We start from the raw sequence: 103268 nt of genomic DNA, 5'->3' as shown, positions 1-103268 counted from the left end.
ATATATATATATAAATGGGTGGACCGCTTTGCATAGCTATTGGGGAAATAGAGTTGGGGCTGTACCTCACGGCTAAATAAGTTCCAGATGGAACAAACTGAAACGTGAGAGTGAAGGGAGGCAGGAAAAGGGGGAAGAGGAATTGAATTTCTAGGAGAAATCATGGAAGAACTTTAAAAAAAAATCATCCTAAACAAGGCATAACAGCTCAAAAACCATTTCAAGGAAAACTTGATAATTTGATAATGGATCACTTGCAGTTAGGAGTTCGAGACCAGCCTGGGCGAGAGTGACTCTGCCTCAAAAAAAAAAAAAAAAAAAAAAAGAGAAAAAAAAAGAAAAGAAAAAATCCTAGGCAAGTCAGTTTGCTGAGGCCGTTTTCATCGAGTACTTATGAAGAGTCCATGAGAAACCTCTTAGGAAAAAAGCCTTACTCCTTTTTTTTTTTTTGAGATGGAGTTTTGCTCTTGTTGCCCAGGCTGGAGTGCGATGGCATGATCTTGGCTCACTGCAACCTCCACCTCCCAGGTTCAAGTGATTCTCCTGCCTCAGCCTCCCAAGTAGCTGGGATTATAGGCGTCCATCAACACACCCACCTCATTTTTTTTTTTTTTTTTTTTTTTTTTTTTGTATTTTTAGTAGACACAGGTTTTACCCCGTTGGCCAGGCTGGTCTCAAACTCCCAACCTGAGGTGATCCACCTGCCTCGGCCTCCCAAAGTGCTGGGATTAGAGGTGTGAGCCACCTTGGCCATCCCTTTTTTTTTTTTTTTTTTTGAGACAAGGTCTCACCTGTCGCCCAGGCTGGAGTACAGCGGTGTGATCTTGGCTCACTGCAACCCGTGCCTCCCAGGTTCAAGCAATTCTTGTGCCTCAGCCTCCTGGGTAGCTGGGACTACACAGGTGTGCGCCACTAGCTCAGGCTAATTCTTGTATTTTTAGTAAAGACAGGGTTTTGTCATGTTGCCCAGGCTGATCTTGAACTCCTGGCCTCAAACGATCCACATGCCTCCGCCTCCCAAAGTGCTGGGATTACAGGTGTGAGCCACGGCACCCGGCCAGAAAGCCCAACCATGTTTTTACATGTCCATGGTCCTTCCACTGCATTTTGGGGTTCTGGGAACCCTGAAGGGGGCCACTGTAGACCCTCTTTCACTCCATATGCCTATTTCAGGAGCTCAGATCTAAAACCATCCCCCCAAGCCCCAAAAGAACCTTTCTCTGGAAGTCACAGGGCAGGGAAAGCCACACTCTGATGCTGGGAATGGATTTTTTGGCTCCAGAGTAGAAGAGAGAAGACATGCTCCCGAGTCACCAGCTGCTGCCTGCTGACAAAAGTGATCTCAGTCAGCGGCTGCCACGGTGGCCCTGCAATGTGGGCAGCTCAGGAGCTGGAGCCCAGAGGGGACAGATCTGATCACATGGGGCCAGTGACAGCTTTGTCTCCTGGAGTCTCACTGAGCTCTGCCACTCAGAGGCCAGAGAAAAACCCACCACAGGGAAACTGGGAGATGGCATGCTGGCTCCTGGCAAAAAAAAAAAAAAAAAAAAAGTCTTTGCCTATATTTTTCTATCCATCCATCCATCCATCCATTCCACTCATCCATCCAGCCTTCCTTCCTTCCATCCACTCACTGATCCATCTATCCACCCATCCATCCATCTTTCCTTCCTTCCTTCCATTCACCCATTAATCCATTCATCCATCCTTCGTTCCTGCCACCCACCCATTCATTTATTCATCCGTGGTCCACCCAACCAATCATCCACTCATCCATCAAACCATCCATCCACCTTATGAAAACAAATTTTTTCTCAACCCAAACCTTACTGCCTGCTTCCAAGTAAAGAGCACAGATCAGAAGCAGGATGTGAGCCGAATTCTCTGCCCTCTTGAATTTCTGGTGGTGTCGTCTCTATTTCTTTGGGACGCCAGCCTTGCTCACGCTCCCAGCCCCCAGCAGGCTTCGTCCCAACCCTCTTTTCCCTTCTTGGTCACTGATCTGGAGGCACGAGGACAGGAAGTTGGGCTAACGTGCCCCAGGCTCCGTCGCTCGCCTGCCCACCTGCCCACCAACTCAACAGGAGGAACCAGGCACATGCATGGGTCTGCTTTCCCATCTGACTTTATTTCACTTTTTTTTTCTATAAAACTCCTCCATAATTTCACGATTTAACAAAAAGTTTAAAATCCAGGAAAGAAACGATCCTGTAACTCGTTACAAACACGATTCTCCTTATTCCTTTTATTCAGGAGTTGGTCTTGGGCCGATGAGTGTCCTAGTTCCTAGTGAGACACATTCTTTGTAAAAACCCTTGTGGGCAAGAAAGGTATTCGATACCATTTGCTTTCCGGCGTCGGTTTACATTTTTGTTCAGGAGAGAAACACAGAAATTTGCACTGGGGGCGGGCGGCTTAACACGAGACACGTGGCAATCACAAAGTGCCGGGCCCCTTCCTATGGAAGTGTCCCCAGAGCCCTCGTGGGCCCAGCCGCCGGGCAGCTGGGGTGGGGTGGGAGAGCAGCTGGGGACTGCTATCGGGGCCCATGCTGCCCAGCACGTCCATCGGGGTGGTCATGGAGCCAGCCCTGGGCCCAGAGCAGCTCTGGAGGACAGCGTGAGACCTTCTGGCCAGAGGAGGTAACTGAGAACTGAGTTGGTGCTTCCGGAGGCCTTGGAAAGGGCAGGAAGGGCCAGACGCCACCACCCAGAGCAGGCGGGGGGGAGCCTGGCCCTCCTCCGGCTGAGCGGAAGGCTGCTTGAGTCGCTGTGTGGATCCTGGGGGACTCTTGTGAAGGAGAAAGGCCAGCACCCTTGGGCTGAGGTTCCTGTCCGTGACCCCCGGCGGCCTCCGTGGGTAGAGCACCCAGCAGCACCGGCCCCGGTCAGCCCCCCTCAGGCTAGTTCCTTCGGTCCAATGTCTTAGAGAGTTTGCAGAAAAGAAAGGAAGTGCCCCACGCTGGAGTATTGTTGGCCGACCTGGGAAGGGGAGAGGAGGCGCAGGGGCCTGCCCTCTTCCTGATACCTGAAGGCAGCGGGGCCAGGAGAGAAACAGAGCAAGTGGAGAGGAGTCCCGGAGGCTTCCTCGGAAGGTTCTCGGGCCTTTCCCCGAGAGTTCTGGGGAGTTTCCCCAGGGCAGCTGGCATTGGGGTCTGCCTTGGAGGCGGGGGTCCCCACCAAGGAGTGTTCAGGATCTGCTGACAGAATCAGAGCAGGGACAAGATTCGGGACCTCAGGAAAAGACAGATGGAGCCCCCGTGTCTGAGCTCATAGACTTGGGAGGAGACTAGGTGAGTTTGAGGGGGGCGAGCCACCTCGAGGCCCTGAGCGCTCTTTTCCTCAGAACTTGGTCAGGGCACAAGGACTTGAAAGTCAGGGGGTTGGTACACGGAGGCTAAGCAGACAGGCATCCAGTCCCTGGGACCCCAGCCGAGGTGGGCTGGCTCCACAGGAGCATCCTGGCCCTGGAAGAGAGGGCCTCAAGGGAGGACTGGCTTGGCCCCTGGAGAACCTCAGGCATACCAGGAGTGGGTGTGCAGCCCGGCACCAGCATGAACTGTGACGGTGGAGGCCAGGGCGGGCCAGGCGGTGACGGGCCAGCTGGGCCAACCCCCAGGGGCTGCCGACGGCCGGGCCCACGCTCGAGGGCTGACCGGAGTCCAGTGAGCCTCAGAAAACTCCATCAACTATCCCGTCTTATTTGGCAAAAGCTCATATGTTTTTCAAAGTTTGAAGACTTGATGAATGAGAGGGAGGAAGAGGATCCTATGGGAGGAGGCCAAGCCGCAGGGCGGCCGATGCGAGCCTGTCCCTGGAGACTGTTGGTGCTAGTCTGAGTAGAGCCTGAGAGCAGAGTGGCGGCTCCCCGGCGCCCTGAGGACTTGCTGCCCTTCTTAGTGTTGGCCGGCCACCCCAGGAGCCCCGGCAGGAGGCGGCGGCATCCTTGGAACGTCAAAGGGAGAATTCCTCCGTGCGCCCGGAGAGGGCCAGCTACCACGCCTGGCTCAGCCTCCAGCCCCACGACAACACCGCAGAGACATCTTAACCTACAAGCCCCACCGTACACACCCCCCACCCACCCCACGTGCACTGCTGCCACAGAAACGCACATGGACACTGCTCTTGACCAGACAGTGCACACACATATATAATAGAGAGAACTATACAGCACAGACCCCAGCGCAGCGCGAGCCAGGGAGGAGCCGGCGCTAGGTCTACATGGAGGACGACGCAGACACACAGGCAGAGCCTTCTGAGGTCCAGGGTGGTCAGAGGGTGTGTTTTGAACCATTCGGGAGGCTGGAGACGCCCCCAGCAGTCGGTCAGCTGCTCAGAGAAACTGGGGCAGCAACGCCCTGCCGCACAGCCCGCGAAAGAGTAGGGGCTGGTCCTGAGGCTGCGCAAGGGGCCCCAGGCCCTGTCTCTGCCCAGAGCTGCCCTCAACACCAGCCACTCTCTGAGGAGAACCCGGGGGGCGGCTCGTGTGTGGCCCAGCCTGGCCCCGGGACTCTTGGCGACGGGGCAGGGAGAGTGGGCGGGGAGCCGCCGAGGAAAGTGCAGCGGGCCGTGTGGGCGAAGACAGGGCTGTCGCTAAGGCAGTGCTGCGGGCAGGCGAGACGGGAGAGGAGGGCAGGCAGGGCCTGGCTGCAGCCTCCCAGGACCCCGGCGGTGGGGGCCCTGCTGGCAGCCCAGGGTCATGTGGCCACGGCCTCCAGGTAGCTCTGCAGTTTGCGCACGGTGGTCTCGTCCAGGGAGAAAAGGTCGAAGTCGAAGGTGGTGTTGGTGACATTGAAGTGGCCAGTCTCCTCAATCAGGTTCACAATCTGTAAGGCAGTGGCAGGTGGCTTCAGGGGCAGGAGGTCAAGTGCGGGGTTGCCCTGTTCCCCAAGACGGCTGTGGGGTTCCTGGGGCAGCACCACGGGCCCCTGCAGCCCACACTCCTCATGGGTGTCCCAACCTTGGACAGCCTGCCCGGACCCTGGAGGGGGCGGTACCTGCTGCAGGACGTTGCGCTCCCGCAGGGCCATCAGCCTCCGGTGCAGCTCCACCAGTTCATCCGTGTAGGCCTGGGGAAGGGTGCAGGTCTCAGCAGCGCGTGCAGGGCCCTGGGCCCTTCCTGCTCCCGCGCCCAGCCCCACCCATGACCCAGTCCGTCCCAGCACGGGACAGAGGTAGCCACAGCCACCCCAAGGAAGGCCCGAAGCTGCAGGGCCAGAAGGGGAGGAAGGGCTGCCCCCACCCAGGGATAGTCCAACTGTGGGGTGTCAGAAGCTCTGCAGTCCTCCACTGGCTGTACCTCCCGCCACCTGCCCCCTCCCAAGCCCCCCACCTTGTCATAGGTGCCCTTCTTGAGGATCTTCTCGGGCTTGCTGCAGGACTCGGGGCTCCTCCGGCCTGACACCTGCAGGGAACCCAGGTCTCTGCTGAGCTGTGGTCCACACTGTTCCCAGCCCCCAGTGCCCCACAAACCCTCCTAGGACAGCCAGACCCAGGGCTGAGCCCCGCCTCCTGTGCACCCATTGCCTGCGGGGCCCCAGGCTCACCTTGCTGTTGGGTGGGGGTGGCTTCTGGGGGGGTGGGGGCTCTCGGCTGGGCAGGCAGGAGTCGGCGCTATTGTCACTCTCACTGTCGCTGAAGCTCAACCTGAACCAACACGTGGGGGCTCATCAGGCCCCTGACACCCCTCCCCCCACCCCAGGCTCAGCCCCTACCCACACACTCCTGACAACTCTATTCAGCTCTGGGCAGAAGCCTCAACTTTAAAAAAAAAATTATGTGAGCGTGGCCACCAAGAGGAAAGAACCCCAAGAAAACCAGGCCACCCAGAGTGGCTCAGGACACCCGGGGAACAAAGTCCCTCAGCCAGACAGGGCTTGTTGGGCTGTGGTCCTGACTTGGTTCCGCGGCTTGCACAAGGGGAGGAGGAGCGGCCTGCAAACATGTGTCCTCTTTTCCTAGCGCTCCCTCCTGCAGTGGCCTGCCCCCGAGGCTCCCGCCCGATGCTCCTGCCCCTCTGATGCTTTCACAGCTATCTGACCGACCCTCTGAGGCTCCCGCCTGAGCTCCTGCCCCTGAGGCTCCCGCAGCCACCTGACGGACCCTCTGAGGCTCCCGCCCGATGCTTCTGCCCCTCTGATGTTTTCGCAGCCACCTGACCGACCCTCTGAGGCTCCCGCAGACACCTGACCGATCCTCCGAGGCTCCCGCCTGATGCTCCTGCCTCTCTGATGCTCCTGCAGCCACCTGACCGACCCTCCGAGGCTCCCGCAGCCGCCCACCCCTCCAGCCGCCAGCCCCTCCAACACCTCGAAGCCACCAGACCCTCTGATGCTCCTGTGGCCACCTGACCCTGCTGTGCTCTGGACGGCAGGCCTCCATCAGTTACGTCGGCCCCCTGACCCCAGAGAGTGTGGTCTTAAACAAGGGTATCTGGTGGTGGGGAGAGGCCCAAGCTCTCAGCCTCCCCCACACTGGGGGGCAGGTCTTTGACCTCTGCATCGGTTTCCCCACCTGTGAAAGGAGGCCGCTATGACAGCACACAATGGTGGCGAGCCTAGGCCCATGTTTCACTCACTATGCGTGCCTGGGGTCCCGCTCTGCCAGGGAGATTTTGGGCTTGATCCAGGGAAAGGGGCCCCTGACAACTATCACTTCACAACACATTTAAAACACAGCAAATCCCAGGCCTCCCAGCGAACAAGGTACCAGAAGCGCAGACTGGACCCCCGTGGCAGCAGAGACAGCCCCTGCCTCTGCTCCTGGCCTGCTCCTGCCCGGCGCAGGCTCCATCCATCTCTTAAACTTGCCCCTCAGTGGCCTAGGCTGGGGCCGCTTTCTCTGCAGCTGCCTCCCGGCTCTGGCGGCTCCTGGTTTGGCTCAGGTTGCCCGGGCGACGCCCCTGTCTCTGTTCCCATCGGCCTCTGCCCTGTATCCCCCAGGTGACAGCTGGGCACTACCGCAAACTGGGCCTCTGAGGGAGCAGACCAGGTTGTGTGTGGGGGCTCTGATGACGCGGCCCACTTGCTCCCTGCCCCGACAATGCAGGGACAAGGCTGGCGAACCCTCACCCGAGACCCACACAAACGCTCCGGGAGGAATCGAGAGGTAACTTGGCATGCGGCTGGGTCCCTGTGCTGTGCTGCCAGCCCCGCTAGAATCCCACCCCGTCAGCCTCTGCACTCACGGCTCTTGGCGCAAACAGAATCCACCCTGAATGTCAGTGAACGAGACAGGAGCCTGCTGCCAGGTCCTGTCCTGGGGACGCCACAGCCCTCACCTCTCACCGGCGGCTCCCCAGCAGTGAACCACTGCTCCTGCTCTGTCTGCGGTGGGCAGGAATCCCCCCATGTGCCTGCCGGCCTGGTGCACTGCACACCGGGGACCCGGCCAGAGCCTGCCACCCAGCTCTCGGGAAGACGGCTTTAGTTAATCACAAACACCTGCAGGCGCCTGTTAGGTTCCCATGCACCTTGCTAAGAGCAGGCCAATAACCAGCCTCCTCTTCGAGAGGAGCCACTGAGGCCTGGAGGCCTTGGCCTCACCGGGAGGAGGGGCTGACTGCCAGCTCTGCTACGGCTCTGGGAAAGCCTGTGTGATGGGGCCAAGGCCCGCACGTTCTCTGCTGTCGCTGGGCTGGAGGCCGGACGCATGGAGCTCTCCCAGGTGGGATCCCGCCAAGGGGCCTGCATATCCCAAGGATGCCCCTGGATCCCCCATGCCTCATGGGGGCAAAAGCCACAGGCAGCAAAGCTGCTCCCACACCGGGTGTCCGCTGCCCCAGGAGGGGGCTCTCCATGGATCCTTGCCCCATGTTAGGCAGGTGGGAAAGGACCGGAGTCTCCTGGCCCAAGAGAAGAGCAACAAGCTTACTCCCCTCCCCCCACCTCCAGCCGGGGCTCCCTGGCAGCTGGGCGCAGTCTGACTCCCTTCTGCACCCCTCCCTACCAGGCAGCCCACACCTGCTGGACAACCATGAGGACGGACGCCACCCAAGGCCCCGAACATGAGGCAGCCCTTTACGCCCTCAGCCTCAGGGACCAGAAGAAGACACATAGCCCCAGGCCCACCCCAAGGCCCAGGCTGGACTGAGGCCACCTTCGGACAGATCCCCACCTCAGCCTTCCCAGGGGACCCTCCAGTCTCAACCCCACCTCCAGCCCCACAATCACTGCAGGTCCAGCCAGAGTCGCCCCGGGTAGCCGCCTGCGCCCGCCCGCTCCTGCCCGGCCATCACCTGGAGTCCCTCCCCGGGTGTGTCTTGGCGGCAGCCTCCTCGCCTGACGAAGAGTCGTCCTCGTCGGACTCCTCGGACTGCAGGTCCTCCACCATGGAGCGCAGGGGTCCTGGGGAGGCGGGCAGGCAGGGAGGTAGAGAAGCGCAGGGCTCCACTGAGCCTCCAGGCCCCTCGCCCGTGAGGCCACGCAGAGCTTCTTGACACTGGTCACCCCCAAATGCACATGCCAGCCCGCCTGGGGGTCCCTCTGCCCATGTCCAAGAACTACCCCCACACTGGCAGCCACCCCCTTCCCCAGGGACCTCCTGGCTCCCGCCACCCCCCCTACCTTCCTGGCCCTGCTCGCAGGCCTCGGGGGCCTGACTGGCAGTGGGCGCGCAGAGCCCCTCCATTGCTACAGCCGGAGGAGAACCTCTCCTCTGCTCAGGGCACAGAGATCAGAAGCTCTGCCGAGAGCCCAGGGAGGGCGAGGGAGACAGAGCCTGGCTCAGAAGCTGGGCCTGGGGCCACAGATCCCTCTGCCTTCGCCCTACGCCGGCCTGCCCACACCCTCGGTAATCCCCTCTGCTGCTCCCAGTCCACCGTCCTCCCCTTTCTCCAGAGGCACACGGTTCCAGTCCCCTACAGACGGCATCTTGGTTTATATTCCTGTTACCAAGGCAACAGAGGGACACAAAGCCCTCAATTACCTTGGTCACATGATCCCGCTTCAGTAGGTTCCCCCTCCCTTCCCGGCAGATAAGAACACTTGGAGCGAGTGTGGGCTTCAAGGGCCCCATCCCCCAGCCCCCTCGGCAATTGCCGGCTGAATTCCAGCCCAGACTCCCTCCACAACCCCATCCACTCCTCTTCCCCCACTCCCCCCCCGCCCCCCCCCACCCCGCAAAGGATTCCAGGCCAAAGGGGAAGGAGGCTCTTGTTCCAACCCAGGAGAGAAAACACTTCTGGGCCTGGGGGTGTGTGCTGGGGTCTGGGCTGGCGCTGGGGGCTCAGGGCGGCTCTCACACTGTGTCCTGCAGGCTGCCTGGTCCCCAGGGCCCTCCCTGCTCTGGGGCAAGCTGGAGCAGCCAGTGGGCCTATGTCCTTTCCCCAAAAAGCAACCCTTACCCAGGGTGGCCTGCAAGGAGAGGGAGAGGGCAGGCCAAACACCCCGGCAGCAGAGGACCTTGGCCGTCACAGGCAGCTGGTGCCTTGGTGGCCCTAGGGAGCGGGCGCCGTGGGCGGAGGAGGTGATGCCCTCTGTCCGTGGTCCCCAGCAGCACAGGGAGGGTTCTGGCCAGGGCAGGGCCCTCACCAGAAGCCCTTCAGCAGCACGGCTCCAGGCATGGGTGGACGCCAACAGCCACCACAAGGAGCAGTGCCCCGGGCCTGGCTAGAGGTCCAGTGGCCTGTTTCTGCTTTGCTTTCAAATACAGACTCCCCCAAGCCACCAAAACCCTCCAGGTACGATCTGTAGGCCCAGCCTGGACAGGCACCGGACACTGAGCAGCATGCACAAGGCCTGAGCTCCGGGCCCTTCCTGGCCCCGGCCATGCCCCTGGCTGCTCTCGGCACACACCTTGGCTGTGGTTCTGAGATGGCTCGAAGTCCGAGTCCGAGCTGGAGTCTGAGCTGGAGCTGGAGTTGGACGGGCTTGACTGGGCAGACTTCACCCAATGGTGGGCGGGGAGGGAGGGGAGAGAGGGAGAGCCGTCACCTTTCAGCAGAGACAAAGGAGGCCCCTCTGGTAGCAGCATGCCGAGTGGGTCTCCCCTAGACACCTCCAGAGTCCCAAGGGTACCCACGTATGTGGCTGCGAACCCGCTAGGGAGCCAGTGTCCAGGCCACGTGCAGCCTACAGCCTCCCCGCCAGCCCGAGGACACCCATGGATTCTACCCACTGAGCGGTGTCTGGGTTTCCAGTAGCACCAGGAGAACCTGCCTACCTAAGCAGGTGCACAGGGGACTGGGAGGGAGGCTGGGGCAGGGGCCTGAGGTCCCACAGTGGATGAGCCTTGCCCTTATCTAAGGAGGCCGGCATTGGCTGGTGTCGCAAAAGGGTCTGGAACAGGAAAGCTGCATGTGGACACTTCTTGTTCTGACCCAGCGCTATCCCAGGGCTCAGGGGAACTCCATCTCTCCACCCATGTACGGCTCTGACCACCAGCTGCCCAACAGAAGCCGTGGGCAAGCCTGGCCTGGCCCACCTCCTCCTCCCGCAGCAGTCCTTCCAGGCTCAGCCACCAGGGGGCAGTAAAAGCCAAAACGAGGACATACGGAGTGTGATGCCAGGGCACAGGGTGATAGTGGGGGGCAAGTGCGTGCCGGGCAGAGGTGCATCTCCTGGGTGGACAGGAGTCAGGCACTGCAGAAGCCTGCACGGGGAAGGGGTCCATTGCTGCGGACCCTCATTTCTGCCAATGGGCGCATCCCCAGGGGTGTGTCAGAGGATGTGGTGGGCCCAGGTCAGCCCCCTCACCTTGGGGGCTCGTCTGGTAGAACTAGGTGAGTTGAGCCCCTCAGACCAGTCCCCTGCAGGGTCCTCCCTGCATCAAGAGGAGGCAGCTGGTCTGCTGGATTCTGGCATGGCCCACTGAGCCACCAGCCATGCAAAGGAAGCTGTGAAAGGAGTGCTGATCCCGCGGGACTCAGAACCTTGAGTGCCTGGAGGCCCTCGGATCCTCCCCTAGCGCAGATGGGGCAGCCTCCGCCCTGCAGAAGGGGCCCCACGAAGGCCCAAGGCCTCCTTCTGTGGCAGGTCCAGACTCACCCATGCCTGAGAGGGAAAAGGGTCCCTTCTCCAGGGTTCACTGCAGCCCAGCCCAGCCCCTTCTGCCCCTCAGACCAGCCCCTGCTGGCGCCCCTTCCCACCAGCACATGGCATTCCCTGTAGAATCAGTGCTGGGAAAGCCTGCTTGGAGAGGTGGCACGCAGGCCATCTGAGTCCTGAACACATACCCCTGAGGGTCCAGCACCCCTGGCAGGGCCTGCCTGGAGCCACATGATGTACCGCCTGCCTTCCGTTCTTGAGGGCCGGGGGTGGGTAAGAGGTGACTGGTGAAGGAGGGCCTGTCTAAGCCCAGCCTTCTGAGCAGCAGGCCTTGCTACTCAGATCATCATGTCAGCCTGTTTCCCCCGCACTGCCAGCTGCCTGCACACAGAGGCCAAGGCCAGTCCTCCCTCCAACCTTGGATGGAACCCCTGGGGCAGAGGGTGGGCACCACCTGGAGGGAGGGGGCTGGGGAAGGATCCAAGGTCCCAGCCCCACGGCCCATGCACATTCTCACTGAGGGTGCGGTTCAGGCGACCAAAGGAGGCTGAGGAAGGTCAGAAGGGATGGAGGCAGGGAGGGCCCAGAGCCCCGAAGGTCCCCTGAGCCTGCCTGGGCCAGGGGTCCTGGTGCTGTGTCAGACAGAGTGAAGCCAGTTGGCCACATGAGCCCCTCTTCCTTCCACCCAAATCCAAGGGGCAGGGAGGAAAAGAATCTGGAAATGGTCTCAGCCAAAAGAGCCCCGAGGTGGTGTGGTCAGAAGGGTCACCAGAGATACCCAGGGCCCAGAGGGAAGGTGGAGCAGGCTGGGTCCACAACTGGCCTAAAGGTAGTCGGTACCAATTGCTTCCAGATTCCCAAGGGCCAGGGAGACCCCAAAGCAGCAGTGGGAGGACGTGGGAGCTCAGTCCGGGGACTCAGCCCAAAGAGCTGCCCTCCGAGGGTGGGCGTGGGCCAGGCCCAGCTGCTGCAGATTCCACGTGATGACCAGTTCCTGTGGCACAGCCACGTGCAGCCTCCTGGGAGGGGTGACCAAGACAGCCAAGGGGAGGCTGAGGGGCCAGCGGTCTGGAAAGCCAGTGCACCCCTTCACCATAGCAGCTTGGGCTTCAGTGAAACCTTGGGCTGCTGGGGCTGTTGCGGCCTGCATATCATATCCACACGGACCTCGGGGTGCTAAGCCACACTGCTCAGAAGCCTCTCAGCATGCGCAGGGCGCTCCTCTTCAGCCAGGAGGAAACCCCAATGCCTCCTCCAGCAACTCCAGCCTCAAGGCCACTCAACCATTCTAAGCAGCGGCGCCCAAGGTGGCAAGAAGCTCCCCACATGGCAAGAAGCTCCCCACAGAAGATTCCAGCTGTTTTACAACACTGGTGATGGGAGCCAGGAGCCACCTTGCTCACTGCTGGGGGGCAGGCTGGCTGAGCAGAGTGGAGTGGACCCGGCCACGGAGCTGCCTCGCCGCTGCCCAGCGTGCTGCACACCCAGCCCCAGGTGCCAGAAGGCCTCGCCTGGAGATGCCGCGCCTGGGACTACATGCCAGGGCTGTGGCTGCTGCACAGGTGGAGAAGGGGGCAGGTTTGGTGCCCAGCAGGCACTGCCAGGACCTCCCACAGCTGGGAGGGCTACTGAGGCAGCTGAGATTTCTGGGAGGCAGCACCGCCCCCCACTACACCCGCCTCAGGGTCACAGTAGGTGGCACCATCTTCAGCCAGTGCCAAGCCGTGGGGGGCACCGGGAACTCAGCTTTGCCAGCCCATGTGCGTCTATGAGCCAAGACTAATTGTTACCCTGAGGCTGGACATCACTCCAGCCGGCCCCGCCACCTCCCTGAGAGCCCTGGGGGCCACAGGCATAGCAATCAGCGCAGCCCACAAAACCCCCTCTGGCTTTGTAGCTGGAACCTGCCTTCAAAGCCCAGGCGGTTTTTCAAAGCCTCAGCAACCCTAAGGCAAAGCTTCCCCTGGAAAGCCAGGGGAAGCCACAAAAGGCCCCTGAGGGCTGGGGCTGGCAGTAAAGGTGAGAGGCCCGACTCTCACCCATCCATTCGTTCATTTTCACAGGTGCAGTATCTGTTGTCTGAATGCCAAGTGCCAGATACGGAGCTGGAAGACACCACCTCCATCCCAGGTCCCCGGTGGGGTCTGGCCACAAGGCCACGATATGGCTACTGGCTCCTGTGGCTCGATTCATGTCTGATGTGGTCCTCTGAGACTGTACAGATGCCGGGCTGTGGGACAAGCCCGCAGCCTCTCATGGTGACAAGGCCACTCCCTGAGAGGGGTCTTCACCCCAAGCTCAGACATGGGCGGGGCCAGATGTAAGCATCTCCAAGTAAGTCACAGGTGTGTGTGATGGGTGTGGGTGGGTGGGAGGCTCCTGACCCCACCCGCCACCTAAGAAGGGAGCCAGGCACGCCCAGTTGCTCCTCACCATTAACCCTCCAGACAATGGTGAGTCTCCCAGATGCCCACTTAGCTGAGGGATCGAGCTCCAGGCCAGGCTGACTGTGCCGTGGTCAGAGCAACCGTGAGACACACCTGCCTACTGGCACCAGAGCGGCCAAGACCTGGGCCCTCGCAGGGGGCTGCTGGAGGAGAGGAGCTCAGAAGTTCGGTACCACGCCATCATGCTAGACCAGAACCACCCACAAATGCCACCGAGGAGTCGAGGAGGGACTCCTCACGAGGCAGACTTTATAACCTGACAGACGGGGAGACCCAGGCCTAGTGAGGTGCGGAGGCCCAAGGTTACAAGGAGTCAGTGGGGGCAGCAGTCAGTGAGACCTGAGGCCAGCCAGTCCCACCATACCCACTGCACCTCGACGGCCCACCCACCCTGCCCTGCCCCCGGCACTCACTCACCTCGGACTTGAAGGAGGCCTCGTCCTCCGAGTTGGACTCCTCCACCTCCAGGGCCTTTTTGGCCTCCCGGGGCTCACTCTCGGCCTTCACCTTCTCCCCTCTGGTGCTGCTCTTGTCCTTGACTGGCTTCTTGTCCAAGAAAGAGGAGGAGGTGCGGGGCGAGGTGCTTGGAGCACTCCGGGACCCCTTCGAGCTGCTCTTCTTCTGCTTCTTGGCGCTGGGCTTTGGTGAGTCGGCGGTGGCTGGCCGCTTGCTGGAAGCCCGGGGTGGGGGCGGCGGCGGGGGCGGGGGCCCGCCCTTGGGGGACGTGCTTTCCAGCTTGGTCTCTTTCAGGGCCATCTTGGGCTCCTTGAAGGCAGCCTTGGGCGGTGGGGCCTTCTCTTCCTTGGGCAGCCGGCCCTCGCCCAGCTTCCGCGAGCTGTCCTTGGAGCTCTTGGCCTGCTCGCGCTCCAGCTCCTTGGAGGAGCTCTTGCTCTCGGAGTCTTTGCGGGGCCGCTCCCGGTGCTCCTTGGTCACCTTGTGCGGCTTGGAGGCCTTGCTGCTCTCCTTGTTTGCGTCCTACAAGGCCAAGGGCAGGGAGGGCAAGGGGAGAGACAAGGTCACACGGCATTGCGGGGCGCCCTGCTCTGTCACCCCTGAGCCCTACAAAGCATAATCCACCTGATTCAGCCTCAGCTAGGGAAATTCTTCCAAAAAGCGAAAAAGTAAGGCAGCAGGTGAGAGTTTTAAATGGAGCTGTCCCTTTAAACTACTAGCCAGTGTCAGAGGGTCCCCAGCAGCTGCAGGCTAAGATTCCCCTCTGAATTGAACTGACAATTCCCTGAGGGACTCACGCACAGGGTGAGTCAGGCAGAGCCAGGCAAACCACGATGCCTGTGCCTGCACTAACACCTCGCAGCTGGGCCAGGGAAAAGCAAAGACTCTGCTGGTGCTGCGGGGTACTGGGGAGCCCTGGGGGGCACTGGAGGCAGCCCTGCCCCTCATCTCAGCCTACTTGGCTCAGCACTCATGCTCTGGGTTGGAAGCTCAGTGCTTCCTGCTCGGTCCCTCACAGCCTTCCTTTCTGAGCCTAGGTCTCCACACCCCAGAGTCCAGCCAGCTCGGGCCTAGCCTCAGGGAGCCAACGGCTACATGCCCACTGGTTCCGCACAGAACAAACAGCTCCAGGGCTTCTCAGAAGGGAAATCCACTGTGTTGCTTTCCTAAAACAGGGAGGACATTCCGAGGTCTCCACCTCAGAAACTCAGGGCATTTAGGGTGAAGCCGGACTCAGGGGCTGATACCACTGGGGACAGAGGGAAGACAATGGCAGCGAGCAGCAGGAGGGCCCAGGAGCGAGCCCAGCTCTGTGACCTGCATACTGCGGGACCCAGGCAGAAAACCCCAGACATCTGTGCCTGCTGCCTTGAGGAAGGGCAAGACCACTACCTCACTGGGCGAAGGCGCAGACCAGGCTGGCGGCGAGCTCAGTGTGGGGACTGCCAGCACCATGGCTGAGTCGGCACAGCCCGCGGTCGGCCTGGGCTCTGCTGCTTGTATGTTGGATGTTTCTGCCCCACACCCCAATCCCACACGCACAGCGCCAGCACTCCCCACAGCGGAAGCCACGCATTCACCTTCCTTACAGAGACCCTGTAACACCCCACGAACCCAGGAGTGCTGAACAGGCTTCTCAGCCGTCCGCAACCTGGGGCTCCACCCTCGATAGGAAAGGAGAATCAGCCAGCAGGTGCACGGCAGCCCCAGAGCCTGTCTGGATGATCGCACACCTGGCCTGGCACAGAAGCCAGTAGCAGCAGACCCCGAAGCCCCTGGGGAGGGGCTCCAGGAGCCAGTGTGTATGGGGGATGGAGGGAACACTTCATAGCTCCCCTGAAGACGTGCAGCTGGCCAGGGGCCTCTGAAAACCACCTGAGTGTCCAGGGACAGACTCTTCCCAGCAAAGAACCACAGGGCAGACAGAGCAGCGACCCCATACCGGTCTCCTGAGCTGGCCTGTCTCCTGGGCTGGCCGTCTTGCAAAGCCACAACGTACATTCAGTGTCGAAAGCTCAAGAACAGTTCCAATGGCTGTGAGGCCTCTGCCGCCTCCCTGGAGAAACGGCAAGCCCTGTGCCCGACCTGGCTGTTACACCAGGGGCAGCAGGAGTGCCCCCACAATCCCCCCAACTGGCCTGGGCCATGCAGGGCTATCAAGGGTGTCCCCTTGGGAGCTGGGGTGTGGAATGGGGCTGCACTCCCCAGCGAGCTGCTCCCCAAGGAGGGAGGTGAGACACTGCTATGCCACATGCCACCCTGGACTCTTCTGGCAGGGGACACATGCCCACCTGGGCCACAGGAGCTCAGCCAGCATAACAACCACCAAGGACAGAAGGACAGCAAACTGCAAAGGCACGCCCGTGGCCCTAACACAGCTCCCACCGTGCACCCCTGGCCCAGGGTCAACTAAACTGCCACTGCCACCAGAACCTGCCCGGCTGGAAGGAGCCTTCCCAGGGATGCACACAGGCACCTGATACCACTGATTCTGAAACTAGGCAGTACATTGTAAGCACAAAGTGAGTGCTCTCCAAAGCGAGAAGCCATCAAAACCATGTTCGCAAGGTTGTCCACAAACCTCCACGGGAAAGAGCAAGCAGGCCAAGTACCTGACATCACACGGGTGACACCCGGCCCCCTGCAGCTGCTGCCAAGGCCGTGGGAGGATCCTGCCCCCTCTACGAAGCTGGGGTTCCTGCCTGCCACACCACTCTTGGATGGGGGCTGTCAAGTGGGGACGAAACCCCAGGACAGAGTCCCCCAAAGCTGCCGCAGCTGCACTCACCAGCAGTCCTCCAGTCCAGGGATTCTGATGGGCAAGGCTCCAAAAGGCCCGCCTGTCCCATCTCTCCTGGCTCAGAGAGCCCTGCTGAGGGCCCTCTGCTGGGAGTGCATGGCCCAGCCACTCACTCTCCAGGCAGAGAGCCAGTGACCAGAGGCGGGCGCTCAGCTGGGGAAGAGGCTGGCTCACAGGCCTGTGCGTCCAAGGACTCCGTGGTGGGGCCGACAGCTCACTTGCCAAGCTAGGACTCGAGGCCGCGGCTTTCTCCGAACTCCCTCAGCAGACAAGTGCCTTGGCAGGACCCTGTGCTACCTGAGGCTCCCCATGGACGCTGCCTACCTCCCCCCACCAGGTGGCTGGAGAAGGCTCCTGGGACGGAGAGGGTGGAGCTAGAGGAAGCTGCCTGCAGGCCTCCTGAGCCCGGCAGGTCAACTCACTGCCTTGGGGGCTCCCACGGTCTCAGAGACTCTCCGGGAAGAAAAGCCACAAGCAGCTCCGGCAGACGCAGCCCCACCAGCCCTGGGGGGTACCTCTGCTCAGGGTTTTAGGTGGCTTGAAGTGACCCATACAGAAGAAATGGCAGTTCCTTCTCTTCCTGTTGTGGTGGCTGAGAGGGGGCACTGCCAAGATCCCCAGCGAGAGCGTTTTCTTCATTGAGCCTCCACGAGGGAGAGACAGGCCAGGAGGCCAAGTGGGGAGGCCCCAGGGTTCCATTTCCTACTCAGAGACTCTGGCGAGTCTGAGGATTTCTAAGATCTGCTGACCTCGGGGAAAGAGCCAGAAAGACCTGCCTGGGTGCTGCGGTTCTCCTGCAGCGCGGCTGACGGGGAGGCTGGGAGGCAGCTGAGACCCCTGCCTGTCCCGCCTGGGATGGCCAGAGCCACTCACAGGACCCGGCAGACAAGTGAGGCGAGGAGAGCAGAGAGGACCGGCGGAGAGTCCAGAGAGGACGTGTGGGTGACGTGCCTGGTACTGCTCTGAGGGCCCGTGCAGCTCAGCCTCCAGGAACGGCTGTGCTGAGTGGGCGGCTACAGAGGACTGGGACGTGCTGAGGGTTAAATGACACTGTGATGCTATTGAAGGGCTTTCTAGCATGTCTTCTGAGCTGTCACTCAGACAGTTCCAAGAGAGAAGCCCAGGAGCAAGCGCCACCCACCTGACCCACCAGGCCAAGATGAGACAATAGTTTCTTCCACAGTGGAATTCGGCTGGCACCCACCTGGCTGTCCCCGCCCTTCTCCCACACAACTCTGCAGTGAGCCCCTGCCTGCGATGCAAAGCCTGGCACGGCCAAGGGCAGGAGCAGCCCTGGTTGCCCTCGGGAGGGCTGAGGGGTGGACAGCTGTGGCCTGGACAGACAGAGATGCCCTATCCGGTGGCTGCCCTGACAGCCGTCAGCGAAGCTCTCAGGGCTTCAGGCCGAGCAGTCCTGGGGCCCTGCCGTTGCTTGGCAGAACGGGAGAGGACTAGGCCAGGTCTCTGGCCTCAAGATGAACGGGACAAAGAGCCTATGATCACGGGCTTATTCCTGCAATTCTAGGGAAGCGGCAGTGCGCAGCAAGGGGAGTGCAGAGAGCTCAAAGAGGAAGACGCCAAGGGAGCGAGTTCAGGTGCGGAAGGCCCAGCCTGGTGGAGGGGCGGCGCCGGGGCCAGACCCACCACAGCTGGGCCCAGGCGCTCCCACGCGACTGGGCCTTCCGCCTCACTAACCTTGGAGCCGTGGGATGGTTTGGTCTTCTTGGGGTCAGAGAAGGCAGAGAGTGGAATTGTGGGTAACATGGGGTAGTCGGGACTGGGCCTGGACACCGTGTCTGCTCCTTCGGGCATTACCATCACCTAGTGACAGAGAAGAGACAGTCATTATCGATGGGCAGGGGACAGGGGGCCCACACGGGCCGGGCTGAAGGCAGTGGGGCTTCCCTCTGCAGGAGGGAAGAAGGGAGAGCCTGAGTGCTTTCCTGAAGGAATCCCGGCGCTTCCCCGCTGGGGACTGGGTGCTGAGCACGCAGATGAAGCAGGCATGGGTTGGAAGTGAAGAAAAGTCTGGGGTCTAGGATGATTAGGCCCGTGGGGACTAAGCGGGGCACGCAGCCTTCCGGGAACAGTGGACCGAGCGCTGGCCCAAGAAGACTTGCGGAGCACGCTGAGAATCACGGGAAGACAGCTGTGGCCAAAGCCTGACACACACGCTGAGGTTTAGGGGGAGCAGAGGTACAGCTCAGAAGGGCGAGAGCCCAGCCAGATGCCCGAGACAGGCAGGCAGCAACTTCCTGGGGCGCACACGGATGCAGCTCGGGTGGGTCCCACATGTCCAGGGGAATGAGCTATCTTTGGCGTGCGGTGACTGCAGCTGACCCATACAGGGCGGGAGCACTCAGGCTAAGGCAGAGATCAAGGCAGGAGAAGACCTGTCCCCATCGAGGGGGCTCTCTGCAAAGCAGGCCCGAGCGAGCCAGCAAGCCTGCAGCATGGGGACAGAGGCTTCGGATGAGGAAAGGTCTGGGGTCCTTCCAGGAGGGCTCCCAGGAAACACTCGCTGCACACTGGGAAGCTTGGAGCAAGGTCTCAAAACACCAACACTCCAAGGTAAGGAACGCCACCACCATGGAGAAAGCTTCTCAGATGCCCGCAAGAGAGAACAAAGGAAGAAAACACACTTCAAAAAAGTATTGAAGTCGGGAGAAGCAGCACCACTAATAGCCCTGAGCACCTGGGGTTCCCCAGTCAGCCAAGCCTTTCATCTAAGGACGCTGACATCATGCGGCCATGGGGAAACTGCCTGAAAAGAGGGCAGCGGGCCCCTGGGGTCCCCACTCTGAGCTGCTTCTCAGAGCCTGTATGACCACGATAGGAGCTTGGCACCAACGGCATGTGTGCCTCCGTCGTCCCTCAAAGCACGCCACGGGAGGCCCTCCGTGCTCTGGGGCACGCACACCAGGCAGGCTCACGGAGGAGCTGGGGAAGGCCAGCCATGCACAACAGGGCTTGCAGGAGGCTGAGCCCCATTCGCTCTCAGGCCCATTCCTTCAACTCTCGCGTGAATTCACCTTCTTTCCCCTCAAAACGACGCTCTAGACTGTTTCAGGATCACGCAGTGTCTCACTCAACACAGACCCTTAAAAAAAACGAACTGGGAAAGGGAGCACACGGATGACTCCCACCTCCTACAAGGTGCTGCCAGGAGGTCCAGGCTCCCCGATGGAAACACAGACCCTTGGCCACGGGAGCAGAGACAAGGCATGGTCCCAAGGGGCACCAGGCTGGAACGGTGGAAGTCCTGCCCTCTCACCCTTGAATTACCGCTCTCCAAGTGACCCCCAGTGAGAGGAGCAGAGAAAGCAGTGCTCACCGACACAGAAACCAGCCCCTCCTCCCAGGTCTCCTACCACCAACAGCTCCACGGCGGGGCTGGATCACCTGCTACTGGTCGGCCACGGGAAGCTCTGGGAAGAGCCCCTGCCATTGAGGCCTTTGGCTGCTCCTAAGGCTGAGAGCCCCACTCAGCCATCAGCCCAGAGCAAACCCCAGAGGCCTGTAAAGTTCCTGCCCAGCCAGCCAGCTCCCCAGGCAGCTCACCCTCAGAGGGCAGAGCGCCCAGTGCCTGGGGCAGAGACCACCCCCTAAGGCACCTGCTGCAGCCTGCGCTCCCTTCTCCTGACTGGCCCTTCCTCCCAACCTTCCCCAGTGCCTCCTCCCCGCCCCTGGCTTTTATGTGTTGAGACGATGCCCTCAGAACCTTCATCACTGCCGAGCAAAGGAAGCTGCCTCCCACAGGGAGTGAGGTCCTGGCCGCAGCCCAGAGAGACCCAGGGAACACCACTTCCCAAAGCCATGCCACCATGGAACCTCCAGGGACACCCAGAAACACCTATTGCAAACACAGAGAAAATACCTGGCCATGAAGAAAGGTGGCCACGCGGAGCCAGGAGGGCGCTGGGGCCCAGCCACACGTACTCAGTCACACCGTCCACATAAACCCACGCCGGCACCGCCCTGCCCGGCCAGATCAGAGCGACAAGCGGGGCTTTACAAGGATTGTGGCAGGACTCACTCAAGCTTCTACAAGGACAGGAGCCTCCTTTCTCTTAGGAGAACGACGCCCACCAAGGACCGTGCTCCATAGGGAGGAATGGGGGCTCCCCAGCCCGACACCCATAGCCACGGTGCCCCAAGTTCACCAAGGTGGCGGCCCACCCCACCCAGATACCCCACACATACACCTGTGACACATTCACACTCTTCACAACGCACGTCACACCATACGTGACAGGCCACACGCCACTTATACCCCATGCATGACACACCACGCACATGACACACACACCAGACGATACACAATACATGACACACACACCAGACAACATATGTACATTCCACATGCCACACACTTCCACAAGTGACACGCCACATGCCACTTACACCCCATGCGTGACATGCCACGCACACCATACATGATCAAACATACGGACATACTACATGCCACACAAATACACACACCACATACACCACACGACACATGCCACACCCCCCACACACCACTTACACCCCATACGACACACGCCACAAACACTATACGTGACACGCCCCACAGATAACACATGTACATACCACACACCACACATATACACGCCACACCTACCCCATACCACACACGCCACACACCACACATACGTACCACACACACCACGCACACATACACGAGACGCCACACACCACACACGCCACACACCACACATACATACCACATACACCACACACACACATACACACACACACACACATACACACACACACACGAGATGCCACACACTGCATACGACACACACCACGCCACCACAGGCTCAGGCCTGCACCCAGGCAAAGGCTCTGAGGCCCTGAGTCCTGAAGGTAGCATTGCTGTCCTGTGACCAGGCCTCAGCCTGCCACATCCCTCCCTCCACACACCCCTCCTCCACGACCCCCACCAGCACCTGCGCCCGCCCACCCTGTTGCCAAGAACGCTTGTGAGGAGCTCTGCCCCAATAAGGTCCGGAGGGCTTGACTCCAGCCACCAAATGGGGGTCCCGGCCACGCAACTCCTGGAGAGCCCTGGCCCCAGAGCTGGTGCTGTCGTCTGGCCTCCCGAAGTCGGAGGTGACAGCATTGTGCATGGCAGGGGCCCTGTGAGGAGGCCCTACCCGGCTAGTTACAAGCCAGCTCCAGGCACAGCCACGCGGTCAGACCGGCCTTGTGCCCATCCCTTCCTAGCACTTCCTGGAGGAAGGTGCTAATTACCCACGGTCACCCAGAAGGACAGGGTGACCAGCAACTAGTCACCTGCAGCCACCACACCCCGGCACAGGCTGCGGAGCTCCCAGGTCCCCTCCAGCTCTGTCGGGCACTTCCGTGTGACCTGCACCTTGGGTCTCGGCTCCCAGCACCGACACCTCTGGCTGGGTACAGGGGGCCGCAGCAGAGCGGCGTCAGCGGGGCGGCCCCTCGGCGCGCAGGAGCTGGGACACTCACCCCGCCGGCCCGAAGGAGCTTGTACCGGAACTCCGTGGTGGGGTTGTTGAAGGTGAGCTTCTCGCAGCGCAGGTGGTTGACGGGCGGATTGCCTTCCAGGTTCAGGAACAGGTCGTAGGTGAAGCAGACTTTCCTTGGCTCCTCCTGGAACAAAGAAAACAAAAAGGCCCATACTGGAGGACTGACCGTGGGACAGGGACAGAGCTCCCCATAGGCCCTGGCCCCCCGCTCTCTCCTGGGCCTCTGCTCCACTCTCTCGTATTTGCACCTGCTTCTCTCTTGGGTGCCTCCTACCCTGCCCTTACTCAAAATCAACCAACCTACTATGTGCAGCTAACTGGGCCTTGGAGGCCCCATGGCAGAAATAAAGCTCATTCATAGCCATGTTCTCAGACGGTTATGGGAAATGTGCATCCCCCTTGAACCCTCACAAGGCCAATAATGGATAGGGAAACTGAGGCGCAAAGACACTAACTTGTGGCAGTGCTGAGACCTGCCCCAGGCCTCTGAGGCCCACAATCTCACCGCCTCCACTCCCTGCCTCTTTTGCAGCCAGGGCCAAGCCTGATGGATGCAGGACACAGGGCGCAGACTCAAATGACAGAGCAGAGCCCACACGGGCAAAAGCACAGGGTCATGAGCCAGCTTCCAGGAGGCTCCGTCTACTCTGGGTGCCGCCCTGCACCCTCGCCACCCCAGAATACAGGGACACTCGCATGGCATGGGGCAGGGGCTGATGGATTTTGTGAACAAGGGTGTGAGGAGCTCACAGAGAGTCTTGGAAAGGCTGTGAAGAAGGGGCTGCGATGATCACAGAAAGGCCAGGAGGGTTCAGGGCAGGCAGGCTTTTGGGCAGTAGCTGTCCGCACTGGCTCCTGTGGAGGCCCAGCAGCATGTGCAGGGGCAGCGTTTCTGTGAACCTTGAAGTTTCGAAGCAAGACAATTTCACCTGCTTTTCCTTAAGGACCCCACCCTGTCCTGGCCCAAATTATGTAAGCTGCAGGTCCCACTAAATGGAGATGTGCTCCTGGGACTGGGGACATCAGGCTGATAAGAAAATGGAGTGGATGGGGAGTGTGGGAGACCTGCACTATAACAAGCCCTAATGTCACATGGAGGAGGGGAAGTTTTTATAGAAATAGCGTGCACGTGGTAAGGCACAGTGGCTCATGCCAGAACGTTGGGAGGTTAACAGATCACTTGAGGTCAGGAGTCTGAGATCACCCTGGGGTACATGGCAAAACCCCATCTCTACTAAAAATACCAAAATTAGCCAGGCATGGTGGTGGGCGCCTGTAATCCCAGCTACTCAGGAGGCTGAGGCGGAAGAATCACTTAAATCCAAGAGGCAGAGGTTGCAGTGAGCTAAGGTTGCACCACTGCACTCCAGTCTAGGTAACAGAGAAAGACTCTGTCTTAAAAAAGAAAAAGAAACAAAGGTGCACGTTCATGTTCTCACATTCATGGGCAGCTGATGCTTGACTAGGGTGCCAAGACCACACACTGGGGGCCAGGGAGTCTCTTAACCAGTGGTGCTGGGACAGCTGGATGTCCACCAGTGGGAAAACGGACGTGGCCCTACTTCACTCACACACAGAAAACAACTTAAAATGGCCCCAAGACCTGGACGTCAGCACTAATACCACATAGCTCCCCCAAGAAAATACAGGGATCAGTCACAACACTGCATTTCTTATAACATGACACCAAAAGTACAGGCAATTAAAGAAAATGAGATCATGTGAACTTCATAAAAATTTCAAAATGTTGGCCAGGCATCATGGTGTACGCCTGTAATCCCAGCACTCTGGGAGGCTGAGGCAAATGCGGAGACAGACACGGACGAGTGGGTAGCAGGGGACGGGTGGGAGGTACACGAGTGACTCTAACAGGCACAGGGCCTCTTCTGGGAGTGATGAAAATATGCTGGAATTTAAAGACTGTGATGATTGGACAACACTGTGAATATACTAAAACCACCAAATTGGTACACTTTAAAAGGCAGAATTTTATGGTAGGTGAATTGCAACTCACTTTGTTAAAAAACTGTCCACCAGGATAAAAATAACTAGGAGTATGGGCGTCCTGTGAAGGGTTCTGAGTAGAGGGAACACTGCTCAGAAGCTTGAGATGTCACACGGGCTCCGTCAGTGGGGGGGACGCAGGGCAGAGCTCCAGGCCTGGCACCCTCTGCACCCTCTGCACCCTCTTTATTCTCAGCCCTTTCCCTGGCAGCCTAAGCTCGCGGGTGCATGACCACACCCTCAGTCCCGGCAAGACAGGACAGGCTGAGGGTTTCAGGGTGCTGCAGCATACCATCTCTCCCCAGCCTGCCCCGTAGTCCCAGGTACACTGGCACAGGAAGGAGCCTCCAGAACCGCGAGTCTGGACAGGGCAGACAAGTGAACAGGTTCCTGATCCAAGGCCAGCCGGTGTGGCTGACAGTGACCTTGTGTGGGGAAAGCCCCGATCTCAGAAGAGTGGGTCTCTGCCCCAGCCCCAGGGAGGGAGGCGTGACCCGTCTGAGCCAGGCTTGGGCTCCCTCCCCTTGTCCGAGGGGACACGTGACTTAGGCTTGGATAAGGAGGCAGAAGGGAAGGCGGCCCGGGGAGGGCTTTCCTTCCCAATTCATAAACAAAACTGCAGGGACAAAGTTTCTCACCACCTCTCTTTATCCTGCCAAAGCGCAAGAGGTGGTGCCTGTGGGGGTGGCTTCCACCCCAGGACATATATGAAGGGATGCCAGGCCCTGGCATCTCTTGCCTTCTTGTCCTGGAAGAAAACCAGCCCCTCCAGGAAGCCCTGATAGACACTTGCTCTGAGCAACGGAATGTATCCCTACGCGACATGCCCCTCGCCAAGTCCACACTTCCTCTATGCACCTTTCCTTAAGGACTTGAATGTGGCCGGGTGAAGCACTTGTCCCGGGGCGGTGGGTCCCACCAAACTGGGAAGCTGAGCTGTGAGGACTCCTCTCCTGCCTTCCCCCGAGGTGTGTAGGTGGCCCGTTTCCAAGTGAACCAAGTGAGGAGACGCTAGAGCAGACTGGAGGGGCTGGAAGGATGTCCAGGAGCCGGTGAGCTCAAGAAGGGCAATAGGTGGATGGGCGTCCAGGCTGGACCCGAAAGGAGCATGCGCAGCCTCAAGCGGTAAACAGTGGCAAGGGCTGCGGTGTCATCCCTGGGACCCCCAAACTCCAGCCTGGCTGCGGCTGAGACGGGAGGGTGGAGCGAGGTGGTGGCGCTGACCCTGGGGAGAAGGGCCTTGGCTGCCCCTGCTGAGGGGGAGCCCTGTCTGGAGGTAGAGGAGGATTTTCAGTTCAGGAACAACGGTCACATCCACATCTCAGGAAACCACACCCTCTGGCCCGCCGTGCAAAGGGCAGACGCAAGCCGGCACTTCTGGGTGCAGGGCTAGCTGGACCCTGGCAGATAAGCGGGGACGAGGTGGGGGAGGAGAGCTCTTGCCCCGGCTTTCCTACAGAAACGACACCACTAGGTGAACCTGGAGAAGGGAAGCAGCTAAACTGTACAGACTGTCCGGTGGACCCACGAGAGGCCAGCAGGGCGCCCTAGCATCTCACCATCCACTCGGCCGGCACCACGACTCGAGCAGCCACATGGAGAGACCAAGCCCCCAGATTCAGGCCCCCGAGACAGGGACACACGAGTCAGAGGATGACCCTGAGTGCCACTGTGGGGCCACAAGGGCCTGAATCTCCACCAAATAAATCGCAAAGAAAAAAAGAGTGCACGAATGAAAAGGTAGTTGGAGAAACTAGAACGGAATTTAAGAGACAAACCAATGAATCAGCGTATGGATCTCATCAACATCCTCGTTCAAACAGGAAAAAAACAAGACTTTAAACACTGGCATACTGAGAAACTAAGGGATCGTTCATCATAAATATAACCAAGTAATATGGTAACATAACTAAGAGATTACTAATTCATGGGTGTGGGTCCCGGTAGCACTGTCTTGTTAGAGGCCCCTTTTGAAATATTTTGACATAAAATGAGGACATCTGGGATTTGCTCCAGAATGACCAGGAGGGCAGAGGGGGCTGGAGCGAGCTTGGCTGTGCAGGGACCACCTGTGGTGGTGACGGCCATGAGGGGGTTTGCTGCATCTGCGTCTGTAAAGGCTTCAAACTCTCCCTGGTAACTTCTGAGTGGATGCAGGGCAGCAAGGCTATGCAGAGGACAGCCATGGCTGAAGGCATCCCCATGCAGAAAGCCTGGGTCCTGAGGGACACCAGCGGGCAGGCTGGCCGTGGTCCTGCCCCCAGGCCTCAGGATCTTCACGGGCAGTGTGGGGGGATTCACCGAGATGCCACAGTGCTCAGCACCCTGCCTATCGTCCACAGAAGCCGCATTGCCCCCACAAAGCAGTCTGAGCTAAGAAGGGCACCTGGGGAGGAGCAGCCAGTTGGTACCAAAGCACCAGGACACCCCAGGGATGCTCTCTAGCTCTGCCCACTGCCTGGCACAGAGCACCCTGGGGCTCAGAACCAGGTCCTCTCCTCTCCACACCCCTGGCCATGGCTGTGCACCCCGCTGCATGGCAAATCCAGCGGCATCTCCCAAGCTCCTCGGCCAGCCCCTCTCTCCTGGACCACCTGCCTCCTAACCATCAGCCACTTCTACCACAGCCCGTTTCAGGCCATGGTGTCTCCATGGTCTCAGCGTTCACCCCAGCCCACCAACGACCTCGATGAGCCTGGAGGAAGCGCATACCCTCAGCGCAGCCAGGGTGACATGCTGCCTTCTTCCACTCCTCCTCCACCCAGCTCACCCCTTCCTGACCCCACCGCCCCTACCCTGGCCTGCTGCTGTCCCCAAGCACAGAGCACAGCTCGCTCTAGTTCTCCTCATAGTCCAAAGCACATCTGTCCTATCACCTGACCCCGCTGGCCTGTGAGCACCACACACAACGGGACCATCCTGTTTTGTTCCTGATGGGCCTGGCGCTGAGGTAGCACTAGCGTCTTCTGCTGAACATCCCTAAATACCCATGTATCCCCACAAAATGCCATGGGAGCCTACCATAAGTTCCCAGCAGGGATCATGAGAGAGGAGAGGTCTCTAACCTTACGGACAGTCAGGGCATGAAGGCGAGATAGCCACACGGCAATGACACCAGAGTAACACCAACCGCACCATGTCACAGTGTCTGCACAGTGCTAGCAGTGACCAGGCAGTTTCTGAGCACTCAAGGGGTATGACTGCTTCACAGCCCCAAAACCAGGTGCTCCTGGTGTCCCCATGTCACAGCTAAAGGCGCTGAATTGGACAGGGGATCTGGGCAGCAGCAGAGCCAGTGTAACCTGGAAAGGTCCTCAGGGAGCCCCAGATTTTGGAGAGGTTCCTGTTGCCCACACAAACGAAACAGGACAGGCAGCCACAGTGAAGAGACCCGGCATGTTCACAACTGCAGAGAGGTATGGCACAGAAAAGCAAGGAGACACCCCCCACCAGCAAGGCAGAGGTCGTGTCCCGAGGCACCCTGCGGCCAACACCCTAGGATCAGGATCAAGACCGGCTTCTGGAAGCTGCCAGTGAGTCACAGGTGCTGGGAATGACTAAACAGCACTCCCTCTACGTAAGACCTGGGGCTGCAAAGCCTAGGGGCTCCCCAGGGGGCTGCAGACCCCTTGCTGCTATGCCTGAAAAACAGCCTCCTGGGTGACACCGGGACAGCAACACCTTCGTGCCCCTGAGGCCTGGCAGCAGGCTCCTGAGCACTGGCAAACTCAAGGCTGTCTGGCCAACCATCCAGGGATGACAGCCTAAGTGACTCCAGCCGGACAGTGCCGTGGCCCACTAATGGCAGCTGCCTGCTAGACTTAACATGTTTTCGGGCCAGGTCAGGAGCAGCTGCCCACTCCCAGGCCGCTGGCCATGAGCCAGCGTCTCTCTGGTCTCAGCAAACTCAGATGCAGAGGAACTGGCCAAACAGGTGCCTGTGCCAAAGGCTGCAGCATGCGCCATCCACCGCCCAGGGCGGGGAGAGTCCAGGCAGCGAGCTTGGCATGCCTGCCGGTGCTCCTCGGGATGAGGATCACGAGGGCTGAGTGGCCAGGCTGGCCCTGGCACGAGGCACATCAAGGCAAGGCCCTGTGGCCAGCACCTGCTGCTGCCGCCACCTCTGAGAGGCCACACTCCCTCTGCTGGACACGCGGCCTTCCCTCCCAGCCCTGGACGTGAGTGAGGAAAGAGCAACCAGCCCTCCTGTAAGGTCTCCCGCTCCTGCCGGCCGCAGCTTGTCTCCTGGCCATCTCTGCCCTGCCAAGCTCATCTGGCGCTGCCTGGCATTCCCCTGTGAGGCCCCAGGGTTCACAGACATATGCTGGGCTAAAAAAAAAAAAAAAAAAGTTAAACCTGCATGTGATCATGGCTCCAGATCAAAGGGCCTGCTTATGGGAAACACCAGGGAAGCATCCCTATGAGATAAACGGCACCAATTCTCAAATATTTTGCAAGGGAGGAAAAAATAAGTGAGGGGAGAGAGGTGGGATGAAGGTGAAGGGGAAGGGGAAGGGGAGGAAGGGAGGGAGGGAGGGAGAGAGTGGGAAAGCAGACAGGAGATGGAGGGAGAAAAAAGATTTAAAGATGCTCAAGAAAAAAAAAATATGGCCGGGCGCGGTGGCTCAAGCCTGTAATCCCAGCTCTTTGGGAGGCCGAGGCGGGTGGATCACGAGGTCGAGAGATCGAGACCGTCCTGGTCAACATGGTAAAACCCCGTCTCTACTAAAAATACAAAAAAAATATCAGCTGGGCATGGTGGTGCGTGCCTGTAATCCCAGCTACTCAGGAGGCTGAGGCAGGAGAATTGCCTGAACCCAGGTGGCGGAGGTTGTGGTGAGCCGAGATCGCGCCATTGCACTCCAGCCTGGGTAACAAGAGCGAAACTCTGTTTCAGAAAAAAAAAAAAAAAAGAAAAAAGAAAAAAAAATTAAAAAAATAAAGATGCTCAAGAGACAAAGCAATCAAGAAATCAAGAGAAATGCTTGGACCTGGCACAGTGACTGACGCCTGCAGTCCCAACACTTTGGGAAGCTGAAGCGGGAGGATCACTTTGAGGTCAGAAGTTTGAGACCAGCCTGGTCTACAGAGTGAGATCCCATTTCTACAAAAAAAAAAAAGTTGTTTTTCTTTTTTGTTTTTTTTTTTGTTTGTTTTTTGAGACAGAGTTTCACTCTTGTTACCCAGGCTGGAGTGCAATGGCGCGATCTCGGCTCACCACAACCTCCGCCTCCTGGGTTCAGGCAATTCTCCTGCCTTAGCCTCCCGAGTAGCTGGGATTACAGGCACGCACCACCATGCCCAGCTAATTTTTTGAATTTTTAGTAGAGACGGGGTTTCACCATGTTGACCAGGATGGCCTCGATCTCTTGACCTCGTGATCCACCCGCCTCGGCCTCCCAAAGTGCTGGGATTACAGGCTTGAGCCACCGTGCCCGGCCATAAAAAAAAAGTTTTTTTAAATTAGCTGAGTGAGGTGATGCATCTGTAGCTTCAGCTACACAGGAGGCTGCGGCAGGAGGATTCCGTAAGCCCAGGAGTTTGAGGACGCAGTGAGCTATGATCTGGCCACTGCACACAACCTGGACGACAGAACAAGACCTGACTGAGACAGAGAAAGAGAGAGAGGGACAGAAGCTCCAACCCTACCTGAATCCCTACGTGAACACATTATTTTAAAACGTGTGTACATACGGAGCCTCGCTGGGTTTTTGCAGGGAGCCAGCAGCAGGCTACAGAGCTGACTGTGTGTGACGACCGGACACTGATAGTACTGGACGTGTGAGGGTGTTAAAGAACGATTAACTTACCAGTTTCTAGGTAGAATGATATTGCAGTTAGGTTTTTTTCTTTAAGAATCTTATCTCTTACAGGCACATCAGAAATATTAACAGATTAGAAAAGGTGATGTCTAGGACCTGATTCAAAACAACCCAGGGGAGAGAGGAGAAAGCCCCGTGCAGGCTGGCGGCTGCGGGAGCCAGAGGTGGAGGTGGGGGGCGGCTGCTCTGCCGTTCCCTCTCCTCTGTATGTTTTTTAAGTCGTCTATATTAGAAAGGAGGATTCAACAGAGATGCTTGGCTCTGTCCCCAACCTGCCTCACAGCTCTGAATTTGAATTCAACACCACCTCTGTCTCTACCAGCCTGCCTCTGTCCTGGAGCTGGGAAGACGGTGGGGCACTGGGCAAGTCCCCGCCTGGAGCCCAGATGGAACCCTCCGCCAGAGTCCTCTCTGGTCAGCAGGCAAACGCCTTGCTCTGCTTCAAGTGGCCACCTCAGCACCAGGCAGCGGGCCCCATGGGGCTGGGCACAGGGCCACAGGCCTTACACCGAGGCACTATATTCAGTCCACACCAGCACCCCAGGAGGGCATCACTATCTCACCAGCTGCTAGGAGAGGAAGCTCAGGTGTTGTGGCATCTGCTCATTTGCCAAGGTCTCACAGAACCAATAAATGCCAAACCCACTAGCTCGTACAGCAAAAGCCCTTTGCACCCACAGAGCCCTGCCCCTCCTCCGGACACAGCTGTAAGGCACTAGGCTCTTGCATTGACTGGCCCACAGCAAACTGGAATGCGGCTGATACAGTCCAGTAAGAAAGCAAGGGAAGAGCAGAAACATGGAAAAAAGACGTCCAAGAAGTGAACAACCCCATCTCTGAAACCCCACGTCCAGGATGCGATCCAACCAAAACATCCACAGAGTATAAACAAATGCATGAGGGGGTCACCAAGGCACCCCTGCAGAAGGAGACTCCGAGATGCCAAATGTCCCCCCAGAACAGTCAGGTAAGTGACACCTGACCCAGACATCAGGGTTTGTGACACGGACCCTCACCAGAACCAGACACAGCGGCCTGTGCTGACCCTGGAGGGCCACGGCGGGGAGTTCAGAGGTATAAGTCACACTCATGCTCACACACACGCATGCCCACATCTGTGTTACACACACCCTACCTGCACATCTGTGTACACTTACACATGCACACACCCATTCACCTGCCCTTACACCCGTGTACACACACTCACCCATGTACACACCCATGTACATACACATTCACTCATCCATACCCACCCATGTACACACGCACAAACCCACACCCAAGTACACACTCATACACGTGTACACACAACCACCCCCCCCACTCATATAGACTTACACACATACCTATGTACATACACAACCACTCACACCCACACACCTGTGTACATACAGACTCACACACCCCCCACACACCTGTTACATACTCATATGCACACTTGTGTACACATACACTCACACACACCTGTGTAAACACATATACACACACATACTTGTGTACATACACACACCTGTGTACACACACTCATACCCACACATTAACCCAGGCCCCTCCCATGCTTGCCTGACCGCTCAGCCTGCAAGATCAGGGAGACCCTAGAGATCGCACCCGCTCCCACAGGTGCGCTCGGGGCCTGCAGCCCTGTGTGAAACAGCGAAAGCCAGCCAACTACAGGCCTGCCTGAAAGGGGCCTGGCCCTCTCAGGGGAGGCAGGGGAGTTTTCTTCTTGTACCCCTGAACTTCAAAGCCCATTGTGGAGCACGCTGCCACCACTGGAAGGAGCTGTTAGACGCAGCAGGTGACACAGAGGGCAGCTCGGAGCCGAGCTGGCGCCAGCACTCACCGTCCTCACCTGCAAAGTGGGAAAGGCAGAACCCACCCCATGTACAGGCGCTCAAGTGCTACTCCTCATCAACACTGACCCAGACAGATCCCTGAGCCACCCCGCTGGGAGAAGAAAGCAAACCGCAAGACTGAGAGCACCATGGAACCCACAGCCCTCAGATTCAAAAGCGCGGCTGGTGTGATGCCAGACAGAGCACCGAGGAACCCCCCAGCTCTCAGATTCAAAAGCACGGTGGGTGTGATGCCAGACTCGGAGGGAGACACCAGACCCCACACTCAGCTATGAACCTCCCGAAAGAGCAGGAGGATTCCGGGGCAGAGGGATGGAAAAGGGAGGAGCTCCAGTTCCCACCCTGCGTGCTTCCGCGTTATTTCTGATAACCAGAATCAATTCCTGCATCGATGAGCAATTAGAAACCAAAACAAGAAGGCAGAAAGGCAGACGCCACATTTTAAAATGCTCTCCATGGAAACAGCCAGATGTTTTTAGACATAAAGTTGGCTTCTATTATCTAGAGGCCAAACTTAATGATTTCTCCTCAATCTGACACCAGAAAGGGAAGAAAGCAGACAGCAATGTACACGCGTGTAAAGTGACAGTTTGAAATCTGGACCATAACAAATGAAACAGGACAGGAGAAGATGTCCCCAAGATGAGCCCATGAAAGTCACCGGCCCGAGGCTGCCAGGCCAAGAGCAGCCAAGCTGAGACCTGAGAGTGGGCAGCCCTGGGGCCACCTGCCTCCCTGTCTGCAGGAGGCCCTGCCACCCATGGCTCAGAGTGGCCATAAGACAGAGACACGAGAGACAACACATGCCAATTATGAGGGCGGCCTCTCTAGATCTACTCTCAACTGAGGCCGCCAGAACCCACAGCTCCCAGACGCCCGCCCCGTCCTGACAGCCTGTGTCCCCCAGGCCACTGTCAGGCTGAGGCCACCTGGAGGCAGGGTCCATTCAGGGCTTCACAGGCACCAGGCCCCTGGCCCACCCCTGCTGGACAGCGCCTTCCCTGCTCTGGGAGCCGCAGAGTAGATGCCTTCATCCTGCGGCCCTGTCTACAGGAGGCACAAACATCAGTCAGGAAAGATGGCCTCAGAGTAGCTGGGAAATAATTTTATCAGGCACATGCTGAGATAGGAAATTTAGGGAATATAATGTGTGCTTTCAACACCCAGCCAATTCTTCCAGCCCCTCCTCTAGGGACCCAGGAGGAGGCATTCTGGGCCTCTGGCCCGTCCCACTGTCCCAGCCTTGGAGGTCCTGTGGTGGGTGCAGGGTCGGGCCTTGTCTCCTCTCTCCCTGCAGCAACGGGCACCTTCGCTCGTTCCTTGTGCTTCTCTGCTCAGCTCCAGACCTGCCCTCTAGGACATGCAGATGCATCTGGGAACCCACTTCAGGGAACAGAAGGATGATCCAGGGAAAGACAGACCGCGCTTCGGCTGGCACACATCCACGCGGCCTGTCACAGTGCGGCTGCCCGGCCCTGCCCTGGGTCCCCGCACACAATGTGGCTTCTGTTCTGGCTCCCTCCGAAATCCACCAGCCAAGGCCTCCCGCTCCGCTGCATCAACCGGCCGATTGTCCCTGGCAGAGCGCTCTATGGGCTCACCAGAGGGGCTGCCCGCCTCCTGAACTCTGCAAGGCCCTAGGAGCCTGGGAGCCAGGGAGGGAGCTCAAGGCTCACTTGGCTTCTGCGCCAGCCAGTGGTGCAGGGGAAAGGGGAGAAGACAACGGGGGCCCAGAGGGGGTTCTCTGCCTCAAGACCTGCTCTCCCCAGTCTTAAACTGAGCGCACACAGGGGCAGCCCAAGCGGAACCCGTATAGGACAGCATTTACAGCTGAGAGCCGTCACCACTCTACAGAGGGTGGGGGGCTGCGGAGGACACCCAGGCTTGGTGGCCCTGGAACCACCCTGGCATGTGTGACAGCCTAGGGCCCGCCAACACAAGCAACCCAGGATGCGTCAGGAAGATGCCGCTGAGGGTCTTGAGGCTCTGAGGCCAGCACAGTTTAACTTACTTTGAAAAACTTTCCACGTGAGCCCACGCACACTTCCTAATGACATGAACCAAATCGCCCTTCCTGTGCCTTCGGACACCTGCATGTGGGAAGAAATGGTAAACTGGTGATGGTTGTGGCTCCCTGTCCAATGACAGCTTGTTGCAGAGATTGGGGAGGAGGTCCAATATTAGTGGCAAATAACCAAAAGAAACTTCTTTTCACACTTGGCCATTTCTGAACCCTGGACTGCCTCTTACGATCAGCGCGTACGCCTCCCGTGTTTCTCCTCCTGCCCTCAGGACGGCTTCCTTCAATCGATGCCACGGGAGACTTAGACTAACGGAAGTGGAATCTGGGGTCAAGGGAGGGCAAGTCTCACCACCCCAAACGGCCACACTCCCCTTTCCTGGCACTGTTGGTACTGGATTGAGTAGGAACAAATGCCCAGGCCGGCTTCCCTCATGTGACAGCATCTACAGGGCACCTCGGGCCTGTGGGCCAATGTTGGCCACAGAAGAGAGCGGGCCACTGACATCTCAGATGACCCCTCTTGCCATCCAACAGTGGCTTTCTCTGCTCCTCTCGGTTCTGCCAAGCACGCCAAGCCAGAAACTTAGGACTACCTGGCAGCCAGCATTAGCATGAAAGAGACAAAGGTGAGGGATAAAAGGACTGCAGGGAAAATTAAGTCACATCGAATGATGCCTCAGAGAAGAGCTCCTGAGTCCCCCTGCTGATCTTGGCTAATGACTCAAAACAAGACAAAAAGCAGCTGTGCTAAAGTCTGCAGGGAATGTAAAGCAGCAACATGGTGGGGTCACCAAGTGGCAAAGCTGAAAGAGACCCCGAGAGTCCGTCCCAGACAGAACAGGATGTCAATGTCAGTGCCCCCCCCAACCCCCGCAGATTTGGGGAGGCCAGCAGCCCCCAGGCCCCTGCCCCGCCCAGGACCAGGGCATCAAAGCCCTCCAGGTCAGCCCTGCAGCCCCTCACAAAGCCCTGACCCTGCCTCCTAATGGACTCCAGGGCACAGACAAGCACTTCCTGTTTGGCAGCTAGCTACTGAATTACTTCTGGAGAGATGGAACCAGGTCTGCATTATAATGTCACTGACCTCCTCCAGAACATCGAGGCACAGGCGTGGGACAGGCATCTAGCTGGGGCTTCTGAAGCTTATGCCCAAAGAGGCAGGCAGACCTGGAGGGCTTGACACCTTACAGAGGATCTAGCAGCAAATGTTACCATGTCACCCCCCGCAGATGAGCAGCTCTGTCCACCCACCTCACCTCCTCACACTTGCCAGGCCCCTGCTTCATCACCCAGACTCGACCCTTCACACAGCTGCCCCTCCACCTGGAAGGAACCGCCCCATCCTCTCAGCCCCACTTCAGAAGTCAGAAGTCAATCTCGCTTCCTAGGAGAACCTTCCTGACTGGGTGCGGCGGGCACGGTGGCTCAGGCCTGTAATCCCAGCACGTTGGGAGGCCGAGGCGGGTGGATCACGAGGTAAGGAGATCGAGACCATCCTGGCCAACGTGGTGAAACCCTGGCTCTACTAAAAATACAAAATTTACCTGGGCATGGTGGCAGGTGCCTGTAGTCCAAAAATACAAAATTTACCTGGGCGTGGTGGCAGGTGCCTGTAGTCCCAGCTACTCAGGAGGCTGAGGCATGAGAAGCACTTGAACCCAGGAGGCGGAGGTTGCAGTGAGCCGAGATCACACCGCTGTACTCCAACCTGGAACCTGGGCCACAGAGCGCAACTCCATTTATAAAAGAACCCTCCCGACCCTTTCTGAGTCCCCGTGACACACTCGCAGCACCCAGCACCTGGGCTTCCCAGCTCGTGACCCGTTCTGCTGTGGTCACCTCCTCTCCTGTATGTCTGCTCTCTCTTGCCCTGTCTGTGAACTCCACCAGAGATGGGACCATGTCCACTTGGTCCTCACTGGGCCTATGCTTGGCAGATATCTGTCACGTGAAGAAGTTCATGAAACTGCAGCAAAGAATGAAAGAAAAGCAATTTCTTCTCCTCACTGCAAATGACCATTTTTTTAAAAAAATAAAAACCTCATTTTCGAAGAATAAATGACAAGGGCCTCCCCTATTAGATACCCGCTACCCTTCGGCAGTCTCCCCGGCCTCTCTAAACAGTTGGCTTGGTGCATGCTGCCAGTGGACAGAGAAAACAGAAGCACAGGCCTCAAGCATGGCAAAGGGTTTTAGACACAAAACCAGAAGCACTCGCCAGAAAAACAACAGCAAGCTGTCCATCAAAATCAAAAGCGTCTGCTAGGCAAAAATATACTATTAAGAGAATGAGAAGATAAGCCACAGACTTGGAGAAAATATTTGCAAATCATATGCCAGGTAAAGGACTTCTATCCAGAGTACATACAGAAGTCTTAAAACTCAAGAATAAGAAAACAGCTAACCCAAATTTTTAATGGGAGGGAGGGGCAAAATTCTGAACAGACACTTTACCAAAGAGAAGATATGGACTGCAAATAAACACGTGAAAAGATGCTCATTACCGCCAGCCATCAGGGAGATGTAAATCAAAAGCTAAGCAGGCACCACTTCACACCCTAGGCCAGACAGCTACAAACAAAAAGGCAGAAAACGAATTGCTGGTGAGGATGTGAAAAAAATCAGAACCCTCATACCTTGCTGGGGGGAACGTAAAATGGCACAGCTGCTGAAAAACAGTCTGGCAGTTACTCAAAAAGTTAAATAAAGAATGTGGCCAGGTGTGGTGGTTCCCACCTGTAATACCAGCACTTTGGGAGGCCAAGGCAGGAGGATCACTTGAGGCTAGGAGTTTGAGCCTAGCCTGGGCAACATAGTGAGACTCTCTCAACAAAAAAATTTTCTTTTCTTTTCTTTCTTTCTTTCTTTTTTTTTTAAATAGAGACGAGGTTTCACTATGTTGCCCAGGCTGGTCTCGACCTCCTGAGCTCAAGCAATCCTTCCACCTTGGCCTCTCAAAGTGCTGGGATTACAGGCATAAGCCAGTGTTCCCAGCCCTTTAAAAACGTTTTTAAAAACTCACTGGATGTGGTAGTGGGTACTGTAGTCCCAGCTACTTGGTAGGCTAAGGCAGGAGGGTTGCTTTAGTCCAAGAGGTAGAGGCTTCAGTGAGCCGTGATCACGCCACTGTACCCAACCCAGCCTAACCAACAGTGTGAGGTCCTGTCTCAAAACAAACAAACAAACAAAAACCCCAAAAGTTGGCTTGGCATGGTGGCTCATGCCTGTAATCCCAGCACTTTGGGAGGCCAAGGCAGGTGGATTACCTGAGGTCAGAAGTTCGAGACCAGCCTGGGCAACATGGTGAAACCCTGTCTCTGGTAAAAATACAAAAAAAAAAAAAAAAAAAAAAAAAAAATTTGCATGGTGACGCATGCCAGTAATCTCAGCTACTCAGGAGGCTGAGGCAGGAAAATTGTTTGAACCTAGGAGGCGGAGGTTGCAATGAGGTGAGACCGTGTCATTGCACTCCAGCCTGGGCAACAAAAGTGAAACTCCATCTCAAAGAGAAAAGAAAAAACAAAGAGGAAAAAAGGGAAAACAACCTGACCATATTCAAGGGCTAGCAAGGATTTGGAGAAACAGGAACTCTTCCTGCTGGTGGGCTACAAAATGGCACAGCCCCCTTAGAAAACTACTGGGCAGTTTCTTTTTTCTTTTTCTTTTCTTTTTTTTTTTTGAGACGGAGTTTCGCTCTTGTTACCCAGGCTGGAGTGCAATGGCGCGATCTCGGCTCACCACAACCTCCGCCTCCTGGGTTCAGGCAATTCTCCTGCCTCAGCCTCCTGAGTAGCTGGGATTACAGGCATGCGCCACCATGCCCAGCTAATTTTTTTTGTATTTTTAGTAGAGACGGGGTTTCACCATGTTGACCAGGATGGTCTCGATCTCTTGACCTCGTGATCCACCCGCCTCGGCCTCCCAAAGTGCTGGGATTACAGGCTTGAGCCACCGAGCCTGGCCTGGGCAGTTTCTTAAAACATTAAATAGACCCATACCATGTGACCTAGCAATCTCCACTCATTTACCCAAATAAACTTAAAACATGTTCACACAAAAACCCGAATGCAAATGTTCAGGGCAGCCTTATCATAATCACAAGAGCTGGAAACAACAGAGACATTCGTTAACAGGTGAACGAATAAACAAACCATAACGCATCCATGCAGCCAAACACTACTCAAAACAACACAGCCCAGCACAAAGATTCATTCATACAGCAACATGGATGAATTTAAGTGTGCTTTGCTAAGTGAAAGAAACCAGACACAAAAGGGCTACATATTGTCTGAGTCTACTTGTATGACAATCTGGAAAAGGTAAAACTAACAGAATGGTAAACAGATGAGTAGCTGTGAGGGCTGGCGTGGGAGGAGAGACTGACTTCAAATGGATGGCGCGCAGGATCGAAGGAGACAGAGCCCTGGTAGATACATGACTCTCTGCTGAGTACAAACTAAAACATCAATAATAACCAGATGGGCAGAGTGGGCAGACCCCAGATGAAATGCAGCTATCACTAATGAAGCTAACAGTATTACCAGTGCATGCCATGACCATACCAGGGAAAGGGCTGCCACAAATCACCTGGTAACCTTGCAGTGCTCCAACTTCACACTGCAAGGCTCAAGACGGAAAGAGCTGCACACCAATGCTGAGCCCTAACTGCCAACACAGGAGGGATGGCTGTTGATTCTGAATCTTCTTTCCCAGTATCCTAGAATTAAACAGGTAAGCAAACACAGTACAGATAACGGGAGCCAAGTTTCCTCCTTCAGAGACAGTTACAAGGAAGCGAGTGGGGAAGTCGTGGATGAGCCCGCTGGTGCTGGATGGGGTTGGTAGCCTCAGAGGAGTTTATCATAGTTTTCATATGACACAGATAGATGCAGAACTAAACACAAGAGGTAAAGGGTGGGAGTGGTTTCCTAGCTCTGTCATATGAGAGGACCTAAACACAGTGACAACCAAGCGGCAGTGAGCACACTTAGCTCCCAGATCTTGGCTTTTAAATACCATTCTCCAACAGCAGGAACCGAGGCTCCTGGGAGCAATGGAAGATTCTAGGGCTGGAACAGGGAAATACAAGGTGAGCCTGTGGTGCCAGAATGTGAAAGCACCCCCAAAACCTTGGAAATATGATGAAATGACAGGCCCAAACACGAGAACAATTTCAACACAAACAGGTAACAACAGAACTGGATTGTAAAATAACCCAAAGAAAAAGCAAATACCTATGAATCCAGGTGGATATAAGTAACTGAATACATAAATGTGAGAGAAGGGACAGCTCTTTCATACAGAAAAATTCCAGTTACTAAATGTAGAAGGAAAAGAGGAAATTAAAATTACCATTAAACCACCACTGGGGGATGCTAAAATTAGTGGATGAAACTTCAGGTTAAGTAGCCCTTATCCAAAATGCTTGGGACCAGAAATGTTTTGGATTTCAGATTTTTTTTTTTTTTGGCTTTTTGAATGTCTGCATTATACTTACTGGTTCAGCATCCATAATCTGAAAATCTGCAATGTAAAATGTTCCAATCAGCAGTTCCTTTGAGTGTCATGTTGGTGCTCAGACTTTAATATTGGAGCATTTTGGTGTCTTTTTTGACAGTTTCATTCTGTCACCCAGGCTGGAGTGCAGTGGCTTGATCTCACTGCAACCTCCTCCTCCTGGGCTCAAGCAATTCTTGTGCCTCAGCCTCCCAGGCAGCTGGAACTACAGGTGTGTGTCACCATGCCCGGCTAATTTTTGTATTTTTAGCAGAGACGGGGCGCCATGTTGGCCAGGCTGGTTGTGAACTCCTGACCTCAGGTGATTCGCTCGCCTTGACCTCCCAAAGCGCTGAGATTACAAGAGTAAGCCACTGCACCCACCCTGAGATTTTAGAGGATTTTTGATTTCTGGATTAGGGATACTCAACCTGTATTTTAAAAAAAAAAAAGGCAAAACAAAACAGGTTATTGCACAGCTTCAATGTCTCTCTCCCAAAATGGGTATTAGTAACTGTGGTGGTTTCAATCTACGCCCACCAGGATGGAGGGGTTAATTCCTCTCCCTGGAGTATGGGCTGGACTTAGTGACCTGCTTCTAAGCAACAACATGTGGAAAAGAACAGATAACAACTCACCAGTGGAGAAACCTGGCGGGCACCACTTAACCAGGAGATGAAGGTCAACCTCAGCTGTGAACCACGAATCACGTTAGTATCTGACACTTCCTAATGTGATGTAAGGGGAAGCCCATTACCTCTGTGGTCTTCTTATCTATAACCACGGACTAGTCATGAGAAAACAGCAAGTTGAGGGAGGGTCTACACAATACCCCACTAGTACATTTCAAAAATATCAAGGTCATGAAAGACTGAGGAAAGAAAAGTAAGCAACAATGCAGCATCTTGAGTGGGTTCCACCACAGAAAAAGAACAGGAACTAAACACTGGGAAATCCAAATCAAGTCCCTAGTTCAGCTGTGGCTACTGTATCAATGCTACTGTCTTAGTTTGATCACTGTACTGTGGTTACGTGCAATGTTAACATTAAGGGAGGTTGGATTGCGGGGGTTGGGGGGAGGTCCTATGGGAATTCTCTGTACTATCTTTGCAGCTCTTCTGTGTCTAAAATTATTTCAAAATTTAAAAAATCATAACTATGAGACATTCCCAGTCAGGAGCCATACTCGGTTCAGTAACTGGAAAATTTTTATGCGTCTGGAGCAAGTTGGGTGTGTGAATCTTCTTTGTTTAATTGTGAATTTTATGGAATCTAAATACAGATCAAGTCTTTCTGATGACGTTTCAGTATCCAAATTGAGACATGCAGCAAAGTATAATAAACAGACTGAATTTCAAAGATTTGGTATGAAAAAAAGAATATAAAATCTCAGTACTTTAAAAATATTGATTGCATGTTGAAATAATATTTTAGATACACTGAGTTAAACCAATTATATTATTAAAATTGATTTCACCTGTTTCTTTTGAACTTTTAAAATGTAGCTAAAAAAATAATGACTTCTACTGGACAGCCCAAGGTCTGAGATGTCACTCACTCACTAGAACAGGAAGGGCTTTAAATAACTCTGACCACTTCCAGGACAACAAACAGATACAAAGAGAGCATTTCAAGAAGACTCCCTCATCTGACTGGGCCGAGTATGCCGAGGAACCGATTTATGCATCCGGGCCATTGCTGTGTCCCAGAGCAGCCCCAGCATGCCCTCCCAGGCCACTCAAGGCCACTTTCCAAAAGAACAGTTCAGTCACAGCATGCAGAAGCCTGGAGGCCACATCCGATGGGAGGGAGGCCGCATGGATCCCCCTTCAAAGAGCTCAGAGAAGTTTCGTCATGCATCCAATCTGCCCGGCAAGCACTTTACTGTCAATGTTTAAAAATGGGCACTTGTAGCTGGGTATGGGGGCTCACGCCTGTAATCCCAGCACTTTGGGAGGCCGAGGCGGGTGGATCACAAGGTCAAGAGATTGAAACCATCCTGGCCAACATGGTGAAACCCTGTCTCTACTAAAAATACACACAAAAAATTAACTGGGCGTGGTGTTGTATGCCAGCTACTCGGGAGGCTAAGACGGGAGAATCGCTTGCACCTGGGAGGTAGAGGTTGCAGAATGAGCCAAGATCGCACCACTGCACTCTAGCCTGGTGACAGAATAAGACTCCAGCTCAAAAAATAAACAAAAACAAACAAACAAAGCACTTAACCTGAAGATACAATGGTATAAAGATATAAATAAGATATAAAGATATAAAAGACCTGGTCAGGCAAAGTGGCTCACACCTGTAATCCCAGCACTTTGGGATGTCTAGGTGGGTGGACTGCTTGAGCTCAGAAGTTCAAGACCAGTCTGGGCAACATGGCAAGACCCTATTTCTATAAAAATACAAAAATTAGCCAGGTATGGTGATGCACATCTGTGGTCCCAGCTACGCAGGAGGCTGAGGTGGGAGAACTGCTTGGTGGGGAGGTGGAGTCTGCAATGAGCTATGATTCTACCACTGTACTCCAGCATCCGTGACAAAGTGAGACCCTGTTTCAACAAAAACAAAGACAAAAAAAAAAAAAAAAAACACACAACAAAACCCCTCTTACAACTCAAAAAGAAAAACAACCCAGATCAAATACGGGCAAAGAGCTTGAACACACCTATCTTCAAAAAAAAAAATCTATGAATTGCCCATAGGCACACGGAAAGATGCTCAGCATCATTAATCATTGGGGAAACGTGAACCAAACCCACCTACACATGCCATCTCACACCCACAAGGATGGCTATCACTAAAAACAAACAGAAAACAGGAGATAACAGACACTGGTGAGGATGTGGAGAAACTGGAATGTTTGAGTATTGCTGGTGGCGATGTAAAATGGTTTGGCTGCTGCGAAAACAATCCAGCATTCCCTCAAGAAAACTAAACACAGAATTACCATATGACCCAGCAATTCCACTCTAAGGTATACGGTCATCCCTCCTAACTGTGACGGATTGGTTCCAGGACCCCCTTTGGATACCAAAGCCTGCAGAGGCTCAGGCCTTTTTATATAAAACAGTAGCATTCGCACATAAACTATGTACACCCTCCCACAGCCTGTAAATCATCTCTAGATTGCTCATCATGCCTCATACGATGCCTACACATCACTGCATTCATGTGGATTCAATGGCCCAGCAAGTTTTGTCTTTTGGAACTCTGCGGATTTTTTTTTTTCCAAATATTTTCTATCTGTGGTTGAATTCATGGATGCACAGCCTGTGGATTTGGAGGGTCAACTGTATACCCAAAGGAACTGAAACCTGGTACTCGAACACATACACACACAGCCTTGTTCAAAGAGGCGCTTATTCACAACAGCCAAGAGGTGCGAACAGCCTACATGGCCATCAGTGGGTGATGGACAGACAGCAGGACAGCCACATGGCAGAATGTTATTTGTCCATTAAAAGGAATGCAGTTCTTACACACGCAACAACATGGATGAACTCACAAACATTGCAGAAAGAAGGAAAGAAGCCAGACATGAAGGTCACATGCTTTGTGCCTCCATTTATATGAAACTGCCCAAACAGACCCATCCACGAAGACACAACATAGATCAGCGGCTGCCAGGAACCTTGACAAGGAGGAGAACGGGAAACGCCTGCTTACAGGCACAAGGCTTCCTTCTGGGGTGATGAAACTGCTCCCAAACTAGAAGGAGAAAGCAGTAGTACAACCCTGTGAAAGTACTAAATGCCACTTTACTGCTTGCTTTAAAATGGCTAATTTCAGCCGGGCACAGGGGCTCACACCTGTAATCCAAGCACTTTGGGAAGCTGAGGCAGGTGAATCATAAGGTCAAGAGATCGAAGGCCGGGCGCGGTGGCTCAAGCCTGTAATCCCAGCACTTTGGGAGGCTGAGGCGGGTGGATCACGAGGTCGAGAGATCGAGACCATCCTGGTCAACATGGTAAAACCCCGTCTCTACTAAAAATCCAAAAAATGAGCTGGGCATGGTGGCACGTGCCTGTAATCCCAGCTACTCAGGAGGCTGAGGCAGGAGAATTGCTTGAACCCAGGAGGCGGAGGTTGCGGTGAGCCGAGATCGCGCCATTGCACTCCAGCCTGGGTAACAAGAGTGAAACTCCGTCTCAAAAAAAAAAAAAAAAGAGATCGAGACCATGGTGATACCCCGTCTCTACTAAAAAATACAAAAATTAGCTGGGTATGGTGGCACATGTCTGTAGCCCCAGCTACTCGGGGGGCTGAAGCAGGAGAATTGCTTGAACCTGGGAGGCAGAGGTTGCAGTGAGCTGAGATCATGCCACTGCACTCCAGCCTGGAGCCTGGTGACACAGCAAGACTCTGTCTCAAAAAAAAAAAAAAAAAAAAAAAGGTTAATTTCAGGTCATTCGAACTTCACCTCCATTCTTAAAAAGGTGAGGGGGTTGCACTTATTCATTGGTTGTGCCAGGAGGTTTTCTGATATGTGGACGTACAACACCTATCCCCTCTGGAATGAATCTGGTTCATCCATTTAGTACTCGTTTAATAAATATTTAGTAAGTGCCACCTCTGTGCTAGAGGCCAGCTGAGAACAAAAGCAGAGCCCTGGTCTTGAGCTTACTTTTGGGTGGCAGAGACACACAGATGAGTAAACACACATCCACGTATGTGCTACAAAAATAAAATGAATAATAAGTTAGTAAAAAGAATAAAGAATAACCAGATGAGAGGCTTGGTTAATTTTAGATGTCAACCTGACTGAATTAAGAAATACCTAGAGGGCCCGCCACAGTGGTTCATGCCTATAATCCCAGCACTGTGGGAGGCCAAGGTGGGAGGATCACTTGAGCCCAGGAGTTCAAGACCAGCCTGAGCAACATGATGAAACCCCAACTCTACAGAAAAAAAAAAAAAAAAAAAAAAAAAAAAATTAGCTGGGTGTGGTGGCATGTGCCTGTAGTCCCAGCCACTCGGGAGGCTGAAGTGGGAAGATCACCTGAGTTCAGGGAGGTCAAGGCTGTAGTGAGCTGAGATTGTACCACTGCATTCCAGTCTGGGTGACACAGCAAGACTCCGCCTCAAAAAAAAAAAAAAAAAAAAAGCAGCTAGTGAACCGGTAAGGCATGATTTCTGGGTGTGTCTACGAGGGTGTTTCCAGAGGATACTGGCATATGAGCAGGTAGGCTGAGTAGGGAAGATTAGCCCTCAATGTGGGCCAGCACCATCCAACTAGCGAAGACCTAGAAGGGAGAAAAGAGACAGAGAAATGGCAATCTGTCTCTAAAGGGACAAAAACACAGGGACGGTGGTCTCTCCACCTGTCTGTTTCTCTCTGCAGCCTTTGGACTCTAGCCTCGCACCCTCGGTACCAGGCCTTCATCTTCAGACTGAGAATTATACCACGGTTCCCCTGCTGTGGAGGCCTCTGAGCTTGGGGGGGAGCTGTGCTGCCAGCATCCCAGGTCTCCAGCTTGCAGGTGGCCTGTCATGGGACTTCTTAGCCTCCACAATCACGTGAACCTATTCCCCCAGTAAATTCCCTCTTGTATCTGGGTATCTTATCTGCCTGTGCCATTGATTCTGTCTGGAGAAAGAACCCCACAAATACAACCCCTGGGTCAAAGAAGAAATCACTGGGAGAATTAGAAAATACTTTTGAGACAATAAAAACAAAACAATGTATCAAAACATCTGGAACACAGAGCTAAATGCATAGGTGTAAACACCTACATGAAAAAATAAGAGTGTCATCGAATTAGTGACTACCTTTATGCCCTAAGGAGTTTGAAAAAGAACTAAAAGTTAGCAGAGGGAAAAAGAACAGAAATAAAATAGCAAAAGACATAGAATGAATCAATGAAATCAAGTTGTTTCTTTGAAGAGATCAACTAAACTGACAAACCTTTGGCTAGTATTTAAAAAAAAGAACACAAATAATCCACATCAGAAATAAAATTGGGAACTGCCAGTCTTATAGAAATTAAAAGAATTATGAGACTACTATGGACAACTATGCACCAACTAGGTAATGTAGATAAGACATACCCTTAGAAGCAAATTACTAAAATTCAGTCAAGAAGAAGCAGAGAATCTCAACACATTGATAACAAGCAAAGGAAGCAGAAATCGAATACTTCACACAAAGAGTCCAAGACCAGACAGCTTCGCTGAACTCTACCGAGCATTCAAAGAACGAACACCATTCCTTCTCAAACTCTACCAAAACTTACAAGAGGAGGGAATACCTCCTATTTCACTTTATGAGGGCAGCGTTACCCTGATACAAAAGCCAGACAAAGATACCACAAGAAAACCACAGAGCAATGTTCCTTCTTAACAAATACTAGCAAACCCAATCCAACAGCACACTAAAAAGATTATATACGATAAGCAAGAGGGATTTATCCCAGGAATGTAAGGTGGGGAGGGGGGCTTTTACATAAAAATTAATCAGTATGATACAGCACATTAATAAAAGGAAGAAAAAATCTACATGATTTTCTCAATAGAGACAGATAAAAGCAGCTGACAAAATTCAACACCTATTCATATTTTTTAAAAAAAATTCAGCACACTGAAAAGAAGATGTGACATAGTAAGAAATATATACAATTTGGTTTCTGCTCCTAGTCCTGGCACAGAGCTTCTAAACCACTTTCTGAGAGATGGCGGTGATAGGCGCCTGTTTTGTCTTAATATTTGGTCTTAGTCCTGGGTTCTTAACACAAAGGCCTCTAAGATCTTTGAAATCTGGGAAGTGATACGAGCATCTTTTCGTTGGTTCATGAGATGCCTGGTGACGGAACGCCCCCTAGATAGCTTCAGGATGGGGGCTGGTTGCCAGGGGAACCAACCACGTGATCCGAGGTTGGAATTTTCAGCCCCACCCCCTGACCTCTTAGGGAGGGCAGAGGGGCTAGAAATTGAGTTTAATCGCCAGTGGCCGATGGTTTAATAAATCATGCCCACATAATGGAGCCTCCATAAACACCTTAAACAAAGGGGTTCCAAGGGCTTCCAAGCTGGCCCGTCAGAGGGCATGGAACCTTGGCACCCTTCCCATGTCCTGCCCCATGCAGCAAGGTTTGGCCATGACTGAATTGCACTCTTTACAATAAACCAGTAATGGAAGTAAAATGTTTTCCTGAGCTCTGTGAGCCACTACAGAGAACTGTTGAACCTAAGGAGGGGGAACTCCTGATTTACAGCCAGTTGAGTACAGGTGGCAGTCTGGGACTTGTGACTGGCATCTGAAGCGGGGGCAGTCCTGTGAAACTGGGTTCTCGACCTGGGAGTCTGCGCTAACTCCAGGGCGGGGATAACATAACTAAATTGCAGGACACCCAGTGGTGTCCTGGGAGACCTGGAGAACTGTAGTGGGCGGGAAACCCACACATTTGGTGTCAGAAATGTTGTGAGTTGGAGAAAACAGGTTTTTCCTTCTTCTGGAAGGGAATTTCCTCAACCTGATAAAGGGCATTTACAAAAAGCTCACACCTGACATCACACTCAATGGAAAAAGGCTAGAAACACTTTCTGGCTGCACACCCTCCTCACTGCTAGTCAACACTGAGCTAGAGGTTCTAGCCAGAGCAGTAAAGCCAGAAAAATACTTTGACGAAGGACATCCAAACTGGGAAGAAAGAAGTCAAACGACCTCTACTTGCAGATGACATGATTCTATATAAAGAAGCCACAGAAAAACCTACTAAAGCTACTCATAATAAATTCAGGAAAGCTGCAGGATACAAGATCAATAGACAAAAATCGCTTGTGCTGTCCACAGAGGAGGTCTACAGGAAAAACAAAAAACAAAATCAGCTGTGCTTCTACACACCTGCAATGCACAATCCAAAAAGGGAATTTGGAAAATAATTCCATGTACAACAGCATTCCAAAGAATAAAACATGTAGGAATAAGGTCAGGCATGGTGGCTCATACCTGTAATCTCAGCACTTTGGGAGGCCAAGGCAGGCGGATCACTTAAGATCAGGAATTTGAAACCAGCATAGCCAACATGGCGAAACCCCATCTCTACCAAAAAATACAAAAATTAGCCGGGCGTGGTGGCACGTGCCTGTAATTCCAGTAACTCAGGAAGCTGAGGCACAAGAATCACTTGAACTGGGGAGGCAGAGGTTGCAGTGAGCCGAGACTGAGCCACTGCACTCTGGCCTGAGTGACAGAGGGAGACTCTGTCTAAAAAAAAAGAAGCCAAAAAAAACCTAGGAATAAATGTAAGCACGCAGGTAAAAGACTTATGTATACTCAAAAAATTAGCTGGGCATGGTGGTGCGTGCCTGTAATCCCATCTACTCAGGAGGCTGAGGCAGGAGAATTGCCTGAACCCAGGAGGCGGAGGTTGCGGTGAGCTGAGATCGCGCCATTGCACTCCAGCCTGGGTAACAAGAGCGAAACTCCGTCTCACACACAAAAAAAAAAAAAAAAAAAAAAAAAAAAAGACTTATGTATACTGAAAACCGTAAAACATTGCTGAAAGAAACTAAAAAAGATTTAATTAAGTGAAAAGACATTCCTTGTTCATGGATTGAAGACTTAATATTGCTAAGATATTTCAAAAATGACTAGATTTAATAGAATACCTATCAAAATGCCAACAGAATTTTTTGCAAAAATGGAAAAGCCAAACCTCAAGTTCATAAGGAATGACAAGGAGCACAGAATAACCAGTCATCCTGAAGAGGGAAAAACAAAACACAGCATCAGAGGATTCACACACCCCAATTCCAAAACTTTCTGCAAGGCTGGGCCTGGTGCCTCACGCCTGTAATCCTAGCACTTTGGGAGGCAGAGGTGGGTGATCACCTGAGGTCAGTTTGAGACCAGCCTGGCCAACATGGTGAAACCCTGTCTCTACCGAAAATAAAAAAATGAGCCGGGCATGGTCGTGGGCACCTGTAATCCCAGCTACTAGAGAGGCGGAGGCAGGAGAAACACTTGAACCCGGGAACTAGAGATTGCAGTGAGCCGGGATCTTGCCACTCCACTCCAGCCTAGACAAGACCGAAATTACATCTCAAAAAAAATAAAAATAAAAACAAGACCAGCCTAGGCAACACAATGGGACCCCATCTCTACAAAAATAAAATTAGCTGGATGTGGTGGTGCATGCCTGTGGTCCCAGCTACCTGGGAGGCTGAGGTGGGAGGATAGCCTGAGTCCAAGAGGTCAAAGCTACAGTGAGCCATGATCACACCACTGCACTCCAGGCTGGGTGACAGAGGAAGACTGTCAAAAACAAAACCCTTCCTTTACAACTACGGTAATCAAAGCAGTATGGCACCAGCATACGCACAGACAGACCAATCAAAGAGAACTCAGAGTCCAGTTGTAAACCCAAAATCTATGACCAACTGATTTTCAACAAGGCTAAAAGACCACTTGATGGCAAAAGAACAGTCTCTTCAATGAACAGTGCTGGGACACCTGGAAAACCAAATGCAAATACTGTGAGACTCTGCCTTGCTTCATACGTGAAAGTTCACTCAAAAATGGGTCGACTATCTGAGTATCAGGACAAAAACTATGCAACTGGTGTAAATAAACATGGGCAAATCTTTATGACCTCAGATTTGGCAATGGAGTCACAGATCTGACACCAAAGGTGTGAGCAACAAAGAGAAAACAGAGAAACAGAAAGAACTTCATAAGCATGTAAAACGTTCATGCAGCAAGGGACAATATCATGGTTGGGGGCGGCAGCTCACGTCTGTAAATCCCAGCTACTTGGGAGGCTGGGGTGGGAGGACTACTTGAGCCTAGGAAGTCAGGGTTACAATAAAACCTACAGAAGGGGTAAGATATTTGAAATCACACACTCTGTTAGAGTTTAATATCCAAAATATATAAACAACTTCTATAACACAACAACAAAAAAACAACCCAATTCAAAAATGGGCAATGGGCTGGGCATGGTGACTCATGCCTGTAATCCCAGCACTTTGGGAGGCCGATGCAGGTGGATCACTTGAGGTCAGGAGTTCAAGACCAGCCTGGTCAACATGGCAAAACCCCATTTGTACTAAAAATACAAAAATTAGCGGGCATGGTAGCGGGAGCCTATAATCCCAGCTACTTGGGAGACTGAGGGAGGAGAATCGCTTGAACCCAGGAGGCAGAGGCTGTAGTGAGCTGAGATGGCACCACCACATTCCAGGCTCGGCGACAGAGCGGGATTCCCTCGGAAATAAAAAACAAAAATGGGCAATGGATATATCTAGATACTTCCCAAGGAAGAGATACATGCAGCCAGCAAGCACGTGAAAAGATGTGAAACATCACGGGTCATCAAGGAAATGCAAATAAAAACCTCAAGTTACTGCTCCACACCCACAAGGATGGCTATTAATTTTTAAGAAGCAGAAAAACAAGCACTGCAGAGAATCTGGAGAAACAGGAACCCTCACACATTGCTGGTGGAGCTATGACATAGTACAGCCACAACGAAACTGCTGGGCAGTTCCTCAGAAAGCCAAACATCGAATTAATGTATGAGCCTGCAATTCCATTCCTAGGTGTATACACCCAGAGGAACTGAAAACGGGTGATCAAACAAGTACACACACACACACACACACACACACACACACACACACGCATGCACACGTGCATGCGCGCATTTACAGCAGCACTATTCCCCATAGCCAATGTGTAGAAATAGCCCAAACAGCCCACAGACGAACAGATAAACACAGTAAGGTACAGCTGTGTGTTATTCTTTGTAGATTCCATACTTTTGAATTTACCTCCTTACTGAAGCTCATTTGCAAACCCCAAACCAGTACTGCTGGCTTTCAGTCATTTGCAGACACTCCCAGAACAGCAATGTCAAGTAAGGCAACCCTGTTCTCTTGCTTTGGAAAAACTTCTTCACAACACACATGTGTATTACTTTGCAACCAGATAAAGCCCTTCGCATTATTTTTCCTTGAGAGAACAAAACGACTTATCAGTAAAAGACCAACCTACAAACAGGTCAAACAAAATGTGCCCTCAGTTAAGTTCTAGTGCCTAACACGCATAAAGCACAATTCCTTCATTTTACAGGTGATACCATATCCAAGGTCAAGTGCACTCGCCGAGAAACCCTCACACTTAGACAAGAATAGATCTGTCTGAGAAAGCACCTTTTCTGCCCCAGTCTTAGAGCCACTCCACTCACTGGAGAAGTCAAACAACACCTTTTTCATCACAGGACCCTCAACCTCCTGTGGGCCCTCAGAGGTCTGAGGCTCCCTTTCTCCACTGCACTTTCTTGCCCAGATTAACTGGAAGGAGCCAACAGCATCTCAACACCGAACGGTGATGCCGCCATAAGCCTGTGCTGAGAATTGCAGCACTCCCTCTCTCTCAGGACAAAGCCCGGCTGCTTCCGTGTGCTCTGCGCCCCGTTCCCTGGGAATCCGCCCTTCCTGGGGTGGTTGAAGAGGGCACTGCACTGAGAGTACCAGACAGTCAGTCTCTGAGACTGAAGCCTGACGTGTCCACCTCCAACCTGTGCTCTCCGCGGCTCTCTCCCTACCTGGTCACCACTGCCTCCCCAAACCCATCCCATCCCTGACCTCTGTTCATACCCTTATTCCACTAGCCTGAGCTCCCACCAAGGAGTAAGCCGTAGCTAACCACCAAACGAGAACCCTGGCTAGACCAGGTAGAAAAACTGCCAACAAACCCATGCACTTTGACCCTGTCCCAAATTGTGTTCTGAATCTTGCAGCCATGAAGCACTCCCATCCCTGGCACCGAAACTCATCAGGCGCTGTCACTGTAGGTCATGCCTCTCTCACGTACTTGGGCAACAGGTGTGTGTTTACACAGAGCTGGTTCCAATCCCAGCTCTGCCAACTTCTGGGCTTTGACCACGTGAATCAGGATCCAGATCTCCTCTCCTCCGTCTATAGACGGCACACAGGCCACTGCCGCTGTGAGGAGGATCTGCACCCCCGGACCTTGCCATGGAGCCTCACCTCCTGGTACTCTCAGTGCAGTACCCTCTCCAACCACCCCAGGAAGAGAGGGTTCCCAGGGAACGGGGCGCAGAGCACACAGAAGCGGCCGGGCTTTGTCCTGAGAGAGAGGGAGCACTGCAATTCTCAGCACAGGCTTATGGTGGAACTCGGGTCCTAGCCACGCAGCCTCCGCAGGAATTATGCAGACAAATAAACACCAAGGAGCATGACTTAAAACAAGCAAGCAAAAAAAAAAAAAAAAAAAAAAAAAAAAAAAGAAAAAGAAAAAAAAAGAAAAAAGAAAGAAAGAAAAGAGGGAGAGAGAAACTGGCCATCCTCCGAAAGGGCTCCATGAAAGCACATGCTGAGATTTGAAAAACCTGCCACATCTAAAATGGGAGAATGTTACTCTATGTAACTTACACCTCAATAAACCAGACTGAAAGAAAACACCTTGACCCAACAATGTTACCAAGGATTCCTGGAAGTACACACTCAAGGACACTGAGGGAGGTGGCATCATGCTTGGGGCCTTTCAGAGGAACCAGGCAACAGGTGCTCTAGAGGAACATGGGGTCCCAGGCCACTCATACAACCACACGCCCCCATACCCCAAATGAAGCCCCCAGGATCCTGAAAGAGCAGGCAGGGATTCAGAAAGGGCTCTCGCCTTCCCGACACCCCCACACAAGGGAGGATGCTGGGCCCAGCAGCAACAATCCTAAGGCCAAAGGGCCCCCTGCTCCCTTTCTCTACCAGGGGCAGGATGCAAGGGTGGAGCCCCAGGAACCCAGGACAGAAACAGCCCTGGAGTCTGCATTTCAGACTTAGCTGAGTGCCGAGGACACAGCACTTGGGGACACCTGAGCAGCAGCCACTTGGGGCTCCTGCTGCATTGGGCAGAGTGGCACGACACAGGGTGGGTTACTGCCATACTTGGGAGCAGCGAGCCTGTATCTTGCCTGAAGTTGCCTGTCCTGGGCAAGAATAAAAAGCAGCAAACGGCACCGGCCAGACCCCGCCCCACCTGCCTCCAAATCCATAGGCAGGCCACCGTGGAGCCAGGCAGCAGCCGGAGCCCCGGCAGCCCCTTGCCTGGGGGGTCCTGGGAGGCAGAATGGACGCTGCCAGTGCCCACGTGGCTGAAGGCCATGTCAGGGATCAGACAGGTGTCTGGGAACAGAAAACCGCACGGAGCTTGAGCACAGTAGCACACGCCTGTAGTCCCAGCTACTCAGGAGGCTGAGGTGGGAGGATCTCTTGAGCTTGGGAGGTTGAGGATACAGTGAGCTATGATTGCACCACTGTACTCCAGCCTGGGCAACAGAGCCAGACCCTGTCCCTAAAAACAAACAAACAAAAAAGCCTTGCTGGCCCAAACTGCTTCTGAACCTCAATCTTAATCTAAGCCACGCCAGAAGCGGGTTTAAACTGCCCACACAGACTGTGGCACCACACCCCACCCCGTAGAATACCAGTGCCTGGGCTGTGGACACCTCCCACAGATGGGCTCGAGCAATCCCCTTGAACGCCCCGAGAGGGGGCTGCTGTTCTCATTCCCCTTCCACATGCTCACCCAATGGAGCTCGGGGAGGCTGGGGAGCCCCATCACACACCTGGCAGAGGGGTGGCCCCACAGGCCCAAGGGCCCAGACAACACACGCCTCGGGAGGCCCCTTGCAGGCAGTTTCGCCTCTGCTCCCAGTGGGGCCTCAATTCCAAAAGAGCCTCAGAATGACCAAGGTTTCAATGAACTGGACGCTGGAAGGCCTTGCATCTGAAATCAGCCAAGCTGCACGGGTTGAAATGTCGCCAGCTGCTAAGAGGGCAGCACGCCAAAAGCCTCTTCTAAAGGCCCTCAGTGCCAGGGGGTTTGTGGAAAAGTGGAACTCCAGCCATGTGGCCCGGCATGGCCAGGTATAATCCAGGGACTCAGTAACAAAGCAGGGCAGCACCCGCAGGCGTCCCAGGAACACTTCCTTCCCCAGCGCCATCTCCACGCCTGTCCAGCTGCACCTGGGGGAAAGCAGCTGGCTGTGGCCAAGCCATAAGCCAGGAAATGTCACTGCTGGCCCTGTGGTGACACCTGGGAGGAGGGGCAGGGGCAGGCTCTGAGTTGTTTTAATTGGGCCGGGTGCAGTGGCTCACCCCTGTAATCCCAGCACTTGGGGAGGCTGAGGCGGGCAGATCACAAGATCAGGAGTTTGAGACCAGCCTGGCCAACATAGTGAAACCCCATCTCTATTAAATATACAAAAAATAAGCTGGGTGTGGTAGCACGCCTGCCTGTAATCCCAGCTACTCGGAAGGCTGAGGCAGGAGAACTGCTTGAACCCAGGAGGCGGAGGTTGCAGTGAGCCAAGATCATGCCACTATACTCCAGCCCCGGCGACAGTATGAGACTCTGTCTCAAGAAAAAGAAAAGTGAGTTGTTTTCATCGCTAGCTCCCAACCCCCACACTCTCCCACCCAAAAAAAGTGAGAAACTACAGATGAAAGAAAACAAAAACAAAACCAGCCGGGCGCAGTGGCTCACGCCTGTAATCCCAGCACTTTGGGAGGCCGAGGTGGGCAGATCATGATGTCAATAAATGGAGACCATCCTGCCAACATGATGAAACCCCATCTCTACTAAAAATGCAAAAACTTAGCCGGGCATGGTGGTGCATGCCTGTAGTCCCAGCTACTCGGGAGGCTAAGGCAGGAAAATTGCTTGAAACTGGAAAACGGAAGTTGCGGTGAGCTGGGAACGCGCCACTGCACTGCAGCCTGGCGAAAGAGACCCCTGCACTCCTACTATCCAGATGACCTGTGCTAACCTTTCTGGATATAGACAACTCCTTTTTCCTTTAAGTATCATATATGCAGCTCCCTTTGTGAATTTTGAAGGTTGTCACAGATTCCGCCCAGAACACGCGCCGTAATCGGACCATCATCAGGTATTTAAGCTATTTCCCAATCTCAGTCGCTACACCGGGCCAGGCTATTAACCCTCTAGGACCGTCAGGGAAGCTGGACCTGATGGGATGTCACTGCTGGCACATTTTCTAGGCAACTGGACAGGATGTGGCCCGGCAACCCCTTAGAGAAGTGGACCAAGGGGCAGGTCCACCTGCTGTCACGAATCCACCCACGTTCCGGCCCCCAATGTCCCCAGGAATGGAGATGGTGACCAGCACTCCCCACAGCACTCACTGGAGCCTGCGCACGGGGAGCGGCCAGCTCTCCTGCCTGTGCTGGGAACTGCCGTGGCACCCGGGGCAGGGGTGCCCACACAGAGGTGACCTGCTTGCTGCCCCTCAGGGATCCTACCTTGTTTTTGAAGTGCACCTCGATGGGCATGATGAAGCCAGCATACCCCGACTCCTCCACTTTGTAGGGGGGCTCCTTGCACACTAAGGAAAAAAAAAAAAAAAAAAAAGGAAGAAACACACACATCAGCCTCCTGCCCATTCCAGGCCCAGCCACTAGCGGCAGCAGCGCACCCCACAACCCGACCACCTCCTTGCAGGGGCTTGGCTGGCCTCTCAGGGGGTAGCTTTTCAGGAGGTTGAGGCCCCCTGATAGGCTTGACTTCTGTGGCAAAGGGATCTTAGGAATAAAACAGCAGGGAAGAGGAGGAGAAAGGTGACCTGGCCACAGGCATGGTCAGCAAAGAGGCATTACCCCGTCATCAGGGCACTTGTTCCCACAGAGGATGAGGAGGCTAAGGCCAGAGAAGGCTGCACAGGTTCACCCAACTCAGGTCAATGGCAGTTAGTGTGACATGGGTGAGGCGTGAGGACCACACACTCCACTGTCACCACCTCCAGCACGGGGGCTGAGCACCCACTGCGCCACAGATACATGCACTGTGAGAGGGGGGAGCCCCAGACGACTGGGACCCTCCTCCTGGGTTCTAGTTTAGTGTCTAATAAGAGCATTCCCAAGTGACATGAACAAAACTCCACTGACCCCAGAGATTTAAAAAAAAAAAAAAAAAAAAGGCAGGCACAAGAGCTCACGCCTGTAATCCCAGCACTTTAGGAGGCTGAAGCAGGCAGATCACTTGAGGTCAGAAGTTTGATACCAGCCTGGCCAACATGGTGAAACCCCATCTCTACTAAAAATACAAAAATTAGTTAGGTGCGGTGGCAGGTGCCTGTAATCCCAGCTACTCAGGAGGCTGAGATGAGAGAATCACTTGAACCCAGCAGGCAGAGGTTGCAGTGAGCCAAGATCAAACCACTGCCCTCCAGCCTGGGCAACAGAGCGAGACTCCCTCTTATAAAAAATGAAAAAATAAAAAATAAAAGATCAGGCACACAGGATGCCTCATGCCTATAATCCCAGCACTCTGGGAAGCTGAGGTCGGAGAATCACTAGAACCCAGGGCAACACAGCAAGGCGCTGTCTCTATAAGAAATTAGCCAGGTGTGGTGGTGTGCACCTATAATCACAGGGGCTACTCGGGAGGCTGAGGTAGGAGGATCATTTGATCCCAGGAGGTACATCGTGCCACTGCACTCCAGCCTGGGTGACAAAGTGAGACCCTATCTCAAAAAAAAGGAGCCGGGCGCGGTGGCTCAAGCCTGTAAACCCAGTACTTTGGGAGGCCGAGACGGGTGGATCACGAGGTCAAGAGATCGAGACCATCCTGGTGAACATGGTGAAACCCTGTCTCTACTAAAAAAATACAAAAAATTAGCTGGGCATGGTGGTGCGTGCCTGTAATCCCAGCTACCCAGGAGGCTGAGGCAGGAGAATTGCCTGAACCCAGGAGGCGGAGGTTGCGGTGAGTCAAGATCACGCCATTGCACTCCAGCCTGGGTAACAAGAGTGAAACTCCGTCTCAAAAAAAAAAAAAAAAAAAAAGGAATTGCTAGAAAACAGTTAAAGGAACATAATGAAACATGATTTTTAAAATTTAAACCAAAAGATTTTTCTTTTTCGATTTGAGACAGAGTTTCGCTCTGCTGCCCAGGTTGAGGTGTAGTGGTGTGATCACAGCTCACTGTAGCCTCAACCTCCCAGGAATAAGCAATCTTCTCACCTCAGCCTCTCAAGTAGTTGGGACTACGGGCATGCACCACCATGCCTGGCGAATTTCTGACACTCTGTATAGGTGGGGTTGTACCATGTTGCCCTGCCTGGTCTCCTGAGCTCAAGGGATCCACCTACCTTTGCCTCCCAAAGTGCTGGGATCACAGCCCATTGTACCTGGCCAAGATTTTTCTTTAAAAAAAAAAAAAAATAAGCCTCTCAAACCCTGAAGACTCTCAAACATCTTCTTAGTGTATCTCACGTATCTATGCAAACATCATCTATCAGTAGGGTAGGTTTTGGAGTGATGACCTGGGGCCCTTGAAGGGAGGGCTGACTGGACGGCCTTGCCCAGGACCCAGCCTATACATTGCGGCTGTGCAAGGCTTGCTCAACTGGACCGAGGGCACGGCCTCCCCAGAGGCCAGCAAACAGTATCCCCAGCTGCCCTGCTGGGAGCTCTGAACACCACCACCTGACATCAGGGTCTGCACACAAATCATCACTGCTACCAAACAGCAGTAGAGACAACACAACACCCATTCATTTACTCATTCACTCCACGACTGTCTGTGTCAGACAGAGTCAGAGCCTGGGGTGATCACAGGCCAAGAAGATGCCCCTAGCCTTTAGTGCTTACTCCAGGGGGAGCCATCATCACCCTTGAATCACAGCTTGCCCTGAGGTGAGGAGCAGCCTCGCCTGCAGGGCCACTCTGGCTCCAATGGGAGCACCTGCAGCATGAGGGAGGTGGGCCCGGGCACCTGGGCCCCACTCTTCATTCCAGTCTCCCTCCTGCTCCTCTGACATCCTGCCAGGATGCTGGACAGGGGACCTCCAATGATGAGGCCCACCCTACACCAACCCCCCCGGCCCTCCTAAACCTGCCCTCCCCCGAGCAATCCACCACTCAGGACCCAGCTGCCCACCACGGGCCCTAGACCCCAGCCCACTGGACTCCTCTCCTGAGGCTCTCCTGTGGCCAACTGCTATCAAGGCCAACCAAAAGCGCCTCTGGAATTCAGCCCTGCCCCAGCGCGATGCCTTTCTCATCTGGTCTCAGGCTCCTTCCCAGGCATATTCTGCAGTGGGAACGATCAATCCTCTGACTGGAAATCCCACAGTGCCTGCCGAGGGAAGGCTCCCCACTGTCCTATACAACCTGCAAGGCACCTTCCGCCTCAGCTCTGTGCAGCCCAGCCCCAGATTCAGCCACACTGAGCCTCTCGGATCCACAGATCACTTTCTCTGGCAGCCCTGCTCTGAGCTCCCCACCCCACCAGGTCACAGTTCTCTCCCATAGACTCCCCGGTGTGTGTCCTGTACCCCTCAACCGCAGGGCTCTGGTGCTCACTCTGCCCGTCTCCCTTCATCCCCACCTCTAGACCATAAGCTCCATCTCACTGAGTGTGACACCGCCAAGGCCTGGAATGGTAATTAACACTTCGTTTTGGAAGCATTTCATATCCATCAAATACTGCCAAGCTAGTCTAAAGTACAGTGTGGGTCCAGGCGCGGTGGCTCACGCCTGTAATCCCAGCACTTTGGGAGGCCGAGGCAGGCAGATCACTTGAGGCCAGGAGTTTGAGACCAGCCTGGCAAACATGATGAACCCCTATCTAATAAAAATACAAAAATTAACTGTGTATGGTGATATACACCTGTAGTCCCAGCTACTCGGGAAGCTGAGGCAGGAGAATCGCTTGAACCTGAGAGGCCAAGGTTGCAGTGAGCCGAGATCATACCACTACACTCCAGCCTAGGTAAGAGAGCAAGACTCCAATCAATCAATCGATCAATCAAGTGCAGCATGGGGCCAGGCACAGGCAAGGGCAGTGACCTGGGGTTTGCTCTGACTCCTCGTGTCCCATCTTCTCTCCTCCTACCCATAGTCTAAATTCCACCCAGCCACAAAGGCCCACAGCAGGGCCGCCTCCTACTAGAAACAGACCCCATGTCCCTTGGCCTCTGACTTCCAGGTCACATGCTTTCCAAATCTACTGTAACATCTTATCTCATGATCCCCAGCCCTTCAAGGAAGGAATCCTGTTCTGTGACAGGTACTCCGAGCCTAGAGAACTTCTATCCCCGACAGCACCAAGAGGGATGGCTGAGCACCAGGGACAGGCTTCAGTCCAGCCAGGGAGACCGTGAAGACCAGGGAGACGCGCTGGCCCACTCTCCTGCTTGAGAGCAAACAGCAATCAAGAGGACAGGAATAAGGCTGTGAAAGTGAAGGCGGGAGGGAGGAGATTTGAGCTGCCTGCAAGTTTCTGGAAGGCAGAAGCTGGACAAGGACGAACTGGGCAAGGGGCAGGACGAGGAAGCAACCGGTTCAGAGTCTGCCACGGGGGCACCGCGGGGCGGGGACGGCCACTGGTGCCAGAAGGCTGAAGACCATGGACTGGCTCAGCGGAGGGCAGGAGTGAGGCTGAAAGCTGGAGGAGGGACTAGAAGAATGCGGGAGGGAACAGAAGCATGGGGAGGGGGCAGTGACTGACACTGTGGGGACTGGGATTCTCCCTGGGGTGACAGCCATGTTCTGGAATTAGACAGCAGTGATGGAAAATCAGTGGTCATAGCCGCACAACTACATGAATATACTGAAAATGCTAACTGTACACATTAAAAGAATGAATTTTATGATGTGTAAATTACATCTCCATAAAGCAGTTATTAAAAAAACAAAAGGGGGGGTGGGGGGCACACTGAAAGGCTGTGTTGGGAACAGGAGATCTCTCCCTCCCGCCCATCTCCACCCCCAACCCACCCCAACCCCCGGCCCAGGAAGTTTCAGGTTTCCTTCTAGGGAAATCCAGCCGGTTCCTGTCTCAAGAAGCTGACTATCTGGGGAAAGCTGAAGTGTAGCGTGGAAACCAGACCCCCAAGGAAAGCTTTATTCATTAGGAAATCACATGAGTCCCCAGGCCTGTGGATTAGCAGAACCCACCCTCCAGTCACAGAATGCTAAGGAACTCCCACCGGGAGGAAAGAGATTGAGGAAACAAATAATTTAGAGACAAGAGAGATTGAGAAAAAGAAAATAACAAGTAAAAACTAGGAGTCAATGCCCTCAGATTCAAGGAAATATATCCAACAAATAAAAATAAGAAGCTACTAAAAGGAAAAATTACAGCCAGGTACCACAGGTCACACCTGAAATCCCAGGCACTCTGGGAGGCTGAGGTGGGAGGATCACTTGACACCAGGAGTTCAAGGACAGCCTGGACAACTTCCCTACTAAAAATACAAAAAATTAGCTGGCCGTGGTGGTGCATACCTGTAACCCCAGCCACTCAGGAGGCTGAGGCACAAGAATCACTTGCACCCAGGAGGCAGAGGTTGCAGTAAGCCAAGAGGGCACCAGCCTAGGTGACAGAGTGAAACTCAGTTTAAAAAAAAAAAAAAAAGGAAGAAATAAAATGAGCATCCCAGAAAGAGGGGCGGGGGGAAGAGGAAATAACCAGATGGAAGGAAACTGTCAAAGAAATAGAAGGAAACTTGAAAACTGGCACTAGATAAGGATGCCCTCTCTCACCACTCCTATTCAATATAATTTTGGAAGTTCTAGCAGAGTAATCAGGCAAGAAAAAGAAACAAAGCGTATTCAATTAGGAAAAGAGGAAGTAAAGTTGTCTCTATTTGCAGACAACATGACTGTATATTTAGAAGACCCCATTGTCTCAGTCCAAAATCTCCTTAAGCTAATAAGCAACTCCAGCAGTCTCAGGATACAAAATCAATGTGCAGGAATCACAAGCATTCCTATATACCAATTAACAGACAAACAAAGAGCCAAATAATGAGCAAACTCCCATTCACAACTGCTACAAGGAGAATAAAATACCTAGGAATACAACTAACAAAGGATGTGAAGGACCTCTTCAAGGAAAACTACAAACCACTGCTCAAGGAAATAGGAGAGGACACAAACAGATGGAAAAACATTCCATGCTCCTGGTTAGGAAGAATCAATATTGTGAAAATGGTCATACTGCTCAAAGTAATTTATAGATTCAATGCTATCCCAATCAAGCTACCACTGATCTTCTTCACAGAACTGGAAAAAACCTCTTTAAACTTCATACGGAACCAAAAGAGAGCCCACGTAGCCAAGACAATCCTAAGCAAAAAGAACAAAGCTGGAGGCATCACACTACCTGACTTCAAACTATACTACAAGGCTACGGTAATCAAAACAGCATGGTACTGGTACCAAAACAGAGATATAGACCAATGGAACAGAACAAAGGCCTCCGAAGTAATGACACACATCTACAACCATCTGATCTTTGACAAACCTGACAAAAAGAAGCAATGGGGAAAGGATTCCGTTTAATAAATGGTATCGGGAAAACTGGCTAGCCAAGTGCAGAAAGTAGAAACTGGACCCCTTCCTTACACCTTACATTAAAATTAACTCCAGATGGATTAAAGATTTTCTTTCTTTCTTTTTTTTTTTTTTTTTTTTTTTTTTTTGAGATGGAGTTTCGCTCTTGTTACCCAGGCTGGAGTGCAATGGCGCGATCTCGGTTCACCGCAACCTCCGCCTCCTGGGTTCAGGCAATTCTCCTGCCTCAGCCTCCTGAGTAGCTGGGATTACAGGAATGTGCCACCATGCCCGGCTAATTTTTTGTATTTTTAGTAGAGACAGGGTTTCACCACATTGACCAGGATGGTCTCGATTTCTTGACCTCATGATCCACCCGCCTTGGCCTCCCAAAGTGCTGGGATTACAGGCGTGAGCCACTGCACCAGGCCCAGATTAAAGATTTAAACATAAGACCTAACACCATAAAAACCCTAGAAGAAAACCTAGGCAAAACCATTCAGTACATAGGCATAGGCAAAGACTTCACAACTAAAATACCAAAAGCAATGGCAACAAAAGCCAAAATAGACAAATGGGATCTAATTAAACTTAAGAGTTTCTGCATTGCAAAAGAAACAATCATTAAGAGTGAACTGGCAACCTACAGAATGGGAAAAACCTTTTGCAATCCACCCATCTGACAAGGGGCTAATATTCAGAATCTACAAAGAACTAAAGCAGATTTACAAGGAAAAAAAAAAAACATTCAAAAGTGGGCGAACGATATAAACAGACACTTTTCAAAACAAGACACTTAGGAGGACAACAAACATGAAAAAATGCTCATCATCTCTGGTCATTAGAGAAATGCAAATCAAAACCACAGTGAAATACCATCTCATGCCAGTTAGAATGGCGATCATTAAAAAATCTGGAGACAACAGATGCTGGAGAGGATGTGGAGAAATAGAAACACTTTCACACTGTTGGTGGGAGTGTAAATTAGTTCAACCATTGTGGAAGACAGTGTGGCGATTCCTAAAGGATCTAGAAATAGAAATTCCATTTGACCCAGCAATCTCATTGCTGGGTATATATACAAAGGATTATAAATTGTTCTATTATAAAGACACATGCACAAGTATGTTCACTGCAGCACTGTTTACAATAGCAAAGACCTGGAACCAACCCAAATGCCCATCAATGATAGACTGGACAAAAAAAAATGTGGCACATATACAACATGGAATACTACGCAGCCAGAAAAAAGGATGAGTTCATGTCCTTTGCAGGGACGTGGATGGATCTGAAAACCATCATTCTCAGCAAACTGACACAAGAACAGAAAACCAAACACTGCATGTTCTCGCTCAAAGTCGGGTGTTGAACAGTGAGAACACATGAGCACAGAGAGGAGAACGTCACACACTGGGGTCTGTTGGGGGGGGGGAGTAAGGGAGGGATAGCGGGAGGTGGTGAGGTTGGGGGGATAACACTGGGAGAAATGCCTGATGTAGGTGACGGGAGGATGGAGACAGCAAATCACCATGGCATGTGTGCACCTATGCAGCAATCCTGAAAGATGTGCACATGTACCCCAGAACTTAAAGTACAAAAAAAAAAAAAAAAGAGAGAGAGAGAGAAATGAAGTGAACATCCCAGAAAGGAAAAAAAAAAAAAAAAGAAATAAACAGATGGAAGTAAACTGTCAAAGAAATAGAGGGAAACTTTCAGTGAACAGCAGTTAAAAAAAAAAAAAAAAAAAAAAAAAAAAAAACCCCATGATGTCATAAAGCAAACGTCCTAAAACCTTCCTAAATGTTTCCAGAGAAAAAAACAGGTCACATGTAATGAGATGAGGACTGAATGGCATCAGATTTTCCAGAAGATACTAACACAACACCTTCATAGCTCTAAGTGGTAGTATGCTCCCAAAACATTTTGGAGCAGAGAGTTCTGGATTCAGGATTTTTCAGACTTTGGAATATTCTACTGGTTTAGCATCCCTAACCCAAAATCCAAAATCCAAAAGGCTTCAATGAGCATTTTTTGAGCATCACGTCAGCACTCAAAAAGTTTCGGATCTTGAACCTGGCATGGTGGCTCACGCCTGTAATCGCAGCATTATGGGAGGCTGAGGCGGGCAGATTTTAAGTCCAAGAGTTCAAGATCAACCTGGGCAACATGGTGAAATCCCATCTCCACAAAAAATATAAAAGTTAGCTGGGCATGGTGGCAGGCCAGTAGTCTCAGCTACTTGGGAGGCTGAGGCGGGAGGGAGGACTGCTTGAGTCCATAGGTCAGGGCTGCAGTGAGCTGTGATCGTGCCACTGCACTACAGCCTGGGTGGCAGAGTGGGATTCTGTCTCCAAAAAAAAAAAAAAAAAAAAAAGTTTCAGATTTCGGATTTTCAGATTAGGGATACTCAACCTGTAATTCCCAAACCAGAAAACTACACCCAACCAACCAACCATTCCACGGTGAGATGAGAATAACATGCTGGGACTCAGAGGGTTGACTGCCCACGTCTTTCTTAGGAAACTTTTTTTTTTTTTGAGATGGAGTCTTGCTCTGTTGCCCAGGCTGTAGTGCAATGGTGAGATCTTGGCTCAATGCAACCTCCACCTCCCAGTTTCAAGCGATTCTCCTGCCTCACCCTCCCCAGTAGATAGATTAGCAAGCGCCTGCCACCACGCCTGACTAATTTTTTGTAATTTTAGTAGATACGAGCCTTCACCATGTTGGCCAGACTGGTCTTGAACTCCTGTTGGCCAGACTGGTCTTGAATGGGGGGAAAAATGAAGATATGATACAGACACAATGCAAAAAGGCGAAGTAAGGGGGTATTCCAAAAGCAACAGACTAAAAACCTGACCTCAGGTAATCCATCTGCCTCGGCCTCCCAAAGTGCTGGGATTATAAGCATGAGCCACTGCGCCCGGCCAGAAATGTCTTAAGTAATTAGTCTCTTGGGATATTACTTGAGAAATTGCTCTACCTAAATGAGGAAATAAAGCGAAAGATAACACCCTCAGGAGAACAGGAACAAAAAGGCACAGGGTGATGGCTAGAGAGGTGGCTGGAGAAGAGTCGATTAGAGAAGAAAGACACAGAGAACCAGCGTGAGATGCTCAGAGGACTTTACAAAACAAAATAGCCAGAAACTGAGTGAGGGCAGCTCACACCTGTAATCCCAGCTACGCCTGAAGCAGAGTGGGGAGGACTGCCTGAGTGCAAGGAGTAGGAGTGCAGTCTGGGCAACACAGGAACACCCCATCTCTAAAATAGTTTATTTTGAGACATAGTTTCGCTCTTGACGCCCAGGCTAAAGTACAGCAGTGTGATCTCGGCTCACTGCAACCTCCAGATTCCAGGGTTCAAGCTATTCTCCTGCCTCAGCTTCCTGAATAACTGGATTACAGACGCACACTACCACGTCCAGCTATTTTCGTGTGTGTGTTTTTAGTAGAGATGGGGTTTACCACGTTGGCCAGGGTGGTCTTGAACTTCTGACCTCAGGTGATCCACCCACCTTGGCCTCCCAAAGTGCAGAATCATAGACGTGAGCCACTGCGCCCGGCCAAAGAATTTGTTGTTGTTTGTTTGCTTGTTTTTTGAGAAGGAGTCCTGCTCTGTTGCCCAGGTTGGAGTGCAATGGCATGATCTCGGCTCACTGCAACCTCTGCCTCCCGGGTTCAAGCAATTCTCCTGCCTCAGCCTCCCAAGTTGCTGGGCCTACAGGTGCATGCCACGACGCCTGGCTAATTTTTTGTATTTTTAGTAGAGACGAAGTTTCACCATGTTAGCCAGGATGGGCTCCATCTCCTGACCTCATGATCCCCCCGTCTCGGCCTCTCAAAGTGCTGGGATTACAGGCGTAAGCCACCGTACCCAGGCCAAAGAATTTTTTTTTTTAATTCCACAGAATAATTGAAGATTATGAGAATCGGGAGAAAATGAAGGCATGATAAAGACACAATGCAAAAAGGAGAAGGAAGGGGGGATTCCAAAAGCAACAGACTACGTGAGGCAGACTACAAAAGGGCCAAATTTTAACCAAAAATGACCAAAAAGAACCCATCTGCCATGACTGTGAGGCTTCTTCCCGGAGGAGCCCAGGGTTGAGGATTCGCGGTGAATGAAGAAGTCCTGCCATCCCAACCAGCCTGACGGTGACAGCCAGCATCAAAGACACCAGTGCTGCCTACTGCCTGTGCCCAACTCTTACAGCCAATCTATGATCGGGGGGTGAAGGTCTTGGTCTCTGTCAACAACCATAACAACATCCAGTGTAGCCCCCAAAAGGAAAGGTGCAACAGCATAAAAGAAAAAGACGGGGTACTGGTGTCCAACTGGTGTGCGTCCTCGTCTTCATCCGTGGAGAGTCTGAAGACACTAACAAAAGCTGGCCAGGTGCAAGGATCCATTAATTCATCAAATACTTATCCCTGCAGGCACCAAGGATGTAGCGGCAAACAAAGCTGACACAAACCTCATCCTCGGGCTGGGGAGAGGGATGGGCAAGGAAGTAACATGTACAAGATGTTAAGATGGTGCTAAGGAGAAAAGCAAAGCAGAAAAAAAGGCTAAGAAGCATATGGCTGAGTGGGTGTACTGGGCAAAGAAACTGCGACTGAGCCCAGGCAGCCAGAGGACTCCCTAAAAAGGGTGACGTGGGACTCTTCCGTGAAGGATCCCAAAGGTAAACAGGCTCACATCATCATTCAAAGTCTTCAAAGACGACCAACGCAAAAGCGAGTCACTGGACTATTAAAAACTTAGAGAAGACAGTGGGTAAAAGGGGTACTTTGGGATAAATTCTAACTCTCTATGCTGGTAAATCAGTAAGTATTATTTACATTTGAAAAATCAAGAAAGAAGAAGCAGATTAGCTGGTATTAAGAAGACAGGCCAGAGAGGGCTAGGAAGCCGGAGGACTCAGGAGGCGAGTAACAGCAACTTTGTATCTTACATGTTTCCACTCTGTTTGCTTTGTTGATAATGTGGGCAGCCACTGATGTAAAAGATACTTTTTAAGTACCTCAAGTATCATTCCAGAGGCTGGAGTGCTCTAAGAACACTCCCTCTCTAAAGTTTTATTCAATGTAACAGACTGGGAGCTGGGAATTTACTTTCTGATACATCTGATGGGCTGCTATCCACCTCCAGGTCCCACAGACAGACTGTACAAACAGGACTCAGCTACTTATTTCCAGGCTGCCTGCAAACTGACACTCAAGCCTCCCATGGTGGCATGAGCCTCCCAGGAGCTGAAGGCCAGCCTGGGCAACACCGAGAGTGAGACCCCATCTCTTTTGTTTTGTTTTGTTTTTCTTTTTTGAGACGAGGTCTCGCTATGTTGCCCAGGCTGGAGTGCAGTGGCCATTCACAGGCGCGATGCCACTACTGATCAACACAGGAGTTCTGACCTGCTCCATTTCCGACCTGGGCCGGTTCACCCCTCCTTAGGCAACCTGGTGGTCCCCCGCTCCTGGGAGAGAACTCATCTCTTTAAAAACATACAAAAACCAAAAAACTAACCCAAGAGTGAGCCCCACTTATCACCCCATCTTCCAGGTGCTGTGTCAACATGGTGGGGAACAAAGGTGAAATAATCTCTAAGTGGATGGAAAACAGCGTCCGAGGACCAGCCCTGCGCTCGGAGTCAGAGAAAAGGGGCTGGGGGTGAAGGGACTGGTGAAGGAGAAACAGAGCGGATGCTGCCAGAGAAAAGAAAGAGGGTCTGGTGCAGGAGGGGGCAGCCACAGCTTCTGCTCTGCCGATGTGGCGCAAAAGCCACAGGCGACACCTACGCAAACGGGCAATGGCTGGGCACCAATAAAAACAGGCTGCCCTGGCAGTGGCCGGACCCAGCCCACGGGCCAGCCTGCCTACCCTGCTAAACACACAGGCAGTGGCCTGCCCCCTGAGCCTGTGCCCCCGTCTGCAGTAGAGGGCTATGGTGAGAACAAAATGCGATCCTGCACACGAAGGGCTAAGCAGGAAGTGCCTGGTAGATGACACGTGTCCCCACAATTAGGAAGTGCTTTATAAATATCTGGCACTGTCAGAAGCCTCCACTGCTGCCCTCTAAAGAGGCTCGGAAAGGGAAGAAGGAAAAGGGGAGAAGGTGAAGACTCAGAAAAGGGGAAATGCAGAGGGAAGCGGAGCCGCAGACTGAGGGAATCGCAGGCGGGCATCCCTGTGGAACAGCAAGTCTCTACTGCTGTCAACGCCTGTCACTTCCCCACCAGGCTGTAAACCACTTACGGGCTCAGGGCCAGGGTCCCAGGTCCCAGGTGCTGGGAAGCTCCTGCTTCAAGCTGAGGACATCCACGCTTGTGCACGGCTCACCTCCTGTGGCTCCCAGAGCTGCCAGGTCCCCCATTTTGCAGGGTAGAGGGGTCACCAGCCCAGGAAGGGCTCTCCCCACCCTGGAGCACTTCACTACAAAAAGTCCTTCATTCCTTTATCAACCCATCACTAAAGAAGTATTTACTGAAGCCTCCTGATGTGCTGGGGCCCAGGGGGCTCAGCAGTAAGAAAAGCAGACATGGCCCCAGCCCTGGCAGAGCTTGGCAGATCATCCTGCACTCTCCGATTCCCCACCACGGCCTTCCCCTCGGGCTCACTTCCTCACGGGGATGTCTCTGATTAGAAACTGGGTAAGTTTCTGCCTCTGCCCCATCACACTGCACCCCTCCAGGAAGGCCAGGACCCCCACAGCACAGGTGGAGGAGCTGACAGAATACAACTGACCGAGGCACACCTGCTTAACCAATGACAGCCTGAGACTTGAAGGGAGAAGGAAGACTGGAAGAGAAAAGGCAGTGGGACACGAGCTCCTGCATGCTTTCTACCCCAAATATTCAGAATTCTTAACATGGTACCCCCAATCAAACACAGGCCCGGTGGACAATTTCCTGATCACTCACCAGCCAGGTGACTTCACCTTTCCCATCCGTGTACACCTGGCTGTGCTCCCTGGCTGCTTCTCAGAGCCCAGTCTCAATCGCAACATGACAGACAGCTACTGCCTCCTTCAGTTTTTCCCACAACTAACTCAACAGCTGGAGGTGACACAGCTCCAATGCCCCTATGCTGAGGGGTGCAAGCTGGAACCTCACAGTTGGGGGGTCCTGCTGCTCCTGAGAGATGGGTGGAGCCTGACCTTGTGGAAAATGAAGCCAGATGGGTCAGAGCTGTGGGAACTCAGGGCTTGGGGCCACTCACCTCGTCTGGGCTTGGGGAAGCTGTCGTGCAGCCAGAAGACCACCTTCTCCACGAAGTGCTGGATTTCACATTGCTCGGGGCCGCGGACAAACACCATCCAGTCGTGGGTAAAGCCCTCCGTGGTGGGCTTCTTGCGCAGTTGGGCACGGTGCCCCAGCTCTAGCCTCACCTGGACGGTGCACTGGAGGGAGAGAGAGGTGAGGACCGGGTCAGCACACGGCTCCAAGCAGGGGACTGTCCCCTCACCCACAGAGAACTTTCCACAGAGACTCGCAGCAGTGCGATACGCTCTCAACCCAGTGAGGAGTATACAGATGGCTTCCCAGCGTGCCAGCACCTTGCCGCGGACGCCCGTGCCTTCTCCCCTCCACAGGCCCACGCAGTCCCCGCGTCTCCTCCCATCCTCCCTGTCATCCTCAATTCCACCCGCACAGCCTCCTCACTGGTCCCCAGCTCAGCCCAGCTCACTCCTGCCTTGGGGCCACGACACTTGCCTAGGATGCTCTGCCCCTGGGCTTCCCACACTGGTGCCTCTTGTCACAGGGCTCTCAGCTTGACTGTCCCTCTGCAGGGAAGCCTCCTCTGACCACCCAATCCAAAAGCATCCACCACCGCTCTGATCACTATCACAGAGGTTGCTCTTCTGAGCACTTTCATTATCAAAAGTCATCTTACTGACAGCTGTCAGTGTCTCTGCCACCTAAGCTTGTTGACTCCAGCATTTTCATTCCCACACACGCACTCATCACAGCGCCTCCCGGAGGCCCCTCTCCTTCCCCTAAGTCATCAGCTGCAACACTGGCTTTCAGTTTCAAAAGCAGAGTGGGCGGTTCCCGAGGAGAAGGGAGAGGCCAGCCTGCACCCCTCCGTCCCCCACCCCCCACCCCGTGACTGGTCCCAGGTGGGCCTGCAGCCTGGGCAGCCCAGTTCCCTCCGCTGAGCCCATCATATCTGACACTTTGCCCTGAAAATACAAGGCAGCTCAGGCCAGTTCCACGCCACTGAACACAAAGCCGCATGCCTTCAAAGCACTCTTCATACCTAGGTTGGCCAAAACCACCAACAGAGAACCTACAGTTAACATCTACCCTGCTTTGTAAAAACTTCTCCAGACTTTTCATAGATAGGCTCTGACACCTACTATCAAATGCAAGAATGTTACAAAATAAAGCAGCAGCCAAGTGCACACTTGCTTCTAAGTGCTGAGACAGCCAGGAGCCAGCCAGACCGTGGCCTGAGTCCCACAGCCTCCCCTGGCAGAGCCGCCCTCCCGGGCCCCAGACCAGACAGCTCCCAGCTGTGCCTTTCCACCCCATCACTCGGCAACTGGCCAGGTGTGTCCCAGTGGCTGCAATCCCTCCAGTACCTGTCCCTTTTCTGGCATTCCGAGGCCCCATTCAGACCCCCGCCACCTGGCTGACTGCCCCACTCCCTCCCTCCCTCTCTGTTCCCCCCTGAGCTCTCAGTTGTCACGCAATGGAGCCAGGGCAGGCAGATCTATCGCCTCCACCCCTGCCTACCATGTTAAAGCTTTCCACGGCTTATCACTCTCTCAGAAGGAAGCCTGAGGCCCATGCACGTCTTCTACGCGAGTATTTCCTCAATTCTGTCTCTTTTTACATCCTAACCTTTTGAAGTCAGAGTGCACCCTGTATGCACAGGCACACTGGTGCACACACACACACACAGAAGCCGCTCCTGAGTTGGTGGCACTGTCTTGGTAGCTCACAGTCCCAGAACTGAGGAAACGCAGGAAACACACAAATTCCAGCTCAATCTCACAGCCAGCCCCAGACACACCAGGAACGTCCACTCCTCTCTGCCTTCGTCTCTCCTAGTGCCGCAGCCTGGGTGCCCAAAGCTCATTTTAAAACTCTACTCATCCCGAGTCCCAGCTCACACGCTGCCCTCTTTCCAGGGCCCTTTCTGGCAGCCATGCTGGAGACCAACCCTGAGTCCCCACAGAAGCCTGTGGGAAACTCCACAGGAGCACCTTCATCCCACCCTACCCCCGCTCCGGCTCCTGGGTTGTTGACGGCAGCCCCCAGAACCCCTGTGAACTCTGAGAGCAGGGATGATATCCTGTTCGTCCTCTTAGCCTCTACTTGAAACCACGGTACAGCAGGCCCGGATGATGCTGGATTAATTAAACCAGAGAGCCTCTCAGGTCAGGGAGTTCTGATGGTGCTTTGGAGAGGGCAGGGCCACAGTGGCAGATAAGGACAGGTCGGTTCCAGTGTGCCGAAGAACTGGCCAGAGAGGCTGAGGGAGGGCTCTGTGCGCACAACAAGCCAGGTCAAGAAATGAGGCGGAGGTGTGCAATTCGTATTTGCCAACTTAAAAAGTAAATTAAAACATGTACGTGATACAGATACACAATTTTTGTCAACTAAAAATTAATTTTGAAAAAGAAATGGGGCAGAGGAGATTCCTTTGGCTCAGGAGGATCGTCCCTCTGGAGTTTCCTGGAAGAAGAGGGCAGGGACTCTCTAGGGACCGAGCATACTGCAGGGGGGCCTGGGATCAGGCTGGAGTGTCCAGATCAGACGCAAAAGAAATAACCTGTTGTAAGTAGATGAGACACAGGAAACGGTCTGAGTCAAAACCCCCTGGCCAACTGCGTACGGTCTGGGGTGCAGGCAGAAAAGGGTGAATAGCAAACAAATGGCAACTCAAGCCCATGAGGAGGAAACCAGGAGGAGTGGTTGGAAAAGGTGTGAACACAGCCCGAAACCGGAGAACGGGCAGGACCCCAGGGTGAAGGAAATTCAGGTGACTCCAGGATCTGGGCAGCAGAGACATCGATGTGGGAACAAAGTGGGGGTAGATGAAAGATCAGGCGAACTCCTAAACCCCCGGTGCTGCGGATTTATGACCATCTCGGGTAAAAGTCCCACCACCAGACATGTGAAGTGAGGGCTGAGCTTCGGCACAGCAAAAATACTCAGACCAGGCACAAGTGTTTATATGAACAGCAATGCATTCCAACAGACCCAAACAACCCTGACATTAGCCCCAATCGGCTGTAACCACCCTCTATGCTTACACGAGTGGGCCTCTGCCTTTTTCTCTAAGAAACAGGAAGGCAATCCCTGCCCCGCTGGGAGGGTTACAGGTCAAAAGGAAATATACATATATATCATGGGAACAGCCCCATGACTCGGGAGAATGCCCTCTGCTTCTGTGGCGCTGGCTCACACACAATGACATCGTCTCCTCGGAAGCACTTATTCACTGACCCGGCCACTCAGACCTCGGCCGACTTCCCGGTATTTTTGATGACAGGGAGTTCCTACCCAAGGCACGCAGGCGGCAGAGCAGTTATTGTGAAAGAGTGAAAGACCGCCGTTCCACTGGAGAGGGGGAGGATGGAAGCCCCAGAACTCCGCCACAGTGGCCAAAGTAAACAGGAAGGTTCCGAGGCAGCCACGGGTAATCTTCGCAGCCGGCAGGCCGGGCCCAAAGCACTGGCCGGGCGACACTGATGCCCTGGGGGCTGGCGCCAACTTGAGCCTCAACACCCACAGTTTAGGGCACACCCCAGATTCGACCAACAGATGCAAAGTTCCGGCGCCTGGCCTGCTGCACCCAGGGGACTGTGGAGAGCTCAGGGGGGCACTCCCTGCAATGGTGGGGCAACACAGAGCCTCTGCTGTCGTAGTGAAAAAGGAATCACGGATTCAGTAAGACGCTCAAGCCACGTCAACGCGAGGCAAAAAGCCGAGCCCTGGCCAACGCCTTTGACTTGTCAGGTCACGATAATTTATTAGCACAGCTAAGGCAATTCCATAGCCAAGGGTAACCGCCCCCTCTTCCCCCATGCCACCTGGACTCTTTCCCTGGCCATTAGAACCAAAGAATTGAAGCTAATCAATTAGCTCTCTCTCTCTAGGAAGGGTGCCTGGCTGCAGAGGCTAACTGACAGGCTCTCCAGAATGTCTCAGAATGAATGTATCTGATTGGTCAGTAGCTGGCCCCCAGCTTTATCCCAGCAAGTTCCTTGAAGGCACCAGGAACGCCAGCTGCTAGGAGGCCACTTTTTGGAACCTCTGGAATGGATGGCTGGAAACGACCCAGGGGGGCTTTGGTCTTGGGAATTCCACTTCCCTGAACCTCTGGGATCACCCTAACACCCACTTCCCAACAAAAACCCAGAGCAAAGGGGAACCTTCCAGGACGGTCCCACAAAGAGCTGTCCATCTCACTTCTGGAAAATCATCCAAAAGACAGCGGACAGAGGGATGGGCACAAGTGCTCCGAGGGCCATCTGGGGACAGTTAGGTTTGGGCAGAGGGCCTCAGCTGGGACACTGCCCTCTCTCCAGGCCAGCTGGCAGAGGGCACTTGGAACCAAAGGGCCCAAATGCCAAATCAGGCAAACCAGGCAAACAGCCCCTCGAGGGCAGCTTCCCGGGGGCTGTCTCGATGCCGCGTGCACATCTCCCCAGGTGTGGGCTACAGCAGCCCTCGCCTGGCAGAGCCCCGAGCCAGCCTGGTTCCAACAGCTCTGCACAACTCCAAACTTCCTTCAGCCAACGCATCCCACTTCCTGCAAGCGCTGCACTACGCCTGGGCCCTGGAAGGCAGGTCTTTAACAGCCGGTTTATCTGAAGGCCTCCCCTGGTCTTCTGGTGGGAATTCTCAATAGATGCCCTTCCTCTGAGAACCTGCACTTCACCAAGTGGTGTAATTACACCTGGAGTTCAGCTACTTCATCTAATTCCCTCGGAGGCAATGATCCCCTTCCTTCCCAGGAGAGGAGGGCACTGAGGAGTCTTTTCCCCCTTCAGCCTAAATTGATTTTGAGGTCTTCCCAGGCTGAGCACGAGAAGAGGTGGCAGGGCTTGGGTGATCCCATGGAGTGACGGCAACATGAGACCCAACAGAACACTCTGCAGAACCTTCTCTCACAAGGCCCGGTGGGGCCCCTCAGTGGCAACACCGAATGAGAAGGTAAGAGAGACAGAGAAAGATGAGTGCCCCTCTGTGACAGTCCTCCGAAGCGAAGAGCTGCTCACCCAGAGGGCAGGGGCCTCTCAGTGACAGCTACATGGGGCCCTGGTCCCCTAACGGCTGAGACACTGGGACAGGGGGCCAGCACCTCCACCCCTCTTCTGGCTCCATCTGTCCTCTGACCCAAGGCACAATGACTAAGCATTGAGAAGGCACTCAATGAATTTCTCTCTGGAAGCTCTCTGAGAGGTAATTTGCACCTGGAAATGCAAGTTCCCCTTTATAGGGTCTGCAGGTTCCTGCTCAGACCGACTCTGACCAGACTGTCAGAGGAGGCCTAGGACAGAGTATTTACGAACCAGGTGCTCACAGATGTGTAGACAGGGTACCAGGTATCTCCCAGGTTCTCCAGGGGGTGGGGGTGCAGACTTGGGGGATTTTTTGAATGTGCACAACCCCAATAAAGGCATCTGTCACCAGACCAGGTGGGCCTGGCTGCAAAGGGACTGATTCCTAGCTACTTGGATTTAACCAGCACCTGGCAAAGCTGAGTGCAAAACCTCCCTTCACGAACCACAGGGGCACAAAGGGAAACAGGACCCTCGTCCCTGCCCTCAAGTGCCTCACAGTATAATCACTTTAGGACAAAAAAACGGCAGGTCAGTTTTCCAGGCAGCAGCCTCAGAGGGGGGAGCAGGCGGGAAATCTGTCACACCGAAGCCAGCGACCTAGGTAATTCAGAGCTTTCCAGGCAGGCTGGGGGAAGGAGCCGAGCTGCAGGAGCAGCCTTGCCTGTTGGTAGGACTGCCTGAGCCTGCATTTCCGCATCTGTAAAATGGGCCCCTGGCAGCAGAAACAAACTTTCCCTGCTGAAGAACGTCGTTGCAAGGCAGCCGCTCTCAAATCCAAACCCAGGAGAGCATCTGCAGGACCAGCAAGCAGCAATTCCGGTGTGGGGGCACTCCCGGGTCCTTGGGAAGAACGAGACTGCCCAGATGCTGACACCACCTCCCAGTTCCCTAGGCAGCCCCAGTCCCCGTGACCTGCTCCCAGGCCCTTTCCCAATCTCTTCGGCATATGCTCAGCCTTATCCTTGTCACGTCCCAGTCCCCTCCCCCGGCCCCAGCCCAGGAAACAAACCACACTCCTTCCAGACATAACCCGTAAGTGAGCGGGGAACTCGCTCATCCCCCTGCCAAAAACAATACAAATACCACAGACAACACCAGCACAGACTTGGGGCGGGCGGGAGGGAATCAAAGTGTGGGTTTGGGTTGGGGCAAAGAGAACCAGAAAGGCGTTTTGCTGGCCACGGGGAAAAGATGTCAACGCTGAGAAGCTGGGAGCCCAGAGCACAGTGGAAAATCCTGCTTCTTTGTTGGGGGGTCTGAAAGTCCTAGAGGAAAGCAGGAGGGCAGAAAGAGAATCAGAGCCTCTCCAAGCCAGCAGCTGGGTGGAAAGCCGCACTGCTTCCCACTAGATGAGGCACTAGCAGATTTGTGGTGTCTGGGGGCCCGGGAGGAGTGGGGGCCTGGGTTCTGCCGGATTCGAAGCCTTTTCCCTGTGTCAACGTTTTCCCTGTGTCAAGAGTCCCGCAGGGACTATATTGCCAACTCACCTACTTAGGTAAAAGACACCATTCTGTCCAGTTTCCCCAGGGGACTCCAGCTCTGTGAGGAAGGAACAGAGCCCTTGGGCCTCTCTCAAATTAGCATGAAAACTCTACTGGGGAAGCAGAATCAGCCTTTGGGTCCAAACACACTTCCCTCTGGGAGCAGTTTCCCTTGCAAACACTTGTGAAGGAGGGAGACCATCGCCATCGATGGAACTTCCTGCGACCATGGAAATGTGTCTGCACTGCCCGCCACAGTGGTCAGTAGCTCAGCAATGGTGGTGACTGAGCGCTTTTAAAATGTGGCTGGTGCGGCGGAGGAACCGAAGTTGTCATTCGAGCTAGTTTAAATGTAAATCAGCCACAGATGCTGGTGGCTGTGGTACTGAGCAGTGCCAAGCCAGCTCTCTCCCATGCCTGGCTACCTGAACGAGACCTTTATCTCCCTCTGTCACAGAGCAGGAATGCCACCAATTTCCACCGTCCACTTACATAAGTGACAGCCATCCAGACCTCCAGGGCCCCGCACATCACAAGGGGAACAGACATGCTTTGGCCTAGGACATCCCCAGGGACTAAGGAAGGAGGACAAGGGGCCATACCCTATACCTCTGTGTGCCCAACAGGACCTGCCCAGAGGCGGACTTCATTGAAGTAGACACTAAAGGTACATTTCATTTGGGTTCTTAACTCAATACAGATTGGAAGCAACAGCTCTGTCCCTTCGGTGGAAATCAACTCACACCACGCCATGGAAATCCACCAATCAACTGCCGCAAACTCTTCTTTACCTCTTAAGAGGAAGGCAGCAGCACCTACACCAGATGTGAAACCATGGGGATTGGGTGCCAGAAGCATGAGACACGTCTCCATGACCCTGTGCCACAGGCGGTGGGACGGGCAGGAGGGAGGTTCCTTGCCCCCCACCTATGAAACCACAGCGCTGCTACAGTGGTGCCAGCAGCCAGGGACAGCCCAAACTGCCCTCTCTAATGGTGGAGATTTCAGCTGCCACCCCCACAGCCCCACAACACCTTTCCTGGCCTGGAGCCCCTGAAAGCCAGGGCAGCAGGGGAGGAGAAAGAAACGATCCCATGGTGAGGGCCAGCAATGGTTCTGAACTCAGGGAAGACAGGTTGGGGCAGAGTTGGGTAAAGAGGGTGCCAGGGTCCAGGAAGACCTCGTGTTTATGAGAACCAACACAGACCAATGGGGAGGGGCCATCGGGAGCGTTTAGGGAGGTTGGGAACCCACCCACCCTGGGTTTCAACTGAGTCTCTAAGATCCTGGAGGTGGGGAACAAAGAATGAGGTGGAAGGAGGGAGAGGGTAGTGGCTGAAAGAGACATCAGGACTTATAGGCTGAGGGGCATTAGATGAAGTGGGAGATGCTGAATGCAAAGGTTGTGCCAGAGATTGCAGTACTGTGAAGCCACAAACCAGACTGGGAGGAAGATCTGGACTGAGGTGAAACGTGGGGAAGCCTAAATCAGGATCCCAGGGGTGAAGCGCGCCCAAGCTGAGGGCAACAGCGGGCAGCGGGTGACTCAAAGGTCTGGGGGATCCAGGTCAGAGAAGAAACTGCTCCTGGTCCTGGCCTAAGAGCAGAGGGTCTGAAGGTGAAAGAGATAGCCCCGCCGGGTCCGAGGGAGAGTGACCAGGGCCTGAAACTAAAAGGGGGCTGAGGCAGCAGGGTGGGTCCAAGAAAGAAGTCTGAAAAGGCCAAGTACAAAGAGAGGGGGCACCCCAAACAGGCCTGAGTCCCTGCAGCAGAAGACAGAGGCCAGGGTCCCAGGGAGTCAGAGGAGCTCAGGCTAGGGTTGGAGGACAGAGGGATGCTCCAGCTGCAGCTGGGGCAGAATCAGAGGGGACAGAAAGCCCAGGCACAGGTAGGGGATGGGCGGAGAGAAAGCTCAGGCTGGGCCTGGGTTCAAGGAAGAGAGGCCGCAGAGCAAGGTCCCAGGGGGCCGGGGACGCCTTATACCCGAGCTGAGGTAGAAAAGACGACAGGCAGCAGGTTGGGGACTCTAGGAGTTTGAGGCGACTAGGGGCCAAGGGTCTAGACAGGACAGGAGACAGTGACTGGCCCAGGAGCCAGAGGGGGAAAGGTCTACAGGGCAGATCCGAGGGGTCCCGGGAGGGGTCTGGACGGGACCGAGATCCCAGGAAGCGCCTGGAAGGAGCTTTGGGCCAGACTGAAGTCCCGAGAGCTGTCTTGAGGTCCCTAAGCCGGGCTGGGGTCCCCAGGGGCGTCCCAGGCGGGTGCGGGTGAGACTGGGGTTCCGAGGGGTCTCCCGGGGGCCTCCGAGCCAGGCTGGGGGTCACCAGGGGCGTCCCCGGGGGCTCCGGGCCCGGCCGGGGTCCCGAAGGGCGTCCGAGGCGCCCTGGCCGGGCCGGGGGTCGCGGATGGGGGAGGGGCGCCCCCGCCCCACATAAAGGCCTGGGGAGCGCCGGGCGCGCACAAAGCGAGCGGGCGGGCGGGCGCGGGGCGGGGAGGCCGGGACCGGGGAGGGCCGGGCGGGCCGGCGAGAGGAAGGGGGCCGGACGGGCTGCGCTGGGGCGGCGCGGCCGCTCCTCACCTGATTGTCCATGGCTGGCGCCCCGCCCCGCCCCCGGGCCCCGCGTCGCTCGCCGCCGCCGCCGCCGCCGCTGCCGCTCAGCGCCGCCCCGCCGCCCTCATTGTCTGTCAAGCTCCGCCGCCGCCGATCCCGGCCGCCCGCTCGCCCGCCAGCCCCACGGAACCGGAAACCACCGCCAGCCCGGGTCGCGCACCGACCACGGGCCCCCGCCGCCGACTCGGGCCCGCCGCATCGACTGACAGCCAACTGGGCCAATCGGCGACATAAACGGCCGCTCGTGGCGCGGGACTTCCGGCCTGGTGGGGGCCTGCCGGGCTGCGGTCGGAGGGACGAAGCCCGCAGCCAATGGGAGGCCGGGACCGGAGGGGCGGGAGGAGGGAGGGAGGGAGGCGCGAGGCGAGCCCGGCGGAGGGGAGCGCGAGGTGTGCGCCGCACGTGGAGGGGGGCGGGGGCGGGGGCGGGGGCGGGCGGGCGCGCCGCGCCTGCGCGCTGCGGCCCGCAGGGGGCGCTGCCTCGTGGCCGGAGCCTCCAGGGCCGGAGCGTCCCGGGGCTGCGACCGAGGTTACGCGTTCGAGCCCTGGGGAGAAAATCCCCTCTTCCGCGTAGGGACACTTTTGTTTCCTGATCGCGTGATGCTGCTATGTGATGGAATGAGCCTTGGGCTCTGGAACTAGAGATTGATTTTTTTTTTTTTTTTTTTTTTGAGACACAGTCTCGCTCTGTCACCCAGGCTGGAGTGCTCTGGCTCAATCTCGGCTCATTGCAACCTCCGCCTACCGAGTTCAAGAAAGTCTACTGCCTCAGCTTCGAGTAGCTGGGATTACAGATGCCTGCCACCGCACCCAGCTAATTTTGTATTTTCAGTAGAGACGGGGTTTCGTCATGTTGGCCCGGCTGGTCTCGAACTCCTGACCTCAAGTGATCCACCTGCCTCAACCTCCCAAAGTGGAGATTCGTTTTCCCTAATCCTGCATAATCCTTGGCAAACCTCTGGTCAGCCCCTTCCTCCCCTTTCCCTGAGTCTCAGTTTGTGCATCTGTAAAATAGGTTGAAGAACAGTTCTGTGTTATTCTTCGTTCCAGAACAGTACTGTGTGATTATTCGTGCTAATTTGAATGATACAAATGTGAAATTGTGCTGCATTGAAATGATGCAAGAGAGTCACATTTTTTGAGTTAGACGCAAAGAATGAGTTCTGGTGATCCATCACACAGCGAGATGGCTACATAATTATGTTATTTTATATTTTAAAATTGCTAAAAGTGACCGGGCATGATGGCTTACGCCTGTAATCCCAGCATTTTAGGAGGCTGAGGGGAGCAGATCACCTGGTCAGGAATTCGAAACCAGTCTGGCCAACATGGCAAAATCCCATCTCTACCAAAAAAGTACAAAAATTAGCTGGGCATGGTGGTATGTGCCTGTAATCCCAGCTGCTCAGAAGGCTGAGGCAGGAGAATTGCTTGAACCAGGGAGGCGGAGATTGCAGTGAGCCGAGATCGCACCACTGCACTCCAGCCTGGGTGACAGAGCGAGACTCCATCTCAAAAGAGAAAGAAAAAGAAATTGCTAAAAGTGGATTTTGAACGTTCTCACCACAAATAATTGATAAAATAAAATGTGTGGTGACAGATATGTTCATTAGCCTGATTTGTTTATTCCATAATGTATACATGTATCAAAGCATCAAGGTACACCCCATAAATATATACAACTATTGTTTGTCGATAAAGATTTTGGGGGGGGCGGGGGGGACGAGGTCTCAGCTGGAGTGCAGTGGCACTATCATGGCATATTGTAACCTAGAACTCCTGGGCTCAAGCTATTCTCCCACCTCAGCCTCTCAAGCAATTAGGACTGACTGCAGGCTCACGTCACCACACCCAGCTACTCTGAGTTTTTCTTTTCTTTCTTTCTTTCTTTCTTTTTTTTTTTCTTTTTTTGAGCCAGAGTCTCACTCCGTCACCAGGCGCCAGGCTGGATTGCAGTGGCGCGACTTCGGCTCACTGCAACCTCCGCCTCCTGGGTTCAAGCAATTCTCCTAACTCAGCCTCCCGAGTAGCTGGGACTACAGGCATGCGCCAACAAGCCCAGTTAATTTTTTTGTATTTTAGTAGAGACAGGGTTTCACCGTGTTGGCCAGGATGGTCTCGGTCTCTTGACCTCATGATCTGCCCGCCTCAGTCTCCCAAAGTGCTGGGATTACAGGCGTGAGCCACCGTGCCTGGCTGGGTTTTATTATTATTATTATTATTATTATATTTTGTAGAAACAGGGACCTCACTATTTTGCCCATGCTGGTCTCCAACTCCTGGCCTCAGGGGATCCTCCTGCTGTGGCCTCCCAAAGTGCTGGGATTATGGTCATGAGCCACTGCGCCCTGACCAAAGATAAAAATGTTAAAGAGAGAGTCTCATTTTTATCCACAAAATTTTAAACAATACAAAATTTTTTCTTCAGGATCCCAACATTTTACAACTACCTGTAAACAGTGTTTACATGGGAAATAGACATATCCCCATCTTTTTCAGGACTTTGTAAGCCACTTGTCTCTTGGACATTAGGACTTCTGCCTGTGATTTGGGGACCTTTGTGCAGTTATTTTAAATACCACCTTATTAAAAATCGGGTTGTCATTTACAAGAAAAAAAACAACCCCATTAAAAAGTGGGCAAAGGACATGAACAGACACTGCTCAAAAGACGACATACATGCAGCCAATAAGCATATTAAAAAAACGCTCAACATCACTGACCATCAGAGAAAGGCAAATCGAAACCACAGTGAGATACCATCTCATGCCAGTCAGAATGGCGATTATCAAAAAGTCAAAAAGCAACAGATGCTGGCAAGGCTGCAGAGAAAAAGGAACACTTTTACAGTGTTGGTGAGAGTGTAAATTAGTTCAGTTGTGGAAGACAGTGTGGTGATTCCTCAAAGACCTAGAGGCAGAAATACCATTCAACCCAGCAATCCCATTACTGGATATATACCCAAAGGAATATAAATCTATTATAAAGACACAGGCACGAGTGTGTTCACTGTAGCATTGTAGACAATAGCAAAGAATGATATCAACCTAAATGACCGGCCGGCCGCGGTGGCTCACGCCTGTAATCCCAGCACTTTGGGAGGCCGAGGCAGGTGGATCACAAGGTCAAGAGATCGAGACCATCCTGGTCAACAAGGTGAAACCCTGTCTCTACTAAAAATACAAAAAAATTAGCTGGGCATGGTGGCACGTGCCTGTAATCCCAGCTACTCAGGAGGCTGAGACAGGAGAATTGCCTGAACCCAGGAGGCGGAGGTTGTGGTGAGCCGAGATCGCGCCATTGCACTCCAGCCTGGGTAACAAGAGCGAAACTCTGTCTCAAGAAAAAAAAAAAAAAAAAAAAAAAAAAAACCCTAAATGACCATCAATGATAGTCTGGAAAAAGAAAATGTGGTATGTATACACCATGGAATACTCTGCAGCCATAAAAAAGAATGAGATCATGTTCTTTGCAGGGACATGGATGGAGTTGGAAGCCGTTATCTTCAGCAAACTAATGCCAGAAAGAAAATCAAACACCACATGTTCTCACGTGTAAGTGGGAGCTGAATGATGAGAACACATGGGCACGTGCTGGGGAACAACACACACTGGGGCCTGTCAGTGGGGTGGGGGTTGGGGAGGAAGAATATCAGGAAGAATAGCTGACGGAGGCTGGGCTTCATACCTAGGTGAGGGGAGGATCTGTGCAGCAAACTGCCATGGCACACGTTTACCTGTGTAACAAACCTGCACATCCTGCACATGTGTTCTCGCACTGAAAGTTGGAGAAAAAATAAATAACCCCTATTTTAAAAAATCAAGTTGTTGGAACACATATTCTCGGGATCTCCTGAGGGTGGTGTCACAGGCAAAAAGTAATAAAATATTATTAAAGAGAAGAAAAAATTGGCCAGGCACGGTGGCTCACCCCTGTAATCCTAGCACTTTGGGAGGCCGAAGTGGGCGGATTGCCTGGGCTCAGGAATTCGAGACCAGCCTGGGAAACACAGTGAAACCCCATCTCTACCAAATGCAAAAAGTTGTCTGGGCAAAGCCGTGTGCACCTGTAGTCCCAGCTACTCAGGAGACTGAGGTAGGAGAATTGCTTGAAAGGGGCGGAGGTTGCAAGAAGCCAAGATTGCACCAGTGCACTCCAGCCTGGGCGACAAAGCAAGACTCTGTCTCAAAAGAGCGAAAGAGAAAAGGGGAGGAAGGGAGGAAGGAAGGGAAGGAAGGAAACAAGGAAGGAAAGAAAGAAGGAGAGAAAAAAGAAAGAAGAAAGAAAGAACGAATGAATGAATTTGAGGCGGGAGGATCACGTGATGTCAGGAGTTCCAGACCAGCCTGGCCAATGTAGTGAAACCCCGTCTCTACTAAAAATACAAAAATTAGCCAGGCATGATGGTGGGCGCCTGTAATCCCAGCTACTCGAGAGGCTGAGGCAGGAGAATCGCTTGAACTCGGGAGGTGGAGGTTGCAGTGACCAGAGGTTGCAGCACTGCATTCCAGCCTGGGTAACAAGAGGAAAACTCCATTGAAAGAGGGGGAAGGGGAAGGGGAGAGGGCGAGGGAGGACAGAAAGAAGGAAAGAAGAAAGAAAAAGAAAGAAAGAAGAAAGAGAAAAAGAAAGAGAAGAAAGAAAGAGAAAGAAAAAGAAAAGAAAGGAAGGAAGAAGAAGGGAAGGAAGGAAGGGTAAAAATCAGGTGGTGGTTTTGGATGGGATTATTTGCCCTCCACTTCTCACTTAAGTGTCAGTCTAACATTTATTAGCTAGTGGGGCCAGTGTTGGCGCTGAAGAAGAAACAGCACCGGAAAATGAATCACTTTGGAATGAACGTAAATCCAGATAAAAACTCTAAAAAAGGCTAGATCACTGTCATGGCAACACCACTATGCTTTTTAATCTAGGGCAGGTGGTGCTGGAAAGAAAACAAATGGAGACAATACTGAGAAAATAAGCAGTAATTTAATGTTGATACTTTCTTTTCTTTTTTTTGAAACAGGGTCTTGCTCTGTCACCAAGGCTGGAGTGCAGTGGTGAAAACACAGCTCCCTGCAGCCTTAACCTCCTGGGCTGAAGCAGTTTTCCCACCTCAGCCTCTTGTGTAGCTGGGAACAGAGGCTTGTGCCTGTTTAGGTATTCCTATTTCCCATGTGAACACCACGCCCAGCTAATTTTTAAATTTTTTTTGTAGACGGCCAGGTGCGGTGGGTGGCTCAAGCTTGTAATCCCAGCACTTTGGGAGTTCAAGGCAGGTGGATCACTTGAGGTCAGGAGTTTAAGATCAGCCTGGCCAACACAATGAAACTCCATCTCTACTAAAAATACAAAAATTAGCTGGGCGTGGTGGCACGTGCCTGTAGTCCCAGCTATTCAGGAGGCTGAGGCATAAGAATCACTTGAACCCAGAAGGCAGAGGTTGCAGTGAGCTGAGAGCCAAGATTGAGTCACTGCACCTCAGCCTGGGCAACAGAGTGAGACTGTGTCTCAAAAAAAATAAAAAAATAAAATAAAAATAAAAAAACGGTAGAAACAGGGTCTGAACACCTTGTCCAGGCTGGTCTTGAACTCCTGGGTTCAAGCAGTCCTGCTCCCTCAGCCTCCCAAAGTGCTGGGATTACAGGTGTGAGCCACTGCACCTGGCCATAACTTACAAAATATTTTTTAATCCTATCACTGGATATAAGTAGATCAGTGGTTCTAAGTGGCACCCAAAGCAGCAGTGTGAACATCACCTGGGTATGATGCTATAAATTCACATTCTGCTCTTTCCCCCACTTTTGTTTCTGGATCCAGAAATTCTATGTGCTTGGACAGCAGTGGCTTAACCAACCCTGCAGATCATCCCAAGGCTCATCTAACTTTCAGAATCACTGCCCCAGGAAAAGGGACAAAAATGGGAGGCAGGAGTAGCCATCTATCTTTTTTTTTTTTTTTTAGACAAAGTATTGTTCTGTTGTCTAGGCTGGAGTGCAGTGGCACAGTCTCAATCCACTGCAACCTACACCTCCCAGGCTCAACAAGTGATTCTCCTGCCTCAGCCTCCTGAGTAGCTAAGAATAAAGGTTCACACCACCATGCTCAGATTTTTTTTTTTTTTTTTTTTTTTTTTTTTTTTTTTTTTTTAGAGACAGAGTCTTGCTGTGTCTCCCAGTCTGGTCTTGAATTTCTGGGCTCAAGCAATCTACCTGTCTTGGCTTCCCAAAGTGCTGAGATTACAGGCATGAGTCACCGCACCCAGCCAGCATGTCTTTGAAGAAAGCTTGCAGGAAAGAACCTTTAGGCTACACTTGCTACAAATATGAGCTACTGGAACTCAGCCTCCTCCTCCTTATTCAGTTGGGAAATTACTGTTAAATTAGGTTTCTAATTGTTGAGAATTTTCAGAACTGCATCCCTCAGGCTCCCATTACCTGAGGTGGAATACTTTGAGCATCGTAAAGAATAATGGGGAAGGAACTGAATGTCCACTGACACATGAATGCATAAACTAAACATGGCCCCTCCATGCAATGGAAGGTCATTCAACCCTAAAAAGGAAGAAAGTAGGGTGCAGTGGCGCACACCTGCAGTCCCAGCTACTCAGGAGGCTGAGACAGGAGGATTGCTTGAGCCCAAGAGTTTCAGGCTGCAGTGAGCTATGATTGCACTGAGGGCAGCAGCTGGCCATCTGGACCAGCTGCTGCCATCATGCTGGCCACAACATGGAGGCATGGCTAGGACTGCGTGCTCCATGAAGCTGTCAGGAGCTGGTGACAAGCAGCAGTCGTGCCCCTTCTGAGTTGTGGCGGCAGCTCCCTGGGTGGTGCTGCAGCCACCCAAGCCACAGCTACAGACCTGGGCATTACTGTGCTCTTGGGCCCAGAAGCAGGCAGGAGCCCTACCCTCCCAGGTGCAGCTGCAGCTGTCCAAACTGCCGCTGTGGACCCAGAAATCCCTGAACTCTTAGGGCCCAGGAAGGCTTCCCCTGCCCTTGCAGGCTCAGAAATGTCTGCTCCCACTGCTTGTTTTTTCTCTGCTGTCAGTGCCTGCTCCAATCTTGGAGGAAAGTTGGGGCCAAGCCCCAGAGCTGTTGCAGCCAGGCAGGGTGTGCATACACTTGGGGCAGCGTGGACACATTAGCTCCTGCTGCCTCAGCCCCATCCAGACTTCGGGCACCAATGAGCATAGGAGGGAAGTCAAAGAGGGGGTAAGGGGGCCGGGCGCGGTGGCTCAAGCCTGTAATCCCAGCACTTTGGGAGGCCGAGGCGGGTGGATCACAAGGTCAAGAGATCGAGACCATCCTGGTCAACATGGTGAAACCCCATCTGTACTAAAAATACAAAAAATTAGCTGGGCATGGTGGCGCGTGCCTGTAATCCCAGCTACTCAGGAGGCTGAGGCAGGAGAATTGCCTGAACCCAGGAGGTGGAGGTTGCGGTGAGCCGAGATCGCGCCATTGCACTCCAGCCTGGGTAACAAGAGCAAAACTCCGTCTCAAAAAAAAAAAAAAAAAAGTGGGGGTGAGGGCAGCTCAGTGCTGACCTGCAGGCACCCCTTGGCATCTATAGCCTGGGTGCCATGAACAGCAGCAGGAAGCAGACAAGTTCCAGGGAGGAAGGGGAGGATTGCTTGAGCCCAGGAGTTTCAGGCTGCAGTGAGCTATGATTGCACTGAGGGCAGCAGCCAGCCATCTGGACCAGCTGCTGCCATCATGCTGGCCACAACATGGAGGCATGGCCAGGATTGCATGCTCCATGAAGCTGTCGGGAGCTGGTGACAAGCAGGAGTCGTGTCCCTTCTGAGTTGTGCGGCAGAGGTCCCACCTTCGGACCAGGGAGGGCCTGAAGGATGGAGGCTGGCCTGCCAGTCCCATAGACTGAAGTGGCAACATGTGATGCCTTTTCCAGGCCTGCTCATGGACCATTTGGCATGCACTCCCTCCCCTCTGAGGCCCATAAATGCCCTGGGCTCAGTCAGAGCTGGGCAGACATTGGGATGGCCAGCAACAGAGAGGAGCTGCCCACTCCAGGGTCTCCTCTCTGCTGAGAGCTGCAGAGATGTCAGGACTACCAAGTGCAGAGAGGAGCAACTCACTCTAAGTTGTCCTTTTTGTGGAGAGCTGGGACAATCATGGGATGACTTGCCTGCAGAGAGGAGTAACACACTCCAGGGCCTCCTTCCGCTGAGAGCTACAGAGAGAGATGCCATGACCTTCCTGCAGAGAGGACCTACCCACTCCAGAGCCTTCTCTCCGCTAAGAACTGGGCAGACAACGGGACAACCTGCCTGCAGAGAGAAAATCCCCACCCCAGAGCCTCCTCTGAGCTGTTCCGTCACTCAATAAAGCTCCTGTTCACCTTGCTTACTCTCCGCTTATCCACATACCTCATTCTTCTTGGGCACAGGACAAGAATTCCAGAACTGCTGAACAGCAGGGCTGAAAGAGGTATAACACCCATAGGGTTAAAACATGCCCCTTGCTTGCCACGTTTTGGGTGAAAAGAAAGAGAGAAGAGCTGTGGCCCTTCAGGGAGCCCAGACCTGGGAGCTCCCTGAGCCAGGGCTATGACTCCCTTTTTGGGGCTGGGCAGTTCCAGGAGTCCCCGAGCTTCTGAGTGCCACTGCATTCCCTGGTGGCAGCCATGGAAGCTGCTTGTGATGCACCTGGTCTGGCTGCAGCCTCCCAGAGAGCCAGGGTCCAAGCCGGAATCTGGAGCTGCCTGCCCTGCTGCAGCAGCTGGTGCTCCTGACTGTGTGCAGTGGCCAGGCCCTATACTCACTTGCTCACACACCCCTGGCCACTCCATGCCTGGCTCACCCTTGGCAAGTGTGAGATCCAGGCTAGAAGTGTGAGCCGAGCACAGCCTGCCAGGCCAAGTGGGTGGAACGAGCCCAGTGGGCCCAAGCCAAACTCTGGCAAAAGTACCGCTGGCCACAGACGTTTTCAACCAGAAATCAACACCCCAGGGATCCTGCAACATTCTGTGGGGGCTCATCTAGGATCTGCAGAAGGGTGAGTAAAAGCAGATCTGCTCTTCCTGTTCCTTTCTTGGAGTCCCTAAACTCCACAATAGCGGAAATAAAAGAAAAATACCAGGCCTCTGTCAGCCTGCTAAAAGTGACTAGCACAGCTGCTGGACTTAAGACGTGGAGGATGGGCCTGCTGGGGAGGACACTGTCAATCCCTCATCATCCTCAAGTGTTGAGAATGCTGGGTTTGTCCCAATCAGTTTCCTTTGATGAGGTCTAGCCATCACATGGGACCAGAAGGAGGTCTGGGGGCAACTGAGGGCATCTGGCTGAGGCTACCCCTCAGTGTTTCCAAAGGTCCCTGGACTACTAACTCCTGCAACCCAAGTCCCTGACCACCCGTTAAGATATTGGCACTAGGACCTCCAGTCTCCTGTCTGTCTTTCTTTCATGGTTGTCAAGAAGGTTCTTATCTTTTTTTTTTTTTTTTTTTTTTTTTTTTAGACAGAGCCTTACTCTGCCATGCAGGCTGGAGTGCAGTGGCATGATCTCAGCTCCTGACCTCAGGTCATCCACCTGCCTTGGCCTCCTAAAGTGCTGAGATTACAGGTGTGAGCCACCACATCCAGCTCCCATCTCTTCTTTATATATGATGTTAAATTTTTTTATTTATTTGTTTGTTTGTTTTTGGACACAGAGTCTCACTCTGTTGCCCAGGCTGGAATGCAGTGGTGCAATCTTGGCTCACTGCAACCTCAGCCTCCCGGGTTCAAGTGATTCTCCTGTCTCAGTCTCTCAAACAGCTGGGATTACAGGCATGTACCACCACACCTAGCTAATTTTTCTTTTTTCTTTTTCTTTTTTTTTTTTGAGACGGAGTTTCACTCTTGTTACCCAGGCTGGAGTGCAATGGCGCGATCTCGGCTCACCGCAACCTCCGCCTCCTGGGTTCAGGCAATTCTCCTGCCTCAGCCTCCTGAGTAGCTGGGATTACAGGCACGTGCCACCATGCCCAGCTAATTTTTTGTATCTTTAGTAGAGACGGGGTTTCACCATGTTGACCAGGATGGTCTCGATCTCTCGACCTCGTGATCCACCCGCCTCGGCCTCCCAAAGTGCTGGGATTACAGGCTTGAGCCACCGCGCCTGGCCTAATTTTTCTATTTTTAATAGAGACAGGGTTTCACCATGTTGGCCAGGCTTGTCTCAAACTTCTGACCTCAGGTGATTCACCTGCCTCGGCCTCCCAAAGTGCTGGGATTACAGGTGTGAGCCACTGCGTCCAGGCTACAATGTGTTAAGAATGTTGTTGCAAAACAGAGATATTACTGGGTAGAATGAGTATTTGGCTCAGCCATCAAAAGTATAAAACGGAAGGTTAAGAGTAGCACAGATGGGCACACTGGGCCTTGGTATCTGTACAGATTTTGTGGCAAAAATATTATTGTCGGCCGGGCGCAGTGGCTCAAGCCTGTAATCCCAGCACTTTGGGAGGCCGAGGCGGGTGGATCACGAGGTCGAGAGATCGAGACCATCCTGGTCAACATGGTGAAACCCGTCTCTACTAAAAATACAAAAAACTAGCTGGGCGTGGTGGCGCGTGCCTGTCATCCCAGCTACTCAGGAGGCTGAGGCAGGAGAATTGCCTGAGCCCAGGAGGCAGAGGTTGCGGTGAGCCGAGATCGCGCCATTGCACTCCAGCCTGGGTAACAAGAGTGAAACTCCGTCTCAAAAAAAAAAAATATATATATATATATATATATATATAATTGTCATTTCCTTGTTCACCTTGGTTACGTTAGTGCCAACACCTTGAGGCACAGAACCGATGGATGGCCTCAGGAAGGAAGCTTTTCTGTAAACACGAGAGCCAATCAATGGTCCGAGGTCATGTATATGCAGGCCTTCTTTGCCTTGCAAGGTAATCTGGACCTTTGCCAGCATTGTAGGATTGATTGAGTTGTCCTAGTAGCCTTTTCAGGAGAAGCTGCAAGGGGGGTGATCCCAGGGAAATAGGAAGCAAACCCCAGAGGTACCTCCAGCAGGGGATCAACTCCCTCAGCTCCTCCCCATCCAGGTTCCCTCTCAAGCTTGCCCTGGCCTAGGAATTCTTGTTTTAGGCAGGTCTCAGCCTCCAGCGTCCAAACAACAGATGCCTGGTGAATGTGGTCCCATTAAGGTCCAGGTCACCTTTTCTCTTTAGAAACTAAGGCAAACTAAGGGGAGACCTTGGCAAGTTTTCAGATGGCCCCGACAGGTATCTAGAGGGTGTCCAGAACTTAACCCAAGTATATGAGCTCTCTTAGAAGGACATCATGTTACTCCTGTTTTTGTTTTTGTTTGAGATGGGGTCTCACTCTGGCGCCCTTGCTGGAGTGCGGTGGCGCAATCTCAGCTCACTACAACCTTTGCCTCCCGGATTCAAGCGATTCTCCTGCCACAGCCTTCTGAGTAGCTGAGACTACAGGTGTGCACCACCACCACCCTGGCTAATTTTTATATTTTTAGTAGATATGGGGTTTTAACATGTTGGCTAGGCTGGTCTCAACCTCCTGACCTCAAGTGATCTGCCTACCTAGGCCTCCCAAAGTGCCAGGATTACAGGTATGAGCTGTACCCAGCTTCATGTTACTTTTGAATCAAACCCTGACCACCGCTGAAAAGCAGGTCACCCTGCAAATGGCAGAGAATTTGGGGGATGAGCTTTATATCTTATATAGGGCTAGGGAAGGGGATGAGACTTACCTGATAGGAAGAATAGCAGTACCACTGGAAGACCCTAAATGAGACCTCAATGATGAAGTAAAAGAATGGAAGAGGAGGCTGGGTGCGGTGGCTCATGCCTGTAATCCCAGCATTTTGGGAGGCTGAGGCAGGTGGATCATGAGGTCAGGAGTTCAAGACCAGCCTGACCAACATTGTGAAACCCCTTCTCTACTAAAAATGAAAAAATTAGCTGAGCGTGGTGGCATGCACCTGTAATCCCAGCTACTCGGGAAGCTGAGGCAGGAGAACCACTTGAACCTGGGAGGCGGAGGTTGCAGGGAGCCTAGATCATGCCACTGCACTCCAGCCTGGGCAACAGAGTGAGACACTGTCTCAAAAAAAAAAAGAATGGAAGAGGAACACTTTCAGGTGTGCATAGCAGAAGGTTTACGAAGGACCAGGACTAAGCCTCTCAATTGCACCAAGAATTGGGCGAAAGTCCCACTGCCCTCCTGGAAAGGTTAACAGAGGCCTTGGTAAAACACATGTTATCTCCTGATTGAGGAGAGGGACAGCTGATCCTAGGGAATAAATTTATCATACAGTCAGGCCCTGATGTCAGGAGGGAGCTGCAGAAACAAGTTGTGGGACCAGATGGTACTTTGGAGGGCCTCCTGGGAGTGGCCACCTCAGACTTTGCAATGGGAACCAGGAGGAAATCCAGAAAAGAGAGAGAAGATACAGGCAAAAGGCAGAGGCTCGAATAACCACCTGGCAGACTCACGGACTCCAGAGGCCCTAGATGCACCTGCTGTCTGCTGCGAGTGTGGCAGGCCAAGGCCCTTCAGGAGGGACTGTCTGGGCAGTGCTGGGAGGCCACCTCAACTCTGTCTGGTTTGCAATGGGGACCACTGGAGGATAGACTGTCCCCAGAGATGCAGGTTGCCAGGTCCGGGGCCAGATTCCCAAATGATCCTGCAGGAATGATGGGTTCTGGGGCTCCTCTCCCAAGCTCTGATGGTTCAGACCACCATTACCATCCAGGAGCCCTGGGCGATTCTAGAAGTCCAAGAGAGGAAGGTAGACCCCCTCCTGGCCTCCAGAGCAGGCCTTTCAGTTCTCCTCTCCAACACAGGTCTCTCCCCTCTCTCAGCACAACCAGGAGGTCTTCTTCCTCCGCCATGCCAGAAGTCAACATAGTCTTGTGACTACAGGGAGCTTTCCTATGTGTGGGATTACTTTTTTCCTTTAGGGAGTATATTAGTCCATTTTCACACTGCTGATAAAAACATAAAAACTGGGGCCGGGCGCGGTGGCTCAAGCCTGTAATCCCAGCACTTTGGGAGGCCGAGGTGGGTGGATCACGAGGTCAAGAGATCGAGACCATCCTGGTCAACATGGTGAAACCCCGTCTCTACTAAAAATACAAAAAGTTAGCTGGGCATGGTGGCGCGTGCCTGTAATCCCAGCTACTCAGGAGGCTGAGGCAGGAGAATCGCCTGAACCCAGGAGGCGGAGGTTGCGGTGAGCCGAGATCATGCCATTGCACTCCAGCCTGGGTAACAAGAGCAAAAAAAAACTCCGTCTTAAAAAAAAAAAAAAAAAAAGCTGGGCGCGGTGGCTCAAGCCTGTAATCCCAGCACTTTGGGAGGCCGAGGCGGGTGGATCACGAGGTCAAGAGATCGAGACCATCCTGGTCAACATGGTGAAACCCCGTCTCTACTAAAAATATAAAAAATTAGCTGGGCATGGTGGCACGTGCCTGTAATCCCAGCTACTCAGGAGGCTGAGACAGGAGAATTGCCTGAACCCAGGAGGCGGAGGTTGCGGTGAGCCAAGATCGCGCCATTGCACTCCAGCCTGGGTAACAAGAGCGAAATTCCGTCTCAAAAAAAAAAAAAAAAAAAAAAAACCATAAAAACTGGTAAGAAAAATAGGTTTAATGAACTCACAGTTCCATGTGGTTGGGGAGACCTCACAATCACGGCGGAAGGCAAAAGACACTTGTTACATAGCAGCAGCAAGAGAGAATGAGGAAAAAATGAAAGCGGAAACCCCTTATAAAACCATCAGATCGCCAGGCGCAGTGGCTCATGCCTATAATCCCAGCACTTTGGGAGGCCGAGGCGGGTGGATCACGAGGTCAGGAGTTCAAGACCATCCTGGTTAGCACAGTGAAACCCTGACTATACTAGAAATACAAAAACATTAGTCGGGTATGGTGGCATGCAACTGTAATCCCAGCTACTTGGGAGGCTGAGGCAAAAGAATCGCTTGAACCTGGGAGGCAGAGGTTGCAGCAAGCCGAGATCACACCATGTACTCCAGCCTGGGTGACAGAGTGAGACTCTGTCTCAAAAAAAAAAAAAGAAAAAAGAAAAAAAGAAAAAAAAGAAAAAAGAAAAAAGAAAAAGGAAAAGAGATGCATTTTTTAAAATCCCCATCACATGCCCCAGGTATTTGCTGGAAAGAGAGAACAAAGGGATGCCCTTTTCCCTCTTCCTAGATGGGTAACCAATCAATCATGTTCAGCCTGCATTCTTCACAAGTACATTCTAAATCACTGGAACTCTGGCAGGAGTGGTGGCTCATGCCTGTAAATCCCAGAACACTGGGAGGCCGAGGTGGGTAGATCACTTGAGGCCAGAATTTTGAGACCAGCCTGGCCAACATGGCAAAACCCCATCTCTACTGAAAATAAAAAAAAAATTAGCCGGGTGTGGTAGCACACATGCCTGTAATCCCAGCTACTTGGGGAGCTGAGGCAGGAGAATCCCTTGAACCCAGGAGGCGGAGATTTCAGTGAGCTGAGACTGCACCAGTGTACTCCAGCCTGGGTGACAGAGTGACTGTCTCTGAAAAAAAAATCACTGGAACTCCTTTGACCCTCAGACTCTGGAGGGAAAAAAAGGTTTTTCCCTTTATTCCTCCTCTGTCCTCTATTCACAGATGGGTAATAGCATCGCTGTACCACAGGCCACTCCTCTGGGATCCATCCCTCAAACTGGGAAGAGTTTAATTTCCCCCAAGCCTTAAACTGCTTGGCAGGTAAACCGTCTTGGGGAGGGACAACTTCTCTTTGTCTGTTCCCCTTCACAGGACTCCAGGGTCAGTAGGGCTCTGTGCCTCAGAGGAATTGAACCCAGAAGGCTGACATGCTGGCAAAAGCATAAAAGCTCTTTTTTTTTTTTTTTTTTTTTGGAGAGGGTGTCTCACTCTGTCACCAAGGCTGGAGTGCAGTGGCACTATCTCTGCTCACTGCAACCTCCGCCTCCTGGGTTCCAGCAATTCTGTGCCTCAGCTTCCTGAATAGCTGGGATTACAGGTGCCTGCCACCACACACAGCTAATTTTTTGTGTGTATTTTCAGAAGAGATGGGGTTTCACCATGTTGGCCAAGCTGGACTTGAACTCCTGACCTCATGATCCACCTGCCTCAGCCTCCCAAAGTGCTGGGACTACAGGTGTGAGCCACCACACCCAACCAAAAGTTCTTAACAGTTGGACTTCTGGCTTCTGTCTGTGGAAACTGATTGTAGGAATGGTTAAAAAAAAAAAAAAACACTGTATTATCTGCCCCTCTGTGAGTTCCAAAGCCAGAAGTATTGGCCATTTGGCATGGCTAAGGTCAGGTAATAAGACGTTTTAAAGGATTTTTTAAAAAGGGAGAGCTGGCTGGGCACGGTGGCTTCTACCTGTAATCCCAGCACTTTGGGAGGCCGAGGTGGGTGGATCACCTGAGGTCTGGAGTTTGAGACCAGCTTGGCCAACGTGGTGAAACCCCATCCCCACTAAAAATGGGGCCGGGGGGGGGAAGGAGCTCTGTGGTTAAAAGCTTAAAGATAGATATCCAAGCTATACGTATATTTGAAAAGCCTTTATGTCTTTTCTCTTCATAGATCTTGTTTCTCTAGAAAAAGGTTTTTTATTTTCAGTTAACTGAACTATTTTTCTCCATTTTTATCTTACTTCTCTTAATGCATACAAGAGGGGTTCCTGGATGGCTTCTGGTGGCCAGGGACTCCTTGGGAAAAACAGAGGAGGCACCACTGACCCGTTTTGGGAAAAACCTCTGTTTTGCCTCATGGAACGCCAAGGATTAGGAGTAGATGGAACCCTCTCAAATCTGTTTTTATCTTCCAGCTATGACTATTTACTAGGCCTTAGGAACTGCATGTTTTCCTAGCTCTTCCTAGTTCTTGAAGGGCTTCACCCCAGGGCCAGTAACCCAACTAAAAAATTGGCACAAGGCCAGGCGCGGTGGCTCAAGCCTGTAATCCCAGCACTTTGGGAGGCCGAGGTGGGTGGATCACGAGGTCGAGAGATCGAGACCGTCCTGGTCAACATGGTGAAACCCCGTCTCTACTAAAAATACAAAAAATTAGCTGGGCATGGTGGCGCATGCCTGTAATCCCAGCTACTCAGGAGGCTGAGGCAGGAGAATTGCCTGAACCCAGGAGGCGGAGGTTGCGGTGAGCCGAGATTGCGCCATTGCACTCCAGCCTGGGTAACAAGAGCGAAACTCCGTCTCAAAAAAACAAAAACAACAACAACAAAAAAACACAAAAAATTGGCACAGGAGATTGGGCATGGTGGCTCATACCTGTAGTTCCAGCAATTTGGGAGACCAAGGAGGGCAGATCACCTGAGGTCAGGAGTTCAAGACCAGGCTGGCAACATGGTGAAACCCCATTTCTACTAAAAATACAAAAATTACAGCCGGGTGCGGTGGTTCACACCTGTAATCCCAGCACTTTGGGAGGCCGAGGCGGGCAAATCATGGGATCAAGAGATTGAGACCAGCCTGGCCAACATGGTGAAACCCCATCTCTACTAAAAAATACAAAAATTAGCCAGGCGCGGTGGCTCAAGCCTGTAATCCCAGCACTTTGGGAGGCCAAGGCGGGTGGATCACGAGGTTGAGAGATTGAGACCATCCTGGTCAACATGGTGAAACCCCGTCTCTACTAAAAATACAAAAAACTAGCTGGGCGTGGTGGCGCGTGCCTGTAATCCCAGCTACTCAGGAGGCTGAGGCAGGAGAACTGCCTGAGCCCAGGAGGCGGAGGTTGCAGTGAGCCGAGATCGTGCCATTGCACTCCAGCCTGGGTAACAAGAGCGACACTCCGTCTCAAAAAAAAAAAAAAAAAATTAGCTGGGCATGGTGGCATGTGCCTGTAGTCCCAGCTACTCAGGAGGCTGAGGCAGGAGAATTGCTTGAATCTGGGAAGCAGAGGTTGCAGTGAGCCGAGATCATGCCACTGCAGTCCAGCCTGGCACCTGGTGACAGAGGAGGACTCTGTCTCAAAAACAAAACAAAATTAAACAAAACAAAAATTAGCCAGGTGATGTGGCGGGTGCCTGTATTCCCAGCTATTTGGGAGGCAGAGGCAGGAAAATCACTTGAACACAGGAGGCAGAGGTTGCAGTGAGCTGAGATCATGCCACTGCACTCCAGCTTGGGCAACAGAGTGAGACTGTCTCAAAAAAAGAGAAGAGAAGGGAAGAAAGGGGAGGGGATGGGAGGGGAGGGGAGGGGAGGGGAGGGGAGGAGGGAACGGGGAGGGAAGGGAAGGGAAGGGAAAGGAAATGTCACAACTCCTACTGAGTCTCCTGTCTGTCTGTGTAGTGATACATGTGTTATATGTGTGACGTTTATATAAAAGAGCTCTAATTGTTTGGCCTAAGGAAAAATAAGCACTTAGGTCAAATATTCTTAAAGAAAAATAGAAACTAGTATGCCTTTTAGTTCTCATAAATTTAATCTTAGAGGAATTTAAAACAGTCTTAAAGATTATTTGGTAAAATAAAAATGTTTTCAAAATGCAGACATGTGGTCCAAATTATGCGGGTTGGATATTAGGTTTGCTAAATGCTTTAAAGTCGTCAGCTGCTTCTTTGACCTTTGAAAACCATTTGACTTGCTTGCTTTACAGTTTGATAAGGACTGGGGACATACGGAGTTAATCACACCCCTAGATATGCTGGAAATATTCAGACTTTATCTGCATTTAGGACCTAATTAAAATAACTTACCAGGTTTTCTTTTAATCAAAATTAAGAACTGCTAAGGGCTGGCCAGGCACGGTGGTTCATGCCTGTAATCCCAGCACTCTGGGAGGCCGAGGTGGGAGGACCATGAGGCCAGGAATTCAAGACCAGCCTGGCCAACATGATGAAACCCCGTCTCTACTAAAAATGCAAAAATTAGCTGGGCATGCAGGTGTGTGCCTGTAATCCCAGCTACTCAGGAGCCTGAGGCAGGAGAACTGCTTGAACTGGGACCCAGGAGGCAGAGGTTGCAGTGAGCTGAGGTCATGTCACTATACTCCAGCCTGAGCAACAGAGTGAGACTTCATCTCAACAACAACAACAACAACAACAACAACAACAAAAACAATTGCTAAGAGTCAGCCTTATAACATGTAAATTTACATGCAAGGTGTGTAAGGAAACTACAAAGTATCTTAAGTAAAAGAATACAAGAAAGCATGAGAATGTAAATTTCTGCCAAGTTTAGAGATTTAAAGGATTGTTTTAAATTAGATAAGATAAAGCTAAGGGCTGAAACAAGTTACAGGTTTATAAAAATTAATCTTGTAAAAAGAATTCTCTGTGTGAACATATTGACTCAATTTATTTATTTATTTATTTATTTATTTATTTTTGGTAGAGACCCAGTTTTGCCATGTTGTCTGGGCTGGTCCCGAACTCCTGACCTCAGGTGATCCGCCCACCTTAGTTTACCAAAGTGCTAGAATTACAGGCATGAGCTACCATGCCCAGCCCATATTAACTAAATTCAAAGGGTATTATTTGGTTTTCCCATAAATTGAACATTGGAATGGAAGCACGATCTGCTATTCTTAGGGCACCGATCTGCTATTTCATAATAAGTGTTACAGGCCTTTAATATGTTTGAGAGGCTTCGTGAAATCAAATTTTAATTTCCAAATTATCATTTCTTTTCTTTTTTTTGTTTTTGACAAAGTCTTGCTCCAGCTGGAGTGCAGTGGCGTGATCTCAGCTCATTGCAACCTCAGCCTCCTGGGTTCAAGCGATTCTCCTGCCTCAGCCTCCTGAGTAGCTGGGACTACAGGCGCCTACCACCATGCCTGGCTAACTTTTTATTTTTAGTAGAGATGGAGTTTCACCATGTTAGTCAGGCTGGTCTTGCACTCCCAACCTCGTGATTCGCCCACCTCAGCCTCCCAAAGTGCTGGGATTACAGGCATGAGCCACCAAACCTGGCCCTCAGAATTGTCTTTTCTAACCCCTAACTTCTGGATGCTACAGCAGATCCCTGGAGTGTACAGGGAAAAGGTAGGATTATTTGACATGTTTCATTGCATAGGATTGTCGAAATAAGGTGGTGCTTGATCTCCTTCTGGTTACAGTTTAGTGAATAACGTTAATGTGTTCCAAAATTATATGGGATTTCTAAAGTTCTGATGTCTGACCATGTGTTATCAATCATAATTAGGGTCACATAGACCACAGCAGTTGCCGCATTTCTTCATCAATCATGTTTTTTGACTGTGACAACCCTAGGACAGTTTGACATTTATAGACAATTGTCTTATTTGGATCTTCTCCAAAGGATGCATTGTAGTCCTGGAGTGCAGGTTTCTGATAACTTTGGAGATTGTGAACAGGAGTTGACTGGGTAAACTGAACTAAAGTAATCCTTGTTGAGTTTTTGCTTGGAACATCGCTGAGCCTTTGTTTTGTTTTTCAGAATCAAGGAAAGTTGTCTTTATTCCTTCCTTCCTTCTTTGCTTCTTTCTTTTTCTTTCTTTTCTTTCTTTCATCTTTCTTTCTTTCTTTTTGAGATGGAGTCTTGCTCTGTTGCCCAGGTTGGAGGACAGTGGTGCAATCTCAGCTCACTGCAACCTCCACCTCCCAGGTTCAAGAGATTCTTCTGCCTCAGCCTGCCGAGTAGCTGGCATTACAGGTGCACACCACCACGCCCTGCTAATTTTTGTATTTTTAGTAGACACAGGATTTCACCATGTTGGTCAGGCTGGTCTCAAACTCCTGACCTCATGTTCTGCCCACCTCGGCCTCCCAAAGTGCTGGGATTACATGTGTGAGCCATTGTGCAGGCCAGAAGGTTTTCTTTCTTTCTTTCTTTTTTTTTTTTTTTTTTTTTTGAGATGGAGTTTCGCTCTTGTTACCCAGGCTGGAGTGCAATGGCGTGATCTCGGCTCACCGCAACCTCCGCCTCCTGGGTTCAGACAATTCTCCTGCCTCAGCCTCCTGAGTAGCTGGGATTACAGGCATGTGCCACCATGCCCAGCTCATTTTTTGGATTTTTAGTAGAAACGGGGTTTCACCATGTTGACCAGGATGGTCTCGATCTCTTGACCTTGTGATCCACCCGCCTCGGCCTCCCAAAGTGCTGGGATTACAGGCTTGAGCCACCGCGCCCGGCCGAAGAAGGTTTTTCTTTTGAGCTATTTGTAGCTTTCGACAACTGTGGGAGTGAACCAATCAGTGATCTCTGACTGTAGCTCAGAAGAAACTAGAGGAATGGCCTGTCAAATTCCGAATGGTCATGCAAATGGAGCCTCAGATGATGGCTCTCTTTCACTGGGGACCCTTGGATAGGCCTCTGAGGAAAAATCTGACTGCCATCTTCCCCAAAACAACGTCCCCTGTCAGCATGAAGCAGTTAAGAATGGCCATCGCCGGGCACGGTGGCTCACGCCTGTAATCCCAGCACTTTGGGAGGCCGAGGCGGGTGGATCACGAGGTCGAGCGATCGAGACCATCCTGGTCAACATGGTGAAACCCCGTCTCTACTAAAAGTGCAAAAAATTAGCTGGGCATGGTGGCACGTGCCTGTAGTCCCAGCTACCCGGGAGGCTGAGGCAGGAGAATTGCCTGAGCCCAGGAGGCGGAGGTTGCGGTGAGCCGAGATCGCGCCATTGCACTCCAGCCTGGGTAACAAGGGCGAAACTCTGTCTCAAAAAAAAAAAAAAAAAAAGAATGGCCATCATCTGGAGTTAATTTTTGTATAAGGTGTAAGAAAGGGATCCAGTTTCAGCTTTCTGCATATGGCTAGTGAGTTTTCCCAACACCATTTATTAAATAGAGAATCCTTTCCCCATTGCTTGCTTTTGTCAGGTTACTTCTGAGGCCTCTGTTGTTCTGTTCCATTGGTCTATATCTCTGTTTTGGTACCAGTACCATGCTGTTTTGATTATTGTAGCCTTGCAATATAGTTTGAAGTCAGGTAGCATTTTTTTTTTTTTTTAACATATGTGGGCTCTTTTTTGGATCCATATGAAGTTTCAGGTGTCTTTTTCCAGCTCTGTGAAGAAGGTCGATGGTAGCTTGATGGGGATAGCATTGAATCTATAAATTACTTTGGGCAGTATCGCCATTTTCACAATATTGATGCTTCCTAACCAGGAGCATGGGATGTTTTCCCATCTGTTCGGGTCCTCTCTTATCTTTCTATTTGCAGACAACATGGTTGTATATTTAGAAGACCCCATTATCTTAGCCCAAAATCTCCTTAAGCTGATAAGCAACTTCAGCAAAGTCTCAGGATACAAAATCAATGCGCAAAAATCACAAGCATCCCTATACACCAATAACAGACAGAGAGTGAAATCATGAGCAAACTCCCATTTACAATTGCAAGCAGGAGTCCCACCCCTTCTGAGTTGGGGTGGGAGCTCCTCAGGTGAAGCTGTAGTTGCCCACACCACAGCTGCAGACCCAGGCCTCCTACTCCACAGAGCAGGCAGGAGTCCTGCACACCCACAATGCAGCTGCAGCCACCCAATCCGAGGTTGTGGACCCAGGTATCCCTGCACTCTTGGGGTCCTGGGAAGGCCTCCCTGCCCTTGCAGGCTTGGAAATGCCTGCTCCCACTGCCTGGCTTCTCCCTGCTGTTGGCACCCACTCCAGTCTTGGAGCAAAGTTGGGGCCAAGCCCAGGCACTGTTGCAGCCCAGCTGGGTGTGCCCATGCTTGGGGCAGCGGTAACATTCCAGTCCCCTGCCATTTCAGCCCCCTCTGGACTTTGGGAGCTGATTAGCATAGGAGGGAAGCTGGGGAGAGGGGGACATTGAGGGCAGGTTGGTGCTGGCCTGCAGGTTCCCCTTGGCACCATGAAAAGCAGCAGGAGGCAGACAGGTTCCTGGAAGGAAGGGAGAGGATCCCTAGTGAGGTCCGACCCTTAACCCAGGGAGGCCCTCAAAGCTGAGGACCAGGCTGCCAGTCCCACAGACCAGTGTGGGAACTTGTGGTGCCTTTTCCAGGCTGCCCATGGACCAATCAGCATGGACTTCCTCTCCTCTGAGGCCCATCAAAGCCCTGAGCTCAGCCAGAGCTAGGAAGATATAGGGATGACAAGCCACAAAGAGGAACAACCCATTCCAGGGCCTCTTCTCTGCTGAGAGCTGAATGCTTGACATGGTGACCAGCTGCAAAGAGGAGCTACCCACTCCAGAGCCTGCTCGGAGCTATTCTGTTGCTCAATACGCCTCCTATTCTTCTTGCTCACCCTCCACTTGTCCATGTACCTCATTCTTCTTGGGCGCAGGACAAGAACTTGGGAACTGCCGAATGGCAGGACTAAAGGAGCTATAACATGAACAGTGCTGAAACATGCCACTTGCCTGCCACATTGAGGGTGAAGAGAAGAGCTGCAGCCCTTTGTGGAGCCTAGACCTGGGAGCTCCCTGAGCCAGGGCTGTGACTCCCTCTTTGGGGCCCAGTATGAAGCTTGGAGTCTCCAAGCTTCTGGGCTCCACCGCATTCCCTAGCGGCAGCCATGGAAGCTGCTTGTGGTGCACCTGCTCAAGCCACAGGCTTGCAGAGAGCTGGTGCCCATGCCAGCACCTGGAGCTGGTCACCCCACTGCAGCAGCCAGTGTGCCTGAGTGTTCACGGTGGCTACACCCCATGTTTGCTCACTCACACACCCCTCACCACTCCATACCTGGCCAACCCTTGGCAGTTGTGGGATTCAGGTTGGTAGCATGAGCTGAGTGCAGCCTGCCAGGCCAACTGGGCAGAAAGAGCCCAGTGGGCCTGAGTAAAACTTGGGCAAAGATGCCACCAGCCACAGAGGTTTACAGCCAGAAAAGCGACACCCCCAGGGATTCTGCTCCCACTGCCTGGCTTTTCCCTGCTGTCAGTGCATCACTGTGCAATGGCACCACTGCACTCCAGCCTGAGAGACAGAGCAAGACCCTGTCTTCGTGAACCCTGAAGACATTATGCTAAGTCAAATAAGCCAGACACTAAAGGACAAATCCTGTGTGACTCCACTCCTAGGAGTTCCCTCAAGTCATCAGATTCATAGAGACAGAAAACAGGCTGGTGGATGCCAGGGACAGGGGAGGGTGCTGGGGAGTGCGGGTTTCATGGGGACAGTTTTGGTTTGGGAAGATGAGAAAGTTCTGGAGATGGATGACAGTGAAAGAAAGTCAAATGCTGCACGTTCTCACTTATAAGTGGGATCACAATAATGTGTACACATGGACATAGAGTGTGGAATGATAGACATTTGGCGGGCGGGGGTGAAAGGAGAGAAAGTGGTGAGACGTTGTTTAACAGATACAAAGTATATTATTCAAGGAATGGATACACGAAAAGCCAAGACCATCATTATGCAACATAGGCATGTGACAAACTGGACTTGTACCCTTCCATTTTTTAGATTTTAAAAGTCAGACTCTCACTCTGCCACCCAGGCTGGAATGTAGTAGCACAATCATAGCTCACTGCAGCCTCAACCTCCCGGGCTCAAGTGATCCTCCCACCTCAGCCTCCCCAGTAGCCGAGACCACAGGCATGCGCCACCATATCCATCTAACTTTTAAATTTTTTGTAGAGATGGAGTCTCCTTATGTTGCCCAGGCTGGTCTCGAACTCCAAAGAAATTAACATTTTGGATGTTCTGGACGTGCTTTTGGTCCGTAACCGAATTGTTACTGGGAACACATTAAGTCTCTACCGCCCTCTAGTGGTTTAGTTTATTTGCACCCAAGGGGACAACATTGAGTGTTTCTTTTTATTTCTCCTGGTAGACGTTCCAGCCCTCTTTAGGTTATTTTTTGGAATCCCCTTTGGCTTCCAGCCTGTTCCCTGTAACCTCCCAGTTTGTTACCCACCAGAGAAGTATACACACAGCCACCTATTGCAATCTACATATATAAGTATACATTTTTTGAGACAGTCTGGCTCTGTCCCCAGGCTGGAGTGCAATGGCATGATCTCAACTCACTGCAACCTCCGCCTCCCAAGTTCAAGTGATTCTCCTGCCTCAGCCTCCTGAGTAGCTGGGATTACAGGGGCTCACCACCATGCCAGCCTAATTTTTGTATTTTTAGTAGAGACATTTTACCATGTTGGCCAGGCTGGTCTTGAGTTCCTGACCTTGTGATCCACCTGCCTCAGCCTCCCAAAGTACTGTGATTACAGGTGTGAGCCACTGCACCTGACCAATGATTTTCCTGTCTCTAATAACCACCAATGATATTCAGCATCTTTATTGTGTGCCTGGAGCCTTCCCCACCCCCCCCCAGAGTTTTGCTGAATGCAATGGTGCGATCTTGGCTTACTGCAACCTTCAAGTGATTCTCCTGCCTCAGCCTCCTGAATAGCTGGGATTACAGGTGCACACCACCACACCTGGCTAATCTTTTGTATTTTTAGTAGAGACAGCTTTCACCATGTTGACCAGTCTTGTCTCAAATGCTTGACCTCAGGTGGTCTGTCCACTCTGGCCTCCCAAAGTGCTGGGATTACAGGCATGAGCCACCATACCCCGTCTTTTTTTTTTTTTTTTTTTTTGAGACAAAGTTTTATTCTGTCTCCCAGTTTGGAGTGCAGTGGTGCAATCTTCACTCACTGCAACCTCCGTCAACTGGGTTTAAGTAATTCTCCTGCCTCAGACTCCCAGGTAGCTGGGACCACAGGTATGCGACACCACACCCAGCTAATTTTTTGTATTTTAGTAGACAGAGTTTCACCATGTTGCCCAGGCTGGTCTCGGAACTCATTAGCTCAGGTGATCCACTCGCCTCAGCTTGCTAAAGTGCTGGGATTACAGGTGTGAGCCACTCTGCCAGGCCACCCTCCCCAAGAAGATTTTGAACTGAGGTTCTCAACTCTTTGGGCAGTCGAACGCCTCTTTAGGGGATCTCACAGAATCACAGCTCCTCTCCCCCAAATACACCAAGACATAGAACATTTTGCAGATGATATTATAAGTTTATAGACATCCCAACCCCACGTCTTTCTACCACCATGATCCATCTCTTGGGGCACAAGTGAAAAACCTCTGGTTTCTAGAGCAAGAAAGGAAGAAGGTGACCAGGGATCCAGGTTCAATCCTACCACTGACTCACTGCAGTGCAAAGAGCTTTGGGGAAGAACAGACTGGGTTCGAGTCCATGCTGTGTGGCCTTAGGCAAGTCACTTGTCCTCTCTGAGCCGCATCTATAAAATGAAAGTATTCTCATCTGTCTAAAGTGATGCGCTTCAGGGGCCTAGGTTGTATGTATAAACACCTGTTTTTTGCAGACAATGTCAAGTGGTCTGTAAATGTGGAAACCCATCCAAGGCCCCCAGGTTAAGAACCTCTTTCTATGTGTCCAGGCTGGAAGGCAGTGGTACAACCTCCACTTCCGGGACTCAAGTCATCCTCCGCCTCAGCCTCCCAAGTAGCTGGGACTACAGGCTCATGCCACCACAACCAGCTCATTTTTTAAAAAAATATTTCATAGATAGGGGGTTTTGCTATGTTGCCTCTGCTGATCTCGAACTCCTAGGCTCAAGTGATCCTCCTGCCTCAGCCTCCCAAAGCGTTGGGATTACAGGCATAAGCCACTGAGCCTGGCCAACAGCCATTTCTGTTACCCCAGCTTGCAAGCTCATTCCCATCCCAGGAGTTTCACACCTGCCATTCCCTTTGCCCATATGGCTTTGCCCCAGCTTTTGGTACGGTTGGTTTCCTCGTCATTGAGGGTTCAACTGCAAAGTGCACTCCCCTGGCCACCCATGTGATAGGGCTGCTCCCACAACCACCATCTTCCAGAATATTATTGTGTTTTATCTTTTTTGCCACCCATCAATGTCTGAATGTCTGGAAGTTCTGTGTGTGTGTGTGTGTGTGTGTGTGTGTGTGTGTGTTTACTTGTTTAATATTGGTATCCTTCATTAGGGCAAGGATGTTACATGTCTTTGCCATCTTGGATCTCCAGAGGCTAGTGTCTGATAAATAGTAGGAGCCCAATATATGTATTTGAGTTGAATGGGTGAATGAATGAGTAGTTGAAAAGTAGATGAATGAAAGGATGGTTGAATGACTCAGATAGATACATGAATGGCTAACTGTGGGCAGATGGATGGATGGATGGATGGATGGATGGATGGGTGTAGGGTAAGGTGATAGATAATAGATGGAAGAATGAAAGAATGAGAAGATAATAAATGATAGATGATGATGAAAATTGATACCAGGATGGATGGAT

The 103268-nt window shown here is 52.7% G+C and overlaps 1 protein-coding gene and 1 pseudogene across 2 annotated transcripts; both read right to left on the bottom strand.

The window, feature by feature from the left end:
• Positions 1 to 2107: 2107 nt before the first annotated feature.
• Positions 2108 to 4293, bottom strand: LOC104653019 (uncharacterized; annotated as a pseudogene).
• On the bottom strand, positions 2108 to 77318 carry MLLT1 (MLLT1 super elongation complex subunit). Of its 2 annotated transcripts, XM_039466157.2 has the most exons (12): positions 77081 to 77318; positions 67939 to 68119; positions 54684 to 54766; positions 22175 to 22318; positions 18380 to 18505; positions 13849 to 14406; positions 9794 to 9881; positions 8236 to 8344; positions 5546 to 5645; positions 5332 to 5403; positions 4997 to 5068; positions 2108 to 4825 (listed from the first exon to the last, which is right to left on the bottom strand). In XM_039466157.2, the coding sequence occupies exons 1-12, from the start codon at positions 77090 to 77092 to the stop codon at positions 4697 to 4699; spliced, it is 1674 nt and encodes a 557-aa protein (XP_039322091.1). In that variant the 5' UTR covers positions 77093 to 77318; the 3' UTR covers positions 2108 to 4696. The 2 variants fall into 2 exon arrangements, with proteins under 2 accessions (XP_039322091.1, XP_039322092.1); XM_039466158.2 differs by lacking the exon at positions 18380 to 18505.
• Positions 77319 to 103268: the final 25950 nt, after the last annotated feature.

Source organism: Saimiri boliviensis, chromosome 14 (genome assembly GCF_048565385.1).
Source record: "Saimiri boliviensis isolate mSaiBol1 chromosome 14, mSaiBol1.pri, whole genome shotgun sequence".
NCBI lineage: Eukaryota > Metazoa > Chordata > Mammalia > Primates > Cebidae > Saimiri > Saimiri boliviensis.
The sequence above is the reverse complement of the archived record's forward strand: the minus strand, read 5'-3'. Positions and strand labels throughout refer to the sequence as shown.

Bases quoted from the DNA above. Each gene is read 5' to 3' on its own strand.
- MLLT1 (XM_039466157.2), bottom strand. The intron at 14,407-18,379 runs GTTAGTGAGGCG...TTGGCCTTGTAG, and splicing joins AACCATCCCACGGCTCCAAG to GACGCAAACAAGGAGAGCAG. The intron at 5,069-5,331 runs GTGGGGGGCTTG...ACCCTTCCCCAG, and splicing joins AGAAGGGCACCTATGACAAG to GCCTACACGGATGAACTGGT.